The 114259-nt window shown below is 52.4% G+C and overlaps 4 protein-coding genes across 14 annotated transcripts; 1 reads left to right on the forward strand and 3 right to left on the reverse strand.

The window, feature by feature from the left end:
• Window positions 1-2459: 2459 nt before the first annotated feature.
• Window positions 2460-23445, forward strand: MEX3C (mex-3 RNA binding family member C). Its single transcript, XM_064643235.1, has 2 exons — window positions 2460-3102; window positions 19886-23445. The coding sequence occupies exons 1-2, from the start codon at window positions 2571-2573 to the stop codon at window positions 21031-21033; spliced, it is 1680 nt and encodes a 559-aa protein (XP_064499305.1). The 5' UTR covers window positions 2460-2570; the 3' UTR covers window positions 21034-23445.
• A 5503-nt stretch (window positions 23446-28948) lies between these two features.
• Window positions 28949-58275, reverse strand: SMAD4 (SMAD family member 4). Of its 3 annotated transcripts, XM_064640882.1 has the most exons (12): window positions 58048-58273; window positions 48210-48586; window positions 47042-47216; window positions 46595-46624; window positions 44754-44969; window positions 42986-43105; window positions 42720-42830; window positions 39922-39972; window positions 37877-38060; window positions 36814-36982; window positions 35480-35618; window positions 28949-33307 (listed from the first exon to the last, which is right to left on the reverse strand). In XM_064640882.1, the coding sequence occupies exons 2-12, from the start codon at window positions 48456-48458 to the stop codon at window positions 33096-33098; spliced, it is 1656 nt and encodes a 551-aa protein (XP_064496952.1). In that variant the 5' UTR covers window positions 48459-48586; window positions 58048-58273; the 3' UTR covers window positions 28949-33095. The 3 variants fall into 3 exon arrangements, with proteins under 3 accessions (XP_064496952.1, XP_064496953.1, XP_064496954.1); XM_064640883.1 differs by lacking the exon at window positions 46595-46624 and having other exon boundaries at window positions 58048-58275; XM_064640884.1 differs by lacking the exon at window positions 42986-43105 and having other exon boundaries at window positions 58048-58270.
• Window positions 58276-63176: 4901 nt separating this feature from the next.
• ELAC1 (elaC ribonuclease Z 1) lies at window positions 63177-68793 on the reverse strand. Of its 4 annotated transcripts, none has more exons than XM_064643218.1 (4): window positions 68766-68793; window positions 66232-66410; window positions 65086-65553; window positions 63177-64229 (listed from the first exon to the last, which is right to left on the reverse strand). In XM_064643218.1, exons 2-4 carry the CDS (start codon window positions 66386-66388, stop codon window positions 63736-63738), a joined length of 1119 nt encoding a protein of 372 aa, XP_064499288.1. In that variant the 5' UTR covers window positions 66389-66410; window positions 68766-68793; the 3' UTR covers window positions 63177-63735. The 4 variants fall into 4 exon arrangements, with proteins under 4 accessions (XP_064499288.1, XP_064499287.1, XP_064499286.1 ...); XM_064643217.1 differs by lacking the exon at window positions 68766-68793 and adding an exon at window positions 67756-68743; XM_064643216.1 differs by lacking the exon at window positions 68766-68793 and adding an exon at window positions 67713-68743.
• Window positions 68794-69803: 1010 nt separating this feature from the next.
• Window positions 69804-101294, reverse strand: ME2 (malic enzyme 2). 6 transcript variants are annotated; one of them, XR_010426885.1, is made up of 17 exons: window positions 96744-96880; window positions 94723-94850; window positions 86386-86519; window positions 84826-84975; window positions 84131-84206; window positions 83198-83359; window positions 82565-82668; window positions 82102-82211; window positions 81907-82004; window positions 80754-80867; window positions 80545-80659; window positions 79460-79602; window positions 76573-76675; window positions 76035-76105; window positions 75523-75621; window positions 70470-75174; window positions 69804-70409 (listed from the first exon to the last, which is right to left on the reverse strand). XR_010426885.1 is itself a non-coding variant. In XM_064642506.1 (16 exons), the coding sequence occupies exons 2-16, from the start codon at window positions 94828-94830 to the stop codon at window positions 75025-75027; spliced, it is 1737 nt and encodes a 578-aa protein (XP_064498576.1). In that variant the 5' UTR covers window positions 94831-94850; window positions 101152-101294; the 3' UTR covers window positions 69804-75024. The 6 variants fall into 6 exon arrangements, 3 of the variants coding, with proteins under 3 accessions (XP_064498576.1, XP_064498577.1, XP_064498575.1); XR_010426883.1 differs by having other exon boundaries at window positions 69804-70418; window positions 70467-75174; XR_010426884.1 differs by having other exon boundaries at window positions 69804-70424; window positions 70467-75174.
• Between the last annotated feature and the right edge of the window lie 12965 nt (window positions 101295-114259).

Genomic DNA, 114259 nt, shown 5'->3' on the forward strand with positions numbered 1-114259 from the left:
CGTGATTCTATGATTCTATTATTCTGTGATTCCATGATTCCATGATTCCATGATTCCATGATTCCGTGATTCCATGATTCCGTGATTCCATGATTCCATGATTCCGTGATTCCATGATTCCATGATGCATCGCCTCTGTCACCCCGCGCCGGCCCTGCTCTGGGATTTTTCCCCCGCTTCGGGCCTCGATTTTTTTATTTTATTTTAATTTTTTTTAAAAGTCTCTTTTATTTTATTTTATTTTAAAGCCCCGTGGGCTTTACCACGCTTTGCCATGCCCCGTCCTCCTCCTCCTCCTCCTCCTCCTCCTCCTCCTCCTCCCAGGCCCCCTCAGCCACCCCTGCCACGGGCAGGGACACCTCCCACTGCCCCAGGCTGCTCCCAGCCCCGTCCAGCCTGGCCTGGGACACTCCCAGGGATCCAGGGGCAGCCACGGCTTCCCTGGGAAACCTGTGCCAGGGCCTCCCCTCCCTCACAGGGGAGGAGTTTCCCCCTGAAACCTACGTGTGAAAAACACCCGCGAAAACGAGGGGTTGATAATTTGTCTGTTTGGAGCCCGCAGCGAGGAGGAAAAGCGCCCTCGGGAATCTCCTTTTTGGACCGCGGGGGGTCGTAAGGATCAGTTCCCACCTGGGGTTAGAGGGGACAGCCAAAAACCCTGCGGGTGCCTGGGAAGTGTCCGGCAGGGCAGGGAAGAGGAGGTGGTTGGTGCGTCCGTGGGTCTCGCTCTGGAACAACGGCACCAGGCAGCCCGAGCAGAGGAGATGGAGAGCGTTCCTGGAACCTGTTCCATTCATGGAATCGTTGAATCAGCTGGGTTGGAAGGGACCTCCAAGATCATCCAGCCCAGCCCTTGATCCAACCCCGCCGTGGTTCCCAGCCCATGGCACTGATGCCACATCCAGTTTCACCTTAAACACCTCCAGGGACGGAGAATCCACCCCCTCCCTGGGCAGCCCATTCCAATGGCTGAGCACCCTCTCTGGGAAGGAATTCTTTCTAATCTCCAACCTACCCCTCCCCTGGCACAGCTGCAGACCCAGCCCTCTTGTCTTGCTGAGAGTTGCCTGGGAAAAGAGACCAACCCCCACCTGGCTCCCCCCTCCTGTCAGGGAGTTGCAGAGAGTGAGGAGGTCTCCCCTGAGCCTCCTCTTCTCCAGGCTGAGCCCCCCCAGCTCCCTCAGCCTCTCCTCCCAGCACTTGTGCTCCAGTCCCTTCCCCAGCCTCGTTGCTCTCCTCTGGACCTGCTCCAGGACCTCAAAGTCCTTCCTGAACTGAGGGCCCAGAACTGGACACAGCACTCCAGGGGTGGCCTCCCCAGCGCTGAGTCCAGGGGCAGAATCACTTCCCTGGCCCTGTTGGCCACCCTGTTCCTGATCCAGGCCAGGATCCATTGGCCCTCTTGTCCCCCTGGGCACACTCTGGCTCCTGTTCAGCTCCCTGTCCATCCCCACTCCCAGCTCCCTTCCTGCCTGGCTGCTCTCCAGCCCCTCTGGCCCAGCCTGGAGCTGCCGGGGGTTGTTGTGGCCAAAGGGCAGGACCCGGCCCTTGGCCTGCTTGAACCTCATCCCCTTGGAATCATCCCATGGATCCAGCCCATGGATCCAGCCCGTCCAGGTCCCTCTGCAGAGCCCTCCTGCCCTCCAGCTGATGGACACGATGAAGGGATGGAGCGTCTCTGGGGGAGCTGGGGCTGCTCATCGCCCAGAGGGGACACCCAGAGGGGCCCTCCCCAAGGTCTGTAGGGGCTGCAGGGAGGGGGCAGAGGATGGACCCGGCTCTGCTCGGGGTGGCCCAGCAATGGCACAGGAGGGACGGGCAGGAACCGACGGCACCGGGACGTGAGGGGGGACTTCCCTGCGTGAATGACCCTGGGACAGAGGCCAGAGAGGGTGTGGAGTCTCCTCGCTGGGGATATCGGAGAGCTCTGGGGTGGCCGTGCTGGGGTAGGAGCCCCACTGCGGCCCTTCCAGCCCGACCCGCTCCGGGACTCCGCGAAGGCACAAACGCGCGGCTTCCAGCCGAGTACCACCGAGGCTGCAGCCCCGCGGGGCAGGGCATGGCGGGAAGGCCATCAGAGGGCGGCGTTTGGGGCAGATCTGGTCCCTTTTGGGGGGATTCGGTCCCTTTTCGGGACGATCCGGTGCCCCGGGGCCCCCGCCTCGCACCGACCGCGCCCGCCGCCCCCAAGGGCGCCCTGAGGGGCCGAGGGGGCGGGGACCGGGGGCGTGGCCTGGCTGCCAATCACTTACGTGGGCACGCCCACCACGCTTTGAGAGCCGGTTCATCCCCGGCGCAGGCCCCGCCCACTTCCTCCCCCGCCCGCCAATGAGGCCGCGCCGCGCTGGGGGCGGGGCCGTCCCGCCCCTTCCGCCCTCGATCCGCCTTTTCCGCCCCTCGGATCCGCCGCCGCGGCCGAGGCCGCGCCATGGGACAGAGGCGGCCCGGCTGAGGGGGCCCGGCTGAGGGGGCCCGGCTGAGGGGGCCCGGCTGAGCGGCCTGGCTGGGCCATGGCCGCACCGCGCCCCTAGGCAGCACCCGGCACGGCCCTGCCCGGCACGGCACCCGCCATGCCCAGCGGCGCCGCCGCCGCCGAGCCCGCGGAGACGCCGCCGCCGCCGCCGCTGCCGCCGCTGCGCCTCCCCCCGCGGGCGCCGCTGGTGCTGCTCCGGCAGCGCCTGGCCGGGCTGGGGCTCCGCCACGGCGAGCGGGAGGGCGAGGAGGGAGAGCCCGAGCTGCAGGAGGAGCTGATGGCGGGGGAGGACGAGGAGGAGGAGGAAGAGGACGAGGACGAGGATGATGATGATGAGGATGATGAGGAAGAGGAGGAGGAGGAGGAAGGCGACGCGGCCGCGCTGCTGCTGCTGCCCCCGCCGTGCCCGCCGGCGCTGCCGCCGGTGCCGGGGCTGTGCCCGGCGCTGCTCCCGGGGCTGGGCGCGGCGCGGAGCGGGGCCCGCGGGGCCGTGGCGGCCGCGCTGCCCGCGGGGTGCCCCGGGGCCGGGTCCGAGCCGGCCGCCCTGCTCCGCAGGAGGAGCGTCAACACCACCGAGTGCGTGCCCGTGCCCAGCTCCGAGCATGTGGCCGAGATCGTGGGGCGGCAGGGTGAGTGGGGCCGGGGGCGGGAGGGAGGGTGTTCCTGGGCCTCCCTCTGCGCGACCCCGCCGAGGTGGGACCCTGCGGGGGGCTGGGAAACTTCTCCTCCTCCTCCTTCTCCTTCTCTTCCTCCTCTCCACCCCTCACCCTCGAGTTGCAGACCCTCCTTTTCCCCTTCTCGAGGTGGGAACCTTCCCCCTCCTCCCCAAAACTCCCCCAGGTAGGGACCCTCCTCTTCCTCTTCCCCAACCACCCCCGAGGTGGGAACCCTCCTTTTCCCCTCCCCTTTCCCCAGCTCCCCCACAGGTAGGAACTCTCCTCCTCCTCCTCTTCCCCAACACCCCCCGATGTGGGGACCCTCCTCCTCCTCTCCTCTGCACCCTCTCAACATAGGGGGACCTTCCTCCTTCTCCTCCTCCTCCCCCCGATGGGGGGATCCTCCTTTTCCCCTCACCCCTCTTGAGTTGGGGACTCTCCTTTTCCTCTTCTCGAGGTGGGAACTTTCCCCCTCCTCCCCAAAACTCCCCCAGGTAGGGACCCTCTTCTTCCCCTTCACCTTCTCCAACCACCCCCGAGGTGGGAACCCTCCTTTTCCCCTCCCCTTTCCCCAGCTCCCTCACAGATAGGAACTCTCCTCCTCCTCCTCTTCCCAACTCCCCCCGATGTGGGGACCCTCCTCCTCCTCTCCCCTTCCCCAACACCCCCCCGATGTGGGGACTCTCCTCCTCTCCTCTGCACCCTCTCAACATAGGGGGACCTTCCTCCTCCTCCTCCTCCTCCCTCCGATGTGGGGACCCTTCTCCTCCTTTTCCCCAACTCCCCCCGATGTGGAGACACTCCTCCTCCTCTCCTCTGCACCCTCTCAACACGGGTGGACCTTCCTCCTTCTTCTCCTCCCCAATGTGGAGACTCTCCTCCTCTCCTCTGCACCCTCTCAGCGTAGGGGGACCTTCCTCCTTCTTCTCCTCCCCCCCCGATGTGGGGACCCTCCTCCTCCTTTTCCCCAACTCCCCCCGATGTTGGGACCCTCCTCCTCCTCCTCCTTTTCCCCAGCTCCCCCCCAGGTAGGGACCCTCCTCCTCCCCTTCCCCAACTCCCCCCGATGTGGGGATCCTCCTCCTCCTCTCCTCTGCACCCTCTCAACATGGGTGGACCTTCCTCCTCCTCCTCCCCGATGTGAGGACCCTCCTCCTTTTCCCCAACTCCCTCCGATGTGGGGACCCTCTTCCTCCTCCTCCTCCTCCTCCTCCTCCTCCTCCTCCTCCTCCTCCTGCTCCCCGCTCTGGGGGGACCCTCCTCCTCCTCTCCCCTTCCTGCCGGGGTGGGAACCCTCCTCCTCCACCCTCCCTGCTCCCAGAGGGGGGACAGGGCCCGGCCCCTCTGGGGGATGTTGAGGGCGCGCTCAGACCCGGTTTGTGGTTCCTCTGGGCCGGGACACACGAGTTCGCAGGCTCGGGGGGCTCGGGGAGCTCGGTGGCTCCCGGTGACACTCGGCTGTCCCTGCCCGGCCCGGAGCATCCTTCCCTCCCCACGGGGTCAGGGGTGCGGGGCTGGCGCCGTTCCCGGTCCCTGCGTCGCTGTGCCTTCTCTTTTATCTCTGCTTTTTTCTGGTTTGTTTTTTTTTACCCCCTCCCCCGTGAGCGTGGAAGGAAATGGTAAAAATGGGTCCAAACCAGCCTGGTTTGGGCCGGAGGAGGTCCCGCCGAGCGCCGGTGCTCAGGCAGGCTGTTGTGGTGGTTTTTTCTCTTCCCACGTTTATTTCAGGCCGTTTTCGGGGTCGCAGGGGTGGGTTTTGTGGCCGGGAGGGCCGAAGGCCGTGGCTGCAGAGGCCGGCAGGTGCCACCTCCCCCGCGGTGCTGACAAAACCCCTTCTGTTTGAGCAGAAAATGTCCTTTTCTTTTTTCTTTTTTTATTTCCCCCCCAAAAAAACCAGCGTTTGGATGCCTTAGGGAGCTCGGTGGTGTGTCACTGGGGGTGGGGATGGAACACAGGGCTGAGAGCAGCGGTTCCACAAGCCCCGTGAAAGGGAAACACGAACTTACTGGGCTCCGGGGACAGTCGGGCTGCCCCGGCTGTTCTGCAGCGGGTCGGGGCTGTGCTCTGCCGTGTGTTCTCAGCACTCACAGTGACTTGGGTTGGGGCTGTGCTCTGCGGGGTGTTCTCAGCACTCACAGTGACTTGGGTCAGGGCTGTGCTCTGCCGTGTGTTCTCTGTACTGAGTGACTTGGGTCGGGGCTGTGCTCTGCCGTGTGTTCTCAGCACTCACAGTGACTTGGGTCAGGGCTGTGCTCTGCCGTGTGTTCTCTGTACTGAGTGACTTGGGTCGGGGCTGTGCTCTGCGGGGTGTTCTCAGCACTGAGTGACTTGGGTCGGGGCTGTGCTCTGCGGGGTGTTCTCAGCACTGAGTGACTTGGGTCGGGGCTGTGCTCTGCGGGGTGTTCTCTGTACTCTGAGTGACTTGGGTCGGGGCTGTGCTCTGCCGTGTGTTCTCTGTACTCACAGTGACTTGGGTCGGGGCTGTGCTCTGCGGGGTGTTCTCTGTACTCACAGTGACTTGGGTCGGGGCTGTGCTCTGCGGGGTGTTCTCTGTACTCACAGTGACTTGGGTCGGGGCTGTGCTCTGCGGGGTGTTCTCTGTACTCACAGTGACTTGGGTCGGGGCTGTGCTCTGCGGGGTGTTCTCAGCACTGAGTGACTTGGGTCGGGGCTGTGCTCTGCCGTGTGTTCTCAGCACTCACAGTGACTTGGAGACGGGATAATGGGGCTCGCACGAAAAAACGGGACCGTTGTTCCTGGAGAGCCCCTTTTCTGCTGCTGCTGCTCTAATTTGTTATCTGGGGTGTCGGGCTGTGACAGAGCAGTGGGGCTCGGCGGGGCGGGGGTTCTGTAAAACACGAAGGACTGGGGGCTGCGGGGAGAGGGGAGGGAGCAGGAGCAGTGGAGGGGGGAGAGCTAAAAAGCTGGTTACTGAATGTACTCGGGGGCCCTTCGGAACTCCCGTTCGGGGGGGACCCGGTGCTGGGGGGGAGGGGGGGAGGCTGCCTTATGTAAAGTCGTGTTGGTTCCACTGAACATCCGGCAAATTTCTTGGGAGAAGGAGTTCCCTGAGCCCTCCTCCTCCTCCAATCCCGTGTCCGTGCTCTGTCCCGGCCCTGGTGCAGCTCGGTCTGGGCCAGCTGCATCCTCCACCAGGCAAGGAGGATGCTCCGTGTTCCCCTCCCCCGGCCCTCCCGTCGTTTTATTTATTTATTTTATTTTATTTATTTTATTTATTTCATTTTATTAATTTGGGGTTTTTATTTTATTTTATTTATTTTATTTATCTTATTTTTTCTTTTATTTCTTTTATTCATTTTATTTTATTTATTTTATTTTATTCATTTTTATTTTATTTATTTATTTTATTCATTTAATTTTATTTATTTTCTTTATTTTATTTTCTTTATTTTATCTTATTTATTTTATTTTATTCATTTTATTTTATTTATTTATTTTTATTTATTTATTTTATTCATTTTATTTTCTTTATTTTATTTATTTTATTTTATTATTTTTATTTTATTTATTTTATTTTATTAATTTTATTTTATTTATTTTATTTCATTTCATTTTATTTATTTTTATTTATTTATTTTTATTTATTTATTTTTATTTATTTATTTTTATTTATTTATATTTATTTTATTTATTTTTATTTTATTTATTTTTATTTATTTTTATTTTGTTTATTTTATTTAACTTATTTTTATATTTATTTATTTTATTTTATTTATTTTATTTGGTTTAACGGCCGCCTTACCCCGGGTGAATCCACCCCCGGGCTCTGTGCCAGGCTCCTCTCTGTAACTCTGTGATTACGTAAAGGGGTGATGTAACTGGAATGTTGTCCCTGGTGGGTTTCCCGAGTTTGTGCTCCTTTTAAAAGGATCTTGGGGCCACGAACACCCGCTCTGTGAAGCACCGGGGGTGTGGCTTCCATAAATGGCCTCTGAGAGCCCGTTTATTGCAAATCCCAACCTCCCCCCCCCAGCTGGAAGAAGGGATGATAACCTGAATCCTGGGGCCCTCTGCAGAAATTTAACTTTTTTTTAAATTATACCCAAATCTAATTTTTTTGTTTGTTTGTTTGTTTTTGCGCGGAGTTGCTGCCCGTTGGAAGTGTTTGCATCAAACCTTTGAAAAAGGCTTAAAAGGGTTTTTCTTTTTCTTTCTTCTGAGGACTTCTAAGCGAGCCTCCCTTTCCCTTCTTTAAAAAAAACCCCGAAAAAACAGACGAAAAAAGGAAAAAATTCCTCTGCTACTCTGATTGATTGATTGATTGATTGATTGACCTCGTTTGCCCAGCGCAGGGGTGCACCCCCCCAAAATTACGTAAGCTTGTGTCCAGATTTAAAAAAAAAAAAAAAAACAAAAAAACACCACAAATCTGGAGGTCTAACTCCAGAAGGTTTTGTTTTAATCCCCCTCCAAAAAAAAAAAAAAAAAAAAAAAAAATCGCGGGGAGAAAAGGCTCCGCTGTGGATCACCTGGAAAAGGAAAAAAAAACAAACAAAAAACCAAGAAAAACAAACAAAAACACCCAAACAAACAAACAAACAAACAAAAAACCAACCAACCAAACAAAAAAACCACAAAAACAAAACAAAACAACAAAAAAAACAACAAAAAGAAAACAAAAAACAAACAAACAAACAAAAACCACAAAAAAAAAACCAAACCACCCCACCATGTTCCCATATGTAAAGTCGGTGACTCTCGAGTGCCCCCCCTCTCCCTAAAAACATGGTGGGTTTCCAGGCTCAGCCCCGGCGCTTCTCCTCTTCCTCCTCCTTCGGGAGGAGCGGTTTGGTTGGGGTTGGGTTTGGGTTTGGGTTGGTTGGGTTGGGTTTGGTTTTGGTTTGGTTTGGTTTTGATTTGGTTGGGTTTCGTTGGGTTTGGTTTGGGTTTGGTTGGGGTTGGTTTGGGTTGGGTTTGTTTGGGTTTGGTTTGGTTTTGGTTTGGTTGCTTGCGTTTGATTGGGTTTGGGTTGGGTTTGGTTTGGGTTTGGTTTGATTTGGGTTGGGTTTGGGTTGGGGTTGGGTTGGGTTTGGTTTGGGTTGGGTTGGGTTTGGTTGGGTTGGGTTTGGTTTGGTTTGGGTTGGGTTGGGTTTGGGGTTGGGCTGGGTTTGGTTTGCTTTTGGTTTGGTTTGGGTTTCGTTGGGTTTGGTTTGGGTTGAGTTTGCTTGGCTTTGGTTTTGGGTTGGGTTTGGTTTGGTTGGGTTTGGGTTTGGTTTGGTTGGGTTTGGTTTGGGTTGGGTTTGGGGTTGGGTTGGGTTTGGTTTGGGTTTGGTTTGGGTTTTGTTGGTTTTGGTTGGGTTTGGTTGCGTTTGCTTGGGTTTGGTTTGGTTGGGTTTGGTTTGGGGTTGAGTTTTGGTTGGGGTTGGTTTGGTTTTGGGTTGGGTTGGGTTTGGTTTGGTTTTGGTTTGGTTGGTTGGGTTTGATTGGGTTTGGTTTGGGTTTGGTTTGATTTGGGTTTGGGTTGGGTTTGGTTGGGTTTGGGTTGGGTTTGGTTGGATTTGGTTGGGGTTTGGTTTTGCTTTGGTTTGGGTTTGGTTTGGTTGGGTTTGGGTTTGGGTTTGGTTGGGGTTGGGTTTGGTTTGGATTTGGTTGGTTTTGGCTTGGTTGGGGTTGGTTTGGTTTTGGTTTGGGTTTGGTTGGGTTTGGGTTTGGTTTGGTTTGGGTTTGGTTGGGTTTGGTTGGGTTTGGGTTTGGTTGGGTTTGGGTTTGGTTTGGTTGGATTTGGTTGGGGTTTGGTTTTGCTTTGGTTTGGGTTTGGTTTGGTTGGGTTTGGGTTTGGTTTGGATTTGGTTGGTTTTGGCTTGGTTGGGGTTGGTTTGGTTGGGTTTTTGTTTGATTTGGTTTGGGTTTGGTTGGATTGGGTTTGGTTTTGGTTTGGTTTGGTTGGGTTTGGTTGCATTGGGTTTGGTTTGGGTTTGTTTGGGTTTGGTTGGGGTTGGGTTTGGTTTGGTTTTGGTTTTGTTTGGTTTTGGTTTTAATTTGGTTTGGGTTGGGTTTGGTTTGGGTTTGGGTTTGGCGGCTGCGTGAGCGTGGGGGTTAAAAACGGGTCAGGGGTCTGTCCCTGAAGCCCAGATGAGTAGGGATGATAAGAGGAGTGGGGGTGATATCATCGGATCCATAACGGGGGCAGCCCTGGCGAGGAGGGCGATGCTGTTGTTCACATTAAACCATCCCGGTTTTATTCACGTTTAACCTTCCCAGTCCCTCCCGATGCTTTTATTCACATTTAACCTTCCCGGTTTTATTCACATTTAACCATCCCGGTCCCCTCCCGATGCTTTTATTCACATTTAACCATCCCGGTTTTGTTCATATTTAACCATCCCGGTCCCTCCCGATGTTTTTATTCACGTTTAACCATCCCGGTTTTATTCACGTTTAACCATCCCGGTTTTATTCACATTTAACCTTCCCTGTCCCCTCCCGATGTTTTTATTCACGTTTAACCATCCCGGTTTTACTCACATTTAACCATCCCGGTCCCCTCCCTGCTCCTCTTCCCGCGGGCTCTCCAGCGCAAAAAGACCCGCGGCTCCTTCTCAAAGCGGGGCTGTAAATTGAGACAAAAAAGACAAAAAAAGCGCAATTCCGCTAAGTGGGTGGGTGGCGGCTGCGAAGGAGGCGGCTGAAAACAAGAGGTGTCACTGCTGGGGAGTGGGAAGGTGGGAACAGCCCCGGAGGGAACACCGGGACAGCCACCGGGACAGCCACGGCCCCTCTCCGTGCCTCTGGGTTGGTGTCCCTGAATTACCGGGACAGCCACCGGGACAGCCACAGCCCCTCTCTGTGCCTCTGGTTTGGTGTCACTGAATCACCGGGACAGCCACCGGGACAGCCACAGCCGCTCTCTGCGCCTCTGGGTTGGTGTCCCTGAATCACCGGGACAGCCACGGCCCCTCTCCGTGCCTCTGGGTTGGTGTCCCTGAATTACCGGGACAGCCACGGCCCCTCTCCGCGCCTCTGGGTTGGTGTCGCTGAATCACCGGCTCTGTTTACGCGGCCGTGGCTGGTTGTTAATTACCTGCGAAGGAGCGATCAGTGACTGTCCCGCTCGGTTCGGGGTCTCTGTGAGCCCCGGGCGGTTTGAGGTTCCCGCTGTCACGTTTATTTGCACGGCTGGAGTCATCGCATTCCTCAGCTGCCGCAGAGACCGCGGGTTCAGCCGGCCTGTTTTCGGTGAAAGGGGCACTTACACTTCAAATTTATTACATATATATACATATATTTATTTTTTCTTGCCCTCTGTGGCAAGGAGGTTCGCTGAGTGTCAGAGTAAATGGCTCGTCCCGAGTGCTGGAGGGAAACGGGTGAACACCAGAAGTGAATAAATACCTGGCAAGCAGGGGGGTTTTTATCTTTCTTTTTATCTTTTTAACTTTCCTGTTGCGGGGAGGAAAAAGATTTTAACGGGGGGGGTAAGGTTGCAAACTTTGCTGTAACAAAAAAAAAAAAAGAGATATATATATAGATATATAGATATATATATATATATATATATATAAAAAAGGCTGCTGAGCGGCAGAATACTTTCATTAAATGAAAAGAGAGGGCTAAAGAGCCCTGAGTCAAGCGTTTGTTCCCTGTTTCAGGTGCTCTTTAGGAACACCTTCCCTCTCTGTCTCTGATCAGAGTTGTTCCTCTGGGTGCACGGGGTCCCAGGTGTGGGCCAGCAGTTCTGCACCGGGTCCCCCCTGCTCCTGCTTTCAGCAGAGGCACGGAACCTCTTGCCTCTTACATTCCTTTTAGCTTTGCTTCATCCGCCGGGTCGTTGTTCTCAAAGAAAACACCTTTTTCTTTCTTTCCCACCCCTGCAGTCGTTTGTCAGACACAGGTAGCAGTCGTTTGTCAGGCACAGGTAACAGTTTGTCAGACACAGGTAGCAGTCGTTTGTCAGGCACAGGTAACAGTCGTTTGTCAGGCACAGGTAGCAGTCGTTTGTCAGGCACAGGTAGCAGTCGTTTGTCAGGCACAGGTAACAGTTTGTCAGGCACAGGTAACAGTTTGTCAGGCACAGGTAACAGTCGTTTGTCAGTCCCTCTCTCACAACCACTGCTCCTCTGCTGCTGCACCTCCCTAGTTCTGCAGTGCCGCAGGTCATTAATAATGCAGGTTTCCTGCAGGTTCTCCCCTCGTTTGCCGAGTCTGCCCCGGGAATTTGGGAGCGTCTCTCAGCCCTGAGAGCCCTGACTTGAGGGGTTGCCCCGGCCCGAGGTGCTGTGCGGGCTGGCTGCCTCATCCTCTGGGCTGGCTGCCTCATCCTCCGGGCTGGCTGCCTCATCCTCCGGGCTGGCTGCCTCATCCTCCGGGCTGGCTGCCTCATCCTCCGGGCTGGCTGCCTCATCCTCCACGGGCTGTCTACCTCATCCTCCGGGCTGGCTACCTCATCCTCCGGGCTGGCTACCTCATCCTCTGGGCTGGCTGCCTCATCCTCCGGGCTGGCTGCCTCATCCTCCACGGGCTGACCTACAGATCAGCTGGGGGATTGGCACGTGCCCGAGAGACCCTTAATGAAATCCCGGGTGGTCCCTGAACCAGCAGAGGGAAAATACCCCCGGGAACTTTTCCCGGGGCTGCTTTCCCAGCGTGGTTTCCTTTAAAGCTGCCCTCTTTCCTTTTTCCCAGCGTGGTTTCCTTTAAAGCTGCCCTCTTTCCTTTTTCCCAGCGTGGTTTTCTTTAAAGCTGCCCTCTTTCCTTTTTCCCAGCGTGGTTTCCTTTAAAGCTGCCCTCTGTCCTTGTCCGTTCTGCACCAGGTCCCGCGGTCTGGCTCAGCCGGGTGGGTGCCCTGCCTTGGTCCCCTTTGCCTTTGGGATTCCCTGCCTCGGTCCCCTTTGCTTTGGGATTCCCTGCCTCGGTCCCCTTTGCCTTGGGATTCCCTGGCTTGGTCCCCTTTGCCTTGGGATTCCCTGGCTTGGTCCCCTTTGCCTTGGGATTCCCTGGCTCGGTCCCCTTTGCCTTTGGGATTCCCTGCCTCGGTCCCCTTTGCCTTTGGGATTCCCTGGCTTGGTCCCCTTTGCCTTTGGGATTCCCTGGCTCAGTCCCCTTTGCCTTTGGGATTCCCTGGCTCCCGGTCGGGGTGCTTGGGGTCTCCGAGTTCTCCTTCATCGCCGGGCCTGCAGTGCAGCCCCTCGGGGTGCTGGTCTGGGGAGTGTCTCCCCTAAAACCCCCCCGGGGCTCCAGCCGGGCCGGGAAAAGTCGGAGAGTTGCGTGTGAGGAGCACAGAGTGAGGTGGGAGCTCCTGTGAGGAGTACACAGTGAGGTGGGAGCACAGAGTGAGGTGGGAGCACACAGTGAGGTGGGAGCACAGAGTGAGGTGGGAGCTCCTGTGAGGAGCACAGTGTGAGGTGGGAGCACACAGTGAGGTGGGAGCACAGAGTGAGGTGGGAGCACAGGGTGAGGTGGGAGCACACAGTGAGGTGGGAGCACACAGTGAGGTGGGAGCACAGAGTGAGGTGGGAGCACACAGTGAGGTGGGAGCACACAGTGAGGTGGGAGCACACAGTGAGGTGGGAGCACAGAGTGAGGTGGGAGCACAGAGTGAGGAGCACACAGTGAGGTGGGAGCACAGAGTGAGGTGGGAGCACAGAGTGAGGAGCACACAGTGAGGTGGGAGCACAGAGTGAGGTGGGAGCACAGAGTGAGGTGGGAGGTCGGTGGGAGGTCGGTGGCCCCTCGGAAGTGTGGGGTGTGATGGGATCACGGGAGAGCACCAGGTGCCTGGATACATCCTGTGGGTCACCCCGGAATATTCCAGAGGTGGGCACAGGGGGTGGAAACTGCGGCATAACCGGGAGCCCCTGTGGGGGTCATGAGGAGGGGGGAGAGAGTCTTGGGTGTAAAGTGCTCTTATTTTATTTTTATTTATTTTATTGTGATTTATTTTATTTTTATTTCTTTTTTCTATTTATTTAATTTGTATTTATTTTTATTTATTTATTTTTATACTTATTTAATTTGTATTTATTTTATTTTTGTTTTATTTTTATTAATTTTCATTTATTTTATTTTTATTAATTTTCATTTATTTTATTTTTATTAATTTTTATTTGTTTTATTTCTATTTATTTTAATTTATTTTATTTTTATTTCTATTTATTTTTAATAATCTTTACTTATTTTATTTTCATTAATTTTTATTTATTTTATTTCTATTTATTTTAATTTATTTTATTTTTATTTAATTAATTTTTATTTATTTTATTATTTATTTAATTTTTATTTATTTTATCACTTATTTAATTTTTATTTGTTTTATTTTTGTTAATTTTTATTTTTATTTATTTATTATTTCTTTTATTACTTATTTTATTTTTATTTATTTTATTTTTGTTTATTTTTATTATTTATTTTTATTTATTTTATTATTTATTATTTCTTTTATTACTTATTTTATTTTTATTTATTTTATTTTTGTTTATTTTTATTATTTATTTTTATTTATTTTATTATTTATTTTTATTTATTATTTTTATTTTTATTTATTTATTTTCGTTTATTTTATTTTCATCGTTTATTTTATTTTTAATAATGTATTTATTTATTTATTTTTAACCGTTTTTATTAATTTTATTTTTACCCTTGTTCTTGGACGAACAGGCGCCTAAAAAACCCCACATTTTGTTTTTGGGACAGCAGGGAGGTTTTAGGGCCTCCCGACCTCGTGAGGGTCTGTTTTGTTTCTTTACGGGGTGTTAATAAGTCTTTGTTTTGAGGTAACCACCCGTTGGTTTCACGAACTGCAGTTGTTGGTGTGTCACAGCACGGCTCCAATAACCCAGGGAAAGTGCCAAAAAGGGTCCTGGCCTTACATTTTAAGGGTGCAGCCCCTCCCGAGGAGGTGTGACCACCGAGAGATCCGTTTTCGCCGTCCCCCCGTGACAGCAGCTCCACCCTGGCCCTTGTCCCTGCAAACCCGGAGCTGCAGGAGCCCCGGGTTCCAGTTAAAGGGCTCGTGGCAGCCCCACAGGCTCTGCCTTTCATGGAATCACAGAACCAGCTGGGCTGGAAGGGACCTCCGAGATCATCCAGCCCAGCCCTTGATCCAACCCCGCCGTGGTTCCCAGCCCATGGCACTGATGCCACATCCAGTCTGTCCTTAAACACCTCCAGGGACGGAGAATCCACCCCCTCCCTGGGCAGCCCATTCCAATGGCTGAGCACCCTCTCTGCAAAGGAATTCTTCCTGATATCCACCCTACCCCTCCCCTGGCACAGCTGCAGACCCAGCCCTCTTGTCTTGCTGATGGTTGCCTGGGAAAAGAGCCCAACCCCCCCCGGCTCCCCCCTCCTGGCAGGGAGTTGCAGAGAGTGAGGAGGTCTCCCCTGAGCCTCCTCCTCTCCAGGCTGAGCCCCCCCAGCTCCCTCAGCCTCTCCTCACAGCACTTGTGCTCCAGTCCCTTCCCCAGCCTTGTTGCTCTCCTCTGGACCTGCTCCAGGACCTCAAAGTCCTTTACAAAGCCACATCCCCCCCACGCAGCTCGTTCCAGGTTCTCGGAAAGCAAATAATCCCAGTTCCTTGCGTTCCCCCCACCCCCGGGGAGATGCTGTGCCCTCATCCATCCCCCAAATAATCCCAGTTCCTTGCCTTCCCCCCATCCCCGGGGAGATGCTGTGCCCTCATCCATCCCCCAAATAATCCCAGTTCCTTGCCTTCCCCCCACCCCCGGGGAGATGCTGTGCCATCGTCCATCCCCCGCGGGTTTGTTTGCGGGGAATTCCCGGACCCTGCCCCCAGGAGTTATCCGTGTCTCCCGTTAGCAGCTCCTCATTCCAGGCTGATGTCATTAATTGCTTCCTTGCTCGTTAGCAGCTCCTCATTCCAGGCTGATGTCACTCATTACCTCCTTGCTCCCTCATTCCAGGCTGATGTCACTCTTTGCCTCCTTGCTCGGAGTCAGCACATTTCGGGAGCCCATGGCTGGAGCGGAGGCTCCTGTTTGGATAAACATTTCCCAGTTACGGGTTTTGGGGTTTTTTTTTTTCCCCCCGAGCCCTCTGTGACGGGGGAGGCCGAGCAGACTGGGTGTGGAGGTTTGGGGAGGCCCAGCAGACTGGGTGTTAGGGTTTGGGATATCCCTGTGACTGGGGAGGCCCAGCAGACTGGATGTGGAGGTTTGGGGAGGCCCAGCAGACTGGGTGTTAGGGTTTGGGATATCCCTGTGACTGGGGAGGCCCAGCAGACTGGGTGTTAGGGTTTGGGATATCCCTGTGACTGGGGAGGCCCAGCAGACTGGGTGTTAGGGTTTGGGATATCCCTGTGACTGGGGAGGCCCAGCAGACTGGGTGTGGAGGTTTGGGATATCCCTGTGTGTGTTTCAGCAGGGATGTGGGGGATGAGGTGTGGGGCGGGTGTGACTTTGTGCACAAGGGGCCGCACAAGAAGGGGGATCCTCTCATGGGGGAATCCATCCCTGTCCCATTCCCGGTGTGGGGCACGGGGGTGAGCCCAGCAGGAGGAACAAAGGGGTGGGATGTTCCTTGTCCCTGTGGGATGTGCCTTTCCAGGGGGATGTTCCTTGTCCCTGTGGGATGTCCCTTTCCATGGGGATGGGATCAGGAGAAGAGGACATGGGATCAGGAGAAGAGGGGATGGGATCAGGAGAAGAGGGGATGTGATCAGAAGAGGGGATGGGATCAGGAGAGGGATGGGATCAGGAGAAGAAGAGATGGGATAAGGAGAAGAGGAGATAGGATCGGGAGAGGGATGAGATCAGGAGAAGAGGGCATGGGATCAGGAGAGGGATGGGATCAGGAGAGGGATGGGATCAGGAGAAGAGGGGATGGGATCAGGAGAAGAGGGGATGGGATCAGGAGAGGGATGGGATCAGGAGAGGGATGGGATCAGGAGAGGGATGGGATCAGGAGAGGGATGGGATCAGGAGAAGAGGGAATGGGATCAGGAGAGGGATGGGATCAGGAGAAGAGGGAATGGGATCAGAAGAGGGGATGGGATCAGGAGAGGGATGGGATCAGAAGAGGGATGGGATCAGGAGAGGGATGGGATCAGGAGAGGGATGGGATCAGGAGAGGGATGGGATCAGGAGAGGGATGGGATCAGCCCTGCTCTGCCAGAGCCTCCTGGGCAGTGCCTGTGCTGGGGGAAGCCAGAGCAGCCGAGTAAAAGCAAACAAAGATGCTCCAGCTGGAGGGGGACAATTGTGCTGCTGACCTCGTGTTTTGGGGTGGCTGTTTGTGTGGGCTGGCTCGTTGGGAACGCTGGGTTTGGTGTCTGGGGTGGGTTCCTTCGGCTCATTTTGACCTTGCAGGTGGAGCTGGGGGTTGGTCTGGGGCCTGTGAGCTTCGTGCTGGAGGGTTGTGATGTTCAGGGGTGCTGTTCTGTCTGCAGGGAGTGAGGGTCTGGAATGAGCTGGGATGTGGGTTGGTGAGGAGTCTGGAATGAGCTGGGATGTGGGTTGGTGAGGAGTCTGGAATGAACTGGGATGGGGTTGGTGAGGAGTCTGGAATGAGCTGGGATGTGGGTTGGTGAGGAGTCTGGAATGAACTGGGATGGGGTTGGTGAGGAGTCTGGAGTTAACCGGGCTGTGGATTGGTGAGGAGTCTGGAATGAGCTGGGCTGTGGGTTGGTGAGGAGTCTGGAATGAGCTGGGATGTGGGTTGGTGAGGAGTCTGGAGTTAACTGGGATGGGGTTGGTGAGGAGTCTGGAGTTAACTGGGATGGGGTTGGTGAGGAGTCTGGAATGAGCTGGGCCCTGAATTGTTGAGGAGTCTGGAGTTAACCGGGCTGTGAGCCGTGGTAGATAATACCGAATTACATCACGGTGTGTCTCGGGCCAGAGGCTCCCCCGTGTTCCCTGGATGCTGACTGTACCTTTCAGGGAACGAGGAGGTGCACGGGTGTGGACGGACGTACAGCCAGAGGTGCTGGGGTGTGACGGAGCGATGAAAGTCTCCGTATAAATCAGAGGGCGGGTGTTCCCTGGGGTTATCCCATAACCGGGCCGGTTCTCTGCCACTGCTCTCAGGTCTGCCTGTGCCTCCCTCCCTCCCCCGCCGGAGGATATCCCGCCCGGGATAACGAGCCCCGGAACAAAGAAAGGGCTGTTGCTGTGCTCAGCCCTCAGCTCCTCCTCCTCCCCCTCCATCCCCGGGTTTTTAGGAGCAGGTATTCCCGCGGGAAGCGCGGCCCCGAGCGGCTCTTTGAGCCGGTGTTACCTTGGGTTTGAGTGACTGCTTTGTGTGCCCAGACGGTGGGTAAGGGACGCTTAAACCGGGAAAAGGGGGGCAAACAAACGGCTGGGAGTGAGACGGTGCTTAAAACCCTTGGTCTGCACGTGCTGGTGGCGGTTCTCTCTCGATGGGGTTTGCTGTGAAGTGCCCTTCCAGAGGGCTGGGTCTGCAGCTGGGCCAGGGGAGGTTTGGGTTGGATATTGGGAAGAATTCCTTCCCAGAGAGGGTGCTGAGCCATTGGAATGGGCTGGCCAGGGAGGGGGTGGATTCTCCATCCCTGGAGGTGTTTAAGGACAGACTGGATGTGGCATCAGTGCCATGGGCTGGGAACCACGGCGGGGTTGGATCAAGGGCTGGGCTGGATGACCTCGGAGGTCCCTTCCAATCCAGCTGGTTCTGGGATTCTGTGACAGGCAGAGCCTGCGGGGCTGCCACGAGCTCTTTAATTGGAAATCGGGGGCTCCTGCAGCTCAGGTTTGCAGGGACAAAGGCCAGGGCGGAGCTGCTGTCACAGGGGGACAAGAGGGCTGGGTCTGCAACTGGGCCAGGGGAGGGGTAGGTTGGAGATTAGAAAGAATTCCTTCCCAGAGAGGGTGCTCAGACACTGGAATGGGCTGCCCAGGGAAGTGGGGGATTCTCCATCCCTGGAGGTGTTTAAGGACAGACTGGATGTGGCATCAGTGCCATGGGCTGGGAACCACGGCGGGGTTGGATCAAGGGCTGGGCTGGATGATCCCTGAGGTGCTGGCCAGGCTGAGCTTGGTCAGGGCTGGACCCGGTGGGCTGTCCTGCCTGTCTCCCTTAATTTTGCACCGCCTGCTCCTCTGGTCCTGTGATGGGTGAAAAGGTGCTTGCCAAAACACCTGAAGCACCTCGGGCAAGAGCCCGCTGCCGCTGTGCCCCTGCAAACCTCACCATCCAGTCCCTGAAGATCGGAGTCCCGTGAACTCTTTGGGTCCGTTTCAGGCTGTTTGCTCAGTCGTGGTGGGGGAGAGACCCTGCAGTGTTACACACAGAGCCTTGTTTGCATGCCCACGGTCTGCCTGGGCTCCCCCTGGGCAGTTCAGGGAGCGGCTCCTTCGTCCCACGGGGGAGGGTGAGGTCTGGGTAACACCTCTTGGCAGCAAGGAGCAAAGGAAGGGTCCTCGGCAGGTCAGCAATTTACCTGTGCCTCACACAGGTCGCACTGCAGGCCCCTCTCTCCCTTGGAAGTGTTTAGTTTGCCTGTCAGTGGAAGTCTCACACACAGAGAGATTCCGTGTGTGGGTCTTTATCATCCCTTTGGCGGGATCTCAGAAGTAACCGAGGGATGCCCGATCTGTGGGAAGAAAACTGAAACCCGAGGGTATTTAGGGGATAACCGTGGGATGGCTGTCACGGAGGGGGAGCCATCCGTGGTGTTTATCCCCCTCCGTGGTGTTTATCTCCCCCCTTTGGCAGCGGCTCAGGGGATGCTGGGCTGAACCAGCCCGAGGCATTGCTGCTGAGACAGCTCGCGGCTCCCCCAGAGCCCCGTTTGGAAACAGCAGGTAGGAGCTGTAGGAGCTGTCACCGCTTCCTCCGGTGTGATAGAAACGGCAGAGATAAAAACAGCAGCCTCTGGTTTCGCCCCCGGGGTTTCTTGAGACTTGAGCAGGAGCCAGAGTGTGCCCAGGGGGACAAGAAGGCCAATGGATCCTGGCCTGGATCAGGAACAGTGTGGCCAGCAGGTCCAGGGCAGTGATTCTTCCCCTGGACTCAGCGCTGGTGAGGCCACCCCTGGAGTGCTGTGTCCAGCTCTGGGCCCTGAGCTCAGGAAGGACATGGAGGGGCTGGAGCAGGGCCAGAGGAGAGCAACGAGGCTGGGGAAGGGACTGGAGCACAAGTGCTGTGAGGAGAGGCTGAGGGAGCTGGGGGGGCTCAGCCTGGAGAGGAGGAGGCTCAGGGGAGACCTCCTCACTCTCTGCAACTCCCTGACAGGAGGGGGGAGCCAGGGGGGGTTGGTCTCTTTTCCCAGGCAACTCTCAGCAAGACAAGAGGGCTGGGTCTGCAGCTGTGCCAGGGGAGGGTTAGTTTGGAGATCAGAAATAATTTCTTTCCAGAGAGGGTGCTCAGCCATTGGAATGGGCTGCCCAGGGAGGGGGTGGATTCTCCATCCCTGGAGGTGTTTAAGGACAGACTGGATGTGGCATCAGTGCCATGGGCTGGGAACCACGGCGGGGTTGGATCAAGGGCTGGGCTGGATGATCTCAGAGGTCCCTTCCAACCCAACTGATTCTGTGACTCTGTGACTCCATGATTCCATGATTCTATGATTCTGTGCTTCTATTATTCTATGATTCTGTGACTCTATGAGTCTTTGATTCCTTGAGCTGCTTAGAACAGGCTCTCCTGTCTCCCAGGCCGGGCTCACCTGCCGTGTTTAACAGGCTCTCCTGTCTCCCAGGCCGGGCTGACCCACTGTGTTTAACGGGCTCTCCTGTCTCCCAGGCCGGGCTAACCCACTGTGTTTAACGGGCTCTCCTGTGTCCCGGGCCGGGCTAACCCACCGTGTTTGCTCCCCCCCTTGCAGGCTGCAAGATCAAGGCGCTGCGGGCCAAGACCAACACGTACATCAAGACGCCGATCCGCGGGGAGGATCCGGTGTTCGTGGTGACGGGCAGGAAGGAGGACGTGGCCATGGCCAAGCGGGAGATCCTGTCGGCGGCCGAGCACTTCTCTCTGATCCGGGCGTCGCGCGGCAAGGGGCCGGCGCCGGGCTGTGCTCCCGCGCTGCCGGGGCAGACCACGGTGCAGGTGCGGGTGCCCTACCGCGTGGTGGGGCTGGTGGTGGGGCCCCGGGGGGCCACCATCAAGCGCATCCAGCAGCAGACGCACACGTACATCGTGACGCCGAGCCGCGACAAGGAGCCGGTGTTCGAGGTGACGGGCATGCCCGAGAACGTGGACCGGGCGCGCGAGGAGATCGAGATGCACATCGCCGTGCGCACCGGCAGCTTCGTGGAGCTGCTCAGCGAGGAGAACGACTTCCACTGCAACGGCACCGACGTCGGCTTCGAGGGCGGCGCGGCCGCCTGGGCCGGCCCCACCCCGGCCCCCGCCTGCGCCAGGGCGGCCTCCGGGTACCGCAACGACAGCTCCAGCTCCCTGGGCAGCGGCTCCACCGACTCCTACTTCGGGAGCGGCCGCCTGGCCGACTTCAGCCCCACCAGCCCCTTCGGCGCCGGCGGGTTCTGGTTCGGGGAGGCGCTGCCCTCGGCGGGCGCGGAGGACTCGGTGTCCCTCGACTCCCCCGCGTTCGAGCCGCTGCCGGCCCCGGCCATCTGGGCTCCCTTCGAGCCCGTGAGCCCCCTGCCCGGCCGCGGCCCTGCCCGGGCCCCACGCCATGGCAGCCAGCCCTGCTCGCCGCCCCGCCTGTCGCCCACCGCCCCCGAGGAGCACCCGCCGGCCCGCGGGCTGCCCGTGCTCACCCCCCCCTTCTCCAACGGCACCAACAGCTGCTCCTCCTCCAACGGCTCCGCCTCCAGCTCGCCCCCGGAGGGGCAGCAGCGCCGGCACGACTGCGTGCTCTGCCTCCAGGGCGAGGTGGTGGCCGCCCTGGTGCCCTGCGGGCACAACCTCTTCTGCCTGGACTGCGCCCACAGGCTGTGCGAGCGCCGCGCGCCCGCCTGCCCCGTGTGCCAGGCCGCCGTCACTCAGGCCATTCAGATCCACTCCTAGGCGGGCGGGGGCCTCGAGCTGCCCCTCTGTCCCCTCCTGCTGCCCCTCTGTCCCCTCGAGCTGCCCCTCTGACCCCCCGGGGTGTGCGGGTCGGGCCGAGCTCCTGCTCCTCCTCAGGCTGAACCCGGGCGGTGTGTCCGGCTGAACCGTGTCTGCTGCGGCAGCGCAGGGCGGGGAACGGCTCAGACAGACAGACAGACAGACGGACAGACAGACAGAACAGCAACTCAGAGTTACCCCAGGGCGTCCCAGGGGGTCTCTGCTGGGCGTGTCTGGCTCCCGGGAACCCCCGGGGGCAACAGGGAGCCAGGGGAGGGCTTGTGGCATTCCCGGTGTGTCCAACAACACTTCCAACGCTGCCTTCTCTACCACTGCCAGTCCCGAGAAACAAACAGACAAACGAACAAACAACAACAAAAGCAGGTTTGGGGCGAACGTTTCAGGGTCGGTTTTGTGGTTTTATTTCCTCCCCCCCACACACACACACCCAGCTTTGTAGGAGGACTCAGACGCCCGGTTCTTGGGCGTCCCAAAAACCCCCCCGGGGCTCCGGGTTTGGGTTCGTTTGGGGTTTTTTGGGGTTTTTTTTTTTTTCTTCCTTTTTTTTAACAGTTTGATTTTCTGAAACGGGGGAGGGGGGGGTGGAGATAAATGGTGGTGAGCTGGGGGGAGGAGAGAGCTGCCCTGATGTGCTCCTGCCTCGCTGGGAGCTGGGAGGAGGATCCCGGGCGGGGAATTCCTGCCTGGAGGATCCCGGGTGGGGAATTCCTGCCTGGAGGATCCCGGGCTGGGAATTGGGAATTCCTGCCTGCTGATGGTGGAAGAGGAGGCATCGCCCCGTTCCTGGGGTGCACACGGTGAGGGTGCTGACATTCCGTGCCCTGGTAGGTCCCCATCGAGCTTTGTTTGTCTTTTCAAATTACCTTTTTTTTTTTTGGTTTTGTTTTGTTGTTTTGGTTTGGTTTTTTTGTTTGTTTTGGTGGTTTTGGGTTTTTTTTTGGGGGGACGCAGATCAAAATGTGAATCCTCTTCTTCCCGTCCGACCCACGCCCGTCTTGCACATGTTTAAATATATATATATATATATATATACACTTTATTTTTGGTAAGGAAAAAGGAAAAAAAGAAAAAGGGGGGGGTGGGACCCGCAGTCGGGTTGGCTTCGTTTCAAAAGCATCTTTTTTCAATCGCCAGTTAAAAAAAAAACCAAAAACACCAAAAAACGAGCTCTCTTGAATCCCCCTTCCTGCCTTTCAGCCTGGGGATGTCTCTGGATTTTTTTTTGGTATTTTTGCATCCTCAGTCCCCAGATCCGTGCTGGCATGCACAGTTAAAACAAAAACAAAACAAACAAACAAAAAACAGATGAACAAACAAAAAAAGACACAAAGCGAAGTTCTGGCTGATTTTTTTTTTTTTAGAATTTTTTTTTTGGTTGGTTGGGGGTTTTTTTAGAATTATTACTTTTAGAATTGTTATTTTTAGAATTATTATTTTTAGAATTAATTATTATTTTTAGAATTGTTATTTTAGGATTTTTTTTTATTTTTTTTATTTTTTTTTTTTTAGGGAAGCGTTATTTTTTTTCCCCGATGGGGTTGGTTTGTTTTTTTTTTTTAAAAAAAAAGGTTTATTTTATTTTATTTCCTTGGTATGGCCAAAAAAAAAACCCAAAACAAAACAAAAAACCAAAACAAAAAACCCCACAACCCCGCACAAGAAAAAAAAAAGAAGAGCAAAATAAACGAAATCGACGCCGCATAAATAAAACAGATAAATTTTATTTTTTATTTCCGCTCGCGTTTCGTAGAAAAGTTTACAGGCAGAAAAAAAAAAAACGACAAAAAACAAAAATTACAAAAAAAAAAAAAGGTTTTTATTTTAACGGTTTTCAGCACAAAAAAATAAGACAGAGAGAGAGAGGGAGTTGCCTGGACAGACAGACCTTCACGAGCACGTTTTGTGTTTTCACACGGCAAAATGACAAAGCCAAGGAGACCTGTTGGGTGCACTGTTCCTGTAAAACCACGGAGAACAAAGCATCCAGTCCAAGTTCAGCGTTTTGCTGATTTTGCTACACTTTTTTTTTTTTTTTTTTTGGTACGTGTAGGTAGGGAGGTCGTAGGGATTACTGTTGTTATTATTATAATTAAAAAAAAATCGATTTGAGTAAAGTTTAAGAGAGAAGAGAAAAAGAAAAAAAACAAAAAAACACACACACACACAAAAAAAAATATATTTTATGATAAATGGGCCTTTGACTTAATGACGGCCAAAGCACTGATATTATTATTATTATTATTATAATTATTATTATTATATATTTGCTGTAAAGAGAAATTATAAGAGTTTTATTTTTCTGATATTAAAAAAAAAAAAAAAAAGTTACTTAATAAAGACTCGTTTCCATGAGCTGGAAGGTTCCCTCTGCTCTGTCCGGGGATGGGGGACACCCCCCTGCTCACCCTGGGATCCCAGAGCCCCGGGATGGGTTGGGATGGGATGGGATGGGATGGGATGGGGTGGGAGGGGATGGGATGGGATGGGATGGGGTGGGATGGGATGGGATGGGATGGGATGGGATGGGATGGGATGGGATGGGATGGGATGGGATGGGATGGGATGGGATGGGATGGGTTGGGATGGGATGGGATGGGATGGGATGGGATGGGATGGGATGGGATGGGATGGGATGGGATGGGATGGGATGGGATGGGATGGGTTGGGATGGGTTGGGATGGGATGGGATGGGATGGGATGGGATGGGATGGGATGGGATGGGATGGGATGGGATGGGATGGGATGGGATGGGATGGGATGGGATGGGATGGAGGGGATGGGATGGGATGGGATGGGATGGGATGGGATGGGATGGAGGGGATGGGATGGGATGGGATGGGTTGGGATGGGTTGGGATGGGATGGGTTGGGTTGGGATGGGAGGGAGATTGAGGATTGTCACATCCCAGCCCCCTTCCTCCTTCCATAAACCAGGGTTTTCCATCCTGGCCTTGGACACTCCCAGGGATCCAGGGGCAGCCACAGCTCCTCCAGGAAACCTGTGCCGGGGCCTCCCCACCCTCACAGGATCCCATCTAAACCACTGGGAAGCCATTCCCTGTGTCCTGTCCCTCCGTCCCTTGTCCCCAGTCCCTCTCCAGCTCTCCTGGAGCCCCTTTAGGCCCTGGAAGGGGCTCTCAGCTCTCCCTGGATCCTTCTCTTCTCCAGGTGAACCCCCCCAGCTCTCCCAGCCTGGCTCCAGAGCAGAGGGGCTCCAGCCCTGGGATCATCTCCGTGGGCTCCCCGGGCTCTCTCCAGGCTGCGCTGCAGACGGACACACCCTCTGGAGCTTTGTGTTCCTCCCGCCGCGTCCCTTCCCGGTGCGGGGGGAGCTCGGCTCCCCGTTCCTGCCGCAGGGCGCTTTGTTTCCTTCCGCGGAGTCCCCGTGTCCCCTCTTTGCCCCCTTCTTTTTGCCGCCCGACCCCGGTTCCCAGGCGGGAGCCCCGTGACGGGTCTGGGTGCTGTGCTGATCCTCAGGAGCGTCCCGGGGCGGGTTTGGGCTGGGGAGGGACCCCAAAGCCCACCCCGTCCCACCCCCTGCCAGGGACGGGGACACCCCCCACTAAACCTGTGTTTAAATACTCCTTGGGGGGAGATACAACAGCCCAGCTGCTCCCTCCTGCGCCGACACACCCCTGTGGATTCCTCCTGGATTTTGGGCGCCCGAGGGTCGCTTTGTGTGGGGGGCGTTTCACCCCTCCCTGATCAGGTGCTGGAGCCCGCGGACCTCAAAAGCGCCGTCCCGGAGCTTTGTGTCCTCAAACCTGGACTCCCCCCTCGCTCCCTGCGGAGGAACAGGGAGGAGAAACGCTGCTTCTCAAGCGCCTTTTTAATCGCGGGAGGAGATCAAAGAGAGTTTAGATCCGCCCCGCTCGGGTCCCGGGGCTGTTTCGGTGCTGCAGCGAAGGGGCCTCAGGCGCAAAACCCGAGGCAGCCGAGGGAGAGGCGGAGATGAAACCTCGTTGTTTTCTGGGCGCACATCAGCACATCCCGGCCCCTCCACCGCCTTTAGTCCGGCAGGGCAGGGGCGCCGCGGCCGCCCTGGAGCTGCACAAGCCAGGCACGGGCTTGGGAAGCTCCACTTCTCCTCAGCCCGCTGCCCCGAATTCATTTTTCCGTGCTCAGGAGCGCTCGTGACGGGGTGACTAACCCGCCTGGAATTCCAGCTCGCGCTCATGGAAAGGGAAGCGCTGGCCACCACCAAGTGCAGCATCAGCCTGAGCTGCTGCCAGCCGGGCCGACTGGGAGAGCCCAATTATTTTAATTTTTTTTTTTTTTTTTTTAATTAAGGGAGGCATTAAACTTGATTTTTTTTTTTCCTTTTGGTTGCTGGAGCCGCCGAGCTGCCCGTGAGCAGCTGGGATCCCACCCCTGTGCCCACAGCTCCTGAAAGGAGCATCGCTGCTACAAACGAAAAATAATTGGGGGGGGGAGGGGGTTGCTGTCTGGGGTTTGATTTTTCCACCCCGGCCCAGTTCTTTATGGAGTTGCAGCGCGTTTCCAGAGGCTGCCTGGGCGAAGTACGAAGTAAACGCATCCAAAAGGAGCTGGGGGTTGTGGAGGAAATAAATGGGTTTTGGGCAGGGGAGCTGCACCGGGGTCTGTGGGAAATCCCACCCACCGAGCAGGAAATGGCTCCGTGGAACGGGGGGGTTGGTGGTTGGGCTGAATGACGGCCTTAGGGGGCTTTTCCAAGCGGAATAATTCCATGAAATCCAGCACGGGGGGGTGTTAGGGATGAGGAGGAGGACAATCCCGTGGAGGGGGCTTTGCTCTCTGGCCCCGGTGCTACGAGGAGGAGCAGCGTGGAGCAGGGCAGGGCAGAGAGAGGGTAACGCCGGGCCATCGGGCGGCCAGGCGTCCATAAATCAGGAAGGGAAAAAAAGAAAATGGATCGCGGTGCTCACGGCAGAAGCAGCTGCCCCCCCGGGAGGAACAGAGAACCACAAAACCGCTCGGGTTGGAAAAGCCTCCCCAAGGCCACCGAGTCCAACCGTTCCCCCAGCGCCACCAAGGGGACGTGTGGCACATGTCCCAAAGTGCCACATGTCCCCAAGTGCCGCATGTCCCCAAGTGCCGCATGTCCCCAAGTGCCACATCCACGCGGCTTTTAAACCCCTCCAGGCACGGGCGACTGAATCCCTGCCCTGGGCAACGCGGGCAACAAGGGCTGGACAACCCTTTTCCCGTGGAGAAGTTTTCCCCTGATGTCCAACCCAAACCTCTCCCGGTGCAACTTGAGGCCGTTTCCTCTCGTCCCGTCCTTTGTTCCCGGGGATGCTCCGTGCCCGCCGTGCTCCCGCCCGCTCCCCCAGCCCGGACTGTCCTGGCAGTGGCGTTTGTGACCCCCGGACCTGCCCAGGCGCCCCCCACGCTGTTCCCACCTCCGTGCCGGGTGTCCTCGGCCAACGTGTCTGTGGCACCCCGCAGGCCCGAGAGACCCCAAAACCTCCCCGGACACCCCACCCCGCGCCCGCACCGAGGGCTCCCCACGACGGGGCCCCTGTGCCCTTGGGGTGTCCCCCCGGTGCCCCCGCGGGCGGGGGGGCTGGCGCGGTGACAGGGCTGTCCCAGCCGCCCGGGCAGGGCAGGGGACACCCCGGCCCGGGCAGGAGGCACAAGGGCGAGGCTGGAAGGTGCCGTGACCGACGGGACATCCCCGCGGGGCTGCGGCGTCACCAGCCCGGCACGGCCCCGGTGTCCCTGTCCCCGGCCACGGGGGCCACCAGCCCCGCGTCCCACGGGGGCTTCCGAGGGCACCCGGGCGTGCGGCACCGTCCCCGCACACGGAGCCCCGCGGGAGCGGCTCCGGATCCGCCGCGGCGCGGCTGCAGGTGAGTGAAAAGAAACCAAAAAAGGTTCTGAAAAACTCACCCGAAAAATCACCCCCGAGCAGCCCCCCCAGCCCCCCTCATTGTCGGCACCATCTGGTGTCACCGGCTGTCGGCACCATCCTGTGTCACCCCCGTCCGGGGCGGGCTGGGGTCCCCCCACGGCAGCTGGTGGGGCTGAGCTGCCCCCCCGGGCCCCGCGGCCATCCCGGCCATCTGCCGGCCCCGTTCCCAGCCCCGGCGCTCCCGGGAAGGGTCACGCTCCGAGCGCCGGTGACAAGTGACAGCCCGGCCCCCGCGACCCCCGGCCCCGGCTGCAGCTGCGGAGCGGGACGGGGGCACCGGGGGGGCTGGGACCGCATGGACCCGCAGGACACTGCGGGGGAGGGAGAAAGGGGGTTTTCCAAGGGCACGGGCTGTCCCCGCGGCTGGAAATGGGGCCGGGGAACCCGAGGAGCAACGGGCAGATTGTTCCCAGCACTGCACCATCCCAGCTCTGTCCAGCATCCCACAATATCTCCTGCATCCCCCAAACCTGTCCAGCATCTCCCAAACCAGTCCAGCATCCCCAAATCTGTCCAGCGTCCCCCCAAACCTGTCCAGCATCTCCCAAACCTGTCCAGTATCCCTGAAATCTGCCCAGCATCCCCCAATCCTGCCCAGCATCCCCCAATCCTGTCCAGCATCCCCCAGATCTGTCCAGCATCCCCCAATCCTGTCCAGCATCCCCCAGATCTGTCCAGCATCCCCCCAATCCTGTCCAGCATCCCCAAATCTGTCCAGCATCCTCCTAATCCTGTCCAGCATCCCCAAATCTGTCCAGCATCCTCCTAATCCTGTCCAGCATTCCCCAATCCTGTCCAGCATCCCCCAAACCTGTCCAGCATCCCCCAATCCTGTCCAGCATCCCAAAAAACCCATCCAGCATCCCCCAAATCCTGTCCAGCATCCCCCAATCCTGTCCAGCATCCTCCTAATCCTGTCCAGCATCCCCCAAATCTGTCCAGCATTCCCCCAATCCTGTCCAGCATACCCCAAATCCTGTCCAGCATCCCCCAAACCTGTCCAGCATCCCCCAATCCTGTCCAGCATCCCAAAAAACCCATCCAGCATCCCCCAAATCCTGTCCAGCATCCCCCAATCCTGTCCAGCATCCCCAAATCTGTCCAGCATCCTCCTAATCCTGTCCAGCATCCCCAAATCTGTCCAGCATCCTCCTAATCCTGTCCAGCATTCCCCAATCCTGTCCAGCATCCCCCAAACCTGTCCAGCATCCCCCAATCCTGTCCAGCATCCCAAAAAACCCATCCAGCATCCCCCAAATCCTGTCCAGCATCCCCCAATCCTGTCCAGCATCCTCCTAATCCTGTCCAGCATCCCCCAAATCTGTCCAGCATTCCCCCAATCCTGTCCAGCATACCCCAAATCCTGTCCAGCATCCCACAAAACCCATCCAGCATCCCCCCAATCCTGTCCAGCATCCCCCAAATCCTGTCCAGCATCCCACAAAACCCATCCAGCATCCCCCAAATCCTGTCCAGCATCCCCCAATCCTGTCCAGCATCCCCCAATCCTGTCCAGCATCCCCCAAATCCTGTCCAGCATCCCCCAAACCTGTCCAGCATCCCCCAAACCTGTCCAGCATCCCCCCAATCCCGTCCAGCATCCTCCCAAACCCATCCAGCATCCCCCCAAACCTGTCCAGCATCCCCCCAATCCCGTCCAGCATCCCCCAAATCCTGTCCAGCATCCCACAAAACCCATCCAGCATCCCCCAAATCCTGTCCAGCATCCCCCCAAACCTGTCCAGCATCCCCCCAATCCCGTCCAGCATCTCCCAAACCTGTCCAGCATCCCCCAGGTCTGTCACGGAGAAGGAATTTCCTCTAATCATGGGATGCAGTCGCTCAGTGGGATCAGCCAAGACCCCAGGGCACTGTGACAGCAGCCCCAACAGCCCCAACAGCCAGCCAGAAAACAGGGCAAAAAGCTCTCCACCGGAACGAAACAAAAGAAGCCAAACGCTTGAACCTTTACCTTTTTTAATCAAAAAACATACTCTGTTACAGAATTTCAGGAAAGTTTAACTACAGTATATTATCCACAAACTAGGCCTAATGAAAAACATACAGTGAAGCTACAAAGGAACTACTGGGAATTCTGTTGACCGCTTATCAAAAGGCAATGGAGGAAGGGACTCTTAACCAGGCTCTCATGCTCAAAAAAATAAAACCAACCCAAACACAAACCCTCTCACGGCGAGTTTTGGGCCACGGGTACACTCTGCAGCTCCCGACCCAGCTGAGCCACGACCCCAAACCGCACCAGGAGGACGAAGAAGGTGGTGCTGGAGCAGGGAGGAGCTGGCCGGGCTCCCGAGCTCCTGCCAGCCCTGCAAACCCGCCAGGGGCGAGTCGCTCACAGGCACAGCAGCAGCCAACAGCGCCAGGAGCTCTGGGAGGGGTTACCAGGGCGGCTCTGCTCCCACAGGGTGCTGAGAGGCAGAGTCAGCCCTCGGGGAGCCTCGGGAGGCAGCTCTGAGTCAGCACAGTCACGGCCGGGAGCACTCACAGAACACTCACAGGGACACCGTCCAGGGAGCACAACGGGAGGGGATGCTCAGCTCCCATGTGACGCTGGAGAAGTGCTTTCCATTGGTTTGATTTCCCTGCCTGGGACCCGAGTGCCAACGAGCTGCATCGGGGGTAGAAGTAACCAGCTGAAGTGCTGATGAATGACCCACGGGGGTAGAAGTAACCAGCTGAAGTGATGACCAATGACCCACGGGGGTAGAAGTAACCAGCTGAAGTGATGACCAATGACCCACGGGGGTAGAAGTAACCAGCTGAAGTGATGACCAATGACCCACAGGGATAGAAGTAACCAGCTGAAGTGATGACCAATGACCCACAGGGATAGAAGTAACCAGCTGAAGTGATGACCAATGACCCACAGGGATAGAAGTAACCAGCTGAAGTGATGACCAATGACCCACGGGGGTAGAAGTAACCAGCTGAAGCGCTGATGAGTGACCCATGGGGACAGAAGTAACCAGCTGAAGCACTCATGAATGACCCACACGCCCTGCACAGCTCGGCCCCAAGAACAAAAGAAACCTGCCCCCAGCCCGAAGGAACACTCCTGCGACCAGCAGGTGCCCCCCCTCCGAAATCACACCCTGTCAGAATTCAGGGCTTTCAAACCACTCCAGCGGGAAGGTTTCCTCTCCTGCACCTCTTAACATGTCACCTCGGAATGCCCTCACCCTCCAAACCAACAGTAACTGGGACAAAGCCACCTAAACCTTCATGTTGGTTGTTACTAGAAGTTACACAGTGTTCTCCTGAGGGTGGGAAACACGGGGGTTAATTGTTTCCTCCAAGGAACTAAGCGGGGCAGACGCGGGCACAGGAGGTCGGAAGATGGAAGAGCACTGTCTGGGCTCGCTGGATTTGAGAGATTCAGAGCTGGGGAGGCTCAGCCCTGGCACCCCCGAGGTCCCTGCCTGCGGTGCACACCGGGATAATCACGGCTGTCAAGGAGCTGCAGCTCTTCTTCCACCCTCAGGCATAAATGACAGGCTGTCAAAGGCTCAGCGTGCTGCTGCTGCTGAAGGGCTCCCAACCCATTGTGTGCTGCCTTTCATGCCTTGTCATAGGAGCACAAAAGTTAAGCTGAAGGCGCATTAAAAACTGAGGATGGGATTTATCTCACCGTGCCTTTAGAAGGGCTGTGACTGGGAACAATGCCTCTCCAGTGCTTCACTGCCTCACACAGCACTCAGATTTCTCCTGAGGGACAGCCTGTGGTTTCTGGGTTCAGGTGTTGTTCCACTCTGAACATTCTGGGCCATCTGTGGCCACCCTTGTAGGTGGAGACCTGCGGAACAGCTGCCAACAGACCGGCCCAAACAGCCGGATTTTCTTCAGGGTGTGACCACCCAGCAGGATGAACACCCTGCAGAGCCACACAGGGAACAGACCCAGGGGCTCCCCTGGAGCCTGCAACAAGCAGCTCATCAGCCAGAAGGTCAGGCACTTCCCAAATGCCCGGGGAACCTCCAGGCACAGATTCCCAGGGGGAATCTGGCGACAGGAATGCGCAGCCAGGCACTTCCCTCAGATCAAGGCCTGTGTTGTGAGCTGCTGCTTAAGGAGCTTCTCCCAGGACGTGGTCAAAGGTGTCCCTCGAGGACGTGGGGCGAGCTGGGGTTTGGTGAAATGAGACTGCTGGGCAGGAGAGGAGACTGGAAAAGGTTCTGAACTGAAGGCCTCGGGAAAAGCAAACACTGCTCCCTCCAGGGATCGAGAAGCTGCCACGCAAGAGGAGTGACAAAGTGGTCTCACCAGAAGCCAGCCCGAGGAAGGCAACAGCCCACGAAAACACGGAGAAACCGACCCGTTTGTGGCCATCATCCCAAAGCCATCCATCTGAAGAGAGAACAGCGACTCCTGGCTCCCCTCCCAGGAACTCCAGCACGTGGGAAAAGCAGCACCCGAACGCTGTGCGCCACAGCCCTCCACAGATCCCTGCAACTGCGCCAGAACTCGGCCAAAAGCTCCTGCACAACCTCTCCCAGGGCCTGTCCCTCCGTTACCGCGCCCCAAGGACCCCGGATGGAGCCCCTGCCCCTCTGTGCCTGCTGAACTGAGCTCCAGCTCCCTGCACGGAGGCTGTGAGGGAAGGGAATTCCTGCTGCCTCCTCGTGCCCCACCAAACAGCCAAGGAGAGGTGTCCTCGGGACGCTGCTTTTATTGAGGAGCGGGGAGAGCAGAGAAAAGCTGGACCTGCTCCCTGGCAAGTCTGAACCCACACGAGCTCCTGCCACTGTTGGCTGCTGCTGGGGCTGCAGAGGGGAGGGATCCACGGCTCCGAAGGTGCGGGACTGCGTGACAGAAAGCAGACTAAATTTATATGAAAAAAAAAAAAATCAGGGGTTTTCCATCCTTTTATTTATACTATCAGCTAGAGAGAAAGCATACATATTGTATCTGTCGTACAGCCGACACTTCTTTGCACGTTTTTTTGTTTGTTTTTTTTTTGTTTTTCTGTTTTCCCCCTACTATAAATTCTCTACGCGAGGTCATTGCCAGTTGACACGGTCACCGATGGCATTTAAGGGCTTTTTTTCAAAATATAAACCAAGGGGGCATAAAAACAGGTTTGCCATCTCGCCCTGAGTGGAAACGGCGAACAGGTACAAAAATAAAAACCAAAAACCCAAAAAACCTGGGTCCTGGGCGTCGCACACGGCGTAAAAAGAGAGTCACTCTGATCAATTCTTGAGACACCCGACCAGCTCAGCTCGAGCAAAACGTCAGAGAGGCCAGCAGTAATCATGAAAAAACACTCCTGCAGCTTCAGGGCAGCTCTGCAGACCCAGGTAACCCCCCTGCTGCACCCCAACCGAGTGCCAGCACTTGAAAGCATCCACACCTCCTTTAGTGTTTTTTTTTTTTTTTAAAAAACTCACATGGCTGCATAAATTAAAAAAAAAAAAAGAAATCTAAGGTATTTCTTTTTTTTTCCCCTAAAAAAAACCTAATGATGAAGTTTTTAACCGACAATGTCATTATATGTGTCATCCCCTCACTTTTTTTTTTTTTTGGCAGCTTCTAGGCTTTAACCTGGAAAAACCATAACAAGGTCACTGACAAAAGTAAAGAAGTCTTCCTGGCTAACTACTATTCCCTAAACAGAACGTCACAAATCAGCTGGAATCTTAAAGGCCCTACAAGGTAAATGTTTGTAACTATTAGAAGGAAAATTTCAGATATAAATATATATATATAATATATATTCTGCGTACAAAAGGCTCCTGTGAAGTTTATCACCAAGATGCCACGATAGAGAAGGAAAAAGGTTCGAAGGGAACAGAGGGACAAACCCAACACTGTGAAGCCCCCAAAGGGCGCTCCCACCTTTCGCTTTTCAAAGCCCTGTTACCACGACAAAATTTAAGTTCTGGAAAACAACTGAACCCCCAAAATTCTGCACGTTCGGTTTTCCTTTCCTGCTGAGAGCAAGGCGGCAAACACATTTTTAAAACCTGGTTGTTTTTTTTTCCGGAAGGGTTAAGCAGAAACAGAAGTAAAACGTTATCTCCGGGTTATCATGAACAGAACCGGTATTTTACAGATCCACCATCTCCCGGCGCCGGCGGGGCGGGCTCTCAGTCCAGGGGCTGGGGGTCGGCGATGGGCATGGTGTGCAGCACCTCGTCCAGCAGCTGGAGGGCGCGGTGCAGGTGGATCTCGATCCAGCAGGGCGTCTCCTTGATGCTCTGCCGCGGGTAGTCGGGCCCCCAGCCCTTCACGAAGCTCATCCTGAGGATGCACAGGCGGCGCAGGTCGTCCACGCCGATGCCGGCGGCGGCTGACAGACCTGCACGGGAGGGGCGGGGTGGTCACACCTGTCCTGCCCTCACCTGTCAGCTCAGACACCCCTGCCTGCCCAGGTACAGCTCCCCCTCAGACAGACCTGCACGGGAGGGGCAGGGTGGTCACACCTGTCCTGCCCTCACCTGTCTGCTCAGACACCCCTGCCTGCCCAGGTACAGCTCCCCCTCAGACAGACCTGCACGGGAGGGACGGGGTGGTCACACCTGTCCTGCCCTCACCTGTCTGCTCAGACACCCCTGCCTGCCCAGGTACAGCTCCCCCTCAGACAGACCTGCACGGGAGGGGCGGGGTGGTCACACCTGTCCTGCCCTCACCTGTCTGCTCAGACACCCCTGCCTGCCCAGGTACAGCTCCCCCTCAGACAGACCTGCACGGGAGGGGCGGGGTGGTCACACCTGTCCTGCCCTCACCTGTCTGCTCAGACACCCCTGCCTGCCCAGGTACAGCTCCCCCTCAGCACAGGGGCAGGGCCAACCCACGCCTCCAGATCTCTGCTGGTCACTGGCATTCCTCACGTTCTTTTGTCAGTGTTCTGCACTCCTGAAAGGGTGCTGGAATACACATTTTTTGTCAGTGTTCTGCACTCCTGAAGGGTGCTGGAATACACATTTTTTGTCAGTGTTCTGCACTCCTGAAAGGGTGCTGGAACACACATTTTTTGTCAGTGTTCTGCACCCCTGAAAGGGTGCTGGAATACACATTTTTTGCCAGTGTTCTGCACTCCTGAAAGGGTGCTGGAATACACATTTTTTGTCAGTGTTCTGCACCCCTGAAAGGGTGCTGGAATACACATTTTTTGTCAGTGTTCTGCACTCCTGAAAGGGTGCTGGAATACACATTTTTTGTCAGTGTTCTGCACTCCTGAAAGGGTGCTGGAACACACATTTTTTGTCAGTGTTCTGCACCCCTGAAAGGGTGCTGGAATACACATTTTTTGTCAGTGTTCTGCACTCCTGAAGGGTGCTGGAATACACATTTTTTGTCAGTGTTCTGCACTCCTGAAGGGTGCTGGAATACACATTTTTTGTCAGTGTTCTGCACTCCTGAAAGGGTGTTGAGATACACATTTTTTGCCAGTGTTCTGCACTCCTGAAAGGGTGCTGGAATACACAATTTTTGTCAGTGATCTGCACCCCTGAAAGGGTGCTGGAATATACATTTTTTGTCAGTGTTCTGCACCCCTGAAAGGTTGCTGAAACACAAAGCTCTCCGTGATCAGAGAACCACAGAAGGGTGGGTTGGAAAGGACCTTACAGACCATCAGTTCCACCCCACTGCCACGGGCAGGGACACCTTCCACTAGACCAAATCCCATCCAACCTGGATTTCCAACACTTCCAGGGATCCAGGGGCAGCCACAGCTTCTCTGGGAAACCTGTGCCAGGGCCTCACAGCCAGCAGAGAATTCCTTCCCAACACCCCAACTGAACCTACATAAAGCAGATGGGATGAAACCCAAATCCCTTACAACGCGTGTAAACCCTCTTTAGGAAGCACAAGTCACTAAATAGTTATTCCTGAGGTCTGCCAAACGCTGCATTTTCAGTGTAGGAACTCAGACTGGTCACCTGCAGGAAGCTGGATCAGCAAAAGGACACTGCTCACAGCCAGTGAAATAAAAAGACAAAAATAAATACAGCTGGCAAACTTCAATTCGCCAGCACGGCTAAGGCAAAATAATAAAAAAAAAAGTTTAATACATTCCTCAAAACGCCTTAAACGATTCGTAGGACAGTTGGGAAGAGCCACACGGCAAGACAAGGAACCAAGAAAACACTGTGGCACACGAAGCAGACTGAGACATGTAAGTACTTTCACTTTTAAAGGTGCTTCAGGAGCGATTTCAAGGATCTAGAATTTAGCAGCTAAGAAAACGCCAGCCTAGGCTAATTAAAAAAAAATATTAAAAAAAGGGAAAAACACTCTCACGCTCTCTTCTCTGAGGATTATAAGTTTTTCTACACACCTGGTCAAGGGCTTTTGTTGCCCAGTAACCCCCGTTGTTTTCAGCAACATTTTTAGGAGCTCAGGCACCAAAGATGGCTTTTCAATCTGGGGTCTGAGCAGCCCAAAGTACCTCTGTCTGAAGTGAAAGCACTCCCATTGTTTTCGGGTGAGGAGAACAGAAGCAAACGGAGCTGCCTGAGGCACTTACTGATGGCTGGGGCGATTCCCCCCACGGATCCCGGCCCGGGGATGTTCCCTGCCACGGCTGCAGCCTGGGCGGCAGCGGCAGCCTGGGCAGTGGCAGCCTGCTGCTGCATCTGGCGGTGGCACTGGCGCAAATCAAACACCTGGGAGCGAAAACATCGAAACACCGAACCGGTCAGACTCGTCAGAGTCAGCAAAGGACAGAACTCCCCCAACCCCGCCCCCCGTAACCTTCCTGCGCTCCCAGAGCGACTCCTGCGGTCCGGGTGAAAGTGAACCTTCCCTGGCTGCTTTCGTTTCTGGCAGAAATAACCTCTTTAAGCCGATCCCTCAGAGGTTCTCCCCGTAATGTCACCACCCCCGGCAGTACCAGAGCCTGCCTGAAGCAGCGCCTTGGTGTGGAAATGGCTGCAGGGTCACAGGCTGAAGGATGATACAGCCTGGTTATATATTCCTGCTTTCCAGTCAAACCCCGGGACTTCCAGAAAATAGGCGCGTAAATTAAAAAAAAAAAAAAGCCAACAAATAAAAAACACATAAATAAACGATAATATGAATATAAATAACGAAAAAATAAATAAATGAACCGAACAACTTTGCTTCACTGAACTGTGCTAGTCTGTTCAAAAGGAATACCAGCACTTGACAGGTCTGAAGCTGCAGGTTTCAGGTTGATGGCATCCTGCACCTCTGTGATCACTAATCACTATTTGCCATCAATTAACAGTACAGGAACTCTGTTCTCACACTAGAAGGCTCGTACACAGAGGCTGGTGGAGTTTCTTTCACCTTCACTGAGTAACTCGCCTGCAAAACCGACGATTAAAAAAAATAACCCACCGTGGGTTTCAGGCAGTTTAACACAAGACTTGATCTTTTCACAAGCGTGGCTTTGTCCAAAATAAAGCTTAAAGCCTGGCAGAGGTGTGCCCAACTGAGAACCTCCCCAAAACACTTTGTTTCCACGCAACTTCCCCTGATCTCTGGATCAGTTCCCTCTTCGTAACCAGTCCAAAACACACTTTACGTTTCTACTGAATTTACACGTGTTTTCTTGTTTCGGAGAGAAGAAGCTGACAACCTGTGCTAAAAATCCCGGCAGCAGCTGGTTTAGACCTAAAACCACAACAAACTGCTGGCGATGAAACACAAGATGACCTTACTTTTGCAGTGCCCCCACGGCACGTCCAGCTCGGGGCGATTTTCACAGGTCGCCCCAAGCGAAATTCTCAGGCCGTTTTTCTGAAGCGCCTATTTCAGCGCCTCCCTAACATCTCCAGGAGCCAAATACGTGCCCCCCACCCCCCCAGTTTTCAACCCTGGAGCCCCCAGACCCACCTTTATGTATGCACTTGGGTAGATCTTGTGCACGGCGTCCCCCGGGGCGCGTCCTGCCTCCCTGTCCAGGTAGTAGCTCTGCACGAACACCGCGTGGTCGCTCAGGCACCGCACCCACACGTCGCCTTCCCCCTTGCACTCCAGCTGCACCCCTTTGCCTATGTGCAACCTTTGGGGAGGGGGGGAAAAAAAAAGAAAAACAGAGCCAATGCACCCGTGTGCTCACGCCGAAGGAGGCACGAGCAGCTCCCTCCAGCCTGCGGCGCCTCAGCGCTCCCCGCTCGCACCTGAAACCCGAGTTGTTGTTTTAAGGGTGAGTTAGTGCCTAGTCACGTGGACCTGAGAAATAAAGACCCACCTGTGAAGTCACGTAAAGGTCTGTGGGAAACACAGAAGGCAGAAGTAGAGATATCTGATCAGCAACTACCACACTGGCAGGCAGCACAGGGCCGGGACACCGAACGGGCCCAGAAGTGTAAAGTCCCACAAGTGTTTTTTTATGGAAAGTTACTCAAGAACATTAAAAAAAAAAGGCACATTTTAATGCAGAGCTGTTTGTCTGGATCACAGTCTAACATTTTGATTGTCACAACGTGACATTTCCGGAGACAGGGAGTCTTTTTCTTCCTTCTCCTTTCAAAGAGGGGGAAGAAAAGCCGCGAGATTGCTTCAGCTCTTGTGCTTCCACATCAAAGCCCAGCCCGAGCACGGCAGGAGAATGAAAACCCAGCAGCTCCCTATGAACCTCCCTTTGCTCCTCTGACAAATCTCTGTGCTGCAGCCCTTCTCACACCACCCTGTGGTGTGGAGAGCCAGCACTCAGCCCGCACACGTAACGGCACGAGTCGCCAATTTTATCCCCGAAGCACAGCCTCTGGAAGCAAAGCAGAGAGAGGCTTGCAAGGCCTCTGCAGGGCTCTTGTCACACAGCTCACCACCCCAGAGAGACACACCCCAAGGTAACTCATCCCAGACAAGCACACACCGCTCTGGGGATCCCACACACCGCAGACAAAACAAAGCACCGCCACCACCCCGCGGGCAGCCGGAGCTCTCGGGGTACCTCGCTCTCTCTATGGCCTCTGTTCTGTGCACGTTGGAAAGCTGGCCCAGGCAGAAGCGGTCTCCCCCAGAGGGATCCACGTATCCGTCCACGGTGACGATGGGGCAGCTGGAGGGCACCTTGAAGGTCTCCCCGACTTGCACGTCCATCTCGAAGTACGCGATCGAGCACCAGTACTCTGGGGCTGGGGAACATCCACAGTTAACCGACTGAAAAAGGCCTACAAATCCACCCCAGACAATCAATTAAGCCTTCTGCAAACTGCAGTTGTCCTTCAGAGGGGAGTGCACGTTCACATAAGCGGGTTCTGATAGACAAAGGCACGTCTGCAACACAGAAGAATACTACACACGGGGACAGACACGGGGTTGTCGTTTTTATCTGGGCACACGTCAGTGCTGGAGGCTTCTGCAGCTAAGATCTTACAAGTTTTTGTGCTTGTATCCTAGTTCCAGCTGGATTTTGTAAGCCACCTGCACTCCTGCACTTGATAAGTACAGCTTTAAGTATAAGGAAGTCGTACGTTTATGCCCACGCCTGGCTGGGCTGGCAGAAACTAACTCTGAAACAGATCTGGCTTTGAGATACAGGAGGAATCACCTCCCAGGTGAAGTCGGATTTCTCTACCCTCCCCTGCAAAGGGAACTGGATCTGGAAAGCAGGGCAACAGGGGGGGGAGGAAAAGCACACATCAAAGATCACACACCCCGATCTTGTCTGCACACAGAGCCGGGGATGGGATAAAACCAGGAAGAATTAAGAGAGGGGGCAGAACAAAATGGTGTGTTTTCACAAAAAAGAGGTGCCTTTTAACTTCTCCTGGCTGCCTGAAAACCTGCCTGCAGAGGAGAGACGGCTGCCTACAAAGGAAGGAAGGCCCAGACTCCCCGGAGGGTTCCACTGAAACCCAAACACTCGAGTTAAGTGATGGAACCTGACAGAGGAGACAGGGTGATTTTGCACACGAGTGTCTGCTGTTTCTGTGCCACCTGGGAGCATCTGGCCTGTCAAGCCTCCTGCGGTGTGCTGTGTGTGCTTTTTGCTGTTCAGTTTCTCTCCTCAGACGCGTTAAAACCTGAAGCTGTCACGAGCTGCAGTCACTGGGGATTCTGGGGACTCGGCACTGCTGGTGACTGTAGGGATCCGTTTTCACAAAAGGGTAACACAGCTGGGACGTGCTTGTCGGGGAGGGTAAAGGAAGTCCTGGAATCACAGGCTGGTTTGGGCTGGAAGGGACCTTAAAGCTCACCCAGTGCCACCCCCTGCCATGGGCAGGGACACCTTCCACTAGCCCAGGTTGCTCCAAGCCCTGTCCAACCTGGCCTTGGACACTTCCAGGGATGCAGGGGCAGCCACAGCTGCTCTGGGCAACCTGTGCCAGGGCCTCAGAACCCTCAAGAATCTCCTCCCAATATCTGATATAACCCCTCTGCCAGTGGTAAGCCACCTCCCCCCGTCCTGTCACTGTACCAGCACCACAGTGCACCCAGATCAGGGGGAGCAGAACACGATGGAATGCCCCAAACACAACACCCTGAGAAGATGAGGGGAAGGAGAGCTCTCCCAGTGCTGCCACTGACCCTCCCACACCACAAACAGCAGCACCCAACAGCACACTTAAGGAACTGTTAAGGAACAGCCTTAAGGAACTGTTCTGGCTCTAATTAGAAAAAAATTAAACCGAGGTGCCTCAATTCCTTCTGGTTTATCCTCAAATAAATTGCTCCTGTCTGGGAGGGCTCAGCGGGATGAAATCAACGGGGTGAAAGATCAACATTAAAAAAGCTGTGAAATACGATTTAGCTACAGGTAAAGTTCAGCCAGCAGCTACCAGCAGTTCAATTCCTGGCACTGCCCTGGTAACGGACCAAGGAATAAACAAGGAATAAACTTTTGGGCTTTTCAACTACTCAGGCCTCCGCTCCAACAGAGATGTCCAAACTCAAAATCAGATTTATCATAGCACAGTTCCTCTCCTTCTCACAATATTAGCATATTTATATATATATCTCAATATTAGTATCACACGTTAGGAGTTCACTCACCAGGATGATTTGATATAGGAGGCTGGAATGCGAGTTCGTTGTGAACTGGCCCTTTAAAAACAAAACATGCAATGCGTTTTACACCAGGGAAAAAACGAGGTTTTCTTTCTTAGCTTGTTCTCCTATGAAATAAATCACACTTCGTTAGCTTCCTCCATCACAGAGCAAGTCGTCCAGCATGCTGTGGACTTGACCATAAGAGACAGTGCCTCGAGATGGGAAAAAAAGCCCCAGAGAACTCAAAAAATACTGAATACAGTCCTGGTACGACCCAGATTCTTCACTTTATGAGCTGACTGGGTCCCTTACAGGCTGCAGGGAGGAAAGACTCAAACACAGCATTGTAAGCAGCAGCAGCAGCTTTTGCAACAAGATGTCAAAGCAGGCACAACTCGGGTAGGTGTGAAACACGCAACCCCCTGAAGTGGGAAACGGCAGCAGCCGAGAAAAGCTCAGTGTGGCACCACCAGACAGCCACAAACATTAACCACGGAGAGACACGTGCACTGGGAGACATTCATGGAGTATCCACGGCACCACCAGAGCTTTTTCCATGTTCCTCACAGATAACATGATCAGTGAGGTGGGATCCCAGCAGAATAAAGCAATAAAATTTAATAATTAAATTAATTAAACACCGCAGGTTTGTTTACAGAGACAAGCTGAAAGGTCGTCCTAACACTGATGTACAGCACATGCTCTCCTCCACTAACTGCTGCATGCCAGTGATCTATATCAGAATATGTATTGTATGTTCCAATAAGGGGAATATTCTAACAAACACTGTGTCAGAAAACAAAGAGCTGTTCTAGCTTTCTGCCACAAAACTTGGAAAACTTACATAAAACCCTTGTAACGCATCAACTGTGCCATGCACACCTCCACTAGGAGTCTGATCACTTTTTTTTTTCCCTTCCCATCTCCTCTACCTTAAAACAAGAGAGGCTGTTGTCCCATTTCGTAGGTGAAAAAGGTTTTCAGCTCTGTGTGCTGATGCACTCGTGGGTCAGGCTGTGGTAAAGGCCACTTTTACTGACAGGTGCTTTCGTGCACAATGCTCCAGGGAGTTCTTTTAAACTGGCAAGTGTGCACGGACACAGGTCTTCTAAAAACCCTCCAGAAAATGAAGGCAGCCAGGAATTTCCAAGTTTTGAAAGGGAAAAAAAATAAAAATACCCCTGCTGAATCAGCTTCCTTTTTCTGCCAGGGAAAGGCTTAGCACAGGGCTGCAGAGCTTTAAAAACAGAGGTTTTAGGAAGGAAAGGCTGGTTTTGTTGGGTGTAGTGAGAGATGTGAATACACAGGGTGTCACTACAACTGAGTTTCTACCTCTGCTGCTTCAGCAGAGGGAAGACCCTCAAGCCCTAGGCTGTCAGAACACAGTAAGGGGGGTAATGGTGGTTCTGCAACCACAGATGGAGGAGTGGGGGGTAAGGGAGGAGCAGGAATGAGCTGTCCTAGTTAGAACAGCTGGGCCCAGTTCATCCCTGCATGGGTGTAACCCAAAACTGTGTATTCTGCAGCCTTCCATGCCATTGCCCAGGAACTGTTATCAACAGACCATTTACACCCTCTGCCCAGAGCAGCCTGACTCCTCAGGCTACAAACTGGGTGTTAAGAGGCCTGTGAGACAGGAGGGTGTTTTTTGTCCTCACACCCTTTGTGGAGCTCCCTGCCCTGAGGGAGGGACTGGGCATTCCTGCCTGAACTGGAGGATAGATAATCTCGGGGTCTTGGGACTTATTTAACCACTGGTGGGATCCAGAGGAAGACTGCAGACCACCACTCTTGACCAGAGTGCACCATCACTCTCAACCAGACTGAGACCACCACTCCCGACCAGACTGAGACCACCACTCTCGACCAGACTGAGACCACCACTCTCGACCAGACTGCACCACCACTCTCGACCAGACTGAGACCACCACTCTCGACCAGACTAAGACCACCACTCTTGACCAGACTGCAGACCACCACTCCTGACCAGACTGCAGACCACCACTCCTGACCAGACTGCAGACCACCACTCCTGACCAGACTGAGACCACCACTCTCGACCAGACTGAGACCACCACTCTCAACCAGACTGAGACCACCACTCTTGACCAGACTGAGACCACCACTCTTGACCAGACTGAGACCACCACTCCTGACCAGACTGAGACCACCACTCCTGACCAGACTGAGACCACCACTCTCGACCAGACTGAGACCACCACTCTCGACCAGACTGAGACCACCACTCCCGACCAGACTGAGACCACCACTCTCGACCAGACTGAGACCACCACTCTTGACCAGACTGAGACCACCACTCTCGACCAGACTGAGACCACCACTCCTGACCAGACTGAGACCACCACTCTCGACCAGACTGAGACCACCACTCTCGACCAGACTGAGACCACCACTCCCGACCAGACTGAGACCACCACTCCCGACCAGACTGAGACCACCACTCTCGACCAGACTGAGACCACCACTCTCGACCAGACTGCACCAGCACTCTCACCAACAGGTTTTTCCCCTCTCCTTTTCCTTTGGATTCAGGGAGCCCAACTAACACCACTCTGCTCATGCCCCAGGGTGCTGGGCTATGCATTGGGTTTTGTGGGTTAAACCCCACCGTTTGTCTGTGTAATCACACTTATTGTACTATTTATTAAACCGTTATTCCGACTCATGAACCTCTCCTTGGAGCCGGGTTCGTTTCCCCCGCCTGGTTCACCTTCAAACCAGCACATGATCCCCCCAGCCCAGGGAGCCGTGGGTGCAGGGTGTGTGTGAGCCCTGCTTACAGTAGTGGCTGGGGTGCATGGGCGGGTGGTGCTGCAGGTGGCCGTTCTGGTGGTGAGGGATGGTGGGTGTGTAGGCTGCCGTCCGACTCCCAGTCCAGGTCGTGGTGCTGTCTGCAGAGCAAAACAGAGACAGAGAGAGAGAGCAGCGGGTTGGTTTTTAAGGGGGGTTTCTCCTCGTCTCCCTTCTAATTCCTCTATATTCCTGCTGAGCATTTCGGGAACTGGTTTTGGAAAGCTAAGAGGAGTGCACGTATGTGAATACTCACTGTGGTGGTAAGTGGCTGGCTGAGCTGTAAACCCATTCTGCTGAGTTCCTGGCTGAGGCCCTGAAGCAATCTGTAAGAGTCCATCACTATGGCTACCTGTCAATATACTGGTAGGTTGACCTGGTAAAAGAACACACTACCTATTCATGAACGTTCCAAAATTTTAATTAAGAAGAGCTCAGCACTACTTGGGTAGGAAAATACACCCCGCTAAGGGCAACTGCAAATACACAGTTCCTACAAAGTCTGGTTTCAAGTATTTTAATTTCCACCCGCCAGAGTGTCTCAGGAAACCTGAACCAAAATGCTCTTGCCATCAGATAATTCTGACACCTTTTGTCTTGGTCACATCTCACCCTGCAGTTTGAAAGGGAAGAAAAAGAGGTGCCACAGCTTTCACTGGGAGCAGGTTTGGTGTGAATCCAAACAGGCCAACAGCAGGTCCAACAAGCTGCTTGTTTTCAAGCATGTTTTAACTACTGTTCCTAAGGAGGACACTCACTTAAAGCTTATGTTCCTCCAAAACATACTGACCAGCACTTTACTTTTATAAAGAGTGCTCCAACAGAGCTTGCATACATCACTGGACTCCTTCCTCAGAAAGCTGCTGTGCTTTCTTTTTTCTCCCAAATAAATATTTCAAGAACTGTCTTAGGTTTAAAGTAAAATTACAGATATTTCACAGCAGGCTAAGGGAATTTGACTTCAAAAGGCTTCAGCTCAGCCATTAACTCCAAACTGATCAGCAGTTTCACAAGTACACTTGCACTCTCAAACTGGTGTGGCTAGCAGAATTTAACACACCGAGAACTTGAACTAAAACCTAAAAATTAGCTTTTTTTTTTTTTCCCCGCCCACTTGGCTCCAGTAATTATAGCAGTGATGAGAAAAAGTTACTGACTACGAACTGTTGTGCAAAGGCAACACAGTTAACTGCCTATCCTTTTTTTTTTTCCTCTGCTGGAGGCAAACACAGGCGTCACATCTCAGCTTGGCCACACCATTGTTGGCTTTGGGGGGGGGGGAAACAAACAAAACAAACAAACAAACAAAAAAAAAAGCTGCCAGCTAAAATTGAAGAACGTTAGGAAAACGTAACTCAGGTCTGGTAAAACGAAATCAATCACATTTCCTTCAGGTGAAACCCCTCCAAACTCTGTGGTGCCCCCACCCGAGGGCTGCAGTGCCTGTAACTGCTCTGCTGTGAGCTGTGGTGCTGGGACACCAGGCTCTTCCACTCGTGCCAAACTTACACAAAGGAAAGAAAGGAAAAACTTCGAGGCAGACTCATGGAAACATCAACCAGGGCTGCCACTTTGGTGGCACGGCGGGCCGTTGTAAAAATAACCAAGTCAAAACTGGAAGACTAAAGAAACTGCCTTAAAACCTCCTGGTTCTGCCACCTCACAGCATTATCCGTTCGCTGTTCTGCTTGCTGTTGTCACAAAACACTAATTTCATTTCTGCAGCGATCAACAGTAACAGCCACAACGCTTTGTTTGGACATTCTGTCACTGAACCTCAGCACGGCCAGAACAGTCTCGTAAGACTCGCGCCAGCGGCACCGAAAACAAGGCTGGGTCACCCTGCCCCGGGTTAAAACCTGACTTTTAACCCTCAGATCGCATGGCCACACGCTTTTATCAGCGTGGGGCAGCAGCAGCAGCACAGCTGCAGCTGCAGGACCTGCCCTGGCAAAGCTCAGCGAGCTGCCCCTCTGAGCTCCGGCGCTCCCACAGCGTTCCCGCGCCAATCTCGATGATCTTACTTGTTGAAGCCACGGGAATGTTGGGAAAATTAGTGGTGCTGGTAGTGCTAGCCTCAGTGGGAGCTAACATGGCTGGGGTGCTATAAGGCTCTGTCGAGGCCCTGTTACTTGGTGGGTGCTGGATGGTCTGCACGGAGTGTCCCTCGGCGGAGCTCAGCGACGGCTGCCCCTCGTAGTCGTGGACGTACTCGTCCTTCACCAGCATGCTGGATGGAGCTGTGGACACACACAGAGGGGCTCAGCACGCACCAAACCACCCCCAGCACTCGGCACAAACTGCGCTATTTTCCAGCAATAACCAAGCCATTAGGAACGGGAGGATTTAAACTGCATAAGCGTTGCCAAAGCGCTCCTCTAAATTACAGATAAACAGCTCCGATGCCGGCAGCGGGGAGTTCTGAGGCATGGCTGGATGGGAAAGCAAGCTGTTTATTTTGCTTAATGCTCTCAGGCAAGCAGTTTAGTCCCACAGGCAGCAGACTTCAGCAGCGTTTTGCCTTGTAGTCCATCATTATTTGATTGGACGCAGTTAATAAAAGGGAAAAACATGCTTTTTGTCAAGCAACTAAAGGGATGTTAAGGCAGCCAGCTAACAAACCAATTCTTAGCGTACAAGCAAGAACACACATAAAGCCCCCTACGAAAAACATAATTCACGAGCACGGCACTAAAAACTTCATGCATCTCCCCGGAGTAATTTCAAGCAACTCCCACGCAAATTGACTAGAAACATTAAATTCAAATTCAGAGACCCCATAAAGCTACTCTATATTTAACAACAGCAGCCGGTAATCCAGAGTATTCCACATGCAGAGTGAGGAAATCACCACCACTGCCACTACAGTGACTTATTCCTGTATTTGCTGCTGAGCCTGTTCAAACAAAACCCTCACATCAGCCACATCAAGCTCCTGTGCTGGTTTTTTTAAAGCAGCCTAAAACGACGTTAAAACCTGACGGTGATTTTTCTGTTTCCCCGGTGGGAAAACCAGCGGGCAGGACACAGGGAAGCACTCGTGATGCATTTAACTGCTCTGCACAAAAGGGTCGTTTGTCAGAAGGCACACCGGGTGTAACGGTGCAAATTAGCAGAGATGAGCGCACAAGTTAAAACCCGTGAAGCTGAGTTTGATGGGTGGTTTGGGGGGTTTTAAGTCATTTTTTTGCTTGGACGCCTTCTAGTAACAGGCTAAAAAACCACCGGGTTACACAGATTTCTTTCTCTGTGAATTTCTCCTGGAAGGAGAATGAAATCAGTTTTGAAATAGAAGCGGTTACCAGGCGCAACCTGGGGTTCCTGAACGATGTTCATCAGGCGTTTTTAACGTCCAATTTCTCTCAAGTTTCAGGGAAAGCAAGAGTATTCAGGCCCCTTCATTTGACTGCACGTCAGCTGCAGAATTTTTATCATTTTCTTCTTCAGCCGCTAATTAAACTGTAAGCGTTTATTTATTCCCAATTCCATTAACCAGCGTGTGTCAATCCACACGGTTTTGTCCTTTTTATATTAATTAGCATCGTTCAACGTTTTTGTTTTCCCTTTTTGTTTGTTTGTTTGGCTTTACAAGTCGGAGGCAAGGAACACAGAATGCAGGCACCAGCTTGGCTGAGGCCTCCGTTTAAGGAATTGATCAATACCTGCCTCTCACACGCTGCCTAGGCAATTTAAAGGACTCATGAACGCTTCCTCGGCTGGTTTTCCAAAGCCAGAGAGACAAATGCACCGCCATCTGCTCTTGATACTCCCTCCCAGAGAGACAGGGGAACAAACCCTGTACCTACTGCAGGGTTTTAACACAGTTTGTGCCCACAGAAATGCAGCAGCAGCCAGAACTACTTACCAGAACTCTGTAGTGTCAGCCCTGATAGATCTTTAAAAATAAGAAAAAGAGAGGGGTTGTGGAGGATTATATACACAAATCTTAGAAAGTGTTTAATCAGTTGCAAGCCTTTAAAGATTAGCACTGCAGACCTCACATATCAGACCCCCTCCATCACAGCACAAGACTCCAGGCTAAGTTATCCCTAGGATACACATCAACTCCAGGAACTGTGTGCAAGGCCAACAGAAAGGCTTAAACAAGAGCCACGACCCCCTTCCTTCAAATTTAGAACAAGTAAAAGGCAGAAGGACAATTCCCTGCAGAACAAGGACGGGAGCACGGGAGTAATTTGTAATCAGACCACTAAAAGTTAACGTTTCTAACTCAGGCCTGTGTTTTCTAACGCTGAAAAACGTCCCGCAACTCAATTCCCACCGTTCCATTTTAAATCAAGAGTCTACTTACCGATGCCAGGCGACACTACACGCTCATAATGGTAAGGGTTTACACAGACACTGTCACATTTTAAGTCAAAAGCATACTGACAATATTTAACATGCTTGAGTTCATTTTTGTGAAGATCGGGCCACCTCCAGAGACGGGCGTAAATCACATGAGGGAATCCCTTGCGACCAGCCACCTGAAAAGTCAGACACAGAAGTTGGTTGGGAAGGTAGCAAGAGGTGTTTTTGTCTCACAAAGGCATTTTCACACAGTGAGAAGCACGAAAAGCTGGGAGGGGGACAAACAGCAACACACCCTCACTCCGCCATCAAAATATATATATATATATATAGGTGCATAAAAAAGGTGGTGTACGCTTTACCCGAGCTCTGTAATCAACAGAAATAAATCTCCATGTCTACACTGTGGTTCTTAAGTAAAAAAAAAAAAAAAATAAAAAATATCACTGGATGCAAAATGGCAGAAGCAGAACTCGTGCCTGACGTAGCACGTGTGGTCACCTTCCCCACCGCGGGGGTGAAGGAGCTTTGCCCCAGGAAGAGGAGGAACGAGGCACTAGAGCTACACTTTTTAAGGAATTTACAAGCAGGAGGATGCCAATAGTTATGCTGGAGGAAAAAAAAAATTAAAAAATAATAAATTGGGGGGAAAAAAAAACCAAACTGGGTCTAGGGTAGAGGGAAAAGCTAGAGCCAGCAAACATGACATCTGCCCCGGAACGAGGAGACCACGACCCCAGCTGCACAGGTACTGAGCCCTGACGGTGTAAGGCTGCTGTAAACCCCCAGTGCAGACTCCTTGGAGTGCCCCAGCAGGGGATCACGGGCCTCTCTTCACACTGCCGACCAGCACAGAGCCGAGAGAAGCCTGCAGTGAAAACAGGGGATGAGCCAGCCGGATTTGTTACGTGACCCTTTTTTGTTTTCACCGCCGCACGCACGTGCTGGTTCAGAAGGGCTGATCCAACCCCTTCTGCTCCTTCTGGGGAAAAAAACAGTAACCACTGCAGCCAGCCCAGAGCTCCAGCCACAAATCAAGCCTACGAACAGGGGCGAGGGGGGTGCAAGAGAAGAGCTACTCTCCCTCAACGCTCCAGGGAAACCTGCGCCGCTCACTTGCGCCCCGGCTTCAGCGGGAGGAAAACGTCTGGTTTTTCACTTGTACTGACCTGAAGCCTCCCATCCAGCGTTCTCTGTATTGTAACACACTTGCTAGGATGAGCTCCGTTTGTGGTTATGGCCGTAATCAGAGAATCCAATTCATCCTTTTTCTCCTTTAGCTTTTTAACTAAACTTTCAATTGCGCGCTTGGCAAAAGTTTCGCTCTCTCCACCTTGTCGATGGCACATCAAGCTGTGAACAATGCTCAGACAAGCATCATTACTTGTTGGCGTGTTAGTAATAGACATATTGTCCATTTGTCACAGCTTTTTTTTTTTTTTTCTTTCAGATCAAATGTCAGTTTTGGGGGCTGTTACGACTTTCAAGCTGATGAACAAGAGATGATCCGAGTTAAGGGTTAGATGTACTGTCCCTTGGGTAAAACCTAGGAGGAAAAAATATCTACATTAGAATTGGGGTTTTTTTAACAAATTGCAGATCATGCTTTCTAAGGAAGTCTGTGGCTTTCTGCTCCTTTTATTTTCAAGCTTAAGTGCAGGATATTAAAAGCACACGAAAAAAAACTGCATTGCTTGTCCCGTGGTAGCTAAAAACATGCTTAAGACACTGCTTGCACAGTTCTCAGATACGAGATTTATTTCTCCCCTAGTAACAATATTTAAATAAAGATGATAGCTTGCATACATGTACACATAGTATGTACACACAGGAAGGGAAGGATCCTTAAATGAGTCAGGAAAAGGAGGACGGTGACAATGATTTCCTACGTTTTACACTGGCGGGATGAAACCAAGTGAGAACACTGACTGGGAGTCAAGGGGCGTTGATTTAAAGGGAATCTGAACAGTGAAGAAGCATGAATGCACACCAGAATCATCTGTCATCTTTATTTAATAACCCTGTTCATAGTTCAGCTGTGTCCTGACCTCAGACTAACTCTATTTCTCTTTGCTAATCAGAAAGGCAAAAAAACTGTACCTGGCCATTAGCTCGAGGGACATTTCAGTAAATTAGTATTGTGTGTATCTTCAGACACGAGAATCCCAACACTTGTCCTTAACTGTTTGTATCCACCCTCTTCTGGATCAAGGCAAAGCAGCTGAAGTCACTAAAAAAGCCCTTCCAAATTGTCCTGGACAGAACTGCCCTAATTACAGCAAACACAAGATGAGGGATGAGTGTGTGTGTGTGTGTGTGTCCCCCTCCCCGTTTGTTAAGGACCTGCAGTGGTTTCTGGTCATGAAGTCACTGTTCTCACAGCCAGCAGACCCCATCCTTTGGAAGCTTCCTTTAAGAAGGAAGAGCTGGCCTGATTCTCTCAGTTCTGAACGAGCTAATTACTGCACTTCACCCAGAAACACAGGGTTCTGTGCGGCCACAGAGAAGGAGCCTAACACTGCCAAAAAGCTGCTTCGCTTCCTCAAGCAGATCTGGCTTCAGGGAGTCACCAGCTACGGGGTCTGCCTTTCTTAGGACACCGGCAGCAAGCACACAGAAGTGATTTTACTATGTTTACTGAGCCTAAAGTATAAGCCTTTCTGAAACCACCACGCTGTTCCCGACAATGTAAATAAAGTATATCCAATTTCAAAAGTTCGGGGGGGGGGAAAAAAGGCCTGCCCACACCATATCCGAGGAACACAACCTGTTACTGCACTGGAATTTTCCATGTTACTGGAGGCACGGGAGTAGCAGCTATTTATTGGGAACAAAACCGCGCTGCACAGAAGCGAGAGCGGGACGTTAATTGAGCAACTCGGGGCGTCACACAAACTGCAGTGGGGAGGCCCTGGCTTCCCTCCTGGTGAAAGGAACACTGCAACACAGATCCGGCACCGTTACAGAAGGACACACGAACCCTTCCTCATTTGATATCTTCTATGATTTCAACTTGAATGCATCACACTTCGGCACGCACCAGGAAAAAAAACTGTGCAGATCCTTCCCCCTCCCTCCTCTCTCAACGCTCGCTTCCACACCTGATTTCTCCCAAAGGGTAACAATCACCTAGAAGTCTGAGTTAGATCACAGATTTTACCTAGCTGGTAAGAGTTTCTCCCTCCCCTGGCTTTTTTTTTTTTTTTTTTTTAATGCTCTTCAACTCGATAAGCCCCCTTTTCAAAACTCGAGCTCCACCTGCCAGTCATTCTCCATGGCAACCCACGCTCCTACAGACTGCTCACAGCCTCGCAGATGTACGGATCTGTAGAAGCCTGCCAGCTAGAGCGGGGCGGGACATCACTCTGCTCAGACATAAAGCAGCACCCCCAGATAGATGTGCAACAAGCAAGTCGCGAGCGAGCGGCTCGATAAAGCGATTTAGCCGGAAGAGCTTTAAATAAAGACACGCTTAAAATTAGACACGCGGCTCCGTCCCCCACGCCCCCCGACACCGTGAATGAGAACCTCGCCTGGTGACTTCGGGAGGGCTTTGGGATCAGGCAAATAAAACCCGGTTTAAGCGGAATTATCTCCAGAAACGTTGAGTCACCCCCTCCGGCTGCCCCCGCGCTCGACAGGAGCTCCCGACAGCTCAGCACTTTCTGAGAGCCAGGCCACTTGCTCAGGGTTTCCAGCGCTGCCACAGGCTGCTGGTGCGATCCAGGAGTGCCCCGGGCAGGACTGCCGGGTGCCCGGGGGAGAGGGGGACGCTGAGAAATGCTGTGACACATTTCCCCGGCGCTGTTCCGCGGGCGAGCCGGGTTCTCACACCCTACGAATTTAGTTCCTCTCAAAACGGCTCCACGAGCCCATCCCTGCCCGAGTCACACATCCGAGAGGTGCCTTAACACCTCCTTTACTACGCGGCTCCCATGTGTGCAAATGAAAGCAAAACGCAGTCCCAGTGCCTCGTATTTTTAGGAGGTGGCCTCGGGAGACGAGGCTCCTGCCCGGCCTCAGCCACAGAGCAGGGGGGTGTTCTGCCAAACAACACCGAGCCCGTGGGATGTCACATCCACCCTGACGGGAGAAGGGATGCTCAGATTACCCCTCAGCACACCCCCTGCCTGAGGAGGCGATCCCACACCACAGCCCAAGCCCAGATCTGCAGGGGAATGAATACACGGGGCCAAATGCAAAGTCGAGCAAAGATCTCCTCAATTCCCCCTAATCAGGAATGTGATGGAAACAGGAGTGAGTGAGTGCTTTGGGGGGGGGGGAAAGGGGGCAGAGAAAAGAGACAGAGAACACGAGGAAAGCAGCAGGAGGTCACAGCACAAGCTCTCAGCTTCACCCACCACGGAACAAAAAGGTATTTCTCACCCTTTTGCCCTAGTGAGATGCAAACAGAACTGACTGAAAAAAAAAAAAGGCACAAGCTGATGTAAAATGCCAACAAGTCACAAAGTTACAGAAAAGTACCTGATTACATTCAGGCTCCGTGATTTTAAAGATCTTTTCCAACCTCAGCAATTCCGTGACACTACGTTTTACAGAGCAATTTATTTCCACAACTAAGAATTAACAAGTGTATTACAAAACAACCAAATAACAACAGCCTCAAGCACTGGCACCAGAATAAGAACCTCTGCAGAGGAGCTAAATCTGAGAGACAAAAGGACATAGTATGGACTTACCTAGGGTGGAAGTACCGCTGCTGAGCTCTCACACCAGTGCCCTCCCCGTATTTATACCTCCCTTAGGGACAGGAATGCAAAACAGGCACCACGCTGACCCAAACTGTTCCACTGTTTTCAGACCGACCGAGACCTTGTCCCTCAAAACACTGATTACTTTAGTGGCACGATTAGAAAGCAGGGACAGGGTGAACGCCCAGAACCTTCTGTGAGAACCTTGCCCGGAGCCCCCAGGACAGCATTTCCCTTCTGGGGGGAACAAGGTGCCCCCGGGTCAGCCAGAAAACACCGAGCAACAGACAGAAAGCACACGAGGGGACAAACAACACTTTCAGGGGAACAGAGACTTAATATTCCACCTCGTTTGACAGTGCCCCCCCAGCTGCACCAGCAAGGCAGCGTTATGGGCTAGCACAGCCTAAGAACAAGGGCTTTGGCGTGCCAGAAACCACGGGTAAGAAAAACAGGGTGAGGGCACGGCTCCCAAATGTTTGCAGCAACTCTTTCGGGGCAGCAAATCAGGCATTTAAGAGATAGGATCGCTTGGATGGCCTCACAGGAGTCCAGAGAGCTGCTGAGGTACGTTTCAGTCTGGAATTCCTCGCCAGAAAAGCAGGCAGACACACGGGGACACGGCCTGAGGAAGGCACAAGGGTTTTAGAAGGAGAAGAGAGTCCTTCTGGTTTTGGTGGATGGGGGAAAAAAAAAAACCCACATGGCATTAATTTCCTTGCTTTCACAGGGGTGTTACTACAGCTGTGCAGGAGCTCCTCCGAGACATAGGGGGAGAGGGGGCTGCTAAAATAACACGAAGACCTCACCCAAACCCCTGTGGAAGTTTTTTTGCCAAGCAAGTCCTGAAACTGATCCGAAAAAATCCCTTCCTCCACACAGTTCCCGTCTCCAGCGCCGTGATCTGGCCGGGACTGGCTGAGAAGTTACGAACCCAGGCTCTCAAAAAGGACTCTCGCACCGCAAACGAGCAGTTTTCACCCTCGCAGGAGGTCTGCCCTCCCCCTCTCCTCCCACAGAAGCCGCAATTCGGGGAGAAAGAACCATCAGCCCCAAACGAGGAAAGGAAACGAGAGACAGACCGGGCAGCTACGGGTGGAGCTGGGAGCCAGGGATGTAACCCCAGGGAATACGATCCGGGCCATCAGCAACCCCACGGCCCAGGCAAGGCAGCTAATCCGGGGCTGGCACCGACCCGACACACACGACCCCGTTCATTTACAGTGGGGGCTTAAGCCAATGGCAGCTGGGGAGGGATCAGGTTCACCAAGAAACTCGGTCTAAAAATGTGACAGCCCAAATGCCACTGGATAATTACTTTTAAGACACGGGCAGAAGGCCAACACACACACACACACACACACACACACACACACACCCACCCACTCCCTCCACGTCGCTTTTTTAGCATGTGTGTTTTGCACTCCTTAACTTCCCACAGCAAAATCAGTGTTTTCCAAACGTGAGACCGTCTGGGGCTCCTGGGAGACTCACTCCCCTGTGTTTCACAGGGCAAACTGTGTGAGAAGCAGTTGTGACTAGGAGGGATCAGGTAACACCTCGTTTTAAAAACCAAGATGCTGATTGCAGCGTTTGAAGAGGGAAAAAAAACCCTAAAACAAAACAAAAAAATCAGTTAAAAAATATAACGCGGCCTTGGCACAACTGGAAAAATAGATCCTGCAGGTGTCAGGGCTGCAAAGGGAAAGCCTTCTGTGGAGAAAGAGGTGCCAGATACAGACATGGTGCTGGTGGGAAGGCTGATGAACACGACAGGGGAATGCCCAGCACACACACTGACACGCCAGAAAGAAGAATCCGAGATGGGCTTGTGACCACACACACCGAAATAAACAAACCCTCGTGAGGGAAACTCAGTCGGCCTGTGAAGTGAAAATCAAAGAAAAAAAAAAAAAAAAGGTTTTACACGTGCTAACGTGGCACTTTTGGGGCCCAGGAAGCCTTTAAAACAGCGAGGCAGAGAGAGGATTGCCATCCTTTCGCACAGGCTGCTCAGAAAGCAGCCTTGTGTCACCCCAGAGAATTCACAGATCACCCGTACACGATCACTGCAGGCCCCTTCCAACTGCACTGCTCCGTTCCAAACAACAGGAGCACAGATTTTCAGTTACGCAGAAACGCTCCCTGACACGATGTCAACACAGGAGCCCGAGAATCCTCAGTCCCAGCGCCCGTGTGAGGGCTGGTGGCACAAACAGGGAACCCGTGTGTCCCCTGGCATTCCCTGGGCTTTACCCACGCCATAAATCCTGAGATACCTTGGCCATGATCCACCACAACACACACACTGCAGAAAGGGTCTGGGCAAAGTCAGCAAATCTGCAGGCAGAACATCCCCCCGGTGACGAGCCACGACTTCAGTGAACGTGACCACCGCGGCCCTCCAGGAAACAACAAAATACAAACAAAAGGGAAATGAAAGCATAAAACCATGCATGCTGCAGTTACAGAGACAGATCACGGCCAGATCGAGCCCTGTGGTGCCTAAGGAAGTGCAGAGGATGCATATACTGGGGCAAGGGGGGGATGAATTAATGCAAAATGCACTGGAAAGACCAAAAACGCGTTCCCAGGCTGCAAACACAGAGGCAGTTTCCGGAGGAGTACGCCTAAGGAAAAACAAGAACTGCTTGCTTGAAGCTGCCCCTGGTGCTCTGGGGATGGGGTTTATCAGTGACAGCCACCCCAGACACAGATTCACAGCATTTTGGTACGAGGAGGCAAAGAACTGGCTAATTAGAGTAGTGTGCAAATTGGCATCTCGCTAAAACACTTCACACCAATAAAGGACAAGGAGGGCTCTTGCATAAGCTGCTGCCTCCAAAATTAGACAAACACAAGGATGTCAGGGAAGCAGGCGTGCACGTTTGATGGCTTTTAAACCACCAAAACATCACCACCACGGGGTTTTGCTGTTTAATAATGCAGAGGGGCAGGAGTTTTATGATAAAACACGATAAAGGAAAAAAAAAATCCATAAACCAGTAAAACAAAAGGCAGCCCATGATCTGATGGAGATACGAATAAGTGATTAAACTGCAGATACTTTCCAGCACATTAGACTGTTATCTACTTGCCCAAAGGGTGAACAGGAACAAAATGTTTGCGAGACATAAGAACAATTAGCATTAAGGAGCAAGAGAGAGAGCACTGGGGAGGCACTGCACTCCCTCTGTTCCGTACAGTAAGAGCCCAACATTCCCCAGAACACTATTTCTGTGCCTCCATCTGAATCAGCAGTATCGATTCTGCTCACCTCACTGTCAGTAGCTACCAAAACTTAAGACACGTAGGGCAGCATGAAAGGAACTGGAGAAGAGCTTTAGGACAACTCTGAGCGGCAGCTGCCTCGCCTCAGCATAAACCCGCGTTTGGAGAGCGGGAGCAGCCACTTCTCTGCGGGAGAAACCGGCCCCTTTGCTCCCTCCCAGCTCCCACCTGTGCGCTCCAGCTGCTTCCAGAGGGCTGATCCTGCCAAGGGAGCAAACCCTCCTGCTGCACGGGGTTTCAAAACCCGGCTCGAGGTTTTGAAAGCAGCGGCAAAAAACACATCCCTGCCTTTGAGTGTAAGGGGGCAGGACACGGTGGAAAAGGTGGCACTGCTGGGACGGTGTGACCACACACAGAAAGTTCAGTTTCACACACTTGTTCCCCCGTCCCCTCTCTCTGATTTTTATTTCTGTGAAAGCACACAGCTGGAAAAAAAACCAAACAACAAAACAACTCCTCTTTTCAATACAGGCTTCTGTATGGTCAGAGAGGGAAGACCTGCATGTTACACCACACAAACTACTCTGCTGCTATTCCCACAGCTCAGACCCAGCCCCTCCCAGCACCTCAGCTCCCCCCCTCATCCCATCACCTGCGAGGAGGTGAAAACCTGGGAGACACCACAGGGAGCAGCAGGGGTTGGAATTCCTTGCCCTGTGGAATGACAGAGCAAACCTGGACTCAGAGGATCCTGCAAGACCAACCCCTCTGGCAGGGCAAACAGTAATTTGCCAAAACCTCACACGCAGAGGAAACGACTGTGGCTGCACCAGGCACTGAAAGGAAGAGTGGAGCCCTGCCTGGGCAGAAGTGGTGTGATTTCTCGCTGGTTTCAATACCCCAGCGATAGGTGTATTAGATAACATCTGCTCTTTACTGTAATCTGCACCGGGGATAATGTTCCCTGCGTTTGTTTGAGCTTACCCAAAAAAAAAAAAAAAAAAAAAATCGCCTCTGGGCAAAGCAAGCATGGAAAATTCCAGCCCCAACCAAAACTGGAGTCTTTCACCAGGCCAACGACACAGAAAAACAGAGCCCTAAAACTCCAGCAAGGCCCCTGACCGGATCTGAGAGCAGCACCTTTGTTCTCCACCAAATCTGTCGATTCCTCCCAAAACTCACATCCCTGCTGCGCCGGCCGGGCCTGAACGCATTATGTAAAGAGCCACCCCCTTAATAAGGGAATCCTAATCAGCCGGAGACAGCCCTGCTTCTCCCGAAGCAACTCCGCTCCTCTTTGAAACAAACTTGCCGCACCAATATTAAACGTCCCTGCTTACGCAACAACCAAATCCGGGGAGGCCCGCGAACGCAGAGCGAAGGAGAAGGCACTCCTTCCTTCCTTCCAGCGGCAAGGCGAGAGAGGAGGGCCAGCAGGACGGGCTGGCTCCTCACCGTGCCGCTGGAGCAGGGCAGCAGGACTGTGTGTGTGTCAGGGACCCTGCACTGCTGAGCAGAGGGACCGGGCACGGCAGCCCCGCAGTTCAACAGGTGACGCCGGGCCTGGACTGGTCCCCCTGCCCTGCTGACAGCGGCACTCCTGACCGGGGCGATCCGGGACGGCCACAGCCCCGCTCTGTGTCCCGGGACACCCGGTGTGCAACAGCTCGGTTTGGGCTCGCAGTGACACAACACCCCACAAACCACGCACCCCGCCCGCGACCCGCCCGCACCAGCCACCCACCCCCCCCAGAGCCAGAGCCAAACCCGCCGGGACCTGGGGGAATAACCCCTGACTGACACCCCTCCGTGCCCCCAAACCCGCCGGGACCTGGGGGAATAACCCCTGACTGACACCCCTCCGTGCCCCCCAAACCCGCCAGGACCTGGGGGGCAATAACCCCTGACTGACACCCCTCCGTGCCCCCCAAACCCGCCGGGACCTGGGGCCAATAACCCCTGACTGACACCCCTCTGTGCCCCCAAACCCGCCGGGACCTGGGGGAATAACCCCTGACTGACACCCCTCTGTGCCCCCCAAACCCGCCGGGACCCGGGGGCCAATAACCCCTGACTGACACCCCTCCGTGCCCCCCAAACCCGCCGGGACCTGGGGGAATAACCCCTGACTGACACCCCTCTGTGCCCCCCAAACCCGCCGGGACCCGGGGGCCAATAACCCCTGACTGACACCCCTCCGTGCCCCCAAACCCGCCGGGACCCGGGGGGCAATAACCCCTGACTGACACCCCTCCGTGCCCCCCAAACCCGCTCGCAGCGCCGCTCCCTGCGGTCCCAAACAACGCGGCAGATTCCCACGGAACCACCCCGGGGAGGGGAGGGGAGGGGGGAGGGAAGGCGAGGACAGCGGGATAAGTTTTTTTTCCCCCAGCGGGGTCAGGGCGGCTGCACAGCGTGCCTAAAATAACACCAAAAGTTTGGGGGCGCGAGGGAGCGGGGGGGGAATGTGTTCCTGTATTTTGTCGGCGAGGGAAGGCGGGGAGGCGGGGAAGGGGACCCGGGGTGAGGAGTGCGGGAAAAGGGGACGGGAAAGGAGAGGGGGAAGGAGATGGGGAAGGGGTTGGGAAGGGACCGGGAAAGGCGGGGGGGGGGGGCGGGGGGGGGAGGAAAGGGCCCGGAAACAAGGGGGAAAGAAGGTGGGGAAGGGGCCGAGGAAGAAGGTGGGGAAAGGGGCCGAGAAGGTGGGGAAGGGGCCGAGGAAGAAGGTGGGGAAGGGGCCGAGGAAGAAGGTGGGGAAAGGGGCCGAGGAAGAAGGTGGGGAAAGGGCCGAGAAGGTGGGGAAGGGGCCGAGAAGGTGGGGAAGGGGCCGAGGAAGAAGGTGGGGAAAGGGGCTGAGAAGGTGGGGAAGGGGCCGAGGAAGAAGGTGGGGAAGGGGCCGAGAAGGTGGGGAAAGGGACGAGGAAGAAGGTGGGGAAGGGTCCGAGAAGGTGGGGAAGGGGCCGGGGGAGGAGGCCGGGAAGGGTCCCCGGAAAGCTCCCGGGAGGGGCCGGGGAAGGGCCCGGCAGCCGCGGCGGGGCGGGCGGGGGCCGGGCGCGGACGGTACCTGGGCCGCTGCGCGGGCGCGGCCCGGGCCCGCCGTGAGGGGCGGGCGGGGGAAGGCCCGCGGCCTCCGCCCCCTCCTCCCCTCCGCGGGCCGCGGCCGGGGCGGGGCGGCGCTCGCAGGGGCAGCGGGGCGCGGGCCGCCGGCCGGCCCCCGGCGCTGGCTGTGCCGCGGTGCCCGCACTCCCCGCAGTCCCCGCGGTGCCCGCAGTCCCCGCGGTGCCCGCGGTGCCCGCTGTCCCCCGCCGCTCCCGCCGCCGCGTCGTTGTTGTGTCGCTGTCGCGGCCGCCCCGACACGTCCGGGCCCCGCCGCGCACGCGCCACATCCGGGTCACGCCGCGCCTGCGCGCCGGCGGGGAGCGGCGCGGGCGGGCGCGAAGGCGCGCGCGTTGGTTTTATGGTTGGCGGGTCCTGCGGCGCCGCGGGGAGGGCGCGCGGGCGAGCGGCCGGGACGGGGCAGCGGCGCGGCTCCAGCTGATGGCGGAGTGATCTGGGTGGGAAAAACCCTCCCGGGTCATCGAGTCCACGCTGTGACCCATCCCCACCTTGTCCCCCGGGCCAGAGCGCCGAGTGCCACGTCCAGGCGTTCCTGGGACACCTCCAGGGATGGGGATCCATCACCTACCTGAGCAGCCCCTTCCAAGGCCTGACAGCCCTTTCCATGAAGAAATTCCTCCTCCTGTCCAACCTGACCCTCCCCTGGCACAGCTGGAGGCCGTTTCCTCTCCTCCTGTCCCCCGTTCCCTGGGAGCAGAGCCCAATTCCCCCCTGGATCCATCAGGTCCCCCCTGAGCCTCCTTTTCTCCAGGATGAGCCCCCCCAGCTCCCTCAGACGCTCCTGCTGCTCCAGACCCTTCCCAGCTCCGTTCCCTTCCCTGCACACGCTCCAGCCCCTCAGTGTCTCTCCTGTCCGAGGGTCCCAGAGCTGCCCCAGCACTGGAGGTGCCCCAGCACAGGGACAGTCCCAGGGCCGTGAGGGCAGCCCCTGGGAGGGCACTGGGAGGACAAGGCCCGCGGGTGCCGAGCCCCGCAAACGCGGTCCCGAGAAACACACAAAGACCCACAGGTGAAACCCCCTGCACGTGCAAAATCTCACAGGCAGTAGAATTATGGATTGCTCTGGGATGGAAGGGGCATTAAGGCTCATCCAGCCCCACCCCCTGCCACGGGCAGGGACACCTTCCACCAGCCCAGGCTGCTCCAAGCCAAGTCCAGCCTGGACTTGGACACTTCCAGGGATCCAGGGGCAGCCACAGCTTCTCTGGGAAAGCTGTGCCAGGGCCTCCCCACCCTCACAGCAATTCCTTCCCAATATCCCATCTAACCCTGCCCTCTGGCAGTGGGAAGCCATTCCCCCTTGTCCTGTCCCTCCATCCCTTGTCCCCAGTCCCTCTCCAGCTCTCCTGGAGCCCCTTTAGGCCCTGCAAGGGGCTCTCAGCTCTCCCTGGATCCTTCTCTTCTCCAGGTGAACCCCCCCAGCTCTCCCAGCCTGGCTCCAGAGCAGAGGGGCTCCAGCCCTTGGAGCATCTCCGTGGCCTCCTCTGGACTCTCTCCAGCAGCTCCACGTCCCTGTGCTGTTGTTCCCAGGGTTGGAGGCAGCTCTGCAGGGGGGTCTCGCCTCAGAATCCCCCCTCAGAATCCCCCCCTGCCCTGCTGCCCACGCTGTGGGATCAGCCCAGGGCACGGTTGGGCTCCCAGGAACTGAGAGACCGGCAATCCCAACAAACTCACAGCTGTGCCAGTGCCACCAGCAAAGGGTCAGAGCCCCACAGACCCAACCCCAACAAGCACACCGGGCTGAAAATGCAGCTGCTTTCCCCTTCCACCCCACCTCACCCAGCAAAGGCGAACTCTCCAGAGGAACTCGGCTGAAAAGGAAAAGATTAATACTTCCAGAACTAGAGGGTTGCATCCCTCTGCCTTTGCTGCGCTGAGCCACCCTTAGAACACAAAAGAGAAGGTGAAAAGTGTCCGAAATACCTTATCCACTGCAAAACTCAGCGCGTTCTTTCTAAATGCACAGCATTTCTGGCACGGTGCTGGTGTGTGCTGTCACTGACAAGGACCAAGGATGGCAGAGATTTTAAAAAAAATTGCTGTCCTGCCCTACCAAAATCTCCTGCTCGCACCATTCAGCCGTTTGTAGTCACCTGCACGTCCTGAAGGAGATCTCAGTGATGAGAAGTGATACCAAACGCTGCTGTTATTGGTCCTTTTTTCTTGGGTAGATGCAACCGAAGCCCCTCCACGCCAGGATTTGCTGAGCCCGTTGCAAATCATCTGTTTCCTGGAGTTTTTGAAGAGTTACGTGAGGCAGGTGAGAGCTCTGGCTCGAGAGGGAGAGTGCCCCGTGCGGGACTCGTGGGTCGCAGCACAGCAAACCCACATCAGACAGGTCACACACCAGCACTTCCCCTCCCCTCTCCGAGGTTAAAAATTATTAAAAAAAAAAAAAAAAAAAGCCCAGACTGCTAAACAATTTACAATTTACTGGTGGGTGCCAGTGCCGGTCTCCAGCGTCCCGGAATCCCAGCGTGGCGTTCCCAGTGGCTCCTGGGGACACACGGAGAACCCCACCACAGGAGGAGAAGACCGACCTGGAGGGTGTTTTGGATAAATATTGCTGCCTCGATATTTATCCAAAGCCAAACAACTCCAGCAACAAACAGCCAGTCCTGGGAAGGAGCTCTGTAGGCCACCGATGTGATTTGGAGAGGCTGCAGAGGCAGCACGTCCCACAAAACGGGGCCTTTCTCCACCTGGGGACTCCCACCATCCCTCCAGTGTCCAATGCTGGTAACTAGCAGGATCAGTTGTCACTCAGCATCCGCCCAACCCCTGCTCCCCTCCCCGAAATGTTGCTTCGGCCAAGTTCCTGCAGCTCGTCCTGCCTCGAGATCCCGACCGGCGTGTTTTACGTTAATAATTTAAAAAACAAAACAACAAAAAAACGCATTAAGTCGCTCCAGTGACTCTGTGCCAAACCACCGAGGCCTGGACCAGTCCTACCGCCCCGCCAGAAAATCAGACTCCTGGAATTAAACCTCCCAACGTCAATAATTAATGTGCTTTTCCACGCAAACAAACAATAATTCGACGAGAGCAAATTCTTTTAAAAGTCCGTGTAAAAAAAAAAAAAAAAAAAAAAAAAAAAAAGAACGGAAGTTTAAAATGCTTCCAAACGAAGATCTCGTTTCTTCTGCATCGACAGAGCAAGAGTCCCAGCGTGGGCCGCGGGGAGAGGCTGATACCAAAGGCTGAATCACCATCAGCAGTTCTTTTCCCAGCTGGATTCGGAGCCCAGGCTCGAGCCCCAGCTCTCCATCCCCGACACAGACCACACCACGCTCGAGCAGCCAAACACTTCCGTGGCGTGAGAAACTTATTTCTCAACCTTTTTCTTTTTTTTTGTTTTGTTTTTTTGCAGGCTCATCAGACCTCAGCAGGAGGGAGATTCACCGTCGTGTTTCCTCCCTCTTTCTCTCTTGCCCGCAACATAAAAAGCTTATTTTGCAGTTTTAACGAGACCCCCCCCCACTGGCACCGGTTGATAAAAGGAACTGAGCTTAGGGGAACTCTTTCGGGAAAGCAGAAGAATGTTTAAAATAAAGTTTTCCGAAGCTGAAGGGAGAAAAAAAAAAAAAACTAAAAAAAAAAATCTTCATTTACATACCCAGCACTCGTTAAAACACCCCCACGGTCCCTGCGGGACCAGATCAGTGCCCTTATCTGCTGCCAGGTGAAAAACCCTCGGGCAGGTACGTTTTAATGCAAAGGAATTTCGTCCTCTGGTAATTAACAGGTGATTAATGGAAAGATAAACTCATGGAGAAAACGGGCAATTTACGGTCCGAACTTTTCAGTCCTTTACCGGCACACACGGGTTCCCATTAATTTAATTCGGGTTTCATTAGCAGCCGGATTTATGAGGTTAATTTAGTACCCAGACGCAGGAGGGCGGACCGCGGCCAGCGAAGACTCATGGGCCTGCCAGCAGAGAGACAAACGTAACTCGATTTCAGACGCCAAAACACATTAAGTCGAAAACACAGGATTTTCGCGTGACCCCAGCACCGAATGTACCCCTCGGAACGAGCCGTGAAAACGACAGCACACAGCGCTAATCTGTGCCTCAGGTACAGAACCAGGCGGCTCTGCGGCTTCCCTTCTCAGGGCGGGTGAGGGTAACGAAGTTATCCTTCCACCCTGAGAAACGCCCGTATCACAGGAAAGAGAAAAAAACCACAATTCACCGGGAGAAAGAACGCGTCAACCCGCGACGCGCGGGCTCTGCCTGCTTTATGCTGGTTTTTTGGGGGGAAAAGTCGCAGAAATCAGCGAGTTTCCGCCCCAGAAGTCGTGTTCCCCAAGCTCGCACCCCTTCCCGGTGTTATTTTTTATTTATTTTTTTTTTTTTAAGGCATCAAAGGCTCCCCCAACCTCTGCATTTGAAGCAAAAAAAATACTAAAGTCGGTGTGACCGGGTTCGGATATGAAGGACGGGGGGGTAACACACAGAACTCAGCTCGATCCATTCGGCCAAACACTAGGAAATCACAGATCCTTTTTTTTTTTCCCTTTGAAGGCTGTTGCTCAATTAAAGCAACAGAAGCACAGGTTGTAGCAGCCGGACTTAAAACCCGCCGGGGGTTTTCAGCGTTGATAAGAAAGCCACAGGGAGACAAACATCCCGGGGGATATTTAGGCTGGGGTTTTTTTCCCGAAACCGCATAACTTTTTAATTTCGACCACCGAATCGAGATAAAACCCGGGGGAAACTCCCAAACTGCCACTTCGAGGCGTGGAAGAAAAGGAGATAAAAGCCGGGCCTGTGCGTCCCTTCGCGGAAAGAACAAAGTCGCTGCAGAAAAAAAACCAGGCTGAGCCGCGCCAAGGTGAAACTCCTCCCACGGGGGGTATTTCTGCAAACACAAACAGGCCTTTATCGGGGCGATTCATCCTTGAAAGCGCACTCGGAGGGAACGCTTCAAGGAAGACTGCTTGCCATCTGCCTTGAAGACTTCCAGAGCACGCTTCCAAAACCTCGCTGGCGCAGGGGGATGGATGGGTGTGCCCGATTTAGGGCTGGCGCTTCCCCGCTTTAAATGAACCACACTGTTAAGAGCAACCCGCTTCTGACAGGGAGCCTAAACCGTGTTTATTTATGAGGAGACTTCACGTGCAAACGTGAGAATCAGAAGGGCTCCTCCGCTTGATCACAGCAACACCCACTCGGCAGAGCTCTCGACGCTTTATTAAATTCGGTGCCCTCTCACACAGAAACTGGGTAACAGTCACAAAACACTGTGTGCGAGTTTGAAACAGGTGTTGTTCGAAAGCTCTCAGGAGGCAGGATGGCTGAAACTGCTCTGCAGAGCACAGACCTTCCTGGAGGGGCGTGTGAAAGCCAAACGACGATCCAGAGCCGCGCTCCAGGGAATCTCCAAGGAAAGCTCCCGGGCTGCGAAGGCTCGAGCCATCTGGGGAGGCCAGGTGTCCAAAACCACCCCTCATGAATATATTCCAGCTCCAGATGCCTGAGCATCCTTCTTCCTTTGCTTTACAGCAGCAGCACTGACTGCACCCGGCGCTCTGAGCCGATCTCTCCGCGCTCCGGGGGAAGAGAATTTGTTCACCAGGCCCCCAACAGTCATTTTTAAGCGCTGTCCAACACCCCCCCGGCCCTGTGCCTTCACTCAGGGCTGGCCAGCGCTGCTGTTTTTCCCTTCTTCATGGGGATCTCTATTGTCATGAAGTCCTCAGCCAGTGTCACCTCCTGTGCCCCCAGCACGGACTCCGCCTGCCTCCCCAGCTCGGCCACGTCCGCGTCCCCCTCCCCTGCCTGGCCGGCCGGCTTGTACCTCTGGCTGAAGTGGGTCAAAACCAGCCTCCTGGCCCGGCACAGCCTGGCGAAACCCGCCGCCATCCCGGGGGTGCTGTGCCCGTGCTCCCTGGCCTTCTCCTGCTGGCTGTCGTCCAGCGTGGCCTCGTGCACCAGCACGTCGGCGTCGCGGCAGAGCCGCGGGGCCTCGTCCCCCGGCGCCCCCGAGCAGTCCCCCAGGATGCACACCTTCCTGCCGGGAATGGGTTCCTCCAGCACCTCGCAGGGAGAGATCCTCACGCCGTTTTCCAGCAGGACTGCGGCCCCGCCCTTCAGCTTCCCGTACAGAGGGCCCGGCTGAACTCCTGGCAGACAGAAGGGCGAGAAAGAGCCCGTGAGCAATAATAATAATAATAAGTAATCACACTCGCTACACTGTAAGTATATGGCGTGTCAGGTTTAAACAAAGATCACTTTGAACGTGCTACACGCAGAGCCGGCTCGCTGAAAAAAACCACGGCGTCAGTATATAAAAAATCAACTGATACTTCACGTTTTTCGTACAAATAAAGAGCCCGTCACATTAGGGGGAAGCTTGCTTGAAGAAAACCACAGAAACGTGGCATGGTTTGAGTCAGAAGGGATTTTAAGGGTCATGGGCAGGGACACCTTCCACTATCCCAGGCTGCTCCAAGCCCTGTCCAACCTGGCCTTGGACACTTCCAGGGATCCAGGGGCAGCCACAGCTTCTCTGGGTAACTATAATAATAAAAAAAAAAAAAGCTACATTTTTCTCACTAAAGCCAACAAAGCCATGCAAATACACCGGCCGTACATTTTCCTGAAAGCCACGTGGGGCTTTTTAAACTTCGTCCCCTGAACTCGCTTGCTCTTCCCATTGTGAAAACGGGAAATTAAGGCAGCATTAATTGGCATTGGTGTCACGCGCCCATTCAGAACCCTGCATGGCTACAGAGCATTGGAAACTGAATTAAAAGAGATTATGGAGACGGGACAGCAGCTCCTGGCTGCTGCTAGAACCCCCTAGGAAGGGGTGGCCACAAAAAGATTTCGGCTGCCAGGAAACCCGGCCGCGTCACGCTTGCCGAAAACCAAGAGGCACCGCTTGAACACGAGAAATTGGGGATTAAAAACAAAAACAAACAAACAAACAACATAAAAAAATAAACAAAAATAGGAAAGATAAGTCGAAGTAGTTACCAAGGTCTTTCAGTTTCTGCACGTTGAGCCTCCCAGGCCGGGGCTTCTCCTCCAGCACGAAGCCGAAGGAAGGGACGCGGTGAAAGAGGCGGAACGCCCTCAGCACCAGCTGCTCGTCCTCCTCCAGCAAGTAGGAGCCCTCTCCCGGGTCCAGGCGCAGTATTCTCCCTCCGGGGCCCTGGGGAGGCACCTCACCCCTGTCCAGGTGCGAGAAGTCCCTGAACTCCTCCTCGGGGCACTGGTCCCGCGTGGGCACCAGCTCGTGGACGGCGTAGGGAAAGAGGAGCTGGGAGTGGGACAGCTCCAGGCTCCGCCACAGGAAGCTCCTCAGCCCTAAGGGCCCGTAAATATCCACGGGTGGCTTGTTTGGGTCGGGGCTGCTCTGCAGGCTGAGCGTGCACAGCAGGCCGGGGAGCCCGAAAAAGTGGTCGCCGTGGAGGTGGGTTATGAAAATCTTGGTGATCCTGCCTGTTGGGTTGGAACAGCAGGAAGAGATAAAACAAAAAAAAAAAAAGGGAAAAAAAGACGGGAAGATAAACGAACAAGGTTCAACGACACTCAGAAACAATCACCGCTCGGGCAAGGGGGTTTCGATTGAATTCTAAAGTCAATTTGATTTTAAAAACTAAAACAAAACCGGCGTTTGAGAAATAAAACCCCGAACCAGAGGGGTAACACCCGGGCTTTGCTTTGTGTCCGAGCTGCCTCACTCCAGCCCCCAGGTGCTGGGCCCTGCCCCCCTTGCTGGGTTAAAAAAGCCCAGAATTTTCTCTCGTTGTAGGCACACGTTCTTTAATCAGGGCTGCCTCAGCCTGCCCTGCTGAGTTCCCACCTCCACGGGGCAAGACATCTCCCCCAGCATCTGTCGGAACTAAAGCGAGAGGAAGGGCAGGAGGACCTCCTTCTTTCGGTTTAGTAAAATTAAATTTAGCAAAATCTAGTAAAAAAACCCAGCAAGCTTAGTAAAAACTAGTCCATCCACCTGCCACCAAATCCCCTTCGTGTTTTGGAGGGGCAGGAGCCCGGATTTCTGCCTGCCACTTGACGATTCACCTTCATTACGCAGCAGCCAGGGATCGGCTCCTGCCACCGCAGGCTGTGAAGGCACCAAAAAAAAACAACAAACCGCCTTTCGGCAGCACAGACCTGCCCTGAGGTGGCTCCTCATGAGCTGTGTCTGGGTCCCCTCCCCGCAGTCGAAGAGCCAGCACTCCCCTTCCCTGCGAAGCACCAGCGCCGACGCCCCTCTGGTGGGAGAGGGGTATGCCGAGCCCGTGCCCAGGAAAGTTATCTCCATGGACATCCTGGGTGTGCTGCTGTGGCGCCTGCAAGAGAGATTTTTGAGCTGCTGAACGTCAGGCATCGATTTCTGTGCTCTGCTGAGCAGGGACAGGACCCCGGGAATGGCCTGGAGCTGTGTCAGGGCAGGGTCAGGGACAGGACCCCGGGAATGGCCTGGAGCTGTGTCAGGGCAGGGTCAGGTTGGATCTCAGGAAAAGGTTCTTCCCCCAGAGGGTGGTTGGGCACTGCCCAGGCTCCCCAGGGCAGTGGGAACAGCCCCAAGGCTGCCAGAGCTCCAGGAGGGTTTGGATGATCCTCTCAGGGACAGGGTGGGATTGTTGGGGTGTCCTGGTCAGGGCCAGGAGCTGGACTGGATGATCCCTGTGGGCTCCTGGACTGGATGGTCCCTGTGGGCTCCTGGACTGGGTGATCCCTGTGGGCTCCTGGACTGGATGATCCCTGTGGGTTCCTGGACTGGGTGATCCCTGTGGGTTCCTGGACTGGATGATCCCTGTGGGTTCCTGGACTGGATGATCCCTGTGGGCTCCTGGATTGGATGGTCCCTGTGGGTGCCCAGACTGGGTGATCCCTGTGGGTTCCTGGACTGGATGGTCCCTGTGGGTTCCTGGACTGGATGATCCCTGTGGGTTCCTGGACTGGGTTGTCCCTGTGGGTTCCTGGACTGGATGGTCCCTGTGGGTTCCTGGACTGGATGGTCCCTGTGGGTTCCTGGACTGGATGGTCCCTGTGGGTTCCTGGACTGGATGATCCCTGTGGGTTCCTGGACTGGATGGTCCCTGTGGGCTCCTGGATTGGATGGTCCCTGTGGGTTCCCGGACTGGGTGATCCCTGTGGGTTCCTGGACTGGGTGATCCCTGTGGGTTCCTGGACTGGATGATCCCTGTGGGTTCCTGGACTGGGTGATCCCTGTGGGTTCCTGGACTGGATGATCCCTGTGGGTTCCTGGACTGGATGATCCCTGTGGGCTCCTGGACTGGGTTGTCCCTGTGGGTTCCTGGACTGGATGGTCCCTGTGGGTTCCTGGACTGGATGATCCCTGTGGGTTCCTGGACTGGGTGATCCCTGTGGGTTCCTGGACTGGATGGTCCCTGTGGGTTCCTGGACTGGATGGTCCCTGTGGGTTCCTGGACTGGGTGATCCCTGTGGGTTCCTGGACTGGGTTGTCCCTGTGGGTGCCCTCCCAGCTCAGAACACTCTGTGTTTCTGTGTATTTACGCTGGGAAAGAAACCAGCATTTTTGTTTTAAATGAACGGACGCGTCCTCCATGCTGGAGTGTGAGGACCAAATTCCTTCCCTCCTCCCAAAAAAAAAATAAAAGCAAAACCTCCCTGGAGCAGGATATGACTTTCAGGCAACACATCACTTACAGGCAGACCTTTTTGTCAGTGGAAGGCTGCAAACACGCTGCCCAAACACGAGACCTTTGGGGGTTACCTGGAGAAACAGCCCTACCCACAGTCGGAATTGCTCCAGTCTGAACCCACTGTTATCTGTTTCTTCTGTACTCCATTTAAACAGAGTTTTCCTGCACGGGCTTTTGCTCCAAGGGCCTTTCCAGAGTCACTGACACCGAACGGCCCCTGCTGACATTCACACGCCACTCCCCGGCGGCAGGAGGGGGCAGCCCAGAACCGCGGAGGGGGAGGATTCCCTGGATGGGGGGCTTGGAGCAACCTGAGCTCCCGGTGGAAGGTGTCCCTGCCCACGGCGGGGGGGGTTGGAACTGGATGAGATTTAAGGTCCCTTCCTTAATCCAGTCTGTGATCCCACGATTCTCAAAGCAAACAGCCTCCTCCCAAGCACACCAAGGTGCAACCTGGCCTTGGGGGGCCGGGGAGGGGTGTGGCAACTGCCCGTCACACCCCCGAGAGGCAGAAATAAACGTTTTGCTTCCTTTTTCTCCGTGTAAAATCGCAGAAATGTGCAGCAATTGAATGGCTTCGGTTGGAGGGGATTTTAAGGATCATCTTGTTCCAGCTCCCCTGACACGGGCAGGGACACCTTCCACTAGACCAGGTTGCTCCAAGCCCCGTCCAACCTGACCTTGGACACTTCCAGGGATCCAGGGGCAGCCACAGCTTCTCTGGGGAACCTGTGCCAGGGCCTCCCCACCCTCACAGACAGCAATTCCTCCCCAGTATCCCATCTAGACCAGTCGGAAGCCATTCCCTGTGTCCCGTCCCTCCATCCCTTGTCCCAGGTCCCTCCCCAGCTCTTTTGGGGCCCCCTGAGGCACTGCCGGGTCCCACCTCCCCCGTATCTCCCGCGGGGCTCCGGGAAGGGGTCCCGCAGGGCTCGGGGACACGGGGATGTGACACTGGGGGGGATGTCACACCCCGCCCGCCCCGCTCCCGCCCCGATCCCGGTCCCGTCCTACCTCCCCCGAGCGCCCGCCCCGCCGGGACGGGAAGGGGAAGGACCGGGAGGAGGAGGAGGAGGAGGAAGGGCAGGAAGGGAAGGGCTGCGGGAGGGGCCCGGCAGGGCAGAGCCCGCCCCCGGGTTCGTGCTTTTGGGATCCGGGCAAACGGGCGTGTAAATCATGGAATTGTTTATGTTGGAAAAGGCCGAGTGCTGGTGCTGCTCCTGGGCTGGGGCAGCCCCTGGATCAATCCAGGCCAGGGATGAACAGATGGAGCAGCCCTGGGGAGAAGGTCCTGGGTGCTGGTGGGGGAGAGGCTGGACATGAACCAGCCCAGAAATCCCCGTGCCCTGGGCTGATCCCACAGTGTGGGCAGCAGGGCAGGGGGGGATTCTGCCCCTCTGACCCCTCAGGTGAGACCCCCCTGCAGAGCTGCCTCCAGCCCTGGGGAACAACAGCACAGGGACGTGGAGCTGCTGGAGAGAGTCCAGAGGAGGCCACGGAGATGCTCCAAGGGCTGGAGCCCCTCTGCTCTGGAGCCAGGCTGGGAGAGCTGGGGGGGTTCACCTGGAGAAGAGAAGGATCCAGGGAGACCTGAGAGCCCCTTCCAGTGCCTAAAGGGGCTCCAGGAGAGCTGGAGAGGGACTGGGGACAAGGGATGGAGGGACAGGACAAGGGGGAATGGCTTCCCACTGCCAGAGGGCAGGGATAGATGGGATATTGGGAAGGGATTGTTGGCTATGAGGGTGGAGAGGCCCTGGCACAGGTTGCCCAGAGAAGCTGTGTCTGCCCCTGGATCCCTGGGAGTGTCCAAGGCCAGGCTGGACGTGGCTTGGAGCAGCCTGGTCTAGTGGAAGGTGTCCCTGCCCATGGCAGGGGGTGGAACTGGATGATCACTGAGATCCCATCCGACTCAAATCATCCTGTGATTCCAGGATTCTGTGGAAAGACCTTTAAGACCCTCACACTGAACCATTTGCAAAGCCCCTCTGCACAGGGACTGTACCAGTTCCTGGTTTTTTTTCCTTTTGTCAGAATAAACACAACCAGGTGTGATTTAGGCAAAGGGAATGCATTTTACTAAGAAAATAGAAGACCGGAACACACATTTCAATAGAGTTACAACGTTATAAAGGAGGGGGAAAAAAAAAACAAAACCAAAAACCATAACCAATCCACATTTACACAGTTTTAGTTTCAGCTGAGCAATGACCCTCCCAGGCACAGCCAACCCCGCACAGATCAGGCTAGAACTGTCCTCACAAGTGCCCCAGCAGACCTACGCTGAGTTGTGTAAGGTAGATATGTGTAAGACAGAAACAAACGCAGGTTATTTTGCTGTTTTACTGACCAACCAGCCACCTCACTACGTCTGTGTAGTCCTAGAAGTGTTCTTATCCCTGTCAGAGTGTAACCACCCGGAGGATGGCTGGGCCAAAGCCAGTGGAACTCGCAGAGCTGAGTCTGGGGGGTACCAACGCCCACCGTGGGGTTCCTGCAGCACGAGCAGAACACCCCATGCCAGAGGACACTTTTTGCACCAGCTGTAGCCGTGGTCCCCCGTGCCACTGGGATGCAGGTGTCGGGACATCTCCCTCCGGAGCAGCCACCAAGGAGCATCTCCATCACCATCTCCATCTCCATCTCCATCACCATCTCCATCTCCATCATCTCCATCTCCATCTCCATCATCTCCATCTCCATCTCCATCCCCATCACCACGGGGGGCTGCGACCCGGGCAGCCACGGGAGGATGCAGGGGTGAGTCCTGATGGACCTTCCTGGCCGCTCATCCCGGGTTCCTGACGCCGTGGTGATGTGCATTTCGGGGTGGGCAGGTGGGTAGGTCGGTCAAGGCAGGTCCACACAGAATCAGATGTCCCCTGGCCAGCAGCAGCTGAGTGACTCTGCTCAAATTCAGCTGCCCAGTGGGTGCAGTTAGAGGTTTGCTCTGTATTTCCTCCTTGCTCCAGTACTCAGTGTTAACTCCAGTCCCTGCCTGTCACATATGGCTGTTATAGAACGGGATAGCAGTACACACCACCCTAAAAAGAGTCCAAAGACAACAGTGGTTTTCTCCAGTTCAGGAATAGCACTTGCAGCTGAGACAGGAGTCCAAAGTGTTCTTACAGTCTGATCTGAGAGTCCTGCAGATAACTTTTATCCAACGGGCAGAGGAGTTCAAATCTGCACCTCTGAGGTCAAGAGGACCCGGAGCAAAAGAACAACAACTTGGGATTGGCTTTGGCCCAGAGTCAGCTGAAGTAAAATGCACAGTTTGAGCTGTGCAATAGTGATCCCCACTCTCCCACACGCAGGGCTCCTAATGAGAAACTAAAAGGTGTATCACTCATCTCTGCAGTTACCACCAGAGCAGCGCGACAGAGAGTTACTTTATCCCCACTTTTGTAAAACAGAGTGCTGGAAACAACAGTTACAGAGAAGACACGCCACGGGAAACCTGTCACACACCACTCTGCACGTAAAGTGTCGCTTGGCTTTAAGCTTGGAAAACAAACACAGCACATCAGGATGCATCACTGCTCACAGACATCACCGGGGACTTGTGCCACGAGTCACGTTTGGGGTTTCAGACCCTATCAGGTACAATGTTTCCTAATGGTCGTCTCCTGCCCGTCACGTTGGCGCCAGGGCAGAGGCTTCGGGAACACACAAACCTTTGTAACATCTTTGAACAAAAACACGCGCATTTTCATTAAAAAAAAAAAAAAAAAAAGGCTGCACTCCACCAGTTATCTGTAATATCCCCAAAACAGGTTGCTGCCAAGAGGCTCAGTCCTGCTCCTGCTGATTTCAAGGACAAATCCTGGAAAGGACTGACCTTGGTGGGAGTTCCTGATCCTCTCAGAAGGGTTCTGCACACCCCAAAGAGCCCTTTATACCATTTGGAGGGCAAAAGCCACCAGGGCTGTGTGACAAGCCAGAACACTAGTTATCCTTTAGATGATGCATTCTTTTAACTTACACTCTGTAGCATCACAAAATGCATCCTGGTGACCACTGTTTCCCTTTGCACACTGTGTAAGAGAAATTTCTGTGTAGATACAGATCAGTAAATACTTTTAAATAAATCAGCAAACAGAAAAAAAATCAGGCTAAGTTGAATATGAAAAAGACACTGCGGGCTCCTTACTAAGCAGCAAGATTAGCAGCTGTAATTAATTCAGAGATTAATTGTATCTGAAGAATACAGAAGACTGAAGATGGACTTATGCACCTTTAGAAAAAAAAAATTCTGGAAAAGGCAAAAGGGAGGGCAAAATGGATTTAAAACGTGAGCTGGCACGTTGCCTGTTGCCAACAGAAAGCAATGGCTGCACATTAAAGGGAAAATTCCACCACCTCTCTACTGCAACCTAAAGAAGCTGGTCAGACAAAGCCCATGGGAGTAACAGATAAGGTCTGACTGGTACCACCCAGCTGCCCTGACAGGGACAGCTCGGGGGGCACAGCCAGGCCTTCTCTGCCCCTGAGCTCTGACAAGCCCACAGCCCCACCAGGGCTGGGCACTTTAACCGGAGCCTCCAGGTCAGCCAAGGACTGATTTCTCCCTCACCTGTGCTGTTGGATTGCCAGAAAAATTGGGAAAACCCCCACTGCCAGCCAGTTCTCAACAATCCCCCTTGGCATCTGCTTAAAGACAGCAGGGAGCCCGTGCCAGGAAGGGAAAAGACTGCACTGCACAGAACAGGCATCCTCCCCGTGTGTGAACCGCAGTCACTCCTGCCCCAGGCAAAAACTGCTGCTGTGCACAGGTAACACTGCTCTCCCCAGCTCCAGGTTCTCCTGAGGACTATCAACACCCACTGGTTATGGACAGTGACTGCACTTCTTGCCTGGAAAAAAAATAATCAGACTGAAGAGGTGGAGGCAGATCTTTATTTTCTGAGACAGAGTTGTACTTAGGGACCGACTGCTCTGCCTCCGTGACCGTTCTCAGCCCGGACATGAGATCAGTGCATTGGGTATTTTTGTTACTCATCTGCCTAATTAGACTCCTGGCAGAAGGGAGGGAGTGTGTGTTCCCAATATACTGGAATCCAGTGATGCAGAACTCCACTGACACACTACAACAGGCCTCAGATAGAGCTGGATTTTTTTTCGGAAGGCAAAACAACAATTCATACGCTAAATAAATAATCTCCAGGAAGATCACAAAAAATTTAAATACAATAAAAACCAGGCATAGCAAAAATAGATGAAAAAAGCATTCTCTGTAAAAACATCATATTGTGTGTGTGTTGGTCTTTATATTACATGTGCAAGTTCCAAACCCCGTGCACTGCCTGACTTGACAATGAAGCACTTTGAGCAGCACCACACAGCCCTTTACCACAGGTTGGATACCACAGTTTCTTCCCCACATCACTGTTTTCTGTGTTTATATAATCAGTCTTCTGCCCCCACTTAGGTAAAGCCTTCCCAAAGCTTACTGTTCCTTGCATTTTAATACATGAACATAATTTCAAACCCGGACATTAGGCTGTAAGTGCCAGAGATCACGTCCAAAGGGGGTGCTGAGACTGTTTTCCCCTGCTCTATTTTTGGCCTATTCTGTGGAGACTGCGTTTTCCCACATAAATGAAGATGTGAGAGAGGTTGCTTGCCATGGTTAAATCCTGGGCAAGCTTTACTTTATGCCTTTGGATTCTGCCCTCACGTTTGCCAGCACAGCCTCGCTACATATATCTATTTATTTACTCTTGTCCTTTTTTTTTGTGCCTCGATGCAGCAAACTGCAGAACAGCACGTTATCTTTATTTCTGTTCCTGACATGTCGCTGTTCCTGCTGCAGAGAACAGATCCAGGGAAGCTGCAGCTATCACAGGGTGTCCTTGCCTGCCCGTACAAAGTAACAGAGGGCACTTCGGCCCCACACCCACGAAACAAACAGCTCGACACCGGCGCACACTGCGGCATCTGTAAACAAACCTGCAGGGCCGTCCGTTTCAAGGGAAAAAAAATTCAGCCTGCAGTTTTTGTTCTCACACGAGAGCTCTGAGGAGCTGAGCCTGAGAATGGAGCGGGGAAGGTGGAGTGATCGAGGCAGAGCTCGCAGGCTTTGCGTCTTTAGAGTCCAGCGCTCAGACTGACCTGAAAACACCGGGCTGAGACCACAGGAAACATTCAGCCAAACCCGCGTAAATGGGTGTGTTAATAGCTGCCTGTCAACACTTGCTGTTTCAGCTTCGTCAGCTGCCCGTGGAGTGTTAGTTCAAAGTGGTGAGCGAGCCCACTCAGGAGTTTTCGAGTCAGCAATTCATAAAGACATCATACACGAGTCTTTCTGTGAGAACAGGGGGATGCAAGGGAGAAAAATTCAGAAGAAAAAAAATTTTAAGAAAAAAAGAAAAATCCTTTGGTACCTCACCTCGCAGTCCAGTGCATAAAAATCTCATTGCAAAACCTCTAAAAGATTTCTGGTTATTACTTCAGATCCTGCGCTTACCTGATAAAAATTTGTTATGCGACAGCACAGCTCTGTTTTTCAAAAGCTACGAAGTGATTAATACTGTTTTCAGGCTTTCCAAGGATAATTTCAACCAGCTCACATTTCTCCCCGAGAACAGATTGCACGCGGCGATGGAAACAAAACAAGCAAAAGCTCTGCTGCAGATTCCAGAGGCGTACACGGCGCTGCTGCCCAAGGAAATGGAGCAGACAATGCCGCCGAGCAGCCTGGACACGGGCATCTTTAAACATCAAACAAAGCCCACCGGACTGTCAAATTCACCTTGAAGCATCCGGGGTTTTTTTTTTGGTTTTTTTTGACAAGTGCTCTCTGTTGATGTCACCGCGTGACAACGCCAGGGCAATCAGAAGACTGATTACTAAAGGCAGAAACAAATCACTCAGGAGATCAGGCAGCGATGAGGGGGAGCTATAAGCTCGTTGTCAAACCCGTTTAGCTAAAACATCATTAACAGAATTCTTCAGTGTGGCGCTGGCTCTAAGCTAGAAATGCAATGTCATCGTTCAAATTCGTTTTGGAGGGCTCTCTCATCCCCGTGGCAGGATGCCATCATCCATACAGTTTAACAGGTGAACCGGGGGGGGGGGGGGGGGAGAGGGGAGGGAGTGGGGAGAAATCAACGTGGAGTGAAAAAAAACAGAGCAAAGGGGGGGTGGGGAGGGGAGGGGGGAAAAGACAACGAAACGAGCGAAAATAAATTACAGATTATGATTTAAGTTGGTCTGAAGAAGGGATCCCTGCAGAGTAGAAGATGCTGCCTGAGGAGTGCGGCGCGGCGGTGCCTCAGTGGACCTTGGACTCGGGCCAGTCGTACACGTCCGGCATGAAGGACTCGTACTCGTAGGACCAGACCTTGGAGCGGATGTAGCGGTCCTTGTCCTCGGGCTCGGGGTAGTGGAAAGCCATGTTGTTGGCGTACAAAAACTCCATCACCTGCAAAGCCAAACCACCGCTGCAGCCCCCCGTGCCTGTGGCTGCAGCCACGGCGCGGCGCCCGGGCCGTGCCCTGGGCTCACACGGCCCGGGAAGGGAAACGACAAAATCCCTGCCACAATTCCCGAGGGCCTCGGCAGGGACCTGAAAGCTCGGGGTCCCAAACTCAGAGGAGGATTGCTTTGGCCCACCATCAAACAAACTGAGTGTTTTTACGAGCATCTCCTCCCAAAGGCACAAAGAGCCGGGCGTCTTGTGCCCGAGCACCTCGTGCCCCTGTGCAGTTCAGGAGGTTAATGCACACACAAACCACTTCTAGTGCAGACCACTCTTATGCTTCATACTCACCTTGACAGCAATAGAAATAGAAACTTCCCTGATATTGGACAGTGGAGGGTAAAGTCTTCCTTGTGCAAGTTCTTCATCACTCAACTGTTCCGCCAGTGCCTGAGTTAGAAGAACAAAGTGGCTTCATTTATGTGACCAACAGCATCCTGAAACACCTGGGAGAATCAAGCTGCAGTGCTCTTATTACCAGAGTGCCCCCAAAGCACCGGAGTAAGGCAGTCAAAACCCCCAGATTCTCCATCTGAGCCCACATCAGCAAACCCTGATGGTTAAGCACTTAGCAAAATAAGATCCTGGTTCTTTGGAGGACGAGTTCCCCATAACCGTGGAAGTTACAAGAGCACGACGTGCCTGCAGAACTGACCACCACGTGTTTGGCAGTTTTTTACCATCATGGAGGGATAAAACCAAGAGAAATCAGACAGGAAACCAGTTTCATCAAGACTCGAGAAGCTGCCCACCAAGCCACCCACTGTCGTGCCAGACACAGCCTGCTCTGCTCCCACACTCACCTTAGCAGCCTCCAGGAAAACCTTGTCGCTGATGTGCCGGACACTGCTGAGGATCACAGCCAGAGCCACGCCTAAAACGAAATCACTGCCATGAGGGCCACATCACCCCACAGTGTGCAGCCTGCTGACGGGAGGGAGTCACCTAGAACGTTGTTTCTGAAAATATTTGCACAGACGCGACTCCGAGAATTATTGACTCCAAGAATTATTAACAAAACTTCAGGCGCACATTAACATTTATTCTCTCCTCCTCCCCCCTCCCAAAAAAAAAGAACCCATAATGCAGCAGCTTCCAAAGCCTTTAATGGCACTCTTTTGCTTTCTTACAAATACTCAGCTGGGTGAGCTCACTGCGTCACATGTGGAGCTGCACGTGCCTAACATCCGTCCTGAGCTGCTTTTCTCTCATTTTTACGAGCCCTCAGCTTTAACAGATGGCAACATCTCCTCTCACTGCTTCCCTGGCTGTGGCAAGGCAAGGAAAAGCGCAAACAGCCCCGTCTCAAAGAGATTAAAAGAAGAGGGGTTTATTTATCACCTGGGAAAATGTAAGCATTGTTTCCTTGGCCGGGCTTGAAGGTCCTCCCGTCCTTCAGAGTCACCAGGTCAAAGGGACTGCCACTGGCAAACAAGCAACGGCCCTGTGGGACAGAGGAACACCCACGCAGTCAGGCAGCTGCTAAAGAGCAATCTGGAGGCAGGAGACAAGCACAGGCTTTGAGCTGAGGCAGGGAAGCCATTTATCTGTTCTACCACACCTCGCTCATTAAGGCAGCAGCGACTTCGAGGAACCTCTCAGGCACAGGATGTTAAAACATCTCTGAGCGTGAACTACACCCTCCAAATAAACCTCCACTAAAACCCCCTGAAGGCAAAGCATCTTGACACTGAGTAACAGGTTTAATAACATTAGCATAAAACATTTAGGGCTCCCCAGGACCGCGGTGTTTGAGGACAAATTACCGAAGAAGCCAAAGACTTGGGAGCTGTGTTTAAATGTCAGGGTATTCCTGTGGCGTTTCCTCCCTTTTTGAGAAGGGAGGAGAACATATGGATTTTTAGAGAACAGAACAGAACACACAGAGGCATCCACAGGTGCCACCTAGTGGAAAAAAAAATATTAAAGAATAAAAGGTTGGTGATGGTGCATCTTCATATCCTCGCTGACTTCCTTGTTTGGCCTAAGATTTCACACCAGCCAGGGTCAGGCTGTTCCCAAGGCCAGGACACACACGGGGTGACAACCCTGATCCCTTAATGGCCTGAAAAACTTGATTAGTTAAGTGACAAAATAAATAAAGTTGGAAATTTGCAGAGAATCACAGAATAGTTTGGGTTGGAAGAGGCCTCTGGAGACCACGTTGTCCATTTTCTAGGTAGTTACTGCATCCTGAAGGGAAAAGTATATTTTGAAGGGCAAACTGTGGGTAAACTCAGTACATTTCAGAGAGCTAAAAAGAACTATGAAAACAAACAGCAGAAGGGGAGAAAAGGTTAAAGAGACAGAAACATCACCAATTTTATTAATAAGGACTAGAACCAAATCACACCCATTCATTTACCGACCAGTAACATTTAACTGTCCAAATAACCCATTTCTGTAAAAACTGCAAACAAAAATTAGGGTGATTCCCCTCTAGCCGTGCTGCTGGCCTCCTCCAGCCAGAGATGCCAGTAGTTTCTACATTTATTCATGCCAGACAAAGTCTTGGCTGCATAACTAACTCTTGTTTACTTGCTGTCCGAGATACTGGAATTTAATTTCATGTACTGCAACACTGCCCAACTCACTATTCTGACTAATGCAGCATATCTGAGAGAGATTAAACCATCTTAATTTAAAAGGTTGTCCCAGGAAGGGAACGGAGCTGGGGAAGGGTCTGGAGCAGCAGGAGGGGCTGAGGAAGCTGGGGGGGCTCATCCTGGAGAAAAGGAGGCTCAGGGGGGACCTTCTGGCTCTGCAACTCCCTGACAGGAGGGGGGAGCTGGGAGAGAGTCAGCCTCTGCTGCCAGAGAACAAAGCACAGGAGGAGAAGAAAAGGCCTCAAGTTGTGCCAGAGGAGGTTTAGATTGGATATTGGGGAAAATTCCTTCAAGGAAGGGGCTGTCCAGCCCTGGCACAGCTGCCCAGGGCAGGGGTGGAGTCCTCATCCCTGGAGGGAGTTAAAAGCCCTGTGGATGTGGCACTTGGGGACAGGGGTCAGTGGTGGCCTTGGCAGTGCTGGGGAACAGTTGGACTCCGTGGTATTGGAGTTCCTTTCCAACCTGAAAATTCTGTGATTCTACTGTTGGAAGATCCAGATTTTGTCCAGAGGCTGTTATTCCAGAGCTCACTCTTGACTTGCAAATCTCTGTAGCGGGAGTTCCCTCCGGACTGACATGGAAGAGAATCCGGGTGTCAAATGGAGACATGGAATTCTGCCCTTCCCGCTGTGACACTGACACTGCTGGGGCTGTAATGCTGGAAACTGAGCCACACTAACAGAGCAAGAAGGAAGGAGTCTGCAGTTCTGCATCAAGACACAAGGAAAGAGCTCCACCCACCGATTTTCACACATGAGTCACTTGATTTGGGATTGTATTTACAAAAAAAAAAAAAAAAAAAAGGGAAAAAAAAGAAGTTCTTTTCAAGAGCCCCAGCCCTGAAGTCTGCAGGCAGGCCCTGTGGCCTGAGGAGGGATCACAGCCAGCTGCAGACTGCAGTGTAAAGGAAAGGCACCACCAGGCAGTTCAAAGCCTTACAGCCAGTGCTCTGTCTGCCCCATGCTCCCATGCCCCCACCTCCTTCCCCTCGGGCTCCCTTCAGAGATGATTAGTTTTACACAAAAGCTGTGCAGAAGGACAGAAGACCTTCCTCTTTAAAGGCAAACCCAAGGTCTGGATGTGCTGCTAAGATAACAACACAGCTACTAAGAAAAAACCACCCCAAAACCTCAACCTCCAAGCCCCCCCAGGCGCAGTGGCTTTGAGGCAAAGGTGCAGGATGAGGTGTGTTTGTGCTTGGCTGGCTCACCTCGACGTGTGGTGGTGCCAGTGCACAAGGCACAGATGCTGTGAGTGGGGACAGAGGCCACCACCTGCCCCGGGGGGGGCACAGGTCCCCGTGGGTCACTGTGAATGGCACGAGTTCTGACCCGCATGACTGAACTCCTGGGCTGATGCAAGGACACCACCCGCTTTAAGGACTTTACTCAGCCATTACAGTACCTGCTGGCCACTCTCTTAAAGGGCAGTAAAAAGACTTAGGCTATTTCAAGCCTTGCAAAACGTCATCTGAAGGATCAGGGCCCCTTTTCAAACCACCTCCGTCTACTTTCGCCAGGAGGCTGAAGGAAGATCTCTGCTCCTACACCACCAAGTCCAAGCACTAACGAACCAACCCGCCTCCTGGCAGTGAGCAAACAGTGCTGTCAGCCATCACACACCTCTGTTAACGTGTATGCCTCCTCTGCCGTGCACTCAGCCTTCACCGTGGGGTTGCTCAGCGCGAATATGATGGGTCGCTCGTTGATGGCAGCCATGGCTTTGATCACCTCGTGGGAGAAGAGCCTCCCAGCCCCTGCCACTCCTGCAGAAGCACACAAAACCGGGATCAGCACCTCGGGGCAGGCGACACAGCGGCTGTAGGTGAAGCTCGTGTCACCCCTGGGGTCTCCCATGCAGGGCAAAGCTCCTCCAGCAGCTGGAGGTGGAACAGAGGCGCTGCTGGGGGGCTGCCTGTGCTTCAGGGTTTTCACAGGAGCACCTAATTAATGTGTTCCAAAAGCCTGTTTTACATGATCTTCTGTACTGATGCCTGCAAAAAAAAACGGCTGTCCTGGATAATCAGGTGGGAATTACAGGTTCTCCACAGGTGATTCATCCTGGCTGGGTGTTAACAATGCACACCTGACACCGGTGTTTCTGACCACACCCAAACCCAGAGGTACAAACACACTGAAACGGTGTTATGTTTGTACAGTGGCTACAAGCTTCAGGGTAGCTAACTCAGCTAAAAAAAAACAACACCTTTTCTTTTCCAAGTAAATCTTGTGCAAAGGCAATTGCAGTCATACCGGGAAATACCTGTAATCTTATCTGTTTCCTGCAGGCAGGCACAGCTATAAATAAATACCTACAGGTGCCAGTGACCTGACAGGCACTGGTGGTCTGCAGCAAGGAACTGCTCCTTCAAGCCTTTCTGCCGGCAGAGTCTGACCAGAGAAGCTGACTGGGGGAAGGAAGGTCAGAAAAAAACCCCCGAAACAACTCAAGTTAGGGGACTCCTGTAAAGCAGAAAGCACGGTGTTTGTGGCTGCTCTCTGTTACCAAGGTGCAGGAGGAGCACTCACTCTCTACTGCACAACCTGCAGCTCAGTATGTTTCTAAGCAGAAAATCGACCTCACATTTTCATCTCATTTGCACCAGCAGAAACGCAGATCGCTGCCTCCAGCCTCCCTGGAGCCACATTAGCAATTTAAAGGGCAGCAAACGACCTAAAATTACAGAAACAACGGTAACCTCACTTACCGATGATGGCTGAGGGCCGAAGTACATTCACCGCCTCTACAAACGTCTTTGGTATCTGCTCTGGAGCCCGGTGTGTAAACGGTTCTTGGTTGGAATCCACCTTTTGTTCTCGGCCCTTTAGGTGAAACATTGGTTGTTTTTGTGAGAAGGACACAGGGAGACCACCGGCCGCCTGTACTGTGGTATTTCAAGGCACGGAGCTCCCCTACCTGGACCAGCAAACCGTGCTTGTCAAACATCCATATTCTCCCGTAGGCTTCCTCGGCAGAAACACCACTTTCCACCATGGCCATAACAATGAGGTTTGCAATTCCCAGGGCAGCCTTGTGGATATAAAAGGACTTAGATTTTTAACAAGTCACAGGAGAGGTCTGTCTGTCATCGCAAACACGCCACCCTGCTCAAGACCCCCACAAGAATCCTTCAGCTCTGAGACACAGTGAATGCTTGCCAAAATGGGGGCAGACTCCTGGGACAACAGTGACACACCTTCAAGCAAAAAAGCAGAGGGGCAGCTTTCCTGCTGTGCTCCTGTGCCTGTACCAGCTCAGGAGCCACAACAAAGCAGCCCAGCCAGGCAGCAAGAACGACTCAGTGCTGCAGCCCTCCTGTCAAGAAACCACAGGGTAGTGCTCTGTGCCCAGCTCCAAAAACTCCAGACTTCCCTCTGTTCCTGCTGCCCAACATAAGGGCCTTGCAGAGGGCAGAAGGGAGATGCTGAGGGCTGAGGGAAGAAAATGCTGGCTGGCACTGCTTCCCCCTGCGTCCCTTCTCTTGGCTCGCTGCACACGCTGCTGGGTCTGGCAGGAGAAATAAGGCAGAGCTCAGTGCAACACTGGCCAATTACTGCAATCAGGGCCTTCAGCTAATTAAGTTATTTTGTCAGCACCAGAGAAGCAATTGTGCTGATGTACCAAGAAGCACAGCCAGTGCTCCTCCTGGCAGTGCTGCACCAGTAACTGGTGCCTGCTGCAAACAGGCACTGACTTCACCTGCTGAGAAAAGCACTGTGTACTTCTCTCCTATGCTATTAAAATTAACAAGATGTTCTTAGTAAGTCATAACTTTATGGTATCTTTCCCTCTGACTACACACAAGACCCCGATACTTTTTCAAGTTTTACTTTTTTTTAAGTTTTACTTTTTTTTGCAGGAAAACGAAAAACTTGAGTCCTTGCAAACGCTAAAACACCTTTCCCACAGTCCTGTTTTAAGGCAGTCCCTTCTGCTGACGTATTTCAGCCGGCCTCATATAAAAAGTTCTGCAATGAAATCCAGAGAATGCAAACCTCCACGAGTCCCATGGAATGAGAAAACACACGGCTAAATCTGTGGTTGCTCCAGAGCCCTCAGGAGGACTCACCTCTCCTGCCCCAAGGAACAGCACCTTCTGCTCTGTAAGTGGTCTGCCAGTGGCTTTCTGTGCTGCCAGCAGTCCTGCCAAGGCCACTGAAGCTGTCCCTGTGGAAGCAGTACCAATCTAAGGTGAGCTGAACAGATCTACGTGGTTTTAGGCAAAGACTTGTGCACGTGCAGTTAAGGAACACAAAGGGTATACCTTGGATATCGTCATTGAAGGTACAGTATTTCTCTCTGTATTTTCTTAAGAAACGGAAAGCGTTGTGGTTTCCAAAGTCTTCAAACTGGATAAGCGTGTTCTGGCCATACCTACAGAACATGGCAAATGTTCTTATCTTATCTTATTCTTAGCACTAGACACAGAAAGAAGGACAACCCATTTAAAACAAATCCTTCACCTAATCAATTATCTCTGGAAACAGGATGCCCTCAGGCCTTCCACTTCTACAAACAGTCCTGTTTCAGTTCCGTGCCTATTTAACAAATAACTGCAAGCAGCATGTTCTAGGACACAGAGAAAAATCACTGCAAGGCCAGAAAGACAGCCTCGTGTTCTCTCTTGTTCCTCTCCTTATTCCTTAAGTGACTGCTTCAAGGACAGTATGTCTTTCTGTGCCAGCAGTTCTGGCCACGCTTCCCGTGCAGAAGACTCATTGTCCTACCTGTCTGTAATGGCCTCCATAAATTCATCAATCAGGTCATCGTAGACCTGCGAGCGATCCCTCTTCTGGTACAGGCCCATGTAAAACGGATCTTTTAAGAGCGTCTGGAAAAAAAAAAAAGGAACAAATCAAAGAGAGCAGCAGGATGAGTCACTTCCTCGGCACAGGGCTCTGCAGAGTTCACGGGGGCACATTTCACACCAAAGGTACTGCATTTGTACAGCCCCTGCCAACGTCCCGTGACTTCAGCCGGCGCTCGGGCTCGGTGATGGATGCTCTTAAAATGGAACAAATCAATACTTCAAGTGAACAGTGAAGTGCTCTAATAAATCTGACTCACATTTCCAGCTTCTTAAAGCCCAGGTCAAAGCTGACTGCCTATTTCACAGGCCTATTTCCAGCACTCCAGTCACTTCCAAATGCACCGTTTCGGGGGCAAATTAACCGGCACTTTTCAGTCGCCGATACGTAACTGTGGAGTGAATTCCAGATCACTTACCCTTTACATGAAATATTTGGCTTTGTCTTAAACAGAAGTGCTCAAATAAAAATATCCTCCTGCAGTACTGAATACTCTTAAATAAACACCTCTCACGGGGATAACTCGGGGCAGGCAAAGTTCAGTCAACTCACTATGTTATCGGTTCCAACGTCGATGCACACAGGCAAGCATTTATCTGGATGTATTCCTGCACAGGCTGTATACAAGCAGAGTTTCCCCACTGGAATTCCCATCCCATACACTCCCAGGTCTCCCAGACCCAATATTCTTTCTCCGTCAGTGACGACAACAGCCTGGGGACAGAAAAAAAAAAAAACACACAAAAAAAAGCAGGTGAAATTATACATCATCACTGAAATTTGTAAGGATTAAATCAACACCAGTTGTGGTTTTTCCCAGGCAAAAACTCAGCTGTGTGTGCACAGTCAAACAAAGAACAGACTGCAAGGAATATTTTACTTAGAGCAATGACTTAATTCACTTAAGGCTCAATGTTAGAATCTGCTATGCTCCTTTTTCTTTGCTGGCATCCACTGCTCAAATCCCTGTGGGAGGACCCAGGCAAAGGATTACAGCCACGTGGAACTGCAGCCTGTAGCCCGGGTTTAGGATTTCCACTTGTAAATCCAGACACCAATTCAGTTTGTAGAGTATAAGATGAAGCTCACCTCGCCCTGTGGTTCCCGACCCAGCTGGGGGATACGGAATCTAATGGCAAAATCTGGGCCTCATCTTGAGGACAAGATCACCCTTCCTACTGCTGAGTGACACGGTAAGTAAGACCCAGAGGTGCATTCCCCAACTTTATGAAGTAAAACAAAAAAATCTGGCGAGTCCAGTTCTCATCATCCCTGTCTCCTCGAACCAAAAAACTCACGTTTAGAGTAAAACACTGCTTTTCAAGACATGCTTTGTCTTCGTGAGCTGCATTTTGCCATCACCGCCAAAGAGCCAAGGATGCATTATTTAATGTTTACGTTTCCATCAAATACTAACAAATCTTGAAAAAAACCCTAAAATGAGGTGAAATAACAGCTGGAAATAAAATCACACGGCGGCGGTACCTTAACGTCGTTCTCCGGCCAGTTGTTCACAATTGACCTTATGTGGCCTCTGTCTGAGATGGAAATAAATAATCCTCTGGAAGAAAAAAAAAAAAAAGAAAAAAAAAAAAAGGCAAGCTGAAATATTTTACGGGTGAAAATGAGAAATTTCGCCCTGCTTTGTAAAACTCGAGCGTCAAACAGGACAATTTCCTTAAAATCAAAAGTGTTACTATCACTGGCATAAATCATCCAAAGGACAAACGTCTAACACAAAAGTCTGCTTGGCTGCTTTGAAACTCTTGAGGTAAGAGCACGTTCCATGATGCTACTTGGATTTTACACTACTACAGACATTCACCCGTGAGTTTCTCACTGCCCTTATCCCAGCAGCAGGGAAGGATCAGCCCTTCCTCCACACAGCACTAAAGCCCTCGAGCAACAGGGCTCCAGAAGCACACTGGGAATTGCAGAGAGAGTGCCATGGAAATGAGCTGGAATGACCACCAGCCTCAGCTGGTTTCCCCAGCACAGAGCTAGTAACACGAATATTTGTTTTGCAGCCACTGCTGAACCCAAACCAGACCCCAGCCAAGTGTACTTACAGTGTCAGAACAACTGAAAGCTGACCCCTGGCAGCACAGCAGGCATATGACAATAAAATTGTAATAAAAGCAGCAGCAATAAACACGTATGCATATACACATAGTTCTTACTTTGGTCTCCTGAAGATGTGTCCGTACTGGGAGCAGGCAAGGCCTACTGTTGGCGTGTACACAATTGGCATCAGCCGTTCAATGTCGTCCTGTAACACCCTATAGAACAGCTTTTCATTTCTCTCCTGGATGCCCATTATATAGATATACCTGTAATTAACCAAAAACACCACTTACTGTTCCGTATCCGGGCTCGTTTAGAACTACGTGAAGAAAAGCGAAAGCAAAAAAACCCCCAACTTTCTTCAAAAAAACCCAACTGCTCCTACTCAAGTCAGACTGAGAGCACCAAACAAAAGCTGGGGAAAAAAGAGAGCAGCAGTCCTAAAACGCTGAAATAAAAGTACTGGGTGTGATGTACCACGCAGGCTAAAAAGTTAAAGCACAAACACACAGAGTGTGGTAAAAGACAACCCGTGGATTTACTGCAGGATGCAGCTGGGATTCTCATCACTGCCATAACCAAAATTACCAGCGAGAGAACTTTTCATCCAGAAAATGTTTAAGGTCCTGACAGTAAGGTCTTGTTAAGGCTAACACGCACCTGAAACAATTTAACTCCTAACAGCAAGTTCACTGTGAAGGACTTACCTTAGGCGTGTAAATTAAACCTGAATTTTTGCAAATTTACACACCAGTTCACCACATATTGATTTATGTTCAGCCCTGCTGACCCAATAGCACAAAGATAATGACTTAGCAATTCGTCTTAGGGCTACAGCCACTGGGCACCTGGCCAGTACAGAGGACATGACATGTTTCAGATCAGCAAGTGACATGATGCGGATTTAAGAGTCATCTTTCAGTTTTCATGAGAACAAAAGAGCTTTGATGTGGTCCAGCGAGCCTCAAACCACTCCAGCTCTCCTCTCCCCTTCAGCAGACTGTGTGTTTTTACATGCAGATAGACCAGGATGCTGAAAACATGCCTTTCTGACAATAAAACAAACCAAAATCCTTCGCATTTTGGGTAAAACAACAAAAGGCCGATACGGAAAAAATACAAGTGATGAGACTCAAAATTCTAAGCTCGCAATTCCCCTCCAGCAGGAGCTACTGAACATGTAAAATGCAGGTTTTTCATGCCTCAAACCCTCAATTTACCTTCATTATCCATATTTCTCCAGCATGTGCCAGCTCCCCCTTCCTCCCCCCCCCAAGAGTTCTGTGCTCTGACAACCTGCCACCCAATCTTACACAGTACAGAAATACATACTGCAGGTTACAGGAAGGTCTTGCAGCTCTGTTAATAATAATTTGCACACATTCCTTCCTGTTATCTCACGACCACGGGATATTGGGGAAAAATAAAGGAAAAAAAAAAAAAAAAAGCTCTCCAACCTCATCCAGCCACGTGGTAAAAGCAGCTTCCCTGTGCCAAAGCGAAAATAAACACCCCACCAACCGAAAAACCCCAGTGGGGGGCACTGGAAACTTTGGTTATCCCCACACGGTGCTTTCATGTTTCCAAGTTATTTCCATTTACAGCTCCCGTTTCATTCCCCCCTCCCATATTCCCATTGACTCGTGTGACAGAAGGAGGCCGGAGGAGCTGCTTACTTCTCCAAGGGGTCTGTCATTTTTGCCAAATTCTTGTGGAACCGTAAGGCTTGGATGTCCTGTGTCTCTATTTTAGGAGGTAGAAGTCCTTGCAGCCCAAGCATTTGCCTCTCGTGTAAGGTAAAGGCCATTCCCTGAAAAGGAGAGGTGAGAAATAATTAGCAGCTCTTCCTCTGGCGTTTCTGGGAGTACTCTTACTCCTGACTGCTTTTTTTTCTCGTGGCAGACGCATTTAGCCCACAGATTTTTATCTTAATTGCTCCATTTGCTGCTTTCCTACTTTCACTGACACAGGCAAGATCCCAAAGTTACTGAGTCGCCCTAACGCTTCTATTAAGGCCACAGTTCAACCCAAACCCTTCGTTTTTGTTTAGGGGCTGAACTAATCTACTTGTCTACTACCAGAAAGCCTCACCTGTGGCAAATTAAGCTTCGGAAGAGCTAAAACCGCAAAAGATTTCCCGGTTCTCTGTTTCAGGGTGGACGAAAGAGTTTTAACTCGTTGTTATTTAAATACTTAATTTGAGTTATTTAATGATAGCATTCAATAAAACGGTTTTTTTTTTTAGTTAGCACACACAGCAGGCTGCAGGGAGGTACCTGCTGGTAGAGACTGACAGGCACCTCCACGGAGCAGTGAACTCTTTGGAAAATATTCACTGGTCCAAGCGAGGGTTCACAGCCAGCCTTGTCCCAAACTGCTGGCCCCGCTTCCCACAACGACTGGCCCCACTTTTAAGTTTGCAAACGATAAGCTCTTCCTTATTTCAGCTCGTCCAAGTGGGTCAAGCTCAGCGAAGGATTAAATCAATATCTGCGACCGTGGGGGAGCTCGAAAACCCAGGGAAGCCTCTGCTGTGCCAAGGCTGTGCATCAAGCTGTGAGGAAAAAGGGAATCTGAAAGGGAAGGGCTCGCTAATTGCAGCGCTCTGGGAGAGATGGAAAGGAGATCTGCTCCCAAACAGCATTTCCTTTGTTTACTAAAAAGCAGACAGATTAAAAAACACAGGGCGCAGTTTCCCCGCGCTGGAAGCAGACTCTTACTGCCAAAACAAAACCACCGACCCCAAAACATCTAAAAAAAGCTTTCTAAGGTTTGTTTTACGCCTCGTAATTACATTCCAAGTGCCTCTTGCAATCAGTGAAGTCACAGAGAATAACCTGAGCTGGAAGGGATCCCCAAAGATCATCGAGGTCCAACTCCTCAAGGCACGGGAAAAAAATTAGTATTTTCCCACTTGATGATAAAAGACACAGATTCAGGTTAGAATATAAATATTTTCACCTCTGCTTATTTGTGAACACACTTTCACGGGCATTTGCAGAAAGCATGGCCATTAATGAAAAGTCTCTAATTCAGAATATATTCTTAGTGTAATTAATCACACTTGAGTGGTTTCTAACCAATACAATACTCTTTGGGGAAAAAAAATCCCATCATTAAAAAATAATAACTGTTTTTACATAATTACCCTCTCTGCTTATTTAAATCATATTAAATATCAGTTGTTTTGACTGCACTGATTTAAGCAGTCCACCTGGTTTTCTGTACTAATTCCATACTGTGTCCTGAAGTAATAAAATACCTGAAGAGTTAGAAAGCAAGGGAAGAAAAAAAAAGAACAACCCCCCCCAAAACTTCCGTGTTTTGCAAAAAGCACTTGCAATTACTTTCTTGTAGAAAACAATCTTAAGTTTTTAACCCTAAAATAAATTCGGGGGGGTTTTTTGCACTTATTTGTATTTCTACCGACCTTCCAGGTAATGGATTTGACACGAAATACTGAATTCAATTTGTCCTTTTTTCTACTGGGTCAGTATCCTTTTCGTACCAGTAGCTGCAAGTCATTTGCAAACCATTGTTTTCTTCCAATACTAAATATAAACAAATGTCAGGTGATGGTTCACTCCTGAACTTTTTCCTCTTTCTGCTGGTTTGTTGGTTTTTTTTGTTATTTTTTTTTTTTTTTGGCTGGGTGTACCAGTCACTTCGACCACTTCAGTGATATTTATTTCAGAAAACTGACTTGAATAATCCGGCATTTCCAGCTGAGAACACGACCAAGTAAACACCACTGGCATGAGAAAAAAAAAAACAAACCACAAACTGAATGCCATTTTCTTTTTTTCTTTTTGTATAACGCAAAGGATCTTCTTTAGTTTCACTTCTGCATATGTTGTAAGAAATATTGATCCTGTGAACATAAATGCATCTTCCCCTTTTCCTTACATGGCCCCTAATTTGTTGCCATCAGCAGCTGAGGTCTTTTTAAAACCACCCTTTCCCGACACAGAACAGCAACCCACCTTTAATCAGTTCACTGACATCTGGTTCCTGTCCACAGGCAACCCAGGCTGTCAGTGCATCTGGAGTTACAGTAACATTAAGCAGGGCGAATTTTTAGGTGGTAATAAGTACTTCCAGCTGTTTATTCACACGGCAGTTACACCTCACCACATTTAAAAGACGCTTTAACTTCTGCCCAGGCCTAACTCAGGAATGGGAATGACATCAGCCTCCACGGAAAAATGTAATCCTCAGTCCAAGTGGGACAGAACATCTGTCTACAGCAACAGCACTCGGGGTGTTCCATTCCACTCCTTCCAACACTTGCTGTGTCCCATTCATTACCTTTATCCGTGACCATCAGCTGCCTCCTGCTTCGGATTTGGGATTGCGGCTTGTTCCCCACACACGGCACCTCAAAGGAGGGAGAATTTCCTTGAACCTGCGTGCCTGGGGAGCTGCAGAATCACACATTTCCTATGCTTCTGTCTCCCTCTGTAAGCCTCAGCAAGCCTGGCAGGACCAGTCCCAGCGAATCAGGAGGCCCTCAGCAGTTTGCAGCGGTGGGACCGATGATGTCCTCAAAGGCCTTGAAGACCCCAGCGCCTACTTAAGGGCCGAATTTCCTCTAGTTTTCCCTGGGATTACACACCTGAATACTGTGATGGTTTGGATTTAAGCCACGGGGTCACTTTTTGGCTTCCATCGACCCCACAGTGCTGGGTGTCCTTCCCCTGAGTGCCGTGTGCCAACTTTCACTTAGATTAGTCTCCTTAATCCTCTTTACGGCTCAGAGCAAACAGTTGTCCTTTCTAAGACAGCACAGACAAAGCAAGGAGGGCATCCAGGAGGAAACCCAGCACACTTCGAAGCCCACAGATGGATTAATTATCGCACACAGACAAATTTCATCGCCAACAAAACCGACTGCTCTGCCATGGGAGCAGAAAAAGCAAGTGAGGGGATGTGTTGATGGTGTTTTAGTCAAGGCAGAGGCTCACGCTCGTACCACCATGAACTCTCTGGCGCTGGGACCTCATAGCAACTGGGCTCTATCACACAAAGCCAGCGCTGCTATAAATACCAGCACACACCAATTCTAGCTGCCTGCTCTGCGTGAAGGTAAACAGGAGACCTGAAACCTTTAAGCGTGATTTTTATAGCACCGCCGAGCAAGTTATTCTGAGAGGTTTCTAAGTAGAGGAGTACCAGGGGCGATAACTCTTTCCCCACCTGTGAGATCTTGCAGGCACCTATGTACAGGAGGGGATAACTCTCACAGGTAACAAAAATCCCATTAGAGGCCCCTGAAAAGAGGTTTAAGTAAAGAATGTAACCAAAAATGTTTGGAAAAACGAGTCAGCCTAATTCACAGGGAAGGTTTAACAAATGGTTTCCATGTAACTCCTGATCATTCTTAGAACTCGTTCAGCAGTGTGTCACAGACTGCGAAGCAGCATCATAAACATTTTGAAAATAAAGCATATTTTACTTTGGACTGTGGGCTGCTTCTCTTGACCTTGCTCCCTTTTCCTAAATCGCAAAGTTCACTATTGCACAAGATGCCCCCACCGATAATTAATAAAGCTCATTCATAAGAATCAAAGGTGTCCTTGTTATCTCGACCACAGATTCAAAGTTTCTCTGCGTTCACCAGGGCAGGGTCAGAATACGGAAATCTCATCTGATTGCCTTCCTCCTTCGTTTTTTTAAACCCCGTTTTATATCTTTATTCTCCCAGGAACAGCACAGCGTATGTGCTGCAGGGTGTGGCTGACTGCAGCACAGCAATTTACTCCCTGCTGAACTGTGAAACAACCTGGACCTTCATCAGGTTATTCACCCTTTGAACACCTCCATCTCTCTGCAGGCAAAGACGCCACCAGCTCTTGCACCTCCTCCGCACGTGTGAAAACAGATTCAAATCACTCTGGCTGATGAACCACTCCCGGCTAACCCACAGCTGCCTCGTTTCCTAGCCATGTGGCTTCAACTAAAAGCATTCCCCCCCCCGCAGAAAAGGGGGAAAAGTCAGAAAGAGAAAGCCTTTAGGCAGCGCCAAGGAAGCCGCTCAGCCTCTCTGGGGTTTGTTTTCCGTGGTCAGGGCAGAGCTGTACACTGCAAACCGTGAGCATGATTTGAAATGGCACCCCTGAACGCCTCAGAGACGTTCCATTAAACCGCTGCTTTTCTGGCTCAGCAGAGGTCGTGGCTCTTGTTCTCCCTTAATGGCATTAATCCTCACGACAAAAAACACCAGGACAGCTCCCTTCCTTCCTCCACCCGCCAGCCCACCAGCCCTGAGCAGAACAGCTGCTCCAAGTTAAATGAGGTTCAGTGCCACCCACCACCTCTCGGCACTCACAGCGCCTCTCCAGACAGACGACAAAAGCTGGTTACAGATTAAACAGTTCCACCTTTCCACACTTAATTCCTTTTGAGAGCACGCAGACCTCAGGGGAGCTGACAAAAAAACCTGCAGGTTCACGGCCACGCAACCTCCAACCAGCAATCCCTGGTTCCCATCTCCAAACACAAAACTGGTGGTGGGACTTTTGGGCTCTGTGCGCTGTGTGTGTTTCTGTCAGTTTCCTGCCTTCTCGGACCTTTCTTTCCTGGCTGATCAGAAGCTGCCGGGAGCGTTTCAGGCACTGCATTTCTCAGCCACAAAAGACAGCCACCGCGTGCATTTACATCTCCACGTCCTGTTTGTCCCCGTTTCCCCAGGAAGGCACGTGGGCATTTGTGTATTCTGCACCCTGGCTGCTCGACCCAACTGACACAGCCCGAATCTGAAAAAGCATTAAAACAAATCAAACGTGTCAAAAAACCAGCACGGTGAGAAAGGGCAGCGGAAGGGGAAGAGAACATCGTGCTTTTAGATCTTCAAGTTCACACAATCTTTTCTTCACATTCTCTTGCCCTATCCCATTTATTTTGTCCAAACAGCTTTGATTTTGGGGTTGAGGGTTTTTTTTTTTTGTTGCTCATCTGTCTTTTATTTCAAACTGGAAACACACAGCCGGAGCGCTTCCCAGAAGCCAGGGAGGTCATGTACAAGTTTGTTAAGGAAACTGACTCTTTATGCTAGGGTAAATCTATCACAGTTTCTGGAAGTATTTGGTAAGGCATGGGTGAAAATAAATCGGGCTGAAAAACCTGGGAATGAATGCAGACGAAACTGTGATTAATCTAACTGTTAATAATTTAACTGTTAATAATTTAAAAGCTAAGCAAAACACAACATGTGAGAAGACGACCACCCATATGGAAGGTAGACACCAGGAAAGTTCCTCAGGATCAGTCTGGGATTAACCTGCCACCTGTGAGCCTCTCCTTCAAAATTTATCGTGCATTTCCATGCGTGTGTGCTCAGGCATATGCACACACACAGACACACGTGGATGTGTGTGTTTAATGTGTTTAATGACCTAAAGATACCTGCTGAAGCTAAAAGTTTGAGAGGCATTGTTGGCAGGGGAGAACAATGATTAACGAATTCAATAACGGGAGGAACGGACACGAACAAAGTCAGGGGTCGTGGACTCATGAATTGTCTGTTCTGTGCTGGAAGAAGAAATTCTGGCCCATCTGAAGCATCACCACGATATAATAAAAATTTAATTGCCAGTACTAAACCGATGAGGTTGTCCTAGCAGCATTCTAAATGCCCAACAAGCTTAAAGTGCTGCCTTGGCACCGCGGGGATCTCCAGCAGAACAGAAGGTCCTGGAGCCAATTAACTGTAATCTGAATCCCTGCCAGAGAGCAGAAATCAAACATCATGGAAGACTGTAAGCAGACATGGATGCCAGCAAAAGTTACAGTAGATTCTGCAATTGTCTGGCTGCAGCAGTGACGGGTAAGAGCTCACGACCCCTTCTGAGCCACCCCGACAACAAACGCTGGAAAACTGGAGCCCAGCCCGGCTGATGGAGGAGTGTCCACCTGCAAAAGGCAGGTAAGGGTGGGCAAGAAAAGTAAAAAAGAAGGAGGAGAGAAAAGCCTAGTCCAGTGGCAAAGGACAAGAGCAGATTAATCTGCACAAGGGGAAGGGCTGCCACCCTGCAGCCCTTCGTTTCAGGGCCCACGTGTATCGGGGGAGACCAAGTGTTCTGTGGAGCTGATAGAGGACTGTAAAAATGAAACATGGGCAAATAAAACACCAGCCATAAAATGATGATCTCAACAAGCTGCCAGCAAGAGATAAAACCCTTTATCTGTGCCTGCATGTGGATTTTATATATATATCTCTATATATATGCACGTGAGGCACTTGTGGGCAAGAACAGCACAAGGGGTAAAGTACCTGCTGTGTTTAATAAATCATTTATTTCTCTGCTGAACATCCAAAATGCATTTCTGTACAGATACTGCATCCAGCATCAAGCAGCATCACTTAACGAGCTTGCAGATCCATTCCAGCAGGCATCAGCAGTAATGACACACTGATGCAACAGAGCCAAACCAATGCAGGATGGATTTTCCTCCCACGAGTATAAATTCTTGGAGACAACAAAAAAGTTTCAAAAATCAATTGTTATTAACAAGAAGCTCTCTGTTCTTCCCTTCTCCCCCACTAAAAGAAAAAAAAAAAAAAATTAAAAAATAATATATTGCATTGTGTTCAGTCCACCAGAGAACTCCAGGGTTAAAAAAACATAAAAAAAATGGAAGGATATTATCACTAGAAAACCAGTAAGAAATGAGCTATTGTTCTTGTTTCAGAATACTGTTGCATAATCATCATTTGGAAAAGCTTACAGGGGTTGAAGTAATTTCCACTGGCATGTGGAAGTGTTTGTAACTCGGAAAGTCTCGAGATAATCTGATCTTGACAAATCACAACAACCTGCTCTTTTCTCCTTCCCTGACACAGCAATCCCAATTTCACTTTTCCAGTCAGCTAGCCTCTAGCTTCCAGAGCTCCCTCTGTCTCTCTCTCTCTTTAGGCAACCTGGATTCATGCAGTATTGAGGCTGCACTCTACTGTCCAGGGGTAAAAAGGGAAAGGGGGAAAAAGAAAGAAGGGGGGAAAGAGAGAAGGGGAGGAAGGTTTTGCTGTGCAGAGGAAAGAGTCCAGCTTCTACAGCTCCATTGCTCAGGAAATGCCCTGTCAGAGGCAGGTAGATTTGACACCTCTCCTGACCACTTCAGACACCTTGGATCAGCTACCAAAACCACCCCTCTCCTGATTTCTTACCACTTTTAATTTGCACATTGATAGTTTCAAGATTCCTGAAGGGCACTACTACTAGAGAAAAAAAAAAAAAAAGGAGATTGGAGGAGATGGGCTTGTGGGAATAGGAGCATTTTCGTGAAAGGGGGAAAAAAAAAAGCTGCTCTCTTAGAAGTTCATCCCAATGCATGGAACTAACATGATATCTCTACCTCCCAGTTAGCTCCATTCAAGGTTTATTTTTAGATGCTCAGCCAGACTCTGCACAGGGATGTTCCTTAGTAATATGGCTCAGTCCTAACCCCCAGTCTTCCAGGAAAAAGCCAGGATTAGGGCAGGGAAGGCTAACACTTTGTATCACCAGCAAGACCGAGTTCAGCACTAACTTCTGCGAACTATGAAGTGAGACTCCCTGTCAGCTAAAGCCTGACTTCAGCTCAACCAGGCCAAAGGAACAAGCCAGTAATCGGGGAGCACCAGCAACCCTTCACCTGGCACAGGGAAGCAGGAGTGCTGGCTAAGACACAGCACACCAGGGGAAGCACAGGCTGGCAGAAGCACAAGTGTCACCTTGTGCTGCAGGTGCCCAGGCAGTAAACTCGAAATGATCACCGACTCCTCCAGGTGCCAGGCAGTAAACTCGAAATGATCACCGACTCCTCCAGGTGCCCAGGCAGTAAACTCGAAATGATCACCGACTCCTCCAGGTGCCCAGGCAGTAAACTCGAAATGATCACCGACTCCTCCATCCTCTACACCTTTCCTCCTTTTTTTTGGCTGCGGCCCAGAGCTCTAACCCCGGGACAAGGTCCGTCGGGCTACGAGCAGGTGAAGGTAAGACACTCGAAAACGGCAGGCTGCCAAAACCAACCTTGTTTGTCCGTGGGTTCAGCATCAGTGGCTTCCCCTTCTCCTTCATGTGGATGCCACGGCGCGCCATCGCGCACGGGGCGGCGGCTGCTCTCAGTCGGGAGAACATCTCCTGCTCCTGTGCTGCACCTGGGAGAGGGGGAGGGAAACAGAACCACTCAGAAGTCACACACAGGCAGCGGAACCGGCGCTTGGAGGCCCCGTCTGTCGGGAAAGAAACAGGCACGTGCTCAATGAGACCCTTCGACGCCGCGGAAACGACGACCGAAAACCGTCCCCCGCGGGGAAAATGGAGGGAGGTTTTGGAAGGGTGAGGGCACAGGAGAGAGGGGAGAGAACACACAGGGATACTAATGGGAGCCAGCACGATGTTGTGGGCAGCAGTCAGCCAGTCAGCACTCACTGAGTATTGCCTTACACCATAAACCCGGGGGCAAATATTAACCGTCCGTGGTGACCCGTGGGACTGGCACCGCTGCAAATGCCAGGGAGGACACAACGACTCGGGCGAGGGCGGCCTGAAAACTCAGGCTGAGAGGTTCCCTGACAGCTTCCTAACGACGAAATGTCACGGCCTGGGCAACAGGAAGGAAAGAAACTATGTCTGTTAGCCTATTAAGGCCGGATTAGAACGAAACGCAGAATTAAAATGGCCAAAAGAACACCACTGAACTCCAGATTCCAGGCTTAGGCTTTTACAATTCCAAACATAAAAAAAAAAAAAAAAAAAAAAGGTTATTTTCAGGGAGAATATATCCCTTTCAATAAAGGGAATGCCTCCGTAACAAAATAAAAAAATTCGTTAGAGCCACTCAAAAGCTTGGTTCTAGTCTTGCCAGGTTACAGAAACTCCTGAACCCACTTTATTCACCCATTAACTGCAAACTCTTTGGAGCAGAAATTAGGACTTATTGCATGCTTTTATAACTCACTACCACCAGGTAATGTGAACTGGACTCATCTCTCAGAGATTATTTCACCAAGGCAGAGAGACAACAGCAACCACAGGACCATGGTCTGCACGAAGACACACTGAGAGCCCAGAAAGGACAGCACAGAACCAGGATCAGGGAACCTCTCCATGGCAGCTGGTGCCCCCTCCGAGACTCAGGCAAAGGACAGTAAAGCAGGTTATGAGACATTTTTAAGGAATGAAATGATGCATGGTTTGGATTTTTAATTTCTTCCAGATGGGAGACAAAATTGGATTAAGGAACAAAACTTCATTATCTTAAATACAGCCTGAATACTTTAGAAGACCTTTCTATAATCAAATTCACACATAATCAGCTTTTAAGAGGGCAGACTGGTCTTACGAGTTACAGTCTGAGGATTTTCTTAGAAATCTTTCCAAGCATTAAAAAAAATATGCAAACATTTAATACTTCTCATCATGGGTTATGCCCGAGTTTCTCCTCCACCCATCACAGAGAAACAGCTCTGACATTCAGAAGCAACCCTCTCTCTCTCATCCTGTGCTTGTTTTGTTCAGGCTGCGCTCAAAACCCCTGTGTTCAGCTGTTTTGTGGTAAAGACCATAAATTCACTGTGCCTTGCCAGCACTACAAACAACTGCTGCCTTTCATGTGGGTCCTTCCTCCCCAAACGCAGCAAGCAGTGGAGACCAAGCGCAGCTGGTCTTGCCAGCACTCAGGGCAGCTGAAAATCAGGATCAGATAAGGGAAATTAATTCTGTGCTGCAAAACAACTGGCCTTTAGGAACAACAAGTTCGGTTTTAGCCGGTTTTAGCCCTGGTTGCACATTTGCCATCGTTGCACAGCTGTGGGCCCACCTCCTTCTGCCTGTGGTCTGTGATTCCAGAGTCACAGCAAACCCCCATCCCACAGTCCCATCAGCCCAGTGCCAGGGTGGCTCCAGCCAGTGAGCAAATACCTTAAACAGGGAATTAAAAAGCAGGACAAACACCACACCTTATCTTACTCCAATTAAATCTAAATTACTTCACTGCAATTAACGAGCATTTAAGAACCAAACAAGATTGTGGCCCAGATTTCTCCTACCTTGACCAATTAACTCTCCAATCAACGAGACAGAGAGGAAAAGACTTCAGGGCTGTGATACAAATCTTACTTTCTTCTCTGCTGTCTGAGAGAGGAGACTTGATCCTTCCTGAGGTGTCACATCACCTAAAATGATTCTCTTGGTGGAGGTATCTCAGATACACAGAGCAAGTGGGAGAATCAAGTTTCATTTTCCACTTAGCCCCTCTGTTTAGATCCAAGAGATATGATCTCAGTTGATTCACATCCAGCATTAAACCTGACTGGTTATTCTCCTTCCCTGGCTCTTCTAATCATTCCGTATTTCTGTTTCACCTCCCACCTTGCACATCTCCTCCAACTCATTTTGTCAAAGGCTTCTAAAACTGTTTCTGCAAGAACCTGCCTCCAAAACTCACCCTAACATGACTTACCCTGAAACCAGAAGCAAGCATCCTTCCCCATCCTCTGTCCATGCTCCCATGTAGGAGTGCCAGGAGCTTTGCATGCATGACCATGACCCTCCTTGACACTTCCAGGGATCCAGGGGCAGACACAGCTTCTCTGGACAACCTGTGCCAGGGCCTCACCACCCTCACAGACAGCAATTCCCTCCCAATATCCCATCTAACCCTGCCCTCTGGCAGTGGGAAGCCATTCCCCCTCATCCTGTCCCTCCATCCCTTGTCCCAACTCCCCTCCAGCTCTCCTGGAGCCCCTTTAGGCACTGGAAGGGGCTCTCAGGTCTCCCTGGAGCTTCTCTTCTCCAGGTGAACCCCCCCAGCTCCCCCAGCCTGGCTCCAGAGCAGAGGGGCTCCAGCCCTCGGAGCATCTCCCTGGGGGAAGGTCAGCTGAGGGAAACAGGGGGGTTGGAACTGATGTGAAAACACACACAGAGGGATGAGGTTGTGCAATGTCCTGTGAGGAGGAATTAGGAAGAAAGCAGCGGAATTGAAAGGGGAATGAAATTCCTCCACAAAGATGTGTCAGCACAACCACAACAAGGACATCTCTTCTCCCTTCAGTACTTGGCAAGGCTGAGGACCAAACAAGACCGTGGTGCACCTCTACACTGAATCCACCACAACTGGTTATTTCTGACTTACTACTAAGTACACGCCGTGTCACAATTTAAGGGAAATAAATCCCTCAGCATATCAGATCACAGCTCTCTGCTGTGACTTATCAGGAGGCATCTGCCCCAGGTCAAACTAATTACCAAAATGCACAAGTGCCCTTATCTGGGAGCAAATGTTTCTCTGGTGCAATTATAGTTCGTTAAATTGCAAAAGCTGCTTTTAAGGGAAAGGTTCATGGTGTTCTTCAGAGGTCCAATTACTTTGCTCCGAGAGTCAGGAAGCCCAATGTCAATTAAAGCAAGGTCTGCTTCAATTACTGCACGGGCTGCCTGACCTGTGGATCCTACCTGACTGCTCAGGGTGTCTCCCAGTGGACAGCAACCTGTGCTGGATGACTGTGCATGCTGGATGACTGTGCAGCCTTCCTTCAACTTTGAAGGGCGGGCAGGCACAAATGCAGTTCAAGCACTCCTGAAATCCCGTGTCAATAAAGAGCTCCAGTCCTCCTTTCATGTACTGAAATTAACAAGGCCCGTGTGCCACCGGGAGCTTTTTTTTTTTTTTTTGGTAACGCAGGTGAAATTACCAACTCAAGGCCACAGAGGCCCCACGGAGTTTCCAGTCCTTCAGGCCTCCATCGGTGTAGGTTTTTTTAAGCCAACAGACATTTTCTCTCAGGTACCCACAGCAGCCCATCCAGTGAGTCTGCAGGTCTGCTGTGGATGCACCACTGCACTCTATTCTCTTTTTTTTTTCCCCCCAGTAACAAAGAGACAAGCCTTGCCTACCCAAGCATGACACAAACCAGGCACACACTAGCTGGCTTCATCACCTCAGCAATGATAAGGCAGTCTAAAATTATTACATTAGGCAAGCACCGACTACAAACGTGTCTCCCCACGGGACTTTTACTCCAAGCAGCTTCTCCTGCACCCACCACCCCGCAGCAGGTCAAGGGGACGCTTCTGTTCCGCAATGGGAGCATCCCAGGAGGAAGGAGCAGGGGGACAGGGATGGGGACGTGGTTCTGTGCAGCAACTCAGCACCTCTGGCTCCCCGAGCTGACCAGATGCTGCTGCTGAGGGAAGTTTTCAGGTTCTCTTCAGCAAAGCCCTGAGCAATCACCTCAAAGGACCTTTCTAAGGCACCTTGAGATCTGCAGATTAAAAGGAACGGTCATATGGGGAGGAGATACTAATAAACTGTTCAGCAGCAGTAAGTGTGTTATTTTGGAAGCAGATCTCTAACAAACTCAAATTACTTTTCCTCCCTTTTGTCCTAAAGGCAACCAGTTCAACCAGGAGAAAAGAGATAGATGCAGAGCACTTAAGGAGAATAATCAAGTTCACAACTTGAGGTTTGAGACAATTCAGCAAATAAAGCACACTTAGGTGAATTCAAATGAAAATAATTTCGGAACACCTTTCTAAAAAGAGTATATCTGAATTACTTTAACTCACAATGTCAGAAAACCTCTTAACACAAACAGAAAAGTAGGGCTGAATTATTTGTTACTGAAGCCTTGGTTCATAACAGAACCAAACCACATCAAAGAGCTGTATTTTTGTACATTGATGGACATGACCTAAATATTCTGATCCTTAAGAACCATGAAGTCCATTGTCTTTCACTGTGGGAACTGCAGCAGCAGTATTTTTGGCCCAGTCTGACAAGGAGATGTATTCTCATTCTTGACTTGTGTTCCATTTGTGTAACTGGGAGGGCTACTGGTAGCAAAGGTAAGGACATCAACATATGCAGGACAAAGGCCTTCTCCTGGAAAACCCTCAAAAATACTGCAGGAATAAACAGAAAGCTACTGATGCTTTATTCTGGAGAACTGGTGCATCTCTGTGTTAGAGCTGTTCAGCTCAGAAACACAGATTTTTATTTTTATTTTTTTGGATACAAGTTGAGAGAGATGGACAAGGATGTTCTCAACAACAGCTGCACTTACAAAAGGGAATTCTTCCTGGAAGAACAACTGAGCAATAAGCACAAAGAAACTGAGCTGCTTGCTAATTCAGGGACAATCTGGCGAACTATCAGCCTGCCAACCACCTAGAAATGTCAGTGTGTACTAGCTGGGACTCAAAAAAGAAAAACCCTGCTTAAATTACAGAGAAACCTGAATAACTATCCAGTAACAGCAAAACCGCTCCTTCTGCTGCAATGGAGGTGCTGGCACCACCAGCAAAGATGAAAATTCAATTAGTACTCACTCAAGCTCAGCACACCACCACGCACTTTGACAGCTTCTTTCTTAGCTCGCAGGAGAAAAGAGCTCCAGATCTTGCCTGCGCTCACGTTGCTGACTCACAAGCCCACCGCACAGGCTTTATCAGAAGTTTTGTCCTGCAACGCGCAAATTCTCTTAAAATACAAGCCCGGGGTAAATTTTTGCGGACGGTATCACAGTCCAACAGCACATTAGGCACCGCTGGCTGCACACACACACACACACACGGGGCACTTGCAGAGCTCCATATGCTGCCCAGCCCTGCCCACATGGAAATGCGTGTACGCAGAAAACTTCCCTTTTGCTGCTCGGTACTTTGTGGGATTAAGGGCACACCAAACAACAGATATTTAGTGGGTTTGGTTGGTTGGTTGGTTGGTTGGTTGCGGGAGGGTCCTTTTTCATCGGCCCTTTATCAGCGCGCTGTAAGTTTTTTCTCGTTCGGGGTTCTTTTTTCCTCTTAGCTAAGGGATCCCTGCCAGGACACCGCACCCCGGGTGCCTCGTACAGCGCTTCACTGGCAGCTTTTTTTAACGTTTGGGCGCAGCGAGGCCACGAGGTGCCGGCGCGGGCGGCGCGTCCAGCCGCGGCCGCCCCTCTGCAAGGAGCAGCCGAGGAGAGGCCAAACCCCAACACCGGCTCTAAAAATACCAGGCGGCGTTTCCTCCTCCTCCCAGGCCGCACCGGCTGCTCTGCCCCTGCCCGACTTTCGCTGTCCGGGGCCACGGGGAGGTCAGGGCGGGCCGGGAACACGCCGTGCCCCCCCCGGCCCGGGGCAGCCCCGGCGGCTCGGCTGGGTTTGTCACCGCTCTGACAGGGGTAAACACGGCCGGGGCTGTTCCCCCGGGCAGCCCCGCACCTGCCGCCGGGCCCAGGGCTGCCCCCGCCGCAGGCCGAGCCTCGGCGCCTCGCACCCGCCGTGCTGCTGCCTCGGCACGACCCTCGCGGGCCCCGGGGGGGGACACGGAGCATCCCGGGCGGGTCCATCCCCTCCCCGAGCCCGGGCGGCCTCCAGCGCCTCAGGACGCCCTTAAGACACGGGTTTGTTAAGGACACAGAGGCCTGCGGTGCGCCGCCGCAGCTGTGAAAGTGTTACCAGAACGGGATCTACCTCGTCCTCCTGCGGCTGCTGCCCGCTGAGCGATGCCGGACGGCGACCTGTTCCTATCGAGAACAGCCCGAGCTGCGCCCGCCGCGGAACCCGCCACTGAATGGAGCTAACACGGAGGCGCCGCGGAGGGACACCCCGGGGGGCGGGTCTTACTCGTGACTGACAACGAGCACAGCCAATCGGAAGGAAGGAGGCTCGCCGGCAGAGGCGGCGCTCAACCAATGAACGCTCTCTCCCGCCCCCACGGAGGGGAAACGGGGCCAGGCGCGGGGGCGCGGCCCGACGTATGTTAATGAGGTAAAGGGCGACAGCGAATCAGCGCAGAGGGGCGGGGCGAGCAGGGGGCGAGGGGCGGGGCTTTGGGGAAGGGGCGGGGGGTGGGGGAGGGGATGAGGGTTGTGAGGGGATGGAATTGTGGGATGGGAATTGTGAGGGGATGGGAATTGTGAGGGATGGGAATATGGGATGGGAATGTGGGATGGGAATTGTGAGGGGATGGGAATGTGGGATGGGAATTGTGAGGGGATGGGAATGTGGGATGTGAATTGTGAGGGGATGGGAATTGTGAGGGATGGGAATATGGGATGGGAATGTGGGATGGGAATGTGGGATGGGAATGTGGGATGGGAATTGTGAGGGGATGGGAATGTGGGATGTGAATTGTGAGGGGATGGGGATTGTGAGGGGATGGAATTGTGAGGGGATGGGGGTGTGGGATGGGAATGGGGGATGGGAATGGGGGATGGGGGTGTGGGATGGGAATTGTGAGGGATGGGAATGTGGGATGGGAATGTGGGATGGGGGTGTGGGATGGGAATTGTGAGGGGATGGGGGTATGGGATGGGAATGTGGGATGGGAATTGTGAGGGGATGGAATTGTGAGGGGATGGAATTGTGAGGGGATGGAATTGTGAGGGGATGGGGATGTGGAATGGGAATGTGGGATGGGAATGGGGGATGGGGGTGTGGGATGGGAATGGGGGATGGGAATGTGGGATGGGAATTGTGAGGGGATGGGAATGTGGGGATGGAATTGTGAGGAGATGGGAATGTGGGGATGGGAATTGAGAGGGGATGGGAATGTGGGGATGGGAATTGAGAGGGGATGGGAATGTGGGGATGGGAATTGAGAGGGGACGTGGGGATGGAAATTGTGAGGGGATGGGAATTGTGAGGGGATGAGGCTATGAGGGGATGGGGATGTGGGGATGTGGGCATGGGTGTGAGGGGATAGGAATGTAGGGATGGGGTGTGAGGGGATGGGAATTTTGAGGGAATGGGGATTGAGGGAATGGGGATGTGGGGATGGGAATGAGGGAATGGGGTGCGAGGGGATGGGAATGTGGGAGGATGGGAATGTTGGGATAGGGAAAGTGAGGATGGGGATTGAAGGTATGGGGGCATGAGGTGATGGGGATGAGGTGTGAGGGGACTGGGAATGTGAGAGGATGGAGGGTGTAGGCATGGGAATGTCTGGGAATGGGGTCCGTGAAGGGACAGGGTCCGTGAGGGAAAGGGGGCTGTGAGGGAATGGGGTCTGTGTAGGGTTGGGACCCATGAGGGGATGCAGGCAGCAGAGAGCAGTGCTGGGGAAACATATAATCACATATGTGTGCACATATATGCATGTACATATGTATTATACACACACAGAACCACAGCACTGAGGAGTTAACCTCTGCCTCAGTGTGCTGCTGCACGGAGCCTGGGGGGCTGGAATACCCCTGGACTGAAACAGAAGGCTTGGCAGGAGACACCGAGGCAGCTGGAGCTGCAGGTCAGTGCTGAAACTGCAAAAGAAGGGAGCAAACCCACCACTGTTCATGACACGGGGCTGTCTGTCCTAACGCTGCTCTCACCTCAGCAGAAGGGTTCAGTGTTCAAGTGTTCGGAGAGGGAAGGTAGAACAGGATGAAGTGTGACCTCTCACCCCATCTCAGACCTCACCATCCCTCTCCATCCCAAACTCTGAGACATTTTCCAGTGTTGCCAGTTACGAGGCAGTCAATTAGAGAATCCCAGAACGTTTTGGGTCGGAAGGGACTTTAAAGCCCATCCATTTCCAGCCCCCTGCCGTGGACAGGGACACCTTCCACTATCCCAGGTTGCTCCAAGCCCCGTCCAGCCAACACTTCCAGGGATCCAGGGGCAGCCACAGTTTCTCTGGGCAACCCCTGCCAGAGGCTCACCACCCTCAGAGCCACAGATTCCTTCCCACGTATCCCACCCAGCCCTGCCCTCTGGCAGTTTGAAACCGGCATTCCCATTATAACAAGGATATTTACACAATGAGAATCCCAGTTCTCCGGCCGGCACCGAACGTGATTTTAAGTGTCTCGGGCGAAGGAACGAGCAGTTAAGAGAAGCAGGGTTGCTATAGCAACGGCATCAGATGTATTAACCCGCCTAATCAAAACCTCCTCCTCGTCTCACCACGGCTCTGAGGCCTCTGTCGTGGGGAGAGCACACTCAGCTGCTTTCCCCCAGCCCTCAGCACGGCCGGCTTTGGAACGCGCCCGAACGACGAGGCGCCGCACCTGCAAACAAAAGGGGGATTGCGAAAAACAACCTGCGAGGTCGTGACTCCGTGCCCGGCTAAAAATAGCCCGGGTTGGAGGCGTTTAAAAGCGCCTGGCCTCGTACCCGGGCGGCGTAAATCACCCGCCGCAAACCCGCGTTGTTCTGGGCCGGTGGAGGGCCTTGCCCAACGCACGGAGCGAGCGGTTAAAGGCCTTGCTGGAACGCGCCAGGCGAGGCTTTGTTGTGAAAGAGTGGCTGTCTTGGAGGCTGCGCTGTCATGAGTCACGGCAGAGGAAAACCTGCACCCCGGGGGATGGGGTTTGTCAGGGCTGCGCGGGCTCAGGCTCCTGGCAGCGGTTTTTAATCGCAGGGAAGGCCATAGTTTCCAGTCGGCACCCACTGCTTTGGCGCCCACGTGTTCTCCCAGAAGCTCAGTGGTGTCAGCTGTGTTCATTCTCAAATCCAGACTTCAGAACTTTTTCAAGATACGGGTCTTGTGGAGATGCTCCCTCTGGAGTATGGACCAGGCCTGGTCCGTGTTTCGTGCCTTGGCGCAGACACACAGCCCCAGCCTTGCACAAGGGGGGCAGCAGAATCCTGGAATCATTGAATTGTTTGGGTTGAAAAGCCCTCCCAGACCATCGAGTCCAGCCATTCCCCAGCACTGCCAAGGCCACCACTAACCCATGTCCCCAAGTGCCACATCCACAGGGCTTTTAAATCTCTCCAGGGATGGGGACTCCACTCGTGCCCTGGACAGCTGTGCCAGGGCTGGACAACCCTTTGGGTGAAGGAATTTTCCCCAGTATCCAATCCAAACCTCTCCTGGCACAACTTGAGGCCTTTTCCTCTCCTCCTGTGCTTTGTTCTCTGGCAGCAGAGGCTGACTCTCTCCCAGCTCCCCCCTCCTGTCAGGGAGTTGCAGAGCCAGAAGGTCCCCCCTGAGCCTCCTTTTCTCCAGGCTGAGCCCCCCCAGCTTCCTCAGATGCTCCTGCTGCTCCAGACCCTTCCCCAGCTCCGTTCCCTTCCCTGCACACGCTCCAGCCCCTCAGTGTCTCTCCTGTCTGAGGGCCCAGAACTGCCCCAGCACTGGAGGTGCCTCAGCAGTGCCAGCACAGGGAGGGCACTGCCCTGGCCCTGCTGCCACACCACGGCTGGGTCAGCCCAGGGGCCACTGGACTGCCATCACGGAGTCGTGTGCCATAGTACAGCTCAGCCCACACCCTGCTGATGCAAACCTGGCTCATCTCAAGACAACATGGGTGCTTTACCCCAGCCTACAGGGACAGCAATCCTGCTCTTCATCTCTCACTGCTCCAAAGCCAACGAGTGCCTGTTACCTTTATAGCTGATTCATGCCGCTGCCTGTGCTGTAGAACAGGAGGAGCAGTCATTTCTTGGTCCTCCCGAGGACTTTTATCACCATATTTGGTGCTCAGCACAGAAGAGTTTCTTTTGGCACCCGCAATGTTGTTGCTTTGCTGTTGCCGAGAGATCAGGCCCTGGAGTTCCCCAGCTCTGCAAAACCAGCCATCCCAGCCCTGCTCCCTCTCTTGGCTGTGCCAGGGCAGCCTCCAGTGAGCGGTGTCACAGCTCGCTCACTGCGGGGTGAGAATTCATTCACAAATTTTTAACACAACAGACAACTGCTCCACGATAATTCCGTATTTCCTGTGCGTGCAGGCCGCCGCATTTTGCTGGGATTCCTCTTCAGAGGGAGCCAGTGGTTTGTGCTGAAGTAAAATGCATGTTCCCAAGAGCCACTCGATCACTGTTTGAAGGTGGCGTTCTTAAACCACGTTCGAGGTGGCTTCTCAAATCACCTCCACCCTCCTAGAACCGTGTTCTGTTTCCCTTTTGAGTTTTCCTGGAATTCTGATAATTTTCTGCTTGTTCTTTCTCTCTTTACCAAAGAGACCTCCCAGTGATAAACCATACTGATTGTAGCCAGTTCCGTCGGATAAACAGGAGACTTCTGTTTCTCATTCTCGAGGTAGTTCTGTCTCTCCTTTCTGTAACATTTCCAGTTTCTCAAACATCTTGTTTAGAGCAACGTCACCAGAGCTGGACTCGGTGTGCTTGTTCTTTACATAACCAGTTCTTGATGTAAATTAAAAAAAAAATAATTAAATCTCTGTTCTAGTTGCCTAGATCTGTCTGTTCATGGTGCTGGGCTGCCAGTCCCCTAAATACACTGATAATGTGGCTCTATGAACACAGCTACTGAACAAATAATCTTTTAGGCAGTGATATTAGTTTTTATCTAACCTCAACCTCAGAAGTTTTTGCAGTACAGATTAGCAGACAAGCTGTCTCTCAGAAGACAGGTTTCTGTGGTTTGATAAACACTGGCCTCTTCACTTAATGCTCTTTATTTTTGTTAAAAAGAAGTGTTCACTGTTAACTCTGACAAGGTTGGACTAATCCTCGTACAGAGAGATGACCTGACTGACTCTTCCCTTTTACATCATGAGACTGCAGCAGGAATGAGGCAGCAAAGGTGATTGTTACCCCGAGGCAAGGTTTGTGAAGAAAAACAGCATCTTTCACTAGACCAATTCCACCAAAAGATAATACTTCTCTCCACAAACCTGGCCTATTTTACCTCTTCAAAGCACCGACATTGATAAATACCTTTACTCCATTTCCCAGATTTTTATTCTACTTCCGTCGAGTGATTTTATTCTTCTGTGTTTAAATGTCATTCTGCTTTTGTATTCCCCACTGAGAGTTTTTGCACTCAAACGTGTCCAGAGCAGCCTCTGGCCCCCAGACCAGCCCACATCCATGCTGCTCAGGAGCTTTAACCATCCAAACACACGTCCGCGTGAGCGCTGTGTTTCGGGAACAGCTAATTCCCACACTGTCCCCAGCGGTTGTTTGGGAAAGCGCTAGCTGGCCTCGTCCAGCACTGTGCCTGGGATCGTGCTAACGATTTAAACGCTGTGGGTAACAAAACTGCAGCTCCTGGGAGCATTTTGTGGCACTGCTAAATCTGCCCCGATTAGGGATGACAGGGCTTAAACAGGCATCCCTATGTGTCTGTGAGTCTTTCCAGCCAGGGAGCTTTGGCCTGCATGGACACCTCCACCCCCCCCCCCCAGTTTGGATTAATTCTTCTGTCAGTGACTCACTTAACTCTCATTGTTTAAATTATATTTTGCCTTCTCTGCTTTTGATCTTTTCAGGCCTGTTTGGCCTCGGATGGTGGGTCGCCTCTACCCTGCTGCTGAGCCTCTGGACAGCTAGGGGCATGGTGAGAAAACCTGAGGTGGGCTGATCAGGGGGCGTTCAGACCACACAGGAGGAAGGAGCTTTTTATACTGAGGGTGGTAAATGTATCGAGGTAAATTATGCTGACAGTGGCAGATTTTATTACGGGGGTCGCAAATTTCGCAATGAGGGTGGCATGGCATGGGTTGCCCAGGGAAGTGGTAGATGCCTCATCCCAGGAAACATTCAAGGCCAGGGTGGACGGGTCTCTGGGCGTCCTGGTTTAGTGGAAGACCACAGAGCAACCTTCACAGGGGGAGGCCACAGCCTTTTGGGTGCTGTCACGCCCTGATAAATCTGCTTTTCTGCTGGGAATCAGAGCAAACCCCTCCCTCCTCACTGCTGCTGGTTTTATCAGCTGCATTAAAACCGGGTCGATTTATATGTGCCGTGGTCACTGCTCTCACAGGGAGTGGTGCAGACACTGGGTGACCTTTTCCTACACCATCCTCCTCAGAACTGGGAGCTTTCTTCCAGAAATTATCTACAGCAACCTGCCTCTGTCCTCTGAGTGATCTTCATGGACACCACGTCTCATATTTCTTCTCAAGTGGCAGAACTCCCCGGTCCTGAAGGAAGGACAGAAGGCCATTCAGGGGTTGGATGCACACCCCGGATCAGTGCAACCATATCAGCACAGGTCTGCAGCGTTAATTTGTGGCCTTGAGACTCAATTCAAGCATGAAGCAGAGCAAGTAGAGAGGGGAAGGACTGCCCTCTTCTGATCACTCAGCAGATACCAAGCTGGAATTGTCACGCCTTTGTTCGATCACAGCCGGGACAAAAAGCACAAAACCCACTAATCCACCGTGGAGTTTAGAAGTCATAAAGTCCCACTGACCTCAGTTAAGCTGGAAAGAAATGTCTCTCTCACCTCAGGGGAGAGTATAACCTCATAGGTGGGGGTTTGGTGACCCTGCATTCGGGTTTAAGGTCTTGAAATCAACATACTGAGATCATTTCTGATCTCTTTCTCACCTAACGCTGTGTTTGTGTGCTGCAGGGTGAGAATGGTCATCTCACAGGGACTGATCAGAGCCTTGACAGCCAGAGTCCCATCAGCACATGCACACTCGGTGACTCTTGTTTCTGCTCTTAACACGACAGACACCTCCCTCTCAGACTGGGCTCCCAGGCAACCACACTGGTCTTTCAGGCTGAAAGCCCTCCCTCCTGAGAACACTCTGCTTTTGTCTCCAAATGGATGTGACTGACAAAAACAATAGAGAAAACTGCCAAAAAAAGTTCCACTAGCCCTCACAGGTCTCAAATCGTACTGCCTTGAAACGCTGTAAAGTGAATTTTCTGTGCTTGTTAGCACAGTGCCAGCACCTCAGCCCTGGCTCCTCTGTGTCTAGCAAAGGACAGCATCCTGAGCAGTGCAAAACAATTTAGTTCCTTAAAAAAAAGAAGTGAGAAAAGATCCCATGAGCAGAGCACCACCTTGGCACCAAGGAGAAATGGCTTCTACTTCTTGAGTTATCATTCACCTGCCCGGTGTTGCTGAAGGCAAAGCAACCTGTGGGACTCCAGACTCTAAAGCTTTACAGCTGCTGACCCACAACATCCCATCTACATCCTGCTTGGACTCCTTTGCATTTCAAGTTGTCCTGCATGCATTCTCGCTGGCCACGTATTTTTTAGGTAAATCTTAAAATCTAACTCCTCCAGCAGGAGAGGGCTGACGTTAAAATATAGGGTCATTCAGGTCGGGAAAGGTCTGACCAAGGAAAGACAGTTACGTGATGAGTTTTCACGTCTCAAACAAAGAAAAAAAGCCATAAATCCTTTATGTCACTTGTGCTTTGTATCCCTTTACAGAAAGCACGGACACCTGCACCAGGGACAGCGACAGACGCCTCAGCTGTGAGATATCCAGGTAGGGAGTCACGAGCCAGCTACAAAACCACCGTTACAAGGAGAGCTTTGGCGCTTGTGCAGAAGCTCTTCTGCAGCTTAAATTGCAGAGAACCTACTAACTCCATCGAGATTTTGTCAGCACTGCTGTGAATGGAAGTCTCCAATTCCCGACAGACCTCCACAAACAAGATTTTTCTTTTTTTTTTCTGAGAGCAAGGGAACTTGAGTCCGTTAAAAAATCCGACCTGTGCAGCTGGCAAGATTTTATTTATTTTATTTATTTATTTATTTATTTATTTATTTATTTCCCCCCCCAGCTGAGTTTTGTTTTCCTCAATTCAAGGATCAGGTGGGCTGAGGCCGAATGAAGCCGGTGCCAAAGAGCACGTGGGGTTAAAGACGGCAGGACGGAGCTGCAGAAGCCTCTCCCCCTCTGCTCTGGGACATAAAGGCAGGGCGTTGAAGGAAGAAAACCAACAGGCAGCCGTCACAGAAAGCTGTTAGAACAATTTATCCTCCCTAAATCTGTGTCAGGTTGTTCCTGGCCGCCTCTATCCTCTTCGTGTTCCCTAAAATGGCTTCCAGGAGGATTTGCTGCTCCCTTTTCTCTGCAGGACCCCGGCTCAGGCTGTGTGACCTGCCGGCTCCATCACCCCCTGCTGTCCTGAGGAGGGTCTTGGGGTCCCTTCGTTATTTAATGTGCTCCCAGGAACAGCAACTGCTATTTGTGTGGCTTTCTGCCTATTTTACTTTCCAGCAGGGCTTACAAAGGCCTGAACAACAAGGCATTGCACTTTTTCAGCCGCTGATAAACTCATGTGAAGGAGAGCTGCACATTACCCCTGTCCCAGATATCGAGGGGGGATGCACAACTACAGGAAAACTGGTGGCAGTGCTAGGTTACTGTTCAGAAAGTTTTCAGCTCCTTATTTTGAGCTCCTCTGACAGACCATAGGCTTCTCTATAAGAGATCAAGAGGAGTTTCCCACATAATTTTTTAAAATAATGCTACGAGCCTCTTGGGTTTTAAAAGCCCAGATTTAAATTTAGCAGGTCACCTGCCAGCTCAATCCCGGATGGGGGGGAGAGGAACATGATTTCTCCCTTCTGCCTTCTTTGTCAGAGAGGGCAGTGAACGTGCTGTCAGAGCCGAAGATGGGAATTAATATTTTTCTAGCCACACTGGTACAGCCCAGGTGACCTGGTCAGTGTGGACTCAGCTCAGGACAAACAGTAAAATCTCCCTTTCTGTCCTTTTCTGCTGCCAACGTGCCAATGCAAGCGTGCAACCACACACACGTGCAGGCAACAAAGGTGACTTAAATGGCTCTGCCCACCGCCCTGACGACGATGTGCTGAAATACTTTCCTGGGAAAAAAACAAAAACAAAAACAAAACAAACAAACAAAAAAACCCAAAACACCCCCCCCAAAAACCCCCAAAAAACCCGACAAAAAAACCCCTGCCAGATGTGATTCAGCGAGACAAAGCACGTCCTGGCTTCACTCACCGCAGCAGGGAGCACTCAGCACCCCGCAAACCCAGGCCTACGGCTGCCCCTGGCTGCTCACACTCATCCAGAGAGGTGTGAAACCATTATTTCTCCCTGCAGGGGGAAACGCTGGATGTCAAATCGCCGGCCGCTGGCGCACCCTCCCGCAGCTTTCCTGCGCATCGCAGGCACTAGGAATGGCAGTCTGATGGAGGAGGTGAGGTGACAGCGGGGCTCTGGCGCTGGGGGTGGCATCGGTTTGGGTCCCCAGAGGGGTTATCTGCGCGGGTTAATCCAGGCAGTGGACGAGGAAGGCTTGGACTCAACGACTTTCGTGAGTTTCCCTGCAGAGGGCGGCCCGTCCTCGCCTAAGACAGTTCACGGCTCCAAGAGCCGCACGACTCCGGACGCGGTGTTTTAGGCAGGAGACGCAATTCTTCCCATCTGCCCCACGGCCGGGAAAGCGCTGCCCTGTAAAGCAACAGCTCTGGGGACATGCCCCCGAAGGAGCCCCTTGTCTGACGGCAGCGCTGCACCCCAGACAAGAAACAGGCTTCTTGTGCCGGCTGGGAGTCCCTGAACCCACCGCTCGGTCCCCCTTCTCCCACGGCTTCCCATCTCCCAGGATTTCTCCCTTCGCACCCTCCTTTCTCTGTCCATCTGCTCACAGAGCAGATCCGAGCTCTTTTACAGCTGCTGCTGAGCAAACAGCTCGGCGGGTCCCGCAGGAGCCTCGGCCAGCGGTGGAGTCAGAGCAGCTGGGGCATGTGGGCTTGTGAGCTGGTGCAGGACGTGGGTTCCCTGCAGGCTGTCACTCGTTGTAACCTCACTGCCCTAAACCAGGTGACATCTAAAGGTCCCTTCCAACCCAAACCACCTGCGATTCTATAAAAGCTTCACAATCAAGAGAAGAAAACCAGAGCACACCTCACTCTTTTCATCGGTCAGACTCAAAGCTTTTTTTTTTTTTTTGGCGTGTCCCCCCCCCCGCCCCGGTTTTTCAGATGAGGTTAAGGACACACACACACAGGGAGCTCAGCAGACCAGGCAGGAGCAGAGTGAGTCCCAGAGCAGCGCTCTTCCTTGCTCCTAAACACAGACACAGAACACCAGGGCTCATTAACAGAAACCGAGTGTGAGCACAATGATGCTCATCTGGAGATCCAGCAGCACTCCCGGGGGAACAACTCAAAAAAGTGGCAGATGAGAGCATGGATCAGCTTAGCATTTACTGGCAGCTACTGTGCTCGAGGAACATAATTTAGAGTGACAAAGTACCTGCTGCGGGAACAGACCCTCGGTGGAGAGATGACGAACAGGTCTTGCCCATGTCTGGTTTTTAATGAGCCAGTTCAGTCAGTGTGAAATGTCAGTCGGTGCCTCTGGAGACAGAGGATCCGCAGCCAAGTTAGACACTAGGGCTCCTGCTGTTCAGCCCCTCTGTAAATGGCTCAGTGATTAAATATTTCAGTTTGTTGCTCAGCAGCTCGCGGGGCTGACATTTCTGCCACCGCTGCCTTCGGTTCCCTGTTTGTTTCTCCACCAAAGGCCGAGCGGCAGCACAGCCTGCCTGAGGATTAAGGGGTGACAGACAAACTGTCACTTGCCAGTTCTCTGCAGACACACCACTACGTGCCAGCAACACCTCTGTCCCCAGCCAGGCCTGTCCCTCTGCCCCGGGAGGGTGCAGGAGCTCACCCAGGCCAGAGGGAGCCTGTCCGGCCCCAGCAGCACTCAGGAGGTGTTGGGGTGCAGCTCTGGGAGCAGACAGTGGGACGAGATGTACAGCAGCCACGGCTCAGAGGTGCCACGGGACATGCACGGGCAACATGAGCCCCTGATTTGCTGCCAATTTCAGCCAGAAAATCTGATTTCTCTGCATCCTTCTGTAGGAAGAGACTGATGAGCTATCTGGGCTGCGGCACCACAGAGCTGCTCAGCAGGCTGAATTAGTGGCAGAAGCACTCAAATGTAAGGCCTTGTTTTGCTGCAGTGACAGCCTTTTCAGCCTGTGATGAATAACCATCATATATACCACCTTCTCTGGAGAGAGAGGCTTTTCTTCTTCCTTCCCTTCACAGCTGAAAGTTGTATGGGATTACACAAGAAAAAGCTGGAGGCTCCTCCAATTCATTTTTAACTGTTTCTGGGAGGGTTCTCTCTTGTTTCTGGACCTCCCTGGTGACTGTTTTACCTATACTGGACAGACAGCAGCAGTACAGGTATCCCTCTTGCCTTGCCCTGCCTTCCTCACACCCAGCTGCACCAAATGATTGACTCTGGAGCCTCAGGAGACCTTCTCAGGTGAGGGTCTCCTGCCCCCAACAGCGACTGCTTTGGGGACTGATGAGTCCCCCTTGGTAGGATGTGAATGCTGCCCATCCACAAACATCAAGTTCATCAAACTCCTGGAAATATGAGCTACTCTTTCAGGAATGGAGTAAATTGAGTATTAACCACCTCTGTCAAGCTGGAAGAGCAGACGGTTTGAATGCGGACAGCTCAGACCCTCGGTGCATCCGGCTCCTGGTTTTATTCCTACAGCAGTGCAGAGAAACTCTCATCATGGAGGAATTCATACCTCCAGAGGTGAAGGAGGGCGGCAAGAGACGTGGCTGAGCTTTGTGATGAGAGGGAAAGATGGAACTATAAGGACAGAAACAAACCTTCCCAATCCAGAGGCCTGATCCGGAGGCTCCCTCAGGCCTTCAGCACATGAAACCTGCGTGTTCCTGTGTGTGCACACACACAGCAGTTCTGCTGTGCCTGGATGAGCCCAGTTCATGCACATGGCATGTTCTTTCACCCTCCACCTCATCACTGTTGAGTGTTTTAGAGAAGGACTTACCCGGGTGACCGGTGGCTCCCCAGCGTCCAGCTGCTCGTGAGCACAGGTTCTTTGCAGAACAGAGGAAAAACGTTTTGGGCTGAATCCATTTTCTTCCCTTACTGCATGTTACTGCTTATCAGGGGGATCTCATCACCTCTGGATACTTATGTGCACTCTTCCCCATCCCATCTCCCTTCAGAAAGTGTGTTTTCACTGTCCTCACAGAGGGAGATGCAGCACTGAACTTGTGTGCAGAGAGACGGCACTGGGCACTCCTGCTGGCACTGGAACTGCCAACAGGGGCCAGCAGGATTTAGGACTGCACAGCACATATACTGAAGGAACTTTTCTTCAACAAATTGTCACCCTGAAACCTATTTCCCCCCCATGCATATGACTTCAACCCACACTATTCTTGCTCCGAGAGCAGCGGGGTGACCGCGCGGAAACACGATGGCACTGCCTGTTCCATCACCCAGCTCTGTCCACAGCCAGATGGTAACTCATCCTGGAGCTCAAACTCCCCTTATAGATTGGACCCAGAAGAGTTCAAGCTGTTCCACTGATCTTCATTCCCCCCTGAAATACCAGTGGGATCAACAGAAACGCCCCAGGATTTCAAAATCATTGCGGCAACAACCATGGAACCACCGCCTTCTCCGTCTTGGAGCCACACAGCTCACAGCTGGAGGCATGGCATTCCCAGGGAGCTGGCTAACCCTGTACTGCTCTTTCTGCACTGAAACGTCAGTGTGCACCAGAGGAGAAATGGCAGAAATAAAAACATCAGCACAGAACCACAGAATGGTTTGGGTTGGAAGGGAACTTAAAGATCATCCTGTCCCACCCCCTGCCATGGGCAGGGACACCTTCCACTATACCCCAGGTTGCTCCAAGCTCTGTCCAGCCTGGCTTTGGACACTTCCAGGGATGGGGCAGCCACAGCTTCTCTGGGCAACCTGGGCCAGGGCCTCACCACCTCCACAGCCAAGAATTCCTTCCCAATATCCCATCTGACCCTGCCCTCTGGCAGTGGGAAGCCATTATCCCTGATCCCAGAGCTGATCCCACACACTGGTGATTCTCACCTGCTCTGTTCTGCAGAGTGGACTATCAAAGTTTTGTTTAATTAC

Source organism: Pseudopipra pipra, chromosome Z, assembly GCF_036250125.1.
Source record: "Pseudopipra pipra isolate bDixPip1 chromosome Z, bDixPip1.hap1, whole genome shotgun sequence".
NCBI lineage: Eukaryota > Metazoa > Chordata > Aves > Passeriformes > Pipridae > Pseudopipra > Pseudopipra pipra.

Excerpts from the sequence above, each read along its gene's own strand:
- MEX3C (XM_064643235.1), top strand. The coding sequence starts at position 2,571 with ATGCCCAGCGGCGCCGCCGCCGCCGAGCCCGCGGAGACGCCGCCGCCG. Across the intron at positions 3,103-19,885 it reads CGAGATCGTGGGGCGGCAGG|GCTGCAAGATCAAGGCGCTG; the intron begins GTGAGTGGGGCC and ends CCCCCCTTGCAG.
- SMAD4 (XM_064640882.1), bottom strand. The coding sequence starts at position 48,458 with ATGGACAATATGTCTATTACTAACACGCCAACAAGTAATGATGCTTGT. Across the intron at positions 39,973-42,719 it reads CATGCACCCCAGCCACTACT|GGCCAGTTCACAACGAACTC; the intron begins GTAAGCAGGGCT and ends TTGTTTTTAAAG. Across the intron at positions 38,061-39,921 it reads TCCTATATCAAATCATCCTG|CCCCAGAGTACTGGTGCTCG; the intron begins GTGAGTGAACTC and ends GATGTTCCCCAG.
- ELAC1 (XM_064643215.1), bottom strand. The coding sequence starts at position 66,448 with ATGCCTGACGTTCAGCAGCTCAAAAATCTCTCTTGCAGGCGCCACAGC. Across the intron at positions 65,554-66,231 it reads GAGGAGCCACCTCAGGGCAG|GCAGGATCACCAAGATTTTC; the intron begins GTCTGTGCTGCC and ends CCAACCCAACAG. Across the intron at positions 64,230-65,085 it reads GCAGAAACTGAAAGACCTTG|GAGTTCAGCCGGGCCCTCTG; the intron begins GTAACTACTTCG and ends TCTGTCTGCCAG.
- ME2 (XM_064642506.1), bottom strand. The coding sequence starts at position 94,830 with ATGTTCTCCCGACTGAGAGCAGCCGCCGCCCCGTGCGCGATGGCGCGC. Across the intron at positions 80,868-81,906 it reads TGTTCCTTGGGGCAGGAGAG|GCTGCCCTGGGAATTGCAAA; the intron begins GTGAGTCCTCCT and ends TATATCCACAAG. Across the intron at positions 75,175-75,522 it reads CTATTTCTATTGCTGTCAAG|GTGATGGAGTTTTTGTACGC; the intron begins GTGAGTATGAAG and ends TTGGCTTTGCAG.